Source organism: Ambystoma mexicanum, chromosome 11, assembly GCF_040938575.1.
Source record: "Ambystoma mexicanum isolate Mex_15411 chromosome 11, UKY_AmexF1_1, whole genome shotgun sequence".
Taxonomy (NCBI): Eukaryota; Metazoa; Chordata; class Amphibia; order Caudata; family Ambystomatidae; genus Ambystoma; species Ambystoma mexicanum.
In genome coordinates, this window is record NC_090934.1 from 1,047,695,769 (window position 1) to 1,047,839,947 (window position 144,179).

Consider the following 144,179-nt stretch of genomic DNA (forward strand, 5'->3'; position numbering starts at 1 on the left):
CTCACAGGCTGCCTGTGCCTATGTCTACAGAATAACAAGCCAGCAGCGACAATAAGGCAGAATGGAGCACTGCTGGGAAGTTTTATTGTGAACCTCCTGCCTCAAAGGCTGGCCTGCCCAGCACTCAACTGTGATTGGCTGACATCCCTAATATAGACCTCTTCTGGCTATAAAAGTACCTGGTGTTCCTCCCAGTCACAATCTCCCGTGGTACTCCCTGTGCCTGCAGGAGCACCACACTTTCACCACCACAGACCAGGCGGGCAGTTTCAAAGCTCCTCCCATCCTCTCTTCACCAAGGCCACTCCTGCTGTACACAGCCCAGGACTTGTTCCTGCCCTTGTCGCGCCCACCTGTGATGCTCCTCTTCACCCGGTCCATTACCGGCTTCCTTGGTGCGGGGCTTCGTGTGACAATTCTACCCTGCTCCTCCTCACCACACACGCCACTCCTGGCACATACAGCCCAAGGAATTAATCTGCTGTTCCTCCTTCTGGCCTACCTCATGGTCCTTATCAGCTAATGGAAGTTTGGAGCCTCCTAACAATTCTTTTTGCTGGTTTCCCACACTCTGGGACTGTGTAGGGTTTCAGGCTTCAATCCACTTCCAAGAGTCATTCTGAAAGGTAACTGGAACCTTCATGCAGCACTGGCCAGACTGCCAATGTTTCAACAAATGTAAGCTGGCATTTAAATCGAAACTATATATAAAGTGTGCACCTCAGGGTTTTGCATAGTGCTTTTTCAGCTGCTAGTTCAGTTAGGCTTCTGTATTTGCCATTCCGCTTCCCTGCCTTGTTGCACCCCACTACACTAATCCCTGATCACAACCGCTGGACAGTCCGAGAACCCAGGACCAGCAGGATCCAGGAGTGATAGGTAACGAGCAGGCAAAGGTGAGTTACTATGTTCTCAGCAAAAGACTGTCATTGACCTGGCTTGCCTTCGCCTGACCCTACCTCAGTGGATACTTACCATCCCCTGCTACTCTTCCCCAGATGGTGCTTCTTAAGATAAGACACCATCATGAGCACAGCAACCTGTCCTTGAGATTGAATACACTTATTGCAAATACTACATTACATGTATTACAAATATCTGACATTGAAACACCTGCAGATTCTCTCAAAAAAGCAGTCATACCCCCTAGTCTATATTCCATTCATCAACGCTTAATATAGGACATTGCAAAAAGCGACGATAAGTCATACATGGTAAATGGAGACACATAACAGAATGCTACATTTTGACAGCTGGGTGGAGATAGAAGGTCAACTTCCAAAAAAGTGAAGAGAGTAACAAGAGAGCGGCAGAATGTAGAGAGAGAGAGAGAGGCAGGGGGTTCCAGAGTTTGGGACCCCCAAGTGAAAATAAATGGCAGTAGGACTGAACACCTGGAGCTCATAAGGCAGTCAATAATAACATAGAGGACGAGAGAAGGGTCTCACTGGGAGACTAGAGGGAACCAAGAGAGCAAGGATAAACCTCTTCAAAGTCATAAACGCATTTAAAAACAATACATAAATATTGAAAGTGAAAATAGGCACGGACAGAAAGCCAACAAAGTGCACTATGAGAAGGAGAAATAGGAGAATTTTGAGGAAGCAGGCATAACACACAAAGAGAAGAATGACACATGAAAGTGAGTAGAGAAAGAGTGTCAGCAGGTAGACCCAAAAGATTGGGAACACTAATCATGGTGGAAAAAAGCAGCGCTGTGAAGAGGGTCAGAGTAGAAGCAAGGAAAATAGTAGACGTTAGGAATGTTGCAGGTGCGAGTGACCGAAGAAGTGGGATCTGTCAAGAAAAGTGAGGAATCGAAGATGATGCCCGGATTATGACAGGGGAAAAGAGGGGAAGAAAACTGGGAGGGGAATGGATGGAGAGTGGAGATGGCCATTCGGTAGGATCCTACTTCAAGAAAGAAAAGAATGTTAGTTCTCAATAAGTTCAGATGGAATAAGTGGACACACATCCAGAGCTTGACAGGACAGCGGCAGCTCCTAGTACCAATAGAATTAGTCGAATTGATGCATTGGTCACTGATTTCACAACAGATGACTTTGTCCAACTGATGAAGGGAAGTTAAATGGGGTCTTCCTTTTTGCAGGTCCAGCAAAGTCCGCAAGCCATTCTCTTCTGGAATTCTGAAGTGCAATTATTGCAGATTGATGAATCTCGTGCAACAAACGAGCAATGTTACTGCTCATCGTCTGGTGATCAGGAATGCCAGTCAAGCAGATCATATGATGTATGGAGTCACATTGAAAGGTGAGCACATCCTAGCCACAGAAGGCATTGGTGTTAATTGAACATTCTAATACAGAAATCAAACATCTAATTTCAAAATGATGTGTTCACTGCCTATTGCAGTCTTTATAACGAAAATGTAATGAAGAATGCACATAAAGCAAATCTTTTATAAAGAAAAACATATTGAAAATGTATGTGGGGGTGGGGTAAAGGGTTCAATCTTGTGGGGAAATGGTTGGGGTGGTTTTTAGGGGTGGGAAACAGGGGTTTGGTGGGGAACTCCCCAAAAAAATAAAAATAAAAAGAAATTCATTATATTTTTAGTTATAAAAGTTTCATTATAAGTTTAGTTTAGTTTGGTTTCTTTATTTATACCGTATACCGCGCACCGAACCCTGGGGAGACTTAGAGGAGGTTGAACAGACAGTAGAATAACAATAAGTGTGTTTGACCGGGTTACAGGGTGGTCGACAGTACACAGGCACATTGAGAAGAAAGTCATATGGCGGTGGAGTTCTTGTTGGCGAGCTATGATTTTGTTTGTGCATTCGTCATACAATCATTCGTCATACAATCTTTCGTTTTAAAGACATGTAACCGTTCACTGCAAGATGGCTCAGGGATTCTGACGCTGCCTTACATTGGAAGATAGCTGGAAACCTACTTATTTCAACTGAAGGAAATCCAGCAATACCTATAGGTACAAATGCAAACATTGGCTATAACGAGGCTAGTCTTCAATTTAGCTCCTTTAAAAAGCATGGGCTGCCAACAGGAAGAATCAGAACCCGAGACTCCATGATTATTTCCTTTTCTGTCCAACCAAGGAGAATATATAGTTTTCTTTATATTTCTATGCCCTAAATATGCTTATCCTCATGCTTTTTACCTGGCTCCAATTTGGTAATGTTTTAATGTCAGGAAATGCAATGCTGCTTTTTATCTTTTATTAATATTCAATGCATCCTTGCCTTCATCCACTGTGAATAGTTTTATACTACAGGCTTTGTGTCTTCGCACTCTTGAGTTAAAGGTACAACTGTGATGGAATCTGGTGAGTTTCCCTTCTTTATGTCATTTTTCTCTACGATTGTATTTTGCATTTATTTGTATTCTTTGTTGAGTTGCATTGTACAATTCAAATCAAGTTTATACAATTTGATACAAAGTCCCACTTGCTCTGATGGCTTAAAGAGACTGGGTTGAAGATGTTGCAGAATTAGGTGAAGTGGCACTGTAGTATGGTGGGGTGGGCGTTTTGAACTGGAAATGGTTGGTTGATATGTTATGAAGTAAGGCTCCTGGTTTGATGGTATTTATTTTCATGTCATTTCCATCTGTATTTATCCATATTAATTTTCCCCTTCTTTTCTGTATTTATCCACATGTATTTTTATTATATAAAAAGATAATTCACAACCAGTATTTTTCTGTATTCATTCTAATATAGAATGCATTTATTAAAGCTTGCATACAGTCATATCGGAATTAAATATTTGCCATATAAATAAACTGTTGACCCTCTGACTGCTGCTGCTATGTATATGTTGTTAGCAATTTGAAGAACTTTAATCCTATTTTATACAACTTTTACACTCTCCCTGCTGCCACTCAGCAATGCGAGTGTCCTGCGATGTATGAGTGGCATCATAGAGAACCAGACAAAAAGACCTGTTTTTTAATTTCTTTCCATTTTTATAAATATTTACAGACAGAAAACAGATTGCTTTCCATCTGTATTTATGTGTACAAATCGGTAAAAAACAGAAAACTGGTATATGAGGTCCATTTGATACCAAAGCCTTTCTATGATAGCATGTGAACTTTCCACTGATCCCCCAACCCTAGAAGAATCTATTGAGGGGACCACCAAAAGGTGCATGATACCCTTGATGTGTGTAGGACGTGTTGCAGGTCTACAGGAATTCTGAACAATTCTTGCCACATTCCCAGACTTTAAGGCTTCCTAATCCTTGCAGTTCAGCCTCCAGACCATCATTAAGAAAAATTGAATGTAGAATAAGGAACGTTCTGAATTCTAAATGTTATTGGTACCAAGGGATGTGTCAGCAGGGGGTCTGATGCCAAACATAGAATAACGGGAAAACAAGGGTTCTTGGTCCAGAAGGTAGCCACCAGTATCATCTTGGAATGCTCATGTTTATTCTTCTGGAGTACACAGGAAAGGAAATTGAGACAAAGCACAAGAAGACATTCCGACCACCGTTCTGAGTGGGCATCCACTGTCCAAAAGGTTGGTTCTAGACAAAGGTCCTGGACAGTACCATGGATGAAGTGAGTTTGACTATTACATAAATATCCAACCATGGAGGACCCTATTTGTGCACTGTGATATCAAATGTCTTTGTATCTAGTCCGAATTCCAATGACAATGTTAATCCGACATAGCCAGTCTGCTGAAATGTTCCATAATATTGCAGTGTATGCTGCCAGTTTGGAAATGGGTATTTTCCCTTCTAACTTCATTGTAGGGTTTTGTCTGTTCTATCGTCATCACATCAGGTTTTTGGTTTTGTTGAAATTCCTTTTGTCATGTCCTATTTTTTGCAAGTCTGTTTTTGTTAGACTTCATTCTGTTGCACCATTGTTTGAGAAGCTCCTGGATTATTGAATAATCTTGCTGACTCTCCAGTTCCAGGTGTGATAACCACTTACTTTGTTGCCATCCATTCAGGTCAAAAGTATACATGCAAGTCTCCTTAAGTACACCTACCTCCCAGGTAATTTACCAGACATTGTCCACCTCTCTCGGCTGGTGAAGGTTTGTCACCGATTAGTAGGGAACATAAATCTCATCTTTCATCTAAAGATCTATGATCATTTCTCAATAATGGGATGCTGGATATTGTTGTGGCCTGAAGCAATTTAGTTTGCTCGGCTTTCTTCTGTCATCTCTGCATTCAATATTATTAAATCAAATCAAATCAAATTATCTGTCCTTTCCCTTTATCATTTGGCTTAATGTCTCTTCTTTTTTCCTCAGACCAGGCTTGGATACCAGTTGCCAAGGACGCCAAACATGCCATTCGTAGGCGTGCAACACAAAACAACTGGCTAGCCCCCTCTATCTCAGGGAGCCACCGTACATGATGACCCGGGACAATTAGATGCCATCGCCCTGGACTGACTTCGCAAGAGAAGTAGCTTGTGCACTTTAGAAGAGCAGAACACTACTCATATACCCTATGTCGGGAGCTCTGTGGAAGAGAATATAAGAGCCCCTCAGCTTTGTTCATCAGAGGGAGCTCTAGAGAGAAATACAGTAAAGGGAGACCTTGGGGGTCATTACGAGATTGGTGGTAGGGGGTTAACAGGGCCAATAGAGCTGCCAGCCCCATTAACCCCCTACTGCCTCATTACGAGTTCCGCTTGCAGGTCCCGCAAGCGGTCCAGCATGCTAACAAAAGACCCTTTATTAACGGGCCCATTGTTAGCATGCTCCCCATTCTCATTGAGCCCTATGGGGGCTCGAATGGGAATGGAGATGGGTTCCTGGAATGGGGAAATACCGGACCCTCCAAGGTCGGAATGGCCCAGTATTTCCCCATTCCAGGAACCCGGTACCCAGAATGGGGGTAGCCATGCCGCAAATAGCGGCATGGCTACCTCCAAGGTCGTAATGACCTCGCTTGTCTTGGCCCTAGAAGAAGGCTATTCCACCAACCAGCCAAAACACAGTGGACGCCACAGTTTGACTGTTAGAGCAGTCCCAGTTGAGAACTTCTGATTCATGACTTGACATAGACCGATGGTTAGGTCGCCCTTCTACCTGGCATGTTTTTGACCTTATAGAGGTTTAGAGAATAGGAGTGTGACTTAGCATCTTCTACAATCAACAGAACTTTTACTTCCAATGTTTTGTTTGTAATGTTTTGTAAAATCATGGGCATGGAAAATATGCACCCATATACCAATTTGTATGTATATGTTGATGTAATATTATATGCACTGTTCATGAGTAATAAAACTATTATGACAAAAGAGATAAAGAGTGTATAAAGAAAAAAATTATTCAAAAAACATTGTTTAAAATAAGAAAAAAAACAGATTCACTAGAAAAATAATAAATGCTGTGTGAACTCAATTTAGTAAAGTGTTTCTCTAATTTTCGTGATAACAATGGTAGACACAGAGATATACCTGTCAAGAGAAAACATGACAAAATAAGAAATATTTGCATGAATGATGGTAAATACTTGAATACATGTTGCAGGACGCCCACCCTTTGTTTCAAACTCGATTCAGCCCTTAGTCCTCCCACAACTAGGGTTGTCCCTCTTGTTACCCTTGGATACCGGCAACTGCATCCTTGTTTTTCAGCGTACCTTTCTTTCCATCCCTTCCTCTGTGTTAGCCAAGGGTAGTAGGAGAGGTCTTTGGAAGCTATTCTTTAGGATTCCATCAGTGCAAACCCTGACCTCACTCTCTTCCCTGCATGCAATGCATTATTGGTAGGATAGAAGACACTTGATCTTGCCATGCACCTTCTAAATTGGATGATTCAGCTGCTTTAGTGACCAAGTACTTTCCCTGCTCTGTCTTGTCATCTAAGGCCACACCCCAACCAGACAGGCTAGCATCAGTTGTGGTGACTATTAATATGTCTACTTCCCTTAGAAGGTTCTAAAGATGGTATCACCATTCCAGTTTCTCCTGGTTGCAATCCTTCCAAGCCAGAGAGCAATGCATATTGTCATGGCGGGAATGTAGACACATTTTCAGTCTGGCATAAGATACAGTGATGTGCATGACCAAGCCCATGGTGTCCCCAAAGAAAAGAAGGCAACGAGTTAATTTACCAGACAGGGAGGTGGGTCCAATCAAACTGGTCAAGGCTTTTGATCATTTGGGGATAAGATTTGCCGATACTGTCAAGTGGGACTCCCAATTAGTGAAGTCAGGGTTGGTTCTCTCTTGGTATTCGGGAGCCATTGCAAAGTTTGCACATAAGCATGTAGATGGGGCCATAAAACCAGCATAGGAAGCGTACAAGATACAAGAAATGGGTATGAAATCTGTGGATTCTCCAAATTCCCCAATGTTGGTATTATTGAAAAGAAATTCATTAAAAAAAAAGGTTTTGCCCCGCAGCACATTTACAGTACTGTTGCATGAAGACCTTGGTCTACAGCACTTTAGCCAATTGGTGACCCTCAAAACTTTAGCCTATTGGGAGATTGTATGAGAAGGTTAATCAATCGATGATGTACTCAATCAGGAGGGAAGATTCACATTACCTTGGTTTCAACATGTCAAAAGAACCATGAATACAGTTTGGTGTGACGAATTATGGACTCGTCCACCAAACATGCATTTAAGCACGCTCAAAACCTTAAAATAAAATTATTGGATAAATGTGCAATGGCTGATAAAATGAGATGGTCAGAGATGTTGTTCCCATACTGGCTTAACACAACTACTCCAGGATATGAATGTTTCTTAGACCTAATGAAACCCAAACCGATGTGCTCTCTTGATATAAAATTAATGTTTGGAATTTTACCAGTTGCCCAGTTACTTAACGAATGGGAAACACCAACAAATCGAACAAATCTTCATATCGCAAAAATCAGGCTTGAGACATTAGACCATTGCCGTTGAATTTACAAGGTCTAAAGCTGGACCTGAAAAATAGGTTTCTGCAATATTGTATTAGCTCAGTATTGGATGCCACTACCTACTGTAAAGGGACAAATGATGCTACTACCTTATTTGCAGTTGCAAGATAGGTTTACTTAGCCTGGTTAAAGAGAAATGAAATGTTAAAATTAGTCGCATGACTAGGAAGCAATTTAATCACTACTAAAGGCTGCTATCTTACTGTATTACACTGATACATTGTTGCCAGATTTGTCTTTCCTTTTTCTTCTTCTTTGGGTCGATTTTGTTATGCCAATTTTAGTATATGCACGATTTTATAATTGAAATGTATTGATTGTAATTGCTTTTAATTGTATGCCCAATGACAAATCTGTTGACTAAAGGCTATAGTGAATGAGGGACTGATATACATGCTGCTATATCTCTATGAGTATGCAGCCACATATTGCTTAAAGCCGTTTTCTATTTGAGGATCTGGGGATCTGAGGATATGAGAACAATGAGGCTGATCTGTGCTAACTGGCTAGTGAGCATTTATTAGGTCTGCATGAAGGTTGCTCCCAATTAACTCTAAATCCTGAGACAGGGATAGGTATCATTTCTCCCAAAGTCGTATTTTTTTTTAATTGAGTATTTGTTAGGCACTTTTGTTAGGCTCTATATACAAATGAATAGTGTTTCAAATAAAAACAAGGCTAAATGGAAAGGGGGACAGGGGAAACATAACAATGGCAATAATAGTAAAAAACAGTCATGGTCCAAGTATGCCTTGTGACATTCAGCCGTGCAAGTGCAGTGAGGACAAGTGCAGGAGATCGGGTGATCAGAGGAGTGTGCAAGTGTTGGTGAAGGGCCCGGGAGAGAAGTGCTAAGGGAAGCCAGGGAAGAGAACCTCAGGGTAAGTGCAAGCAGGGCCTGCAGGACAGTGCAGTGGGGAGGGGGGAGCTGGTATAGACTGGGAAGAACGGCCTGAAATCCTGTGAGATTCATGAGGATCAGGCAACAGCGGCAGTTGCATGATTACCAGCGAAGGGAAAGAGGGAAATAGGTAGAGATGAGCAGAGTTTTGAGCAGTTTCCAGAACTTGAAGAGGTCTGGCTCAAGTCTGAGAGGTGCAGGGAGGCTGTTCCAGAGGTCGGCAGCAGCCGAGAATAGAGTCCTGCCCCACACTCTCTGCTTATGGAAGTGTTTTACAGTCAAAGGGTTGAAGTTAGAGGAGCATATGACTATAGTGTAGGAGTTTTTAGGGAGGTAAAGTTGGAGATAGCATGCTCACATGCCCCAGAAGGCCTTGTGAATGTTGCAGACGGTCTTACATTTTATCCCTGCATCCACCGGGAGCCAGTCGAGAGATTTTAGGGCTGGAGAGATACACTCCCTGGGCTTGAGGCCAAGGATAAATCTTGCAGCCCTATTCTGGATTAGCTGGAGGGGGCATAGTGAGGAAAGAGGCTGTTGCACTAGTCCGCCTGGAGAAGACCAGAGCTCTGGAGACATTGAGCTTCTTCGGGAAGGTGAGGAAAGGATGAATGCTTCTGAGGAGTTGGGGTGGAAGTGGGACTTCTTGGTAAGGTCCATGATGTGAGGGATGAAGGAGAGAGAGAGATTGAAGATGACCTTGAGGTTATTGGCCTTACAAGATGGTGGAGGTAGAGGACCCAAAGAGTGAGGCCAAATGGTAGGAGGAAAAGAGGGTGCAGGTGCCCCAATCAGAAGGTGCCCCAATCAGAAGGATCTCCGTCTTACTGGCATTACGGCAGATATCTTTAGCTGCACCCCATGTCTGAATGGCAGATGGGCAGTTAGGGATAAGAGAGGAGGAGGAGGGATGTCAGATGGAAGTTTAAAAGAAATCATCAGCATAGCACTGAAAATGAGGATAAAAGGAGGGAATCAGGGGAACCAGGGAGACAAGATAAATATTGAAAAGCCATGGCAATAGGATAGAGCCCTGGGGGATGCCACAGGTAGAGAGAGAGGGATGGTGTAGGAGAAAGGGCCCAATAGTAATTGGGAGGAGTGATTAGTGAGAAAAGAGGTCAGCTAATCCAATGTCCGGTCAGTGGTGCTGAAGGTGTTGCAGAGTCATTTTATGACAATGCAATGATTGACAGTATGGAGAATGAGAACAGTGGGAGAGTTGGTGTCAGGATTTTCAAGCATGGTTTCACGGGTGTTCAGGAGTGCAGTTTCCATGCCTCTGGATGCCCTGGATCCAGATTGATGTCATGAAGTCAACCAACAAGATCAGTGTGGAGGGTCAGTTGGGAGATGACCAGCTTCTGCAAGAGTTTACCCTGTTTACCAGGAAGGTGGTAGTAGAAATAGGGTGATAGTTTGCAGGCAGGAGGGTTCAGAAGACAGCTTTTTTAAGAGAGGGTGCACAAGGGAGTGCTTGAGGTATAGAGGGAAGGAGCCAGTGGCAAAGGAGTGGTTACAGAAGTCAGCAAGGGCTCAGGTGAGAGAAGAGATGTTTTCCTTAATTATTCTGTTGCAGCGTGGGAGCACCTGTTTTGAGGAGGACTTCATAGAGAGTAGCACTTTTAGACCTCATCCGGTGCTATGGAAAGGAGGGAGGAGAGTGAGGGGGTGGGAGGAGAGGAGCCAAGGGAGGCAAAAGTCAGACGTGGATTTGGAGATGGGGTGGAGCAGAGTGAGGACAGGATGTCCTGAGTTTTTTAAGTGAAATAGGAGGCCAAAGCGGTGCAGAGAGCGTGGTAGGGGAGGAGAGAGGTGGGGACTACAGCTGGATTGGTGAGTTCCTTGCATATTTTGAAAAGTTCAGCCGTGTTGTTAGTGGCTCTGGAGATGAGGGCTTGGATGTGGGCCCGCTTCTTAGAATGGATAGAGAAGTGATACTGCTTTTGGGGCAGGTGGTAGGTCAGTTTCTTAGAGGGTAAGCCTAAGGTCTACCACTTCCGTTCAGCAACTCTGCACTTGCATTTAAGAGATGCTAGATCAGAGTCATACCAGCGGTTGTTCTTGTAGGCAGGCTTTAGGCAGTTCCTCATGGCAGAGGCAAGGGCATCAAGGGTGTTAGAGATGGAGAGGTGCAGGTTAGCAAGGACAGAGTTGGAGGGACAGTTTGAGGTAGTGGTGGGGGGGATGAAGGTGGAGGTGAAAGCAGTGACTGACACTAGCTTCATAGTTTGGATGACAGTGAAGGAGTTGGGCATTGCTGGGGGTAGCTTGGATAGAGGGCCAAGGGATCCCAGGCGGAAACAGAGGAGAGAGTGGTCAGAACAAGAGAGGGGGGTGGTGACAGGATTAGAGATAGGGATGCCACCAGAAATGTGCCTGGACAAACTTGCTTACATAATATTTCTGGGCAATGGACTCTCTCTGAGTTGATGATTATACCTACCAGTTATGAAGGTAGGGGTATCCATGGAAGCAAATACAGACCCATTTGTAACACTCAGAAATGCAAGATCGCCAACTATACCTTGATCCTCAAACATCTCGCATGACTTTCCACAATTTAAATGTAGCGATATTTTTTGAGGTTGTTTAATCCAATACATTGCTGGAATCAGATATATATCATATGTTGTTAGGTTTTAATACTAAAAGGGGGATTGGCACTGGTTCTGTAACTTTAAATCAAGTACCAAACAGAAGTCGGCTGACAGTTTTCAGACAAAATAAAGAGTCAAGAAAAAGCTCACCCCTTTGCCCCCAGTGAGACTGGTAATATAGCCGGTTAGTTTATCAGGGATTGGATGCTGTCAGTCAATGCTGGATGCTACACCATCCAGTGTGCCAAGTGAGTAGCCATCAGCCTCTGGGCCTATCATGAAATTATATTGCATAACCTTTAGAAATTATGTCCAGCTCCCACAAAACTGCCACATCCTTCCTTGCTCTATTCACTATGTGGATTTGGCCCCCTACAGGGATCGGGACCCAGGTTCACAAGTTCTCCAGGGCCCCGGTCTGTTAAGTGACCACTTTAAGCATCTTTGTAACTTGGACTAATATCTTGAAGCAAATGCCCTTGAAGATTCCATTATCACGGCACATAAACACTCCAAAAACCCTAAATTAATTTACTCCACTTCATTCCAGCTCTCCCTTTATTTTAACCTGGACATTTACAATCATGGGTAAAACATGATGTGTTACTTGCCACGGTTTGATGCCTCATATCTAATAGAGCCTCCTCTCAACCAGCACATTCATTTGTGGAAAATCAGATGATGATAGAAAGAAAATAATTTTGACCGACTGCCTAACATTTCGGGAATTAGTCCCTCATTTTTCAATGGGTTAATCAATGACCCGGAGGCATCCAAACATCCAGAGATTGATTTGAGTCATCTGTCAGCAGGCACAGTAGGTCACAGGGTCTCTGTCTGCATCTGAATTTGATGTAGTCAGAAGGGCTGGAATCCCTGTGGATTCTTCCTGATTTTTTAAAGTATGAAAATACATGCACAGTGCATAGGGATTTATTGCAATGATGTACAGGAAGTTTGCACATGGTGTTTGTCCTTACTGATCATCACAATGTGAGCAAACATGAACATTGCCTTTTAAGTTTAGTGCACTAAATGGCATGGGAAATGGGATCCCAAATACATTTACCACTTACATTTTCCACTTACCACTTACTGTAGGAAATAATCTGATGGACAAGACAAACATGGATCACCAAAGCTCATTCAGGGACCAACCTAGCAGAGATAAATTAACTTGCACTTTTGCACTAGTGACCTCACTGAATTCTTCACTTTAAAAATGTCCAAAAATAGAGACTCTCTTCTGATCCTTGCACTCCCTCCTCTAACATTTTAAACTCACACTACTCTACCAACATCCTCTACCTCTATCTCCCACTTTAGTCACACTAATACTGATGAAGTTCTATCTCTACTGATGAACTAATCCCTCTTGTGCCCCATCAGACCCTCTTGCTCCTCAGCTAGTCAAGCTTATTGCCCCTTTAATGGCCCCTCACCTGGCTGAACTCTTCCACCTATTCTTCGACAGTGCTTGCTTTCCCTCTGTTTTCAACACACCACAGTCATCCCTCTCCTAAAAAAGCCAGGGGCTGTCCCAGACGTATCAGATAACTTTTGTCCTTTGTCTCTCCTTCAGCACTTCTGTAATGTGTTTGAAAGGGTTGTGTTATACCGTCTTACCATTTCTTAGACATCCACAACCTTTGAGACCTTCTACAAGCAGGTTTCAACTCCTGTCATTTGACAGAAACTGCTCTCATGAATGGGTCCAACTTCATTGCCTCTGCTAAGAACTCCAACCGATCCTCTATCCCAATTATTCTTTACCTGTCTGCTGTCTTTGACACTCTTGATCACTCTGATCTCCTTTATACTCTCTTTCTTCTTGGGATTTGTGATCAAGCCCTTGCCTGGATTGAATCCTACCGTGCACTTCGCTAATTCTCTGTCTCCTGGAGCAACAACACCTCTCAACTCACTCCTCAAACTATTGGTGTTCCACAATGCTCTGTTTTGGGTCCTCTCCCCTTTACACTCTACACCTCTGCTCTTGAAGCACTAATCTCTGCCTTTTCGTTCTAGTACCAACTTTTTGCAGACAACACCCAAATCTTGTATTTTCCAAAACTCACCTCTGATCCCTCAATCAAACTTTCTCTCTGCAATTAAATATTGGATGGCTTCTCACTCTCTGATGTTAAACTCTGTTAAAACTGATGTGCTTTTCTTCCCTGTGAAAAGCTCTCTCTCTCTCTCTCTCTCTCTCTCATCTCTTCCTCTGCCTATCCAATTCCCACTTGACACTCTCCCCTGCTCCTCTTCAGCTAGAAACCTCAGCATCATCTATGACCCTTTTCACAACCTCTCTACTTTCCTCTCCAAAACTGGAACAGCAGCTCGTCTTAACCTCCTAAATATTAGGAACATCTGGCACTTCCTTCCTTTCAACACTGCCGAGCATCTCATAAACACTTGTGTCTTCTCTAAACTGGACTACTGTGCCAGTACCCTCTCTGCTCTACCCTAACTATGCTTTCTGTTCTCTGGACAAGATCATTAACTTTGCTACCAGGACTCTCTATAAACTCCTCCATTTCACACCTATTTTCTCATACTGGCACCAGGCTGAATGGCTCATGATACAAAACAGGGCCAGATTGAAATGTATTCTGGTTCCCCCACCTATCCACGGTAAGGCACCACTGTATCTATCCTCCTATGTCCAACTCTACAAGTCTTCTCGTAATCTCTGATCTGCCTCCTCGACTACCCTTGTTGCTCCTCGCCCGCGCTGTGCTTTCTCTCGCTTCAGCTCTTTCTCTATTCTTGCTCCACTTGCATGGAATTCTCTTCCCAGGGACTTTCAAAAAACAGTCCACAGATATTTGTTTGAAACTGAACAAAAAGCTTAACTCCTCGCCTCTCAGTTACCTTCTTAACCTACATCGCATCTGCCTGCTAACTAGCATGTTTCCTTTGCTTCTAACTTGCCTTCCTTGCTTCACTTCCTCTGCCACCACTCTAGCACTTCACCCATCTTGGTCACATCCCAAGCACAACTGGCCGTACAGCCTACCTGCACTTAAACATGCCCAAGGTTGATTGTCCTTAATCTATGTATGTCCACTTATGGTATTGACCCTCTAAGCACTGTCTCGGACCTTTGCCACAGCACACTTTGGGAACACCAAGTCACATGTTCTCACCACTGATTCGATGGGCTGGTAGCACTGTCTCAACTCGTCTCCATGCTGACTTGACCTCTCTGATATCACCAACTTGGACAGGTTTGCCGCTAACTTGACCCATTGCAAAGCCAAACTCAATCCATATCAATGCATTATCGGACCACCTGAATGTGCTGAATGTGCTAAGAAGCAGAGTGCCCTGTTTCATTCAAATGTCTGCATATTCAGGGCCTTCCTTTATAGGTGTGGATGACTGACATTTTTATCAGTTATTTAAATATTTGGTTTGATAGAACCTTGATTGGCCTTGACCTTGATTGGCCATTTCCATTATTGTGTTATGACAGTGCTAGTGATGTTTGGATGTTTCGTTAGTAGCTCACACCCTTAATGAAGAATATAGCTTCCCTTCGACCCACCTTATCAAAAGATGCAGAGTCATACCTGCTGGGTTGTGCCTGTTTCATCTTTATGATTGGGATCACTCTGGGTTTAGTAGAAGTGTAGGGCTGAGTAGGAGTTTTACCCACAACACCTCCCTGTACTTCTGCAGAGCAGTACTCGTTTTGTCACATTATTTAAATGGCAAAAAGAAGGAACGTTTAAACAGGTATTTTCCTTGTTAAAACGTATTGTTTCTGAGAAATGCGCATACAGGGATTATATAGACCCAACTAGACTCCCAACAATGCATGGATTTCCGGGAACGGTGTCTGCAAAGCAGCACTTCAGAGAATGGAGTTGAGGTACTGGACATGACGATTGATTGCTGCAGCTTCAATATCTTTCCTAGAAGAATCTCTTGTCGATGATTGTACTTCTCTAAATAATATTTAATCACAGGAAGCTAACAACTTTGAAGGGCTTGGGTCACATTAAATAGGGTAAAAATAGCTTCACAGCCACTAATCTAATCTACTGTCTTTGAAGTTGTGAGCCGGAATATTGGTAAAACGCACAGCCCAGAGTGTGGTACAGTCAACAGAACAATGCAAATACTCAAACATTTCTAAAGCAGACACTGAATTTGCCCAGCTCACCTTTTTATATAAAAACTAATAAGGCGGTTAAAGCAGAGATCCTACGGTAAGTATAAATATCCATACTAACAGAGTGGACTCATTGATGCTCCAAACGTGGCAAGTGTTGGCAACCACACAAAAAGGCCACTGCAATAAAGGCTTACTTCAGTTGAACGGTGATTACTATGGCGTTAAGGTAGTATAGCTCAGTGCCAATTTGCTTGTCTTGGAAGCAAGACGATGCAGAGCAACACAGGTTTGAATCCCATATCCGTGCTTAAAACCTCTTCGCGATTAAGCATGTATAAATTATAATTTAGTATCCGTTCCATGGGCTAGCGTGGGCCTTTAATGAGGGCCTCAGGACGTTACCCCGGTATAGCCCGTGGAAGGGGTACTTAATGCTATTAGCACCATCTTGAAGTATTCACAGAAAGAAAATACTGTTCCAAGATGGCTACCGTGGATTGGGAAGGCGGGGTTCCATACAGAGCCCGTCTTCCATTTTCATGGCGGCCTTTGCTGTTGCTGCTGCAATGAGGTAATTGGGGAGAGGAGTTTGTTAAAAAAAAATCAGGGGGTTGTGGGGGGAAGATGGCGGGCGCGGGAACCAGCCATCAGGCAGCTTGGAACGCTGTCTAGATCGGCAGGTTTAGCCTGTATTCCTAGTCCCCTGATTGTTTAGCTCCCACGTCCGCAAGGTGCTAATATGAAGAAGATGGAGGCAATTAGACAGTAATCAAAAAGAAAAAAAGTGTGTTACCAAGAGCATTAACTCCTAATGACAATAAAACTACCCTACCCTCCAGATGATTATGAAAATCAAGAAAAAAAGAAAACCCACATAGACACAAGCACATGAGACACATCAACACATTTGCCACCAGCATTTTGATCACTGAGGAAATAGCGCAGAAAAAAGCCCAATCGTATTTTGGTGCTTTTCTCAGCAGTCTCTTTTGTAGGCATGCAGCGTTACTGCATGTCTCTGTGTATGCACAGTGTTAATGCTGCATTGCTGCATGCTCACAAGAAAGAAATCAGAACCCATGCAGTTACACCATGCTGATGCGTTGGCGGATGCGCTAGCAAAGCATGTGGAGGTGTGAATTCAAAAACGAATAAGTGGGCGGACTGTTTCATAAAAGCAGCTGAACCCCACACAATACCCAGTGAAAACCACCGACCATCTCTGCGGCGGTACCCTTGCTCTGCTGGACCCTTTTCCCTATGACCTATCACAGTCTTACCCCATTGTTCTCGCCCCACTTAGCAATGCTCATGGCGCTGACCATCTTCTACTGCTTGCAAACGGTTCTGCCTGGAACCAAATACACACCCAATGATGTATTACAGCTCCCATGACCATCCCCCCTTTTCACCACCTGTATCTTGGCCCTTGGACCTTATTGTTTAACTAACATTATCTCTGCCCGAATGGCAGATCTCCTGCACCTGTTTCTATCTCTTGTGGCTTTTAGCCATTTTATTTGTTCTTGTATTTGTCAGCGCCCTTAAGCCTTAGGGTCAGTTGTTCTGCGCTATATAAATACTAAATAAATAAATAAAGTACTGCTATACCTGCCTGTCTCCATGAATACAATTAACAGGAAACCCGTATAACATTGCTGGGAACCCGCATAAGCAACTGTATATCATATTGAGCCCCCATCAGGTAATTTGCAATGCTTTTATCAAGTTGAGAGAGAAAAACATCTGGCAGTAATGGGATCCCAAACGGAGAGGATAACCAAATATGCCACACAACTGAATGTCAGTATTCCATGTGGGAGAGAGCCGGTAAAACAAAGAAAGAAAACATTATAACAAGGTTTCTTGACCTTCTGCTCTGCTTTACGAGCACTTTGACACTTCTAACACGGTTATCTGGACTCCAAGCTTTGCTATCTGGATTTTTACTAACAAAATGATACTATTACGGGCTAGTTAATTGTGAATTCAGTTAAGAGTGTAAATTACAGTTTTCACACAGTAAACACAAGGAAACAATAATGGCAGAGGTTTATACCAAAAAGAATCTAAAGTAACCATTGACTTTTAAAATAGCTCTAATTTAGATTAACTGTATTAAGATCTATTTTGTGCATAAATCATCGATGGGTGCAATTTCAATGTTTTTTTCATGAGTACATTTTACCGAAAAAACTCATCGAAATATACAGGGGGGTTGGAAAAGTATATATAAGGGGCGGGCGGAGGGTTTGGGAATAGGTTTAAAACATGTTTAGGTGATAGTGGGGTTGGGTGGTAACCCCCACAAAAATAAAAATAAAAAAATTATTTTGATGAGTTACTTCGGTAAAACATACTCGTTAAAAAACCCATTGAAATTGCACCCGTCGATGAAATGACATAGAACCATTCTATTGTTGTTGACAGCACTTTCAGACCCATGCCAGAGGCATTTGTTAAAATATCCTAATCTTCCCCTTCGTTTTCCTATTGAGCAAGCACTTTAACGACGAGGCAATGTTGCACCCTTCAACCACTAGCATACCTAAATCACTAACACATATGTGGAAAGGGGTGAAGCTAAAACATGTATAAAATTAAATCACTTGACATAAATCTCCAGACAACTGGATATACTGGAAACTTCAACCATTCCCATCTCTGCGCTTTCGGGTCTTGCGAAATGCAGGCATTGTAGGTGGTTGGTTTGTTGTATACATCTTGGTGACAGCAGTAAAGATGTCAGCATGAATGGCAGTGTTTGACTTAAAAAGCAAAGCAGAAAACTACAATGCAACTTCCAGGCAATCAGCGTCATTATAACCTTCCGGTATCCTGGTGGTTATCCCATCAGGATACCGGCAAAGGCTATTACCGTTTCTGGCACTCAGTGCCGTCGGATTCCGAGTGCTTGAGTGACAGTGTTAATCCCCATTCATGGAGTCCCATTTATGGCAACAGCTTTTTTTGCCAGTCGGGTGCCTGCCTTTCTGTCAGCTAATAGCTGGAGGTAACTCTGGTGCCCGACCGGCAAACCTGTAGTCGGCCGGTCCGTTAAAGTGCTGGTACACATCAATACCAGCTCTTTTGGACCGGAACGGCCAACCTGGAATGAGGCGTACCTTTTCTCACTGATACATCCGATTTAGCACACCAGAGAGAAAACTAAAACATGTGAATGTGCTTTCACTTTCCCATAGATAACTCCTTATGCTTACATGACGCCTTATGCAAGCGCATGTTAAACACATTGCAGTTTCATTCAGTTTGCAAATAAAATATCTAACTTCTGAAGATCACCTTGTTATTTAAACACTACAAAAAGAAACCACGTTTAATTTGCTGAGTTTGTCTATGTACTTCACTCACTATTAAAAAAAACTCTGACACATATTTTTCTACTATCACTACATGCTAATAATCTTATAGACCTCGGAAGGGGTCATTATCACTTGGGATAATGCCTCTTCCAAATGTATGAAAAAAAGGTAGCAGGCGCCCCTCTCTTGGAAGAACACGGCATGATAACCTGTTCAGTGGTTTTTAACCATTTTGAGACTTCACAGTCATCTGATTTTTGCTCACTGTACCTTTCACAGATCAGAAATAAACATTTGTATATCGGTCTTTGTCCCGCCCACATGGGCAGTCCAGCACCGAAATGCAATGGCAATTCCCTTCTGAACAAGAGCTCCAACAGCATCCCCATACACATGTTTCAGCCTTTTTGGGCCTCATCATTGAGACAAAGACTGATATGCAAATGGAAATTTCCCATCTGTGAAAGGTACAGTGAGCAAAAAGCATGTGCTGCAAACTGTCATCTCAGAACAGGTTATCATGCCATGTTCTTTCTGGAGAGGAGCGCCTGCTACCTTTTTTGAAATATTTGCAAGGAACTTGGGGTTGGTCACCCTGCGTTACCTGGGGGCAACCAGATGTGGACTCCCTGCTCACTGTGCTCAGAGAGGCACAGCTTCACCTCACTGATGAGGCCCAACAAGGCTGAAACACGTGTAGGGGGTTGCTGTTGGTACTCTTGTTCAGAGAGGAATTGCCATGGCATTTGGTGCTGGACTGCCCATGTGGGCGGAACAAAGGCTGATATGCAAATGGTTATTTCCCATCTGTGAAAGGTACAGTGAGCAAAAAGCGTGTGCTGCAAACTCTCATCTCAAAGTGGGAAAAAACACAGAACAGGTTCTCATGCCATGTTCTTTCTGGAGAGGGGCGCTTGCTACCTTTTTTTGAAATGCTTCCAAATGTATGGCCTGTGTCTTCCTCTCAGCCATACCTTGGTAGTGGGTCATTATCCCACAATAATGACCTCTACCTCGGTCGATAAGGCTACAATAATTTATATACTGGTGTAAATTACATATTTGTAGAGCAGCCATATGAGACAAGGACGTGGGGGTTACTATGTAGCGTTTCCTCAAGCAGCCCAGAATTAATTGATCCATTTCACTTACCAGCAGATATCAAGAGGAGGCAAATATAAAATATTGCAAGACCAAATTAGGCAAACACAGGGCCTTCATCAACGGCCAACATACAATAGTTTTGAAATTAATTTTTAACACATTGAATCTGCTCCAAAAGAGCATGTGCCTCTCCTCGGAAAGCGAGAAGTGGGCAGCGTGAGCTCATCGGCTCCGCTCGAGAGCACAGGGCGCAACTGTGCGAAGCACTCGCGAAACCGCAAGAAGCCGCCATCCCTTTTTACTCGGAGCCCTTCTCCCCCGGGCGTGAGCTCATGCCCCGGCTGCGGAGGTTTAGAATTCCGCGGGGATCTCTCCGCTTTATGGATCCCTGGCGCGCTGCTTTACCAAAGTGTTTCTTTCTTTCATTTTTAGTTTTTTTTTCTTTACTTCTCCGGTTGGACAGCAATTTCGTGACCACACGAATTTGCCCCTCTCTGCCCCTTCCATCTGGTGCCTCCATTAGTGCTTTTTCTTCAATAACGGCATCTCTGACAGAAGGGGGATTGGGGCCCACTGACCTCCACACCACAGGTTTTACAGTAATGGAAAATGTGCGTGTGTGTGTGTGGGACCGCCTCCTCCCTACCATCAGGAGAGTATTGGCGGCAGTGAGAGTATAACAGAGCGTGTGCTTAACGCAGTGGTAAAGAAAATGACACGCATAGCACTCAGTCGTCTGGTAACCCCCAGGAAAAGCTAACGGGGAGCCCCCGACCCTTCTGTGGCTTCATGTGTTTATGTTGTTGTTCAGTTAAGTCGCAGCGAAGCAGGGCGACAGAGAATTCAGTTTAGTGTGCACTTTTCATTTCTTATTTTAAATCGTTTCATTTTGGGAAAGGGAGACTAGGACCTAAGCAGCATTACAAAGAACGGGAACTTGGCGAGACACTTTCCAAAGCGTTTTCGCTTGGGAATAGTCAGAACTTATTTCAATTTCCCATAAACCACAAAAAAGAAAGAGGACTTTCTTTGGTTGTGTGTGTGTGCGTGACTGTGTGTTTAACGGCGCGTTTGTGTGTGTGTGTTGTGTGTGTCCACCTCTAACTTGTTTCTTACTTTTAGCCGCAAATCCGTCCAGATTTTTCGTGCTGAGAGTTTTCAATTAAGCACCTTTTTCTCTATGGGATAGCAAGTGGTAGCAGGCCAAATACAGCATTAAAAAAAAAAACTAACAAAAAAAAAAACTTGTGATCCATTCAACAAATTTTCCCCAAAATGACCAGTTTGGATGGCCCTCCAGTCGGCATATTTTTGGGGGAAAACTTCATCCAAATAGGCCCAGCTAGTGAAAAGTATGTCAACCCTTGATTTTGGCTTGCAGTAGAATGGTGGTTAAGTACAGTATTAAAAGTCTTAGAACATAGCATAAAATAACACGTGCATAATTGGGCCAGCAATTCCAGGCTTGACAGGATGACTTTAGGAAGGGGCGTAGTTTAATGGAACAATATGCATAACAGGAACCAATTGAATCACGTTACATAAAACTAGAATATTTTGCCAACACCCTTTTAGCCCTATGATGACAATACGTCACACCCCCTCCAAACCAAAGAGAAGCAAACCAGAAATGCTGTGTATACGATGTGTGTGAAGAGCTTGCATTTCTAGAGGCAGTTAGTTAGTTGGGGTATGACAGAAGGAACAAATAGAGAATAGCTAAGTAGTCATTATTCATGAGTGTAATGTACTCATGTCATAGGTCATATGTCTACATGTAAGAGGACCTGTTACACAAACATTGGGCCTGATTTTCAAAGTGTGTTTCAATGGGATTGCCCAATTGTTTTGTAAATCAGGCCCAGGGTGTCTGCTCAACCTCCGTGCATAGAATGCAAGACAAGAAACTTAGCGAGAAAAGCGGATCTCTGTGGTAAAATAAGTGTGAAAAGGGGTAGAAACAGAGTAGGTTGGATCAGGATTAAGAGTTGAAGTGAATTGGACCAGTTTTCTGTATGTTTCCTGACTGGCAGAATCTCAATCCAGTAAAAATGCACCAAATCCACACAGTCAGAAAAAATATCTTTTCATCAACGGCAGCTAATGCTCGCTTCTTGTCCACTAGGTTGGGGACTTACTCTCCACGCTGGTGTAAGCTGTGTAGAAAGCCTGGAGCCAGCAATAGGCAGAAAGCAGGGAGCGAAGCAGGATCCGGGTCAGGATGCTGAGGTAAAACAGGTCAGCTTGTAAGGTGAGCCAGTCCCAAGAAGAAAAACAAGACAGAGCCACGTGGGGTCACAACATATTCCCGTAGCTCTCATCACAAGCAGGAAACAAGCAGCGGTGGGCCAGAGGGCACGGGGGAAGGGACCAGTCCCGCTACTGATGACATCCAGCAAAATGACGTTTCAGGCCCCCTTGGCATATTTAAGGGGAACACTTGCTATGGAGTTTGTGCTGCTCTCAGTCTCCTAAAGAATGAAAGGAAGGGCGTGTGGGGAGACTCAATTAATTATGTACACAATCATTTCTTATTTCTATTCCTATGTTCCTGCAATACAGGTTGTCGCCTTGTCATTGGTGTTGCATCCTGTGAAGCAAACACACCTGCCACTTCCACCTTTATAATATCGTATGGTGTATTTGCAGAGTGACTGTCTACACAGTTCATGGTCCATGTGCCAGCGCATGTGTTGATAACACCCCACCTGAGCTTCCTCCAGCATGTACATGGCATGGAGATCAAGCACCTCCATCCATTGACTTAACAATGAACTCTTTTCAAATGAAATGCCCAGAAGGAAAATTAGAAACATCCATCCACCCCACATTGCTCTACTTCGAGCAAGCTTCAGCTACCTTAAAACCTTGCTGACAAAGAGAATTTAATTGCTTTTCAGTCGACATTTAGCTCCCTAGTCTCAGAAAGGTGGGCAAATGAAAAAAGTGCAGAGGAGGCACTTTTTTTTAACTTTGCGCTCATTGCTGAATTGCACAGTTCACCTTATTCGCACAGGTGGCCTGCACATTTCAGGAGGGGCTGGACGGTGGTGCAAAGATGCGGCGTCCAGCCCTGTTGCATAAATAAGTGTTGGGAGCGTGCTCCTGACAACAATGATTCACAGACTTATTTATTTATTTATTCATTTATTTATTTCAATTCTTAAAACACGCCACATCGCCCGAAGGCCTCAAGGCACACTTATAGCAACCACCTGGTTGCTGGGAGTGGATTTAACAGATATGGGGCCTAATTTACAAAAGAAATTGGGTTAGAACTCTTAAATGAAGCGCCAACTCTAGTTTACAGTTTCACTGATTTTAATTCTTTTTGCACATAAATGTCTTCCACCATCTTAGGTTGCCCTTCTGATAACACGTGTTTCGGCATGGGTGCCTTTTTCTAATCTAATATTTATCTATTGTTCACTGTTGAACAAAAATAAAAATGATAATGGCAGTAGATCTGAGAAATAACGTTATGCAGTAATAAAATCGCAGCAAAAATATCACCTTTACAAAAAATTGCAGCAAAACTGCTGTGGATTGACCCGGTCAAGGTGCACCCCATTATACCATTTAAGGGGATCGGGGATAGCGGGGGCGTCCCCCACGACCCTTAAATAGTATAATGGTCTGGGGCTTGCAGGGGTGTCCCCCGCATCCTTTCATGGATTACGGCGGCAAAACCACAGCCTTTTTGCCGCAATTTTTTGTGTAAACAGCCATTTTTGCTGCAATTTTAACACATGGAACCAAAATAACATCAAAGGACTGATGATCACAAACCAATCACATGCATTTTACATAAATACAATCATAGCTCTCAACCATTTGTGTCACAAAGGTGGGTGAAAACACCCAATTTTGCTTTTGGCGGGTGAGAGCCCATTGAAACAAATGGGCGTGCAGGAGGCTTGGCGGGTGAGTCAGCTGTTTACAAGGCGGGTGACACCCGCCAAAAGCGTGTGAGTTGAGAGCTATGTACAATGCTTACACAGAATAAATCAGAAATAGAAACAATTTGAAACTTTGAAAAAAAATCACGCTACAATAAACACACTAATGTTCGAACCAATGCCACATGCCTGACAGAGGGTTGCATGCCTAATTACATGATTTCTTGAGGTGTTTTAGTTACGGTGCTATGTGCTGCCACCTTGTTTTACATTGAAGTCGATTTAAGTGTCTTTGTGTGTGTGTATGTTTGTGTTTTGAGTTTGACCTAGTATGTTGACCAGTTGTACAGCAAAGCACATCTAGAGATCTTGCTATGGTGCCATAAGATAAACAGGGCGCCCAACACAATTATTGGGAGGGCAGAGTGCCATTAATTATTTAGATTACTTTTGAAAAAAAAGTACAAAAATGCATGTAAAAGCTTTCTCAGTAGATTCCATTTAAAGTGCAGTGCTGCCATGACACCATTGTGCCTATGTCTTTCCTATTAGACAGAATTAAAATGTTAATTGTATCACTGGAGCAGAGACTGTTAAATCCCATGATAATGTTTTTCATGATGGAAGGTCTATGTGTAAAGGTAAGGATTTATGTATTTAGCCATTTTTATAGCGCTCCAAGCCCGAGGGCATCTAGGCGCTTATCTTGACAGACAGCAAGCAATGTGAGTTGCCTTAGTTGCAATGTTACATGAATGATAATGTAATCAAGGCAGACGAGTACTGTTAGGCGGAAACCTGTGCAGTTCCCTCTGGGACCACTGCAAAAGATTTAGGACTACAGGTGTTTGGCAGTAAACCCACTTGGTAGCAGTCTGTACCACACAGATTCACTTGGTAGCTGTGGCTGAGCAGTCAGACTTCTCTCAAGAAGAGTTAGGCAGTATGTGGAGTATACAACATAGGGCAATTCTACACAGTAAGACAAGCAAACACGCAACAAGGCTTCGGTGTAAAGATATAAAGGTATTTATTTATAACGACACATCTATAGAAAACACTCTGGCACTAATACGGCAAAACAACTTCAATCGCAATTACTATCAGAAAAAGATCAATCCCCCTAACAATAGTTCGACAAGTCTAGGTTCAACGGCATCACTTATTTGCAGACAGAGGTGTATGCTTTACCCTAGTATTCGTTAGGACGGGAGAGAAAAGGCGGGTTAAGAAATCAACTTGATACCAATACTTGTAAAAACAAAGATGCAAGGCAAGAAGACAAGAACCACTGTAGATTCCAAAGTTCAGAGGCCAGGCCCACTTGGAGAGAGGCAAGGCGATATGTCCCAAAAAGTATCTTAGTGGAAATGCGCTTCGAGTCTTTGTCGCAGGTTGTTTGAGGCAGATTGGACCAGTTCAGAACAAAACGTTATAGAAGCTTGGAGGCGACCCTATGGAGAGGCGAGGATTAAGACACCCCACTCTATCCGGCAACAAGGGAAGCCAGGCGGACACAGTACCTTGTTTGTGGAGAGACAGCTCCGGCGGGGGCAGTTGTTCCTGGTGGTGGATGCACGTCCGGTCTTTGCCAAGAGAAGAGATGATCTCGTCGTCGAAGGAAAGTTGAAGATCGTTGCACCACCAGGGAAGAGACCAGCCGCGGAGTGCTCCGTCACAAGGCACCACCTTTTGGTCGCGGTACAGGGGTAGTGGCTATCCGGTTGCCGAGGTGCTCTGCACGGGCAATTCGACCACTGCGTCCTGGAGCAAAGAAAAAGCAAAGGTGACTGGTTGTTCCCACCAGTCAGGGGAAGAGACTCTCCAGCAGGGAGATCTCCTCTGTCGTCGGGAAGTGGTGAGTCGGTTCAGCAGGGCTCCACCGGAGGTGTCGTCGTTGCAGGTCGGCTCAGCTTTACCCTCGTCGGATTCTTAGGTCCTGTGGCGACTTCTGAAGATCCAGTCTCAAAAGCCCTGCTTTTATGCAGAAAACCCCCATTCATTCAGCCTAGCTGTCACTCAAAACACGCTAAGTGGTGAGCGGGGAGGCTCACCACTTGGGCCAATCACACCAGAGTGCGACCGGAGTTGGCAAGGCAACTCAGTCCAGGGTGCCTAAACCCCCTCCTACACCCCCGGTGGTAACCCAGACAGAATGGCACCACTTTGGAGGGTCTCTGTACAGAAGCCCGCCAAAAGTGGAACAAAGGGCTCAACCTTTGGTTTAGGAGTCACAGAGACGAACACAGATGCCATTTTAAAAACCGAGTTCTGGCAGAAAATACCATCCGATAGACTTATTTAAGATAAGTAAACCGGTGGTATGTTAGAGATTAACGGGAAAAAGGTATTCATCTCCAACAATGGGAAGAATCCCATAGGGTTATATTCGGGGTCGAATATAACAAGTAGTTTCCACTGCCACCAGCCAAAACTCGACGAGGGGGGGCGGGACAGTGCCTCCTCGAATAATAGACCCAGGAGTAATCAAATTACCCCTACTAGTATGTCCACAATAGGATGGTTTGTACTAGTTCTGTTAGTAAATGTAGGTCTAGTAAAGCCAATGGTGACTTTACATGCCCGGGGAGACAGTAGTCAGTCCCCGGGTATGGAGTCTATGATGGAGGTCCGCTAGGACGCCCCAGTGTTACGTCACGTAGGGTGCGGTGTAACACACATAGAAAAACATATGAGACCCTATGGAGTAAAAGACCCCATAGCCCATAGAACACATTGACATTCAAAGGAATTACACACATTCATGTCCAAGAGTGGGAGGAAAAGAGTCTCACTCTTGGCAGGATGGAAAAAAACAAACTCCAGAAATCCAGCAAAGCTGCTGGGGGACTCACTAGGTTAGGAAATTCAGCCTAAACAGAGAATTCTCCCTAATACTCTGTCGGAATAGAAACAATATTATGCCTCCTATCGCAACAATTGTACGTGTATTGGCCTACGCCAAGTTGTCTAAACATCATATGCGAACAAACTCCACGGCAAGGTCTTGACCTTAGAGAAAAGTAATGTAAGTCGCCATCTTGGATTTAGCCGCCATTTTCGGTTCTCTTGTAATATGGAAGTCACCCTGAACATCAAAATGGAGGCCGAATGACATACTGAGTAAGATTCTGGCCATAGTGACCTCCGTACACACGAATAATTAATATGCCTGCAGGCCACTTGTCGGGGTCGTGAACTGAGACCTTGTCCTACTGTTGACCTATGAGTAAATGTACCACTCTATCAGCGAAACTAATCAAAATGCATATATTATAGGATTGACCCATAGGGTCGGCTCGTAGAATGGTTAACCCGCGAGAGGGTTGGCCAAGGGCTGGACAAATAGTATAAAAGACCCAAGTATTCCAATGCACGGTCTCTCTCACTAACGCATTGAACTCTCGTTGAAGTTCGGTATGTTACTCTGAGAGCCGAATAGCTATCCGTTTGTCAATTGACTTTGTTAACTGTTGTAGCTTTTAAATAAAGCACTTGTATGTTCTTTGTAACCTGTGTTTGTGTTTTTCTTTCTGGGCTTCCCGGCCTCATATTATTTTTCTGTTTCCACAGTTGGCGCCTGAATAGGGACCCTCCAGATTGAAGCCGGATCATTGAAGGTTGACGCAGACTATCGAACCGGGATCGGATGGTGTGATACTGCAGGCCCGACCGAACGAGACGCGATACCTCGGCAGCGCTGCACGATCCGATCCTTGGACGATAGTCATGTGGTCTGACACGGCATCTTGACGAGGGTCCATTTTTGAGGCGGGCAGATTTGTCGAAACCACCAAACACAAGGTAAAATTCGTTTGGTAAGTTCTTTGGTAAACCGTACATTCCTCCTTAGGTTTGGTCAGGTGCAGTCGTGACCCGGCTCTTAATTTAACCCTGACAATTTGAATTTGGCGTATTGTATCTGCAGACACAATTATTGACCAGGTAACACCAATTTTTTGTGAAATGCCTGGGAAATTGTTTAGCTGCTTTAGGGCTCTGTTCCGCAGCGATCGACAATCTTTGGAATTTAGCCGCCCGACACCACAGGAGGGGTCGCCGGCATGTACTATGTACTGTAAGTATGGCTTTGGAAGTATAGTATTTAATGATATTTGGCACAGACAAACCAGACATGCCTCCGAATTTCAGTGGTCAATCAATGGTAGTTTTGAGATCCCCCGTATTGAATACCTAGAATCGGTCTTGCTAAAAAAGAAGGCCAGACCTGCAGCATTTGATGTTTTGCAGAATTAGAAAAAAGAAGCGTTGCAGCAGCCGTCACAAAACATGCACGCCGTCATAAAACAAATGCCGAAAAGGCGTTGTTATATGATAAGGAAAAACATTCGGAGTCAGTTAAAAATATGGATAGGGTTTTCTCACTCGGTATCCAGAAAATGTATCCCTCTAAAGATTTCCATGTTTCTGAAGAATTTATTGAAACATTGTTCCATGTTTCTGAAGAATTTATTGAAACATTGTTAAACGAACGCAGGCCTGGTGCCTCTGCGCCACCTCCGTATGATCCTCTCCCGGGTGCTCTGCCCATTCCTGCTGTTATTCCTGCTGTTATTCCTGTTCCCCCTGTGCAACCTATTGTTCATATTCCTCTAGTTGTTGTTCCTCCACCTATCCCGCCACCCCTTCCTCTTGTGCCGATAGTTGCACCCTAACTGAATTTGCCCACACCTCCGCTCCCGAGTGGTTCTGTATTGACTGAAGTTGATCGGGGTGCGGGGTCAAAGATTGTCACTCGAAATACTGTTTCTGCAGACAAGAAACAGGAATTATTTGCATGGGCTAAGCACTGTATGGAGAAAGGTGATCAAGTTAACGTTTTTTCCACATTATCAAATATGGACAATTTTCCCGAGAAAAATGTTTTTATCAAAGGTTTGGGGACTCATTTATGTGTAATGTGGGGTAGATTACATAATACGGATCTCCCACAAGGAATGAGGGATCTAAATACTTTAGCACTTTCGCGGGACACAGAGGAGAAAGTACATGGTCATGTTGAAAGATTGTTTGAGTATAGGAGAGACTTTGAGAAATTACGAGATGAGGATGGTGAAGACGACAGTATGTATGTACAGAAACGGTTCCTTCCGTGTCGTAGATCGTCACCTGAGGAAGTACGAATTTGTACCAAAGATGCGATTCGATGGATCTCGGATTCATCGATACCGCCAGATGAAGTATATGACACGTATAGTCAGTATACAGTAGAAATGCAGAGGAAGGTGATTCAGGTAATGGTACAGTACCTGCAAGATGAATGTGTAAGGAAGAAGGTTAGTTGTCCTATAGAATTATTGGGTATTTGTAAGAGGGCTTTTTTGCCCAACACTTCTTCAGCTGCCTTAGCGCTCGACCTGGCTCTGTTGCTTAGTAAGCGGTCAGAGTTACCTACATCTCAGTTGCCTATGAGAGAGGTTCCTCCGACATTTGTCCCAAAGGTTGAGATTCCTGCTAATGCTGGTGCGCCCGCTGTGGACATTCCAGCACATTATGTATCGCAATTTGTTCACGTCCCGTTTTCACGACAGGAAGTGAACACTATTAGACAATCAATTCCCGATATTAGGAAAAACCCGACAGGATTCTACAAAGAGATAGAGTCTGTTTTGCAGTCCTCTGTGTTCACCTTAAGTGATATTGACTTGCTATTTCCTGTACTCCTGCCCGTAGACTTATGGAAGCAGGTTCGAACAATAGACGATGTGCCAGGGTTAGGAGATACGTGGGCTAACATGATTAGGTTTGATGGGGAAAGACCAGCTGGTGAGAAACCACCTCAGGTAATACTTACTTTGCCTGATAGAATTGTCGAAAAATTGAAAACCATAATTCCTGAGAAAAGAATTATTTGGGACAAGCTTACGGCCTGTGTTCAAGGAAAAACTGAAGGTGCCACCGAATTCATTAATAGATTCGAACAGGTATTCTCTGACTTCAGTGGACAGGACTTGGGCACAGAGTCTGGGAAAAGGTTGATTGTAGACAAATTTGTACGTGGATTGTTGCCCGACATCCAGTCACAGATTATGTCCTCTGAGAGCGCTTGGCAGGCGAAATCCCAATCTGAAGTTTTGCACATGGCTCAGTATTACGAGAACCGTGTTAATAATGAAAAAGAGAAAATAGAGAAGAGAAAAGGAGATTTGAAGACTAAATTATTGTTACAACAAATTGTTAGAAATCCCAGAGGGGGTACTTCACAGACCAGAGGTCAGTATGTCCCGAAAGGAAGTGCTCCTTTGGGTCCTGTGAATGTTAATCAATGTGCCTATTGCCGCCAGGAAGGTCATTGGCGAGCACAGTGCCCCGTCCTTCGGCAAAGGTCAAACAATGCATTTGGGAGTATGGGTAGACGACCTAGAGGTCGCCCCGGAGCGGGGGGCCCTGATAGAGGTCAGTTTTCGCAAGATCCCCAGCAACCTTTCTCACGGGAAAATCAGATTTCGAATGTGGACACGAGAAACATATTTGATCACCCTTCTGCTGCCTACCTTTCTGAAGAGCTTCCTTCTGATGACATTTTATTTCATTAGGACTGCCTGAAGCAGGGTTTGGAACCTTCACCTGTTCCCGTTAATCAGAAAGGTCGCTACGTTGAATTGTTAGTGGGGAATAGGAAACATCAGTTTTTGATAAACACTGGAGCACAGTAGTGCTCCATTGATCATTCCCGGGTTCCAAACATTCCACTGTCAGGGCAAACAAATGTTTCTGTAGGGTTTTCTGGTATACCAATTGTTTGTCCGGTTTCTTCGCCGGTGTCTGTTTCTTTGGGTCCCTTTATGGACCATTGTCCCTTCCTTCTGACTTCGAACTGTGGAGAGAATTTGCTGGGGTTAAATTTGTTGAAGAAACTGAATGCAGTAATTCATTGTTCCTCTGACGGAGTGCGACTGATGGTTTCACCACAGCAACTTCCCACTTCCCAGTTTCTGACTCGACCATTGCCTCCTGAGCTTAGCGTTGTTCCGGAAGTTTTGTGGGCGGTTGACGACAATGATGTCGGGGTGTTACAGATTGAACCCGTTAGAATAGTTTTGAAACATGAAGTTAAACTACCACGCATTCCGCAATATAAAATATCAGTTGAGGGCGAGCGTGCTTTGAAGTGCATTGTCTCCGATTTTGTGCATCGAGGAGTGATTGAAGAGATTGCAGGTAGTTTATGTAACAGCCCGATTTTGCCCGTATACAAGAAAGGCGACAATGCAATCCCATACCGTTTTATAATTGATCTTCGTGCTATTAACAAAGTTGTCACCCCAGAATTTCCAATTATGCCTGATGTAACAACGATACTAACAATGATCCCTGCTACAGCTACGCACTTTAGTGTTGTGGATCTAAAGAATGCTTTCTTGAGCATTCCTATACACAAGGAGAGTAGATATTTGTTCGCGTTCACCTTGGGAGGACGTTCATTTACATTTACTCGGGCACCTCAAGGGTATACTGAAAGTCCAAGATTTATAGTAGAGCTTTGAAAGAGCAGCTTGACACCCTTGAATTGCCACCTACTTGTACACTGCTTCAGTATGTCGATGATTTGCTTTTGGCTGCAGATTCTGAAAGTGCTTGAAAAGAAGGCACTGTATTGTTACTTATTCATCTGGCCGAAAACGGTCATAAAGCTTCGCTCAAGAAATTTCAATATTGTTGTCAGGAGGTCGCCTATTTAGGCTACCTCCTGTCAAAGGAGGGGAGAAGATTGACACCTGAAAGAATAAAACACATTTCTGGCATGTCTGTTCCAAATACACAGAAGGAAGTCAGGGCATTAATAGGTATGGCTTCTTACTGTAGGTTGTGGATCCCAAACTTTTCACTAGTGATAAAACCGATGTTGGCTTTGACGAAGAAGGGCATTTCTTTGCCGCTGCCGTGGAAATCGAAACATCAACGATCATTTGAGCTTCTCAAAACTGCGTTATGCTCTGCACCGGTTCTGGGTACTCCAAATTATGACAAGGCCTTTGTGTTGTTTGTGCATGAATGTGATGGATGTGCTTTGGCTGTGTTAACACAGGAACACGGAGGGAAGAATAGGCAGTGCGGCTACTACTCTTCCGCCCTTGACCCTAACGCATGCGCTTTGCCAAGATGTTTGCGAGCTGTTGCTGCTGCTGCCGCGTCTGTAAAACAGAGTGAGGGAATGGTCCTAGGCCATGATTTAATTTTGATGGTACCTCACTCTGTAGATGTTCTTTTGAATAAAACCCAAACGCTACACCTCACCTCTGCACGACTGACGAGGCATGAATTAATTCTGTTTGCCCCTCACATTCAAATTAAGAGGTGTTGTGTTCTTAATCCGGCTGAACGTCTACCTTTTCCGCAAGATACTGTTTGCGGCGACGAAGAATTACATGACTGGTTGTATACCACTGAACAGGAAACGAAGGCCAGGATAGACCTTATGGATACTCCTTTGGGTAATGCAGAAGGGGAGCTGTTTTGTGATGGCTCCTGCTTCAAACTCCCCGATGGTACATCTACAGCTGCTTACGCAGTTACTACGTTGAGTACGGTTGTTGAAACTAAGAGAATTCCGCATAACTCCGCGCAGGCCGCAGAGATTATAGCGTTGACCCGAGCTTGTGAACTCTCCGAAGGGCATATAGTAAACCTATATACTGATAGCCAGTACACCTTTGGGGTGGCTCACAACTTCGGGAGGCTCTGGTCGGAAAGAGGGTTCCTCACCTCACATGGGACCAAGATTCAGCATGGTCCCCTTATAGTGCAATTGCTCTCCGCACTCTCACTCCCTAGGCAGTTAGCGATCATGAAATGTGCAGCACATCGTAAGGTCATAGATTATGTGGGAAAAGGGAACGCTTTTGCTGACCAGATAGCCAGGCAAACGGCTACAGACCTTAGCACAGACATGTATGCTCTAAGGGAAACAAAAGATGCCTATGTAGTGGATGAGGGTATCGGGTCTGTGCGAGATATCCAGACTGATGCCACAATAGAAGAGTCTAAAAAGTGGGCCGAAGGAATGGGGAAACTAGATGATGATGGGTGTTGGGTGGATACCACTGAAGGGAAATGGTTGCTCCCTGATTCATATGTGCTGGCAATGGTTACGATGGCACACGGTCCTATGCATGTGTGTGCTCAGCAGATCACGAGAATGTTAGAACAAGTCTGAGTGAATGATAAAATTTCGAAGATTGCACAGCGACATGTTCAGAATTGTATGATTTGCTTACAGCACAATGTGGGGAAGGGGACAGTAACTCCAAGGGGAAGCTTTGGGCCCCCTTCTGTTCCCTTCGAGGTCATCCACTTTGATTTTATTGAGATGGAACGGTGTAACAATCTAAAATATGTTCTTGTGATTATTTGTGCTTTTAGTAAATGGGTCGAGGCTTTCCCCGTTAAGGATGCTACTGCCATGACCACTGCAAAGACTATGGTAAAAGAATTCTTTCCACGATTTGGGCTTCCAAGGGGAATTTGGTCGGACAATGGTCCCCATTTTGTTGCAGCAGTAATTTTGCAGATATGCACAGCGTTACACATTGAAAAACGATATCACTCAGCTAGGCATCCTCAAAGTGCCAGGTTGGTAGAGAGACATAACGGCATCCTAAAGAATAAGCTTGCAAAAACATGTGCCGGCACCAAACTGAAATGGCCAGATGCCTTACCTATTGTATTGTTAGCCATGCGTACCACACCTCAAACTAAGACTGAGCTCTCCCCATTTGAGGTAGTGAGACCTGCTAACATTTGGGGCCTTCCGAAGCCCAAAACCTGGAGGGAGGTCGAGAATGTATTGCGTGTAGACTACTGTAACCAGTTGACTAAAAATCTGTATCTCATTTATCATCAGGTCCAATCAGCTTTACCTGTACGGTTTACGGGCCCAGGACACGATATTCAGCCTGGAAGTTGGGTCCTAGTGAAGGCCTATGAAAGGTCATGTCTCGCTCCTCGCTGGAGGGGACCCTATCAGGTACTGTTGGTCACCCAAACAGCAGTGCGGGTGGCTGGAAAGAGGCATTGGATCCACGCAACGCATGTCAAGAAACTTCCTCACCCAACGCCACACGTTACAGAAGAAGCAGAACCCCTCGCTGATGCTACAATCTCTGATCCTGGAGTAGCAAACAGCACTGTGAGTGCGTCGGAGAATTTCTCTGAGCCCGTGGAGCTTGGGGAACAGTCCATTTCGTCTCCGCACTCTTTGAAAAAGTCACTTCCGGAAAACACTGTTTCAAGTTCTGCGACTTCCGTCGCCTCCGATACGTCGCTTCCCTCAGGAAGTGACGTTACCTTGTTTCCTGATCAAACAGTTCTGGGTACCACCAGGTACGACCTTCGATGAAGAAAATAGAACTACGGCACTGGTCTTTTCTGTGCATCTGAAAAGAAGAAGTGATTGAAAGTTTTCTCTTGTAAAAGAAAGTTCTTTTTTGAACAAAAGGAACAAAAGGGATTCTGCTGGCTAGGGTTGGGGAAGGACTAAGAAGTCACGCGACCGTAGTGTCGCCAGCAACGAACATTGGGGTCGTCAATTGAGAAACTACGATGCCTGCCACCTCCACCGCTGCTGCTCGCATTGGACTTGTAAATAAAGGGGTGACCAACTCGGACAACGAACAATGTGCCTGGGCCCCGAAAACGTATTGCTGTGTTGTGATAATAATAATTGGAATTTGTATAGTTACTGCTGTGGGACTTTGGTACTTTGAAGAAATGTACCCTCTAAAACCTCTACTGCCAATTGGGATTGTACCTACTGCTTTCACTCCCTCTGTACACCTTCACACTTTGTCACCTAGAGACTCCCAGCATAGACGAAAGTACCATAATAACACTTTAATGATAATAATGAATTCAACGCATGCCATTTTTAATAAGAGTAATTGCTGGATTTGCACCCATTTACCGCAACATGGGAACAAGGGGCTAGGATGGTATATTCACCCTTTACCTTTAACGACTGCTTGCTATGCTTCTCTTAGAGCACTATTCTTTGGCCGTTGGAATGATAGCATCTCAGGGAACTTTGATGGAAGTAATTTAAATGATTTTGAAAAACGTGAATTTACTCCCCTGGGATGCTCGCTTTTTGCAAATAGAAGTAAACCTAATGTTGCTTCTATTAGGCCATCTGATAAACTATCTCTTCCTTTTCAAGCTCTAATTTCCTTTAAAATGGCTCTGATAGGTAATAAGGAAGCCGTACCTCCTTCCTACTCTATTAATCATAGCCCCGATTCAGTCCCCTTTTGTGTACAATGAAATGGCACTCGGTCAATGGGAGATTTTGAAGGTTGTGTGAACATTGTAAATTTAACCGGGGAGAACAGGCCTGTGTATGTAGGGGGGCCTGTCTATTTCGTTTGTGGTAGTTCAGCATTTCCCTGGTTGCCTAAGGATTGGCAGGGAACCTGTTATTTAGGAATCCTGTTACCTGGGGTATTTATAGCTAGTACATTGGAAGTTTCTAAGGCTCGCCCACGGCGGGACGAGAACGGAGATACCCCTGGGCAAGTATTGGGAGATATAGCGAAATCAGTTGTGCCATTTTGGGGACAGATAGCAAACTCTGAAAACATTAGGGGGCTAGCAAGAGTACTGGAGAGAACCATCAACCGGACCACGGATATACTCTACAATATGACATTAGAACAAAAAGCAATACGATTGGTAGCGCCCCAAAATCGGATGGCATTAGATGTCATCCTAGCAGAACGTGGTGGAGTATGCAAATTAGTAGGGTCCGCTTGCTGTGTTTTCGTACCAGATTCCTCACCGACAATTTTCAAAGCAATACAGAACTTGCACATCCTTAGTTCTGAGGTGCATGTTCCTGTGGGAGATTGGAATATTAGCGCCTTGTTCTGGGATTCTCTACGATCCTGGGGTTGGAAGGTGCTTTCTGTTATCCTGGTTATTTTGGGAATGTTGCTATTCCTTTGTTGCTGTTTCCAATGTCTACCAAGTATATATGCAATGCTAGGGGGATGTTGTGCTGAAGCGGTGAGCACAGTAGGGCACAACATGTATGCCCCAGACACAGCATCTAGTTTGTGTTACAAGAGGTTCTGATGAACGACCTAATGGCTATAGACATTACAGATAATGATTCAGGATGTATGGACGACAATGCATGGAGTTATTTACAGAAGTATTAGAAATGATATTAGCACTTGGCATAGGCCAAAAGGAGGGTTTGTCGGAATTGAAACAATATTATGCTTCCTATCGCAACAATTTTATGTGTATTGGCCTACGCCAAGTTGTCTAAACATCATATGCGAACAAACTCCACGGCAAGGTCTTGACCTTAGAGAAAAGTAATGTAAGTCGCCATCTTGGATTTAGCGGCCATTTTTGGTTCTCTTCTAATATGGAAGTCACCCTGAACATCAAAATGGAGGTCGAATGACATACTGAGTAAGATTCTGGCCATAGTGACTTCCGTACACACGAATAATTCCACAACTCGCCCCCCGTTTCAACCCTTCACTCACCCAGGTAGCCCAAGGGGTACCATCATGCTTTTTGAGGGTTCTAAACCTCTTAAGATACTGGGAAGGGGTCTTCCCGAATCTAGCTATCAAAGCTAGTTTCAAACTTTCATAATCCGTCTTATCCGCCTCCCTCAACTCCATTACCACATCAGTCGCAACAGAGGGGAGCCTAGAGAACAACCAGGGAAGTAAATCATTCCCGGTGATGTCCTGGAGCCCATGATTGTACTCAAACCGCTTTAACCAATCCAACACATCCAATCTCGGTTCATACATACCCACTAATTCCTTTGGCATCCGGGGTCTTTTGGGACTGGAGCTCCTAGAGGAACCAGAGGAGAGAGAAGCATTTTCCACAGACAACTTTTTCATCTCTAACTCGTGATTAAGTTCTATTTGCCTGAGCCTTAACTCAGCTTGCTTCTGCTCAGCCTGGGCATTCATCCGTCTGAACTCGAGCTCTTGGTTTCTTTCAGATTGAGCCAAGAATCGTTTGTATTCTAATTCGAGCTTCATTTTTTCAAGTTCAAAATAAGCAGGGTTACATGTGGGACCTGGTATGGGCCCCGTAGGTACAGCTGGTAAGACAGGTAGAGGAGCAGGGGAGACAGTTTCATTAGCCTCTCCTTCCTCTTCAGCCTCTTCAACACTATCATCCGAATTATGATTTAGATCAACACCATCACTGTTATCTACATTTGCTGGAGAAGTTGGTTCCTCTGAACCCGTACCCAGACTTTGGTTCGCCAGCAATCTCTCTATTAGTTCTAACTTCTTGCCCCTTACAGAAAGATTCTCTTGCCTACAGAGAGCTCGTAAACTCTCAGTATTTTCACCTGACAAGGATTCTTGACTGTAAGCTTCCATAGTAGACATGTTTTTGAAAGTTGCTTTTTAGTGCTAAGCTTTGTGGTTAGTTATCCTAAAGTGTTGAAAAGCACTCTAAACTGTATACTCGATACAAATCCCACCGCTGTATACCAGTGTTAGGCGGAAACCTGTGCAGTTCCCTCTGGGACCACTGCAAAAGATTTAGGACTACATGTGTTTGGCAGTAAACCCACTTGGTAGCAGTCTGTACCACACAGATTCACTTGGTAGCTGTGGCTGAGCAGTCAGACTTCTCTCAAGAAGAGTTAGGCAGTATGTGGAGTATACAACATAGGGCAATTCTACACAGTAAGACAAGCAAACACGCAACAAGGCTTCGGTGTAAAGATATAAAGGTATTTATTTATAACGACACATCTATAGAAAACACTCTGGCACTAATACGGCAAAACAACTTCAATCGCAATTACTATCAGAAAAAGATCAATCCCCCTAACAATAGTTCGACAAGTCTAGGTTCAATGGCATCACTTATTTGCAGACAGAGGTGTATGCTTTACCCTAGATGGCACTCTAGTATTCGTTAGGACGGGAGAGAAAAGGCGGGTTAAGAAATCAACTCGATACCAATACTTGTAAGAACAAAGATGCAAGGCAAGAAGACAAGAACCACTGTAGATTCCAACGTTCAGAGGCCAGGCCCACTCGGAGAGAGGCAAGGCGATATGTCCCAAAAAGTATCTTAGTGGAAATGCGCTTCGAGTCTTTGTCGCAGATTGTTACAGGCAGATTGGACCAGTTCAGAACAAAACGTTATAGAAGCTTGGAGGCGACCCTATGGAGAGGCGAGGATTAAGACACCCCACTCTATCCGGCAACAAGGGAAGCCAGGTGGACACAGTACCTTGTTTGTGGAGAGACAGCTCCGGCGGGGGCAGTTGTTCCTGGTGGTGGATGCACGTCCGGTCTTTGCCAAGAGAAGAGATGATCTCGTCGTCGAAGGAAAGTTGAAGATCGTTGCACCACCAGGGAAGAGACCAGCCGCGGAGTGCTCCATCACAAGGCACCACCTTTTGGTCGCGGTACATGGGTAGTGGCTATCCGGTTGCCGAGGTGCTCTGCACGGGCAATTCGACCACTGCGTCCTGGAGCGAAGAAAAAGCAAAGGTGACTGGTTGTTCCCACCAGTCAGGGGAAGAGACTCTCCGGCAGGGAGATCTCCTCTGTCGTCGGGAAGTGGTGAGTCGGTTCAGCAGGGCTCCACCGGAGGTGTCATCGTTGCAGATCGGCTCAGCTTTACCCTCGTCGGATTCTTAGGTCCTGTGGCGACTTCTGAAGATACAGTCCCAAAAGCCCTGCTTTTATGCAGAAATCCCCCATTCATTCAGCATAGCTGTCACTCAAAACACGCTAAGTGGTGAGCGGGGAGGCTCACCACTTGGGCCAATCACACCAGAGTGCGACCGGAGTTGGCAAGGCAACTCAGTCCAGGGTGCCTAAACCCCCTCCCACACCCCCTGTGGTAACACAGACAGAAAGGCACCACTTTGGAGGGACTCTGTACAGAAGCCCGCCAAAAGTGGAACAAAGGGCTCAACCTTTGGTTTAGGAGTCACAGAGACGAACACAGATGCCATTTTAAAAACCGAGTTCTGGCAGAAAATACCATCCGATAGACTTATTTAAGATAAGTAAACCGGTGGTATGTTAGAGATTAACGGGAAAAAGGTATTCATCTCCAACAAAGGGAAGAATCCCATAGGGTTATATTCGGGTTCGAATATAACAGGTAGTTTCCACTGCCACCAGCCAAAATTCGACGAGGGGGGACGGGACAGTGCCCCCTCGAATAACAGACCCAGGAGTAATCGAATTACCCATACTGGTATGTCCACAATAGGATGGTTTGTACTAGTTCTGTTAGTAAATTTAGGTCTAGTAAAGCCAATGGTGACTTTACATGCCCGGGGAGACAGTAGTCAGTCCCCGGGTACGGAGTCTGTGATGGAGGTCCGCTAGGACGCCCCAGTGTTACAGCACGTAGGGTGCGGTGTAACACACATAGAAAAACATATGAGACCCTATGGAGTAAAAGACCCCATAGCCCATAGAACACATTGGGCCTCATTACACCGACGGCGGTAAGGGTTAACGGTCACCGTTAATGGCAACGGTGACCGTTAACCCTTACCGCCGTACTACGAGGTCCCTTAGCGGGTTGGTGCTTTAACGCCTGCTTTTTGCAGGCGTTAAAAACCAACCCGCTAAGGGACCTCGGAGCTAATTATGGCACCGCAAAATTGCGGTGCCGTAATTAGCGCCTTCCCCATTCCCATAGAGCCCTATGGGGTAGAAATGGGAATGGGGAAGGGCAATGGCGGAAGGGGGATTTACCGCCCCACCGACCTTGGAATGGGGCGGTAAATCCCCTTACCGCCAAGGCGGTGCCGGTAATTTACCGGCATGGTCCAGGGTGCTAATAGCACCCTGGATCACCGCCTTCCGTGTAATGAGGCCCATTGACATTCAAAGGAATTACTCACATTCATGTCCAAGAGTGGGAGGAAAAGAGTCTCACTCTTGGCAGGATGGAAAAAAACAAACTCCAGAAATCCAGCAAAGCTGCTGGGGGACTCACTAGGTTAGGAAATTCAGCCTAAACAGAGAATTCTCCCTAACAAGTACAATTATCGGTAATCATGAAGGGACAAGTTTGCGGTGGTAGAATACAATACTTAGTGATAAAGTTGCGTGCAGTTGCAAGTAGCGGTTATTACAGAAAAGCAGAAGAGTTCTAGTCATTGACACAGTGGCGTGCATTATGATAATGGAGGTAGCTAAGGTGGCCTATGATACGGTGTGGGTGAGAAGGGTGAGCATGGGTGATATTTAGATAGTTCCTGGGTGTAAAGCCTTTAAGGTGCTTGCGGAAGGCCCAGTAGGAGCTTTCAGATCTTAATGTAGCTGGTAAATTGTAACACGGTTTGGAATGGTCTTTAAAACACGACGGTGTTTAAAACAGAACAAGCCACTTAGGAGACTGTCTTTGCAAAGGGCGGGAATCCGCATTGAGGTCAACATCGGCATCACAATAAAGTGAAACATCTCGGGCTTCAGCTAATGGATCTTAGGCAACATAAATCACATGTTTTCCCACCAAACAGATTGTGTAGCCATCAATGTGTAGACTTTGTCCCAGTCATAACTGACCATTGTGACAAAGTCTACTTGCCTGTGCCTGGGGGTAGTGGATTGGGTGGTCAAGGGTGTAGGTGCTGCCACCCCGGGTGGGATGCTGAGTCCAGAGGGTAGTGCCTGACCACTCTGCCATGCCCCAGGACTAAGCTAGAGGACTGTTGCTGGCAAGGGTCCATTAATTCCCCTGATTCGTTAAGGGATTCACGTCCGCTTACAATGAGGTAATACATTAATGAACTTGTATGGCCACCATGGAGCCAGCCTAGTTTGATGAAAACATCAGCTTCCGGGAACTGATAAATACAGTGGCAACATGAAAAAGTCATCAGGTGCAGGGAAAGCACTGCCGCTCTCATTTCTGGGAAGAATGCAAGGGTGGTTTGCAGCAGAGGGTGCGGAAGAATGAAGTAACATCCATGAGAGAGGCAACACCCAAAACAGACTCATTTCAATCAGGTGAAGACTCATTACAAGAGAACAGCTGCTCCAATCCCATTACAGACCTGACATGCCCACACCCTTTCCAGCATAATGGGAGGGGCAACACTCCTTTAAGAGGCATGGGAAGTATGGTCTGGGTGGCTGTGTAAGAATTTAGCCAGTGAGTTGCAAAGGTTGTGGGAGTCAGAGAGAAGAGGGGCTCTAGGTGGAACAGAAGGAGGTGGTGGAAACAGCATGGAGCTGTGTTGTTGGGGGGCAAATAGAGTAGAAGAGTAACAGAGCATTAAATGCGAGGCTGAGATGAACGTCATAGAGGAAGTTGGAAGGCGGCAGAGCGAAGTGGAGTAATGAGTGTAAAGAGAGGTTGTTTTAGGGAAAAGACGAGGGCAAGGAAGAGTAAACACATATTGGAGATTTGGAGGAACATCGAAGAGAAGTAGGAAAGATGCAGAGAAAGGAGGCAGCAGAGATTACTAAAGGGAAAGACAGAGCGAAGAACAGGGGGGAGATTGTGAGAAACCCCACGTTTGGAGACTGAATTCATGATTTTGGTAGAGAAGCGATTGTAGAAGAGGTGAGAGATGAAGGCAAGATGGTCAGGACCAGGAGGAGGCAAACCCAACACCTGGCAAGGGTGAGCCTGTGAGTGGTGGATGTAGGCGCATGAGCTGAAGCATCGGAGAGGTACTGAGGGAGACATGGATTGTAGAGGAGAGAACAGGGGGTGCACAAGAGGTCCCTTTACACACAAGACCCTTGGGACCCATCAAGGTGGAAAGTGAGCACAAGGCCTTGGAGAATAAAGCGAGATACCTGAGGCAGGGGTGTGGTGAGAAGGCTGACGGAAACCTCCACGTGCCTTTAGGTTACCAGCCTCTTGGGAGAAGGCCTTGGGCTTTGCCAACCAGTGTCCTTGCCCAGGCTCTAACCGTGCTCGCCCCTGCCGCGCAAGATCTAACCTTGCTCGCCGCGCAAGCACACGTGCGACTTGCATACTCAGAAAAAGAGGTCCTGTACGGAATCAACGACGAGAAGCAGAGGGACACCCGAGAAGACAATAGCCCAGAAAGAGACTTACACGATAAGACTCAAACTATTAAACCAAAGGAAAATCTGTCTTTTGGTTGTTGAAGTTTGATTTTGATTTACCCTAGTTTGGCCCAAACATGTTGTAATAAAACTTTCTTTGACCATATATACACCACCTTTTGTGTTGCTTCTACATGGCTTCATAAAATCACGTCTCACTGTTTTTCTTGCAAATGCTTTAGGCTGAGTAGTGTGGGCTCCCTTTGCTCCCCCTCCCAGATCCCTAAGCAAGTAATGATAGCACAGACTAGTTGTATTTGTGGAAATATAGTAGGCCGTAGGCATTTTCATTTTCTTGCAGAAAACACATAATATAAGAAAATAATACATTGTTATCAGCTTTTGGGCACACTGTGTCCTGTTCCGGGTTTGCCCAAGGCTTGTTCCGAGTTCTTGTCCTCCTTGGGCCTCCATCCCTGGGCACATGCCGCCTACGACTTGTTTTGGACCGTGTACGAAGAAAGTACTCGGCGTTCCGTTTTCTGTTCCTTTCCTTCTTTTCCGTTATTTTTTGCAGGGTGGGGTCGGTGGCAAACAAGCTTTCCTCTGTCCAGGTCACAAGGAGCTTACCCGCAGAGGTAGGCTCCTTCCCTGGTTTGTGATTTGGTTATCTTTCTTACCCCTCTTATACCCCTCCCCTCTTTTGTCTTTTCCCCTGGGGGCCGGGCTTTCCCTGGCCCCCCGCCACTACCTTTCGCACCTTTTCCAGGTGCCGCTTCCTCCCTTCCTGTTTCCTTTTGTTTTGGTGGCACCATCACGCCGCCCCTCCCCATGGCTTTCGCGCCATCTTCACCCCCACCCCGCGCCTAAACTCCCAGGTCCTCCAACAGCCCGCATTTCATGCGTCCCGGAGCTTGGGTCATAGGCTGAGTAGTGTGGGCTCCCTTTGCTCCCCCTCCCAGATCCCTAAGCAAGTAATGATAGCACAGACTAGTTGTATTTGTGGAAATATAGTAGTCCGTAGGCATTTTTATTTTCTTGCAGAAAATACATAATATAAAAAAATAATACACTGTTATCAGCTTTTGGGAACACTGTGTCCAGTTCCGGGTTTGCCCAAGGCTTGTTCCGAGTTCTTGTCCTCCTTGGGCCTCCGTCCCTGTGCACATGCCGCCACACCTGTGGGGGTGTTTCCAACACCCACTCAGGTCCCCCCAAAAGCCTTCTACCTACAGCCCCGTTCCCTGAGGGCCCTAAAAATGTTCTCCGTAAATACCCCCATTCCTTTTGCTGACAGGTGAACCCCATCCTGATGAAACATGTCAGGATTGTTCTGGTATAACCTGTGCCTCACGAAATGGAGCCCTGTGCTCTTGCAGTATTTTTCTACAGATTTGTTCAGTTTTTTTCTGGCTATTTCAATAGCGTGTCTTCTCTGTGCGCCATGCCAGACTCTCTGTGTTATTACTTTTGACATAAAGATTTCAGTTTTCCACCAACAGTGGGCTATGCTGTTCAGGGACCCGCAGATTTCCTCTGCAATTCTCCCCTATTTGTGCTCACCAAGTCATTTCCCCCGAGGTGTATAATCAGGTACTCGGGGGGGTCCCTGAACCCTATCAGGTCCGACAGCCTGTCGTGGATGTCTTCCCAATGCATCCCCGGGGTGCCCCACCATGCTGTGATTGTGTTTTTGAAATGCAGTCCTTGCTCCACTTCCTCCAACCACCTGCCTGCCCGGGTCACGAAAGGGTGCCCCACTATCCAAGCCGATTTGTATGGCCCGCCTCTGTGGAAATGGGGAGAGAAATGCTCATATCAGTTCCTCCCTTATGTATCTTTTAAAGCATTGTGATTTCCACCCCCCAATCTTCTTCACCCCCTCCGCTCCCAGGCCCCCTGCCCATGCTGACGTGGCTGCCCCTATCCTAAATGAGTTTGTACCGAAATCGGCTGGGTCCCAACCTGCCTTGGCCACTGCCTCTTTTAATACTGCCTGGAATTGGTACCTGCTGAGGGCCCTGCCGTCTTTGTGTATTAGGAGCTGCCTTTCTACCTTTGGTCTGATGGTTAGGAATTCTTGGGTTATGCATCTGGAACAGTGGTCTTTTTCTTTGATGCAGTTGAGGTCTATTCCTCTCCCCTTACCCGCCTGGTCCGTCTTTGATTTTCTTAACATTATTGACATGCCTTTGCTTCCAACGCTAATATCCCTTAACACCAGCCCATTCCCTGCCACCGTGTTACTGGCCACCAGTTCCCCCGCCCTAAAAGCCCCATAATATGCAAGCACAAATTCTGCCCTGAACAAAGCTGTTTCATATGCGTTATTGCACATTTTTTCTAATACTCTCAGCAATATTACTAACTTCCCAAAGTTTACTGGCCTTCTGCTGTCTGGTTTTTTCCCCTCCAATTTTGCCCAACGTTTCAAAGCATATTTTATTCTAGGGCTGTTTCTTGGGTCCCCCATGCCTGCTGCTTTCGTAGTGTATGCCACTGCGGCCAGATGTGCCGCCGCCCAACTTTTCCTTTTACCCTTGTCAAATGCCTTCTCCAAAAATTCACACATTTTTTCAGTTGAGATATCCCCCACATTTCTTGCTCCTGTTTCCATTAATACCTCTTTCACATGCTTTTCATATTGATTACCCGTCTTGTATGTCAGGGCGTTCCTGGTCAATTTGTCGATGACCCGTTCCATTCCCTGTGGTGCTTTGTTTTTCCCTGAGTCGACCTTTTGGCCAACCGTGTGTTCCTTTCTAGTTTCTTTTGAGTCGACCTTTTGGCCAACCGTGCTTTCTTTTCCATTTCTTTCAGCGGGACCCATGCCTTGGTTGGCGTGGGCGTTTTCTCCTTGTTGGCGTCGGGTCTCAGCTCCCTGAATTTTTTCCACTGAAAACGAGACGAGGCATCAGCCACCATATTTACCTCTCCAGCTATGTGTCTCGCCCTTATGTTTGTATTCCTATGCAGAAATTCCGCTGTGATGGCCCGCATTAATTGCAATACTATTGGGCAAGCTGCGCTTCCTTTATTCAATACGTGCACCACTGCCATGTTGTCAGACCAGGCTGTTACTTCTTTGTCCCTGAGCTCTTCTCCCCATGCACATAATGCTACCCATATTGGAAAGAGCTCTAACAGCGTTATGTTTTTTGTCCATCCTGCCTCATGCCATGCTTCTGGCCATTCCTCTGCACACCATCCCTTCCCCAATATTGCGCCAAAACCCAGTCCTCCTGCTGCATCTGTGAATAATACCCTTCTTTCTTCATTGTTTATCGGTGTGCGCCAGATGACTGAACCGTTAAACTTACTAAGGAAATCCGCCCAGACATCTAGGTCCTTTTTGATGCCTGCCCCTATTCTCACCCTGCGGTGTCCCTCCGTGGCCCCCCTTGTTCTAAGCTCAATGCTTCTCTGGAAGACCCTCCCTTGTGGCATGACTTTCCCAGCAAAGTTTAACTTTCCTGCGAGTGCTTGCAATTCTCTCACAGTTGCCTTGTTCCTCCCTTTTAGCTCCATTAGTGTTTTCAGCAGTTCTGTGACCTTGTCCTCTGGTATCCTGCATACCCCTTCGCTTGAGTCAATCTCTGTCCCCAGGAATTGAATCACCTGCGTGGGGCCTGTCGTTTTTTCTTCTGCTAGTGGGAAACCCCAGTCGCTAGTTATTTCTACAAATTTGTCCAGGGTTGCTTTGCATTGTTCTGAACCCTTTGTCCCAACAAACAAGAAGTCATCCAGGTAGTGTACTATCCCGGCTTTCCCCATCTCTTTTGTGACTGCCCATTGCAGAAATGAGCTTACCCTTTCAAAGTATGCGCAGGAAATGGCGCACCCCATTGGGAGGCATCTGTCTATAAAATACTCACCCTCCCATTCCATTCCCAACCACCTCTGTGATTCGCTGTTAACTGGCAATAGTCTGAATGCTGATTTGATGTCTGCCTTTACCATCTATGCCCTCTTTCCTGCCTTTCTCACTAGTTCTACCGCTTCCTGAAAATCCAAGTAGGTCACTGTTGCCTCACTTTGAGAAATACCCTCGTTCACCGATGCCCCTGGGGGGTATGATAAGTGGTGTATTAACCTGTATTCCCCCTCTTCCTTTTTAGGTACCTGGCCCAGTGGTGAACATATGAACTCTCTAAATGGCATTATGGAGAAAGGTCCCCCTATCCTACCCAACTCCACCTCTTTTTGGATTTTCTTGGTCACCATTTCTTTGTTCTCCGTGGCTGATTTTAGATTTTTTGGAATGACCTGTGTTCCCTGGCCCCTAAAAGGTATGTGAAAGCCTTCTAAGAAGCCCTGTCTGATGATATTTGCTGCCTCCTGATCTGGGTACTGCTGGAGCCACCTCCCCATCCTGTCAATTCTTACTGGGGTGGCTCCCTTCTCGTTCCAAACGCTAATTCCTTTTCTCATTGTTCCTGCTGCCTGTTGTTGCCAGTGTTGTGCATTTGGAGCTGCTGTGGTCCCCTTTACACCTCTCGCACTTGTGGCTGGACTTGCACTTCCATCCTCAGCTGCATGGTACTCCCTTCTCAAAATTCCTGTATTGGCCCTGTTCTGTTCGTGTCCCTGTGGTTCCATTGCCCCCCCCCCTTGTGTGGTTGGGGGCAGACTGCTCTGCCATCCCCTCTGCGACCCGTAATTTCTGCTCCGAAAATTCTGATCCCTTGATCTGTCATAGCTGTAATCATACTTTCTACTGTTGTATCTGTAGTCTGATCTATAATCGCTCTGCCAATACTGCCTCCTCTGCTGCCCTCCTGTGCTTCTTTCCTTGTTTCCCCATTTCTCTTTTAGTACATTAAATATGTATAGGTTGTAGTTCTCCTCGTCCCAGCCCATATCTGGGAAGCAGTCCATCTCCTTCCTAAATTCGTAATCATATTCCTGCCAAGCATGCCCCCCGAATGCTGTGTGCACTTTTAAGACTCTTTGTTGGTATGAAACCAGTGACGCCCCATCTTCCGGGATTTTCTGCAGTATGTTTGAGGACATTACACTAAATGCCTCCATCCAATTGTCAAAGTTTCTTGTAACTGGCCCCTTCTTTGCCAAACCTTTCTCATCCTCTTTTATGTCTTCTGGGGGTAGATCTAGCCCTCTTTTCTGACGATCCAGCAATGTGTATATATCGATCAATTCTTTCCTCCATATTTTTTCTTTCACTTTATCTCTAATATACCACGCCATTGCCTTCATTGCCCTGCCCTGTGCATCTTTGCCCATTGATGGCCTGCCATATTTTGTCATGGTTGGGCCCTCTCCTGTTGTCCCTACCACCTGTGGTGGTACCCCCACTTGGGGAAGGTTCCATGCCACTGGCGCTGTTGTGGTCCCCAGCGATGTTATTTGCTGTGGAGGGGTTGTTGTCACCTGGTTTGGTACTACTATTGCTAGTTCCCCTTGTGGTGCCGGGACCAGAGTCTCCATTGGTTCCGTCCCTGTTCCCCCAGCCACCTTACGCTTCCCCTTGCTTACTACCCCCCTCCATTTTACCCATGCCTTTAAATGATCCTTTTCCTCATCATCACTGCTTATTTCCTCTGATTCACTCTCCCCTTGGTCCCCTTTTTGCCCCTTATTTCCTTTGCATCTTCTGTCACTGGTTATGTGCGACTTACCCTTACCCATGACACAAGTTTTCAACATTTCGACAATTTTCTCCCCCACATTTTTGTTTACAGTACCTTTGTTTTTCTCCTTCTTCTTCTTCTTCCTGGATGCTTCTGGTTGTGTCTGGGGTCTCCTCGGTTCTTCTCTCTTTCTTTTCTGCCCTTGAGGCACCGCCACCTCTCCTTCACTGCTGCTGGGCTCTATGAACAGCAAAGGCGACAATGCCCTAGCCCTCTCTTCCTTTCCCATCACATCCAGCTCCAGCACCCACTGTGCTCCATACTCCTGTTCTGCTTTCCTTGCCCAGTCACTGAATTCCTGGGCCCTCTCTGCCCTTTCTTCTGCCATCCTCCTTGTTGCCTGCCTTGTGTCTGTCAGGTTTTCTTCCTTTCCCCCCCTCGCTGCTAGTTGTGATAAATTTCGCAATTATTTTGTTCTATTTTTCAGCTGTTGTTGGTGGAGGCTTCCTACTGTGTGCTTGGTGTCTTTTCTTTATGATGTTGTTCGTGCTTTCCGCAAATTCTGATCCTTTTCCTCATCATCACTGCTTATTTCCTCTGATTCACTCTCCCCTTGGACCCCTTTTTGCCCCTTATTTCCTTTGCATCTTCTGTCACTGGTTATGTGCGACTTACCCTTACCCGTGACACAAGTTTTCAACATTTCGACAATTTTCTCCCCCACATTTTTGTTTACAGTACCTTTGTTTTTCTCCTTCTTCTTCTTCTTCTTCCTGGATGCTTCTGGTTGTGTCTGGGGTCTCCTCGGTTCTTCTCTCTTTCTTTTCTGCCCTTGAGGCACCGCCACCTCTCCTTCACTGCTGCTGGGCTATATGAACAGCAAAGGCGACAATGCCCTAGCCCTCTCTTCCTTTCCCATCACATCCAGCTCCAGCACCCACTGTGCTCCATACTCCTGTTCTGCTTTCCTTGCCCAGTCACTGAATTCCTGGGCCCTCTGTGCCCTTTCTTCTGCCATCCTCCTTGTTGCCTGCCTTGTGTCTGCCAGGTTATCTTCCTTTCCCCCCCTTGCTGCTGGTTGTGATAAATTTCGCAATTATTTTGTTCTATTTTTCAGCTGTTGTTGGTGGAGGCTTCCTACTGTGTGCTTGGTGTCTTTTCTTTATGATGTTGTTCGTGCTTTCCGCAAATTCTGCCTGTCCTTTTAAGGGTTTTTGCCCCCCGTGTTCTTTTTCAGGCTCCGCCCCCTGCCGCACACAGGCTTGTCTCCCGGGCATGTGTCGTGCTTCCCGTCGTGTTTCCAGTAATTACCGCCTGTCCCTTTAAGGGCTTTCATGTTTTTGCTTGCGGCTCCGCCTGCCTCTTTAAGGGCTTTCGTGTTTTGCTTCAGGCTCCGCTCCTTCGCTTCCTCGTACGTTCGTTCGGGCGCACCCCCCTGCTGTTGCTGCTCCTCTGCTTACCGCGGCCGGGCAGGCCTCCTTCCTCTGCGGCGATGCCTCCGCTCGGCGTGTCACTGGGTTTCCAATGCACGTCCTTCTTCCCGACACGTCTTGCTGCGCCACGCTCGAGTCGGATCCTCACTGCAGCTCCGTTCCTCCGTCATGCTGGCTACCTTCTCCTCCGCCGACCTCCGGATGCCGTCCTGCTTCCCCGTGCTGGTTCACGCTTGCCGCCATAGAACAGGTAAGAAAGCAGCCTGAAATGTATGCAAAAGACTTGCAATGTAGTAAGCCCGTAGGAGCTAACGTTCGAAAGGAAAGATCAATTGAGCACGCAAGAGCAAAAAAGCTTTCCTCTGTCCAGGTCCCAAGGAGCTTACCCGCAGAGGTAAGCTCCTTCCCAGGTTTGTGATTTGGTTATCTTTCTTACCCCTCTTATACCCCTCCTCTCTTTTGTCTTTTCCCCTGGGGGCCGGGCTTTCCCTGGCCCCCCGCCGCTACCTTTCGCACCTTTTCCAGGTGCCGCTTCCTCCCTTCCTGTTTCCTTTTGTTTTGGTGGCACCATCACGCCGCCCCTCCCCATGGCTTTCGCGCCATCTTCACCCCCACCGCGCGCCTAAACTCACAGGCCCTCCAATGGCCTGCATTTCATGCGTCCCGGGGCCTGGGTCATATTTTCTGTCTTTTTGATATTCATTTCAGGATACCGATCTGCATTCAGTGCAATGTTCCTATCTTCTAAATGTTTCTCCATCAGACGTATAGTCTCTTGATTCTGGTTGTACTGGATTGCTACACTGACTTGGTCTCTGCATCTCCTGGATGTTATAGGTGGAGCATGACGTACAACCACACCCAGAAACACTGCACACCATTCTATAAGAGTTAGATCAAGCCTAAAGGATGTTCTATTATGTTCAGATCATGGGAAGATGGTGTCATATTTAACACAATTGCAACATATGCAAATATGTTTCAAATCATTGTTGCTAGCAAACGGGAATTCACACGTATGTTGTTGAGAAGCGTTCTTGATTCGTGTAAAATCGTGCCCCAGATCAAAGGTGAGGGGGCCGTGTCCATGCCCTTTCCCGAGCACCCACCGTCACGCATTTCACGCTTTTATATGGGAGAAAACCTTGAAGATGGAAACGCAATGTGCCACTATTATCAGATGAACTTTGACGGTGGATAATATGCAAATGCACAACTGCACTGATGTGTTATATGTGTTTCTGAATTGGTAAGTGGCCGCTTGCATGCTACTCCAGCCGGGTGCATTTCTGCCATGCATTGCATCTCCTGTTCCTGAAGAGACCTGAAACTTAAGCAGAATGTGGTGCCATACATGAAGGGCTTGTCTGACTGCCCCAACGTTTGCATGAAAAACAGCGACGTAGGCAGGAACGTTTCGGTATAGTGGTATTCATTACCTCCACTTCCACTCTTCAGCGTCCCAGCACTTACACCATGAGGTAAGTACTGTGAAGAGGAAGAGTAGGACTATGAGTGATGCAGATTGCCGGTAAGTAATCAGAGCATGACTGCTTACCCTAGGAAAAACTGGGGAAAGAGAGACATGCCTTGGCCGATGATTTTGGCAAAGTTTTTTTTTTTATTATGTGACAACATGCTTCTCCGTTTTCATGCGTGTGCGTGGACAACCCTTAGTGCTAAAATTAACTTCGGCCCGGTTGTCCCAGGATGCAAAGCTTTCTGAAATGTATGGTGTTCCTAAATTTCCTATTGGTGTACAGTGCCCCCTGCTGGTGAGCTGCATGTTTTTTTAATTACCATTACATAGATGCCTGTTACAAGTGTTTTTCCATTGCATAGCTCTCAACCATTTGTGTTGTAAAGGCGGGTGAAATCACCCGATTTTGTTTTTGGCCGGTGAGACGCCCATTGGAATGAATGGGCGTGCAGGAGGCTTGGCGGGTGAGTCAGCCCTTTACAAGGCAGGTGACACCCGCCAAAAGCGTGTGAGTTGAGAGCTATGCCATTGGGTTTTGCCATTGAAAGAGTTTTTGAAATCAGGCCCTGATTGTCATCCCACACATGGATCGTGTGCAGCTCTGATCCGACCTTGCGATTGGGCTACCTGGCGAATGCGCCACGTTCGCTTTAACACGCTCGCCAAAGTTTTCTTCCAGCATGTGGCGTATCGGCAGCCACGCCCGCCCTGTTGATGTGCCCTGGTTTGTGTGGCATTCCATGTGCGTGTGCTTCAGTGTCTTTTCAGCAATGAACAATGGCGAATGTGAGTTGTTCTTCGCTACACTCCAGCTCTCCCGGTTACAAAGAGCCCCGAGACCGCAAAGACATGGCACACGCTTGTAGGACACATATCTTCTTGCACATTTCAAATTAAATCACACAAATTACATGATGAATATTCACAATAATACTATTGACGGGAAACATTGAAATGTCCCCGCAGTCAGTCGTCAAAAGCGACAATGTACACGTTTTGCAACATTCAGCATACAACGTGGCAGGTATTTGTGTTTAAGCAGTGGGATTTATGTATTTATTTATTTATCTGCATTTGTTAAGCACGCAGCAGCCCGGAGGCAGTGACGCTTAGGGATGTCATTTAAATAAGAAATTACATACATTCTACACCTCAAAGACGACGGAGGCATTCCCCAAAATGACATAGCTCAGAGTGGAAGCATTCTCCAAAAGGACATACACAACACACCTCAAAGAGAGCGGAGGTATTCCCCAACATGACATACATACTATAACTCAAAGAGAGTGGATGCATTTCCCAAAACGACATGATATGATATGATATGGCATTTGTAACGCGCCTATACACAGGTGTTTCATACATACTACTACATACGTAGCATGCCTCAAAAACAGCAGATGCATTCCCCAAAATGGCATACATACTACACCTCAAAGAGAAGGGAGAGATTGCCCAAAATGACATACACAACACACCTCAAAGAGAGCAGAGGCATTGCTCGAAATGGGCCCATAACAGTGGTGCAGGTAATTATAATTGTAATTGTTTATTTGTAAAGCACTTATGCACAAGCGCAGTGCTTCAAATCGATTCAAGGTGGGAAGGGAACAAGGGAATACAGTCGACATTCTTAGGCCTTAAAGATTCTGAATGATCAAAACAATAACTAGCATACTAGGCCAGAGGCATATCTACAAGTGTGTGACAAAGATTGAGGGGAGAAGGGGCATGAGGGGGACAAACATACAGAACAATAAACGACAGTACTAGACCTGTCAACATTTCAGATTACTTGGTTGTTGGTCATCCAATGCGCCATCGTATGAGTTTTTCAGGCACGACCAAGCAAGGGAGGGGAGACAGAGGAAGAACGAGATAGGCAGACTTGCTAGGCCTAATATATTCAAGGTCGTGCAAGTGTGCAGAACAGGAAGAACGAGGAAAAAGGAGGGGGACAAAGTGCGTCAAGTCCAGCAGGGGTCTGAGTTAAGTGCAGAGTGGTTGCCTCTCTCATGGAGCATATTGCAGTAGTGCCTGGCAGAGGACCGAAGGCAAGTGCATGACTGGCAGGGGAGCCTGGGACCCGTGTGGGTCTGGAGGTGCACCAGGCGACCAGTCAGTGAACTGAGCAGTTTGGGGAAGAGAACGAGGGAGGGAAAGAGATGAAGAGAAAGGAGGTTAGCAGGGGAGAGGGAGAGAGAAAGAGGTAGAGAAGATCATGGCTTTATGTGGGCCAAAATCTCATTTTGAGGCGGGGCCCTGCCAGGGCCCACTAATCTTCCCATAACCCACTTTTGTGAAAAATAGGCTTGTGAGACAAAGAGCGTCATAAAGGTACACACACATATGGTGAGGTCACTTCCCTGGAACCAATCAGCCTGGCAGGGAGGAGGGACACCCATAGCCCTGCCTATCCCATGCAAGGGGTAAGTCTAGAGTTCTTCCGCCCAGAATTGTAAAATTCTATGATGTCACTCTGCCTATATAAGGGGTAGACAGGGAGACACATATACTCAACATTCAAAATTCACCCTGCAAGATTCCAAGACTCCAGAAACAGGTCCAGAGGCAGATGATCCCATCCAGATAGAACCACCTATCCAGAACCACATTCATCCCAATATTCCAGGGAGAAAGGAGGAAAGGCAGCTGATCCCTTTATAAGAATCCAGTAACCAGACTCTTTGCCCAGCTGACCCATCCCACTGTCCACAGTGACCAGACTTTGGCCAGCTGTTCCCAACCAGGAGAACCCAGCTGAACCAGTACCAGATCTCTTGACCCCGCTGCCCGTGACCAGATCGTAGGCTCCGCTGTCCAGAGACCTGCTGGCTTTCCCAATTGCCCAACTCTAATGCCTTGTAAGTATCCCATCACCCAGTACCCAAAAACTGCAAATCCTGCTCTTTTACCTTGCATCCTGTTCAGACCCTATTAAAATCCCCTAAAACCATAGTCATTTTCTAAATTGCCAGTATCCTCTGTTCACCTTTTCCCTAGAAGAATTTGTTTAGTCTATATCTGATAGCATATTTCTCTTCTATTTCCTTTAGTTAGCTATGTAAGTCCCTTCATTTGGAATAAATCAATTAATTTCCCATTGAAAATTCACGTTCACTATTGTTGCACTTCGAAAGTAACAATGTTTTTGAGTGTTTTACTAATTATAGCCTTAAAATATAGTTTCAGTAGAACTACTCATTGTGCTAACAAAACTGATTTTACCTGTGTATTTTGCTTTTCTTTAAAAATCTGACTTGCATTCCTGATAATAAAACCCATACTATCATCCTATAAAGAGTCATCCCTTCTCCTCAGTATCTTATCGGTTCTTTGTCTTTGTTTCCCATCCCAAAAAACGATTTCCGATTTTGATTGCTAAGCCCATTTTCTTAGCTGTTTGCCAGTATAAAGTGTGTGTGAAATAAGAAATTGCAATTCTGCTGCGTGTGATTTTTGTTGCATTGTTTTCCTCCCAAAATCGATCTTCTCACCTGTGTTCAAGTTGCTTTATTGTCTTGCTCAGTAATCTCTAAGTCTCTTTAGTCCTGGGAGGACAGCTCAGCGGCAACGTGCTTGCCTTGGAAACAAGACGACATGAAGCAACACAGGTTCGATCCCCGGGTCTGCGCTTAGAAACGCATTACAAATAGGCAACTAAGACATATTCCTGTAACAGTGCCTCAATGCCCCCGGGCTGTGTGAGCGCTTTAAAAATGCAAATCAAATAAATAAATAGTGCAGCCACACACATCTCTGTCCTATCTATCCTACCACAAGTGTAAACTGATCAACTAGTGCAATCAGAGTATGCTATTCTTCTCATTTTGAAGGTTTTCATTTTTCGTTTTTGGCCTCCCATTCTGGGGTGGTGGGTCAAATTTAAAAAACGATTTTCCCTCTTCTTGCTGACTCCTTGCCACCGCTTTCCAACCACACAGTTTTTTAGTTAGAAGGTGTTTGGGGGGGGGGGTGTTGCAGGGGTGGTGCATAACCTATGTGTCATCTATGCTTGTGAAGAAAAGTGATTTTATTTCCATTTCTATCTAAGGTTTATGTAGACAATGTCAGAAAGTTGAATTAATTGTATTATAAGATTTTGCATTATATTTTCACCACACAGGTGATTGCTGCCCTAAATTTAGTTTTGCTCTGTTTTTCATTTGAGTTTTAAAAATAAAAAAAAATATTTCTTTGTTACACACTGGCCTGGTTCATGGTCCATTGCAACACGGGGTGTTTGTTATGGTGGGTGTGAGACGAGTTGGGTGCCTCTTCAAGAAAGAATCCAGGGTTCAAATAAAAATAAAAAAGCATGTTTTATTGTGTGCCAACTTCAGTGTCAGCGGAAGAAGTCTCTGGCTGGAGTGTACCCTATCTTAAAATCCGTTACACACTACACAAAGCTAGAGGGTGGGACGTATGCCACGAAGGAGCACTACATTAGAATGAACATGAGGGACTGGGCCAGGCAAGAAGACTGCAAAGTTGACCCAATATGTCCCATTGATGAAGGTAAACTAGGTCGTCTAGGTGAAAATACATTTTTTCATAAAAAGCAAATAAAAAAAACGATTTACAAAGACCATTCTGTGACCGCAGAGAGCGGTCTTTCTAAAATGAACTGTCAGCCCCTGCGACGCACACGAGTACCACCAGGGGCTGACAGGCATGCCAGGACCAGAAGCGGCCAAGAGGGAGATCGGGTAAGTTCATGTGTTGGTGTGTGTTTGTGTGTGTGTGTTACGTATACAACTTTGTGTGTGTTTTGTGTGTGCAATGGGGTGGCCTTGGGAAGGGAGGGAGGTGGCAGGGGTTTTGGGAGCAGGGATTGGGGTGAAACACCTGAATTTCTTCAAATGGGGCAAAAGAGGGTGGGGTGGAGAGTGTGGGTTAAAATTGGCTGAAAAAAATCAGCCTTTTGGTTAGGCCACCTACAGAAATAAAAGAAAATGACCTAGAACCACCTAGGGACCCTGTTTGAGGTGTTAGATAACATATGCACAGATCAATACGAAGTTAAGCCATTCAAGGTAGTCTTTGGGTTGGCATTCTACGGGGCTCTAAGAATAAGCGAGCTGGTACAGAACAACAAAAAATGGGAGCGGGCAGTGGGGTCTTATTAAAGAGACACAGCGTTAGAGGGAGGTAGAGCATGAATTCTCCTGCCCAAGTCCAAGATGGATCAGAATGGGAAGGGAAGCACAATGACAGTCTCATGCTTTCAAAGCAGCTCGCTATGCTTAGCTTCCTGCCTGAAGGAATCTTTAGACATGTGACCAGGGAATAATGGGGAGGCCCCCCTACTAATGCACTAAGACAGAACTGCACTCAGTAATTTTCAGTTTCAAGGGGTGATGCGATTAGCAGTAAGAAAGGTGGGACTGGAGGCCAGGGAGTTTGGAACGCACTCCTTTAGGATAGGAGCTGCCACGTCAGCCACTTGGGCTGGCTTAGATTCAGAAGGGATAAGAGAGTACTGGGTTGGAAATCAGGTTGCTACAAGGAGTGTGTCAGAATGAATAAAATGTGACATAATCTCCCTAAACCCCCACCTACAGGGCGAGCAAAGGTTATGTTATGTTATTGTCATTTATAGAGCGCACAAAGGCCCGAAGGCACCCTGGTGCTGAAATGTGAACAGAGCCGCCTAACAACCAGAATTAAAACGCAAATGTTTTGAGCAGACGCCGAAGGGCTAGACGGTCAACTGTCATCCACAGTGCCAGAGGAAGGGCATTCCAATCCTTGGCGGCAGCAACAGAGAAAGCGCGGCTGCCAGTATGGGTCAGTCTGAAACTGGGATCCTTAACAAGAAATGCAGAGTGTGAGTGGAGGCACCGCTTAGGTACATAGTGGGGGAATTTGTCTTGAATATATTCCGGCCCCAGGCCATTAAAGGCCCGGTGCACCATACACAAGAATTGAAACAGTATCCTCTTTTCCACCAGAAGCCAATAAAGCTGCCTTAGAAGTCGGCAATGTGGGCACTAGTCGGGGGTCAAAGAATAGCTCTGGCAGCAGTGTTCTGCAATAGCTGAAGCCGATGAATCAAACAGCGAGGCTGGGCAAGATACAGTGAATTGCAGTAGTCTAAACCACTCAGGACGAGTGCTGCAACAACCGGATCCCGACATTTTTCCGGCACAAATGGGAGGACTTTCCAAAGTATGCACAGTTTAAAGTGTCCGCTGTTACATACTGCAGCTACCTGAACATCCATGGCTAGGGAGGAGGAAATAACAACCCCCAAGTTCTTCACGGATGCCACAGGGACCGGGAGAGGACCAAGGGACGCCGGCCTGCAGACGTTGGTCCAAAAAAGAAGAGGCAAGGTAGTACCAACCACCAGCACCTTCGTCCTACTGCAATTTAGTTTCTGCCAGTTTGATGACATCCATTCCCCTACCTCCTGTAGACACATCCTAAACTGACTGGCCGTTTTGGCATGATTTAGGTCAAGGCGGACCAGAATCTGGATGTCGTCGGCATAGGAAAAGTAGCGGAAACCATGGGAGTGGTTGAGAGCCAGAAGATGCCTAATATACAGATTATACAAAATGGGGGAGAAGGTGCCTTGCAGAATGGTTTGGGTCATTGGGCTCTCATTTGTTACACAGGCCAAGAGGAGATGGTGCAGCGAGAGAGAGGAGATAACAGCGAGTAGCCTCACAGTGAAATGTTGAGGAAGGCCGGGAATGAGATGGGGAAAATTAGAGGGCTACATGGGCACGCTGCTACAGAAGTGGGAAAAGCCTGGGATTTTGGTGGTGCACCTAGGGGGAAACGACCATACGAGTTTCAGAAGGTGGAAGCTGCTAAGTGAGATGAGGGTGTCACTGCAGAGGTTGAAAGCTAAACTGGGAAGGACAGAAATTGTGTGGTCCGAGATAATCCCCAGATTCAAGCAGAGAGGGGCGCAATCACGCCAGGCGATTGAGATGTCCCAAAAAAACGAAACAAAGCCATGGCTAAGTTTTGCAAAGTAATGGGGTTCAACCAGATACACCAATGCCTGATAAACCTTGAGGCTTCAGACTTTTATTTACAGGATGGCTTTCACCTGTCAGAGAAGGGCATGGACTTTTTCTATGGAACTTGTCCCCTAAGCTAATGGAGATGTGTAACCTAGAATCCCGGGCATTGGTGATGGGTATCAAAGAAGGGCGTGTAGCCCCCTTTGGTGTGGCGGTATGCATGCAACCAGTGTGGCTAGAAAAGCATAGAGAACAAGCTATGAGAAAAGCTGGTTGAGGTTTACACCACTGTCAAGGTAACACCCCCCTGCCACCCTGTGAGGTGAATCGGGGAGGGGTTCTCGGAAAATGAGAGAGCTTGGCTTCCCCCAATGAACGGTGCTCCTGACTGCCCAGGATAGCCCAGAAGGGCAGGACAGTCCTATGAGAACAGTTGGCTGGGGAAGTTTGGCCATTTATGGACTGGAATGGGATGCATGGGGGAAGGGGATTAATGAGCCTCCCTTACGATTTGGTTTTCAAATTATCTATGGAAGTTATGATGGACAGAAATGTGTTATTACAATTTGAAATTAATTGTATTTGCAGTGAATATAATCATGTGCTGTAGAAATGGCTATGTGATAATCATGTCTGATAGACATGTACACGTAATGTTTGCAGTGTTAGAGGTATAGAACTGCGGCCGATCAAGCCACAGAGAAAGATGTCCGATGGCGTGTTCTCTGTAAAGAAGTAATGAGGGGTGGAGGGGAATTTGCTGTGATTTCAGGTTGAATGCCGGGGAGTGGCTTAGTGCTAAAGATAGGTGTCTTGTTCTTCACTACACTCCAGCTCCACTACACTCCTGCTCCACTACAGTGCAGCTCCACTACACTCCAGCTCCACTACACTCCAGCTCTTCCGGTTCACAGGAGCCATAAGAATGCAAAGATGGCACACATTTCAAATTACATCACATCAATCAAATGATGCATATTCGCAATAATAATACTGTTGACGGTAAACACTGATAGATCCTCACAGTCGTAAAAGGCGAAACTATACACATTTTGCAACATGCAGCATATACTGTGGAAGGTATTTGAATTTAAGCAGCTGGATGTCTTCTAAATAAGAAATTACATGCATACTACACCTCAAAGAGAGCAGAGGTATTCCCTGAAATGACATACATACTACACCCAAAAGGAGTGGAAGCATTCCCCGAAATGATATACACAATGCACCGCAAAGTGAGCAGAGGTATTCCCCAAAATGAAATGCATACTACAGCTCAGAGTGGAAGCATTCCCAACATGACATACACAATGCCCCTCAAGGAGAGCAGATGTATTTCTCAAAATGACATACATACTACATCTCAAACAGAATGGAAGCATCCCCCATAATAACATACATACTACACCTCAAAGAGAGAAGAGGCATTCCCCAAAATGACATACATGTTACACCCTAAAAAGAGAAGAAGTATTTCCCAAAACGACCTACATACTAGTGCACCTATAAGGGAGCGGAGGAATCCCCAAAAATGACATACACACTGCACCTCAAAGAGAACTGAGGCATTCCCCAAAATGACATACATGTTACACCTTAAAAAGAGAACAGGCATTCCCCAAAATGACATACGTGTTACACCTCAAAAAGAGCACCAGCATTCGCCAAAATAACATACTAGGGCACCTCAAAAAGAGTGGAGGCTTATCCTTTAGGATAAGCTTTGTAGTAAGGAATGAGTAAAACGGGGAGTTGGTGTGGGAGTGTGGGAACATATAGTATGGGTTATGGACAGGCGTTCAAGATATAAATAATATGACATTGAAGAGTCGTGGACCCATAATAAATTAGTAGCAATGTACAAATGGGTGGTTCTGAGAGACAGAGGCAAGAAAAATGTGTTAGGTGTTCCATGCGTAGTGATGTTGGGGGTCTTGCAGGGAAAGTTTGAGCATTGTTTTGAAGAGTTCCACCTTTGGACTGGCTTTGAAGTCCAGGGAAGTGCATTCCAGTGGAGAGGGACTAGTAAAGAAAAGGAGCAAAGTAGCACAATGTACAAGAGATCAGATATATTGCAGAGGGAAAATTGGTTTTGATTTACGGAGGTGGGGTATAGAGAGATGCAGTCGACAAGGTAAGGAGGGGGACCGTTGATGGATTTAAAGACACAGCAGGAATTTAAAGAGAGCGTGGATTTGCATGGAGACTCGTCCGGTGTGGTGTCTGGTGGTAGAGTGAGGGGTCAGGAATGAGAGGTGGACACAACTTTGTGATATTGTCATCATCAGACATCTTTATTAACATAAAAAGGGTTGGATGAAGGTCTCTGCGTCCCTCTCCTAATGAGAGTATTCCTACTTAGGAAACTAAAGCTAAAGATCAGTCTGTGTCAAGTCATCAAACTTATAAATGGCCCTTGTTTCAAAAACATACTAATCTGCCCCTCACACTTGAAATGAACAACTAAGGCTGAAAGGAAAATGTCTCTGAATTAGGTTTGGCAAAAAGGTGTTCAAAATTAAAGCAAATAAATACATGCAACAGAAACAGTCTTTTCCGAGGAGAAATCCTTGGATCCAGAGGGTGGTTCCCTTCCCCTGGATATTTAGGTGGGACGGCAAAAACGTCTATCTTTTGAACTGCACATTCTTGAGGCTGGCAAACGTCTATTTCAAACATTTATTCCTTGAGAATGGCAAAAGTATTTATTTCAACCAACAGTTCCTCAGGTTATTTATACTCAGTTCAGAAAGTTTTTATGTAAACAATATGTTTCAGAACGTTTAACTGTTTCTGGGTACCTTTGTACCAAGTTCACAAAAAAAGATCTTATTCAGAAGAGGACATCTGCACTAGATTTCCTTGTTACAGCTTTAATGGATCTTCTGATATACTTTCCTGCCAAGAACCCCCTTATATACTCCTCAGATCACCAGGTGTACTCCCCTGTCAGGTATACTGCCAAAATCTCTTATACCCCCATATGCTTTTAGTGGATTGCCTGGTATACTCCCCTGCCTGGTATCCCTTGCTGGGGTCTTGAAGAATCCCTGGTATACTTTTCTGCCAGAAACCCCATTCAATTTTTATTAAAGTTTATTGCCTGATATACTCGTTTTGCAAGAACGTCTCTGTATAGCACAGTTGTGTTAATTCACTGTGCTTCTACTTCATTTGCTTGAGGTACTACTTGTTCCAACTTCGACACATTTACATCTCATACATGGGGACTTAATCAAGTTCTGCCGCTACATTTATTTCTTTAGTATTAATTTGCGTAGGGTGACACTTGCTCAAACTTTCCACACATTGACATCTCAAACATGAGGAATTGTTGAAGTACTTTATTTGGTTGTTATTAAAATATTCTTATTTCATTTATTTGCTTTCATGCCTGTAGGTACACCGGGGTCCCCAATGGCTCTGGGCTGACTCACTGGTATCTGACAGTATCGCAGACCCATGGCACGTCTCTGCGATGAAGCTTCCTCTCTGGGATAGCCTCCTTCGCATTGCACACCTTCCTCCAGTGCTCCCAACAACTCCATGCTCACCTCCCAGCTTCTCTCCTTGACCGGGATCGAAGACTGCTGTTTCCAAGAATGGCAGTGTCTCTGGTAGCTCTGCTGCTGCTCCCAATGCTCCATTCATCCTCAAAAGGTGCCCTCTGCATCTCTCCTGGCCTCGTTCCATGCTCGTATGTAACTCTTGAAGTTATGAGCTGCTGTCTAGAAGTGCCAGCTCTCTCGATCTCCACCAGCACGGTTCTTTCCCGTACAGTGGTCAAAGTGGGCGGGAGCGGTCAGGAGCAGTGCTCCTCTACTTTGTTTAATTAGGTTTTACTGTTCCTATACTTTTATTTTAAAAAGAAACTGTTCTGGAATGGTTTCATTTTAAAACAAAAGTTTTCAAAAAGAGGTTTAAACTTTCACTTTCAGTGCACTGCACTGAGTGTTCCCCTAAACAGCAGGAGCATGTTTTTTGGGTGTTGAATTGTGCGTGGGAGGGTGCGTGGTGATGGTGTTTGTGGGGAGCGGTGCAGGCCAGTAGGGAACATAGTTCCACTACTTCTTTTTGTACACTTCGACCACTGTTCACGTACTGCTTAATTCTATGGCTCTGCCTGCACCTCAAGTGTGGATACCATTTTTAAATATCCCACGCACTTGTGATTCACCGAAACAACTAGTCTACATATTCAACTTTGTGTTTCTTTCAATCTGCATCAACTCTTTCTTCCTCTTCCTTGTCTCAGTACTTGAGACTTTATGGGAATTGAAGTCCATAGAATTTCTAGGATTTATACAGTGACATTGACCTTTACTTAGAAAAATAATAGAAATAGGAGATGTTAGGTGTATGTCATGTATGTGTGAGGTATAAATGGACTTTTGACTGTAATGACAGCATGCCATCAGAAATGTAGGTGTCATCAAGGTTTCTTCATAAGAAAGGGGGGAATACTGTGTCTCTTCCAATGGAATCATCACCTCCTCCCAGCAGTCGTCCTCTCCCACCTGATCCTCCCTCATATTACCACCTCCAGGATCAGGATCAGGTAGCAGCTGCTGTTCCCTGGCCATGTGGAATGAGATCATCACAGAGGAGTCAGTAATGACTCCATCAGAGTAGAGGTAGGGGAGAGTGAGTGTAGGTTGAAAAGTGTTCATGATGCACACTTGAGAACTTTCAGGGATACATTCATACATGGATTTGAGGTCCTTTGGGATAGCATGAGTTAGATTGGGGAGAGAGAATGTAGTGTGAATATTAGAGTTTTCAGTTCTGTTTTCAAGGTTTGGAAGTAAAAGTTATTCTCAGTGAGGATTTTTTATATTTGTTGTTGTAGCAATTGTTTTGCCAAAAAAGGTTTTAAATTCACACAAAATCCAAATTTGATGCTTTTTATTACAATAACAGAAAATATAGGCTGGGATGGTACAATGTATTAGCTTTAAAAGTTCCATAGACACTTCTCTCAGATGGTGTTCACAGAACAAAACGAGCAGGTAAGAACACAATGTTGGATATTCCTTTTGCATAAAAATAATAGGAGAAAATCTTCACCGTACAATCCATTGTTTGCAGACAGAGTATGTATGCAATTCAGTCCTCAGAGCAATGCTTACGGTATCAGAACAAACACATAACAGTGCACATTGCACAGAAATGTGCAATTCTAGCAGAGGTAGAAAATTGAATTTTAACCAGGCACAATTATCTCACATTTGACAGTTGCACATAATGTGCTTGACAATTAAGTGCAACTCAGCATAATGCTCGATGCATGAAAATTCCAGATAAAACAGTTAAGGTACTGTCGGGTAAAACCTGACTTGAAAGGAAGATGTTTTGTGTGCATTTATAATGCACACAGTTTAAGGATGCTTACATGTGGGTTGAACATTATGTTGCTGCAACCAACTTTCAATTCGTGCAAAGTCAATAGTTTTCCACATCTTCCTGGCAGCCACATGCTTGTAATTACCTGCAGTGATTGCAGAGCCCAATTAGGCTTAAGCATATTCAATGTTTTTGTTACATCCATGCTGCCTCTTCATTTGATGTCATCTGGGTGAAAGTAAATGTAGGATCACTTCTTGCGATATAACCAGAGTCAAAGGGCTTGTGATGTCCCTTCTTGTGATGTGATCTGGTGAGTGATGGCGCTTCCACTACCATTATGTGAAGTTATATATATATATGACTATAGTACATGTGTACTTCTTTTGTGACGCCATGTGAAGCAGGCATCACAACCTAAAACCCAGTACCTATCATTTGTATTATGGCAACAATTCATGTTATTGACTTGTACAGATGGAAATCTGTACAGTCAAATATTACACTGCACATTATATACTCTGATATTAAATATAATGTAGGATTCTTTGGCTTTTGTTCAGCATATTCTTATCACATTAACAAATGTCCATTATAAAATCCCATATGTATTATTAAGCCCTTTGCTGGAACTATAAAGTTAGTGTAGCTAGTTGCTAGCACTAGGTAAGGGCTAGGAAATAATAATGTTGCTTACATGGCTAGTAAGGTCATAAAATGCATTATCTGCTATAATAATATTTGGTGGTAACAGAAGCAAATGTTTACTTTTATATTCAATATGAATATGACGGCTCTAGTAGATACTTAATCATATAGCACATTACCTTGGAGAAAAACATGGTTATAAACCTTTGGAATCATGAGCACACCGAACACGCGGTGACAACTAACATTACTGGATTTGACAAGGAGCAGACAGCGAATATTGGAGCCTGTATTTAATGGTAGGTAAGAGTTACAGAAACCTCACAGTTCGGGACAGGATCGCAATAACCAAACCTGAACATGATGCATGATATGAATTGTGATATATCGTCAGTGCAATTTTAGTTGTGGGGAATAAATTATGCAAAATCATACTTTTAATAAATATGATGTTTGCCACTGCTGTAGAGGAACAGGTAGACACATATACCCTAACTCCCGCCCCATCACTGCCATCACTGCCATCATACTGGAACAGCAGGAGAAGAGCTGAGTGTGGGACCCCCTGGGTTGTCCCTATACCGCACTGAGTGTATGAGAGATGCTATGCACTCAGACAACCATACCAAATGTACCCTCACATTGAGAGAGTGGATGGATGTCCGCACCATTAGACATCATGGAGTGCTGAGTGACATCTTACGAGGGCAGATTGATGTCATGAAGAAGATATACTAGGACATACGATATGAAAATACTTAAGAATGACGATGTAACTGAAGCAACAATAGAAACATGTACAAAATAATAAAGTAATCATGTATGCAAAAAGAAGATAGAGTAACTTGTGGATCAATAAGTGTAAATATGCAGCAAGGCAAGGCAGATGAGATATATAGAAGGTTGCTATAGAGGAACATATATAAGGTGGATAGGACGGCCATAATTGAAATTGGATGCCAGCTTGTGCAAAGATTAATTCTAACTACCTCAGAAACAGACCAGGGTGACAAAGTCAGGAGATGCTGGAAAACAGCTCGGTTTGCGAACAAAGAGGAGTCTATGTTGGCCTGTGATCAAGAATGCTATTCCAAGAAATAGCTGCAAAGCACACAGGAGGCAGACTGATATAGCCATGAGTGTGAGACATATTTCTCTTAGATTAACGTAGGTGAAAACATGTTCAAGAGCCAAGTATTGGACAATTAACAGTGAATAAGGCTGATATCCAGCTAAATTGAATCAAATTGCAGAAAAAGGGTCAAAACTGCCAAATATGCAGTCTCCTCACACATGATGCAGATTCTGAAAAGAAGGGCTATTCATTAAGCTGTGGTTGAAGATTAAATGCTGTGCTCATACTCCCTCAAATGTCCTAGACCAGAGAGCAATGGCAAGGTAACCTACAGATGGGAAACTGTGTCTTATGGTCAAACTGATGAGAGCTGATGGACGAATTGGGAAAGTGGGGAGTAATCTGACGTGACTCAAGCACCTGGGTTTCGATTTCCTTACATGCTGCTAGCTGAGCTGAATGTCCAAGGTTGGGTGGGGGGCCAACCAATCATTGGGTCTGTGGGGCAAACTGCTATACAATGTTGCATAGACCAATCCACTGCCATTTTGTCCGCTATAATCAGTATTATACATATTTAGAGGTAGTTTGAGGTATGTCTTAAAGATAAGAGACTGCCAATGAAGTATTAAACCATATACTTTCTATACGTAGACATGTCCCCTTAACCAATCCCTCCCGCCAGTAGGTTTTACAGTTTGCCACATAGGATGATGTCACAAGTGATGCATATTGGGATATAGGATCTCTGTGTAATTAATTTAGTGAGTGTGTGTGTGCAAGCATCAGTCCAATGTTTGGCAGAGTACTCTGCTTTATTACATTGAGAATAGAGTAGTACTTTGCCATATTCTTTGATTCTGTCTGGTTATTTCGTCTGAGTTCTTTATTGGTAATTCCACCTAGCACAAGTGACGCTTCAAGGTGCTAGAGCACACTACGTTTAGCTTTATTATAATATACAATATCAACCAGATTCAGTTTCAGCTATGAAATATGGCAACCAATTTGTTACAGAGTCTGGAATCATTATCGCGCTACACATGCTACGAATCTTACAAGCAATAGGTTGAGCCATAAAAGTCAACACTTCACAGGCCGACTCCAGATGTCTGACACCATCTTTATGTACATGTGGCTTTCAATATGGCGGCCACAAAACGTGCAAGCCAGCAGCGGTTCCCCCAAGGTGCATAGATAATGCATCCTGCCTCATCTTCCTGGCTGGTAAGACAAGTGCTTGAGAAACAAACGTTTAGATTTCTTTGAAATGCAAAGTGCACAATAATTATTTTATATATATTAACATTATCATTGCAGAGAGGTTTCCGATTCATTAACCATTGTGGTTGTATGTATGCATTATTTAAGAATCGAAGGAAGACTGATAAGCTTTATTATGGTATATCTAACACACAGGGTAACTGCCCATTTCATGGACACTACATTTAAAATATATTTATCTACAGGAAGAAAAGCATGATGCTCAATTCAGGTCATATTTAAAGCCGTGGAGACCCAAACTACCGTCAACAGGTGAGCGTAATATTTGACAAGCCAGAAAGTGTTATGGCATTAACTATCAGGACACATTTGTCATGATTTAATAAGCGGAAGATTATGAATAGGAATACAAATAAGATTATTTTACCAATCTTGCAGAGTAAAACAGCCAGGAAATACTGGCAATAAGGAATATCTCAACTGTTAGTAAAAAGGAAATGCTCTAATTAGCTTGAGGCTAGCCAGGATCCACCATCACAAGCAGCAGATGCATACAAATATCCCTATATCTGAGCACAGGTTCCCGACTGTAGCCTCACAACCTTACGTAATCAATAGAATATGTACATCTGTACATTTAGCATTTTCCTAACACCCAGGATTCACCAAGTTTCTATTTCTATGTATTATCCTTTTATTTACTACTGTATATACATATTATACTATCTTACAAACATCTAAAGTACATTTGTCACAATCAGTTAGATTCTAAGGAATGTATTATTCGAATTGCTGTGTATTAAATGAAATTAAAGATATTTTGCTAAAATATTAAACATTTATATTTTAAAAATGTCTTGCTTAAATACTACAAATGATTGCTCCACAAGTAATCACACATGTGCCCCCATCTATTGTTCTGTGTCATGTTCTTATAGTTATTAAGTATACTGAAATAACATATTTACTGAGGGAGTGGGTTTTTTAACATGCATAATGAGTGACCTCATGTCTGATTAGAACATAAGTGATGTAATCAGTGATGTCATATATGATATAATAAGTGATGTAACAAGTGAAGTCATCAGTGATGTCATCAGATGTAATCTCTGATGTCATCAGTGTTGTCATGCGATGCACAAAAGGGGGTGAGTAGTTAAGTTGGCTTTGCCTGAATTGTCTTCTGAATTTCAAGGGTTTTGCTATGTTAAATGTTCACCTTAATGTCTTTTTTTCAGTGAATTTGAAAGGTTTTGTTGCAATGTTTTCTTAATCTTATCTGTGTTCAAACAAAATGCTTTTTCAGTGAATATAATAGATGCATACATTATAGAGATGGCAAAGAGCGTATTACTTTGTCACCATTTGTCAAATCCACACAAAACCTTGTGAGAACAATGTTTTGTGTGGATTTGTGTGAACAACCTGACCTTGAATATTTTTTGCTGCATTTGGTGTGGTTTCGTCAAGGGGGAGGGGGCAAAGTTGTCAGGGGTCAGCACGGGCGTTGCCAGGGGGGGGCTAAGGGGGCTATAGCCCCTGATCTTTTGGTTGTAGCCCCAGATAGAATCTCAGGAGCTACAGCCAAAAGACTAGCTAGACCCCAGTCCCAACAGTTCTGACATCAGCTTAGCCCCGGGTCTTTTCCAAACCTAGCAACTCCCCTGGGGGTCAGCATAGGTGAAGAACAGTTTTGGGGGGGTTATAACTTTGGCGTTTTTTTGACGAATCTGCACGAATCTTGGCAAAAACAACATAGACCGAATTTAGAATAATTTTACAAAGCTTGGTGTGATTTCGTCACAGGGCAAAGTTGCAGGGGAGTTAGTGTTGGCGAAGAGCAGGGTTTGGGTGGCTTAATAGTTTGGCACCATTCGACACAAATCTTTGCAAAAACAATATAGACCTAATTTTGAATGTTCTCGCAAAGTTTGGTGCAGCATTGACAAAGGTGGGAAAAGCTGTAAGGGGGTGCAAAGATTTTCAAAATCTCTATAGACTTGATTGGGGATAACATTTTGCTTGCAGACACAACCCAAACCACAGGATGATTTATGCCAAACTTACGTGAGGATTTTTGGTCATGTTCCAAACCGTGCTTTTCATCATTTGGTGTTAATCGATTCATTGTTTATTTTTTTCAAAATTACCAAATTGTAGGTACAAAATATACTAGTATAAATCTGAGGCCTGAGACTGCCCCTTAGTATATATGTTTTACACTTTAGTGGACAAGTGTAAAGTCATAATTGGAGTCCTAAAATGCCTTCTGTGCATATGGACTGTTTTAATAACAGATTGATAAAGGTGCTAGAGTATCTCACCATAGCCACTGCTCAATAAGTACAGAGTACCCCTGATGCATGGGAATACCATGGTTGTAAATGGCCTGTATATTTAAATGCAAACGCCAACCAAGCTTTGCACCTGAATCCAACTTTGTATCCAGAAACACACATTTTAAATGTTGCATCCCGCTTTCTTGCACGTATCATCTGCTGTACCAGTCATGTCACTCATGATGCCATAAGTGATGGCATATGTGATATCATCAGTGATTTAGTTTCTGATGTCATCAGTTTGCTTAGGGGCTACCCAATGGGTGCATCATACTTAAGGTGGCAAGATTCCAACAACTGTCGAATTTCACAGGTATTGTGGCAGTAAATCAGCACCTTAATGTCACATCTGCTAAGCTTTTTCTTTGAATAATTGCTTAAGAATGCATGAAATTCAAACCACTCATATAACATTACACATTTGTATTTGAAATGGTATACATTGATAACTACTGCAAATGAATGTTCTACACATAATCATAGGATTCTTCTCTATCAGTGTATTGTTTCGTGTCATGTTGCTATTATTGTTACATATTACGAAATAAAATATGAATCAAAAGAGGTGTACAAAAATATTCTAACTCAAATAATCAATAACAACATAAAACATACAATTATTGATCTCATCAATGATGTCATGTATGATGTCATTAGTGATGTCATGAGTGTTGTCAACTGTGATGTCATCATTGTAGTAATTCACTGATTTGATTGAAGTGCGAGAGCTGAACCCATGTTCCCCTATCCAGTAGATGTAGGCACTGCAGATGTAACTCATTATTCCAGTGATAATTTCAAAGTAATCATTTCCAATAACAGAAATTCCTATGGTATAGTGGTGAGTTGCTGATTCCAGTGATAATGGGAAAAATCAAGCAGAATTAACTATCCTCATAGGCACTCAATATGTGTCCTCCTTCTTTGTTCCAGGCACCCTCACTCCACTCAATTGTTTTAAATCCCTAACCATCTCCCATTACTTCATCACTCATTTTTTTCTAAGCGCATCTTGCTGTGTTGCCGCTGTAATCTCGTGAGATTCATGTGGTCATCCCCTGATTAACCAAAAATATTCTACCCATAACTGGTTCCCCAATTCACCATCAAATCTACAACTTCACATGGTGTCTTCTTTCCCACTACCGAACTACCGAACTCTAGCCTGATGTGATTACTATTGCTATTGGTATAGGTTATAGTGCAGATGGCAAGTCCTTAACCCCTTATGTGCCAAGGATGAGATATCTCATCCTTGACATTACCTCCGTACTGTCAAGGACACGATAGCTCATCCTTTTCGGCACCTTGTTTTGAGCGCTCCCTGCAATGCAAAACTGTAATCCAACCTCTGGGCTATGTGAGGGGGAGGTCATCCCTCACTGCCAGGGGGCTGGATTACCTTCAGTTTCACATTGGCGTCCGTAATGCACGCCAGTGTGAAAGTTAAAGTAATTTCACAGCGGCAGCCATTTCGGGCTGCTGCGGTGAAGAGAGAAGGTGAGTGCCCTTCTCCCTCTGTCTCGATCTCATACTGTATTTCAAGCCGGAGATCGAGGCAGGTGTTGTTGGAAAGGGGAGATTCTCCCCTTTCCAACAACACCATTTGTGTAAGCATTGCTGCTCATGGATCGGGTGCAGAGCGCTCAATCCTCGGGCAGCAATTGCACTAGACACCAGGGATGTCTTTTCAGTACGGGGGGAGGGGTGGGCTGCTTACTAGATAAGTGACCCCTTCCCCCCGAGGCCCCAAAGCATGAGGCCACATGTATGGAGACTCCTGGGGGCAGATGGGTGAAAAAATAATAAAAAAGCGAATAAAAAAAAATGGGAAGGGGGGATGGGGTTGGGGACCCTAGGCACCACATATATTTTTTTTTTGATGGTGTCGTTGGAAAGGGGAGATTCTCCCCTTTCCAACGACACCATTTGTGTAAGCATTGCTGCTCCCGGATCGGGTGCATAGCGCTCGATCCGTGGGCAGTAATGCCACTAGACACCAGGGATGTCTTTTCAGTACGGGGGACGGGGGCCTGCTTACTAGGTAAGCGACCCCCTCCCCCCGATGCCCCAAAGCATGGGGCCACATGTATGGAGATCCCTGGGGGCTGATGGGTGACCGTCTGCCCCCAGAGGTGTGGGGCAAAAAAAAAGAGAATAACAAAAGCAATGGGAAGGGGGAGGGGGTTGGGGACCCTAGGCACCAGGGATTTTTTTTGTTTGATGGTGTTGTTGGAAAGGGGAGATTCTCCCCTTTCCAATGAGACCATTTGTGTAAGCATTGCTGCTCACAGATTGGGCGCAGAGCGCTCAATCCATGGGCAGCAATGCCACTAGACACCAGGGATGTCTTTTCAGTACGGGGGAGTGGGAGCTGCATGAGAACCCCCCCTCTTACCTGCCCCCAGGGAGGGCTGAATGAGATGCCCCCCGGCATTTGGTGTGGGGGGGATAGGGTCACCTACGTTACATTACAAAATTACCTGGTGGTTTAGGGTGCCCCTCAGCCCCCCTAAAGGGAAGCCTGCCATTTTCTATGTTTTTGTTTGTTTACCAAACTTGCCTTGGTGCAGAGGGGCACAATGGTGTGCCAATCTGGCCCCAGGGTGCCAAAACCTTACTGCCCCACCCACTGGGGTGCCTGTCCCACAATTTCTGATGGCCCTCTCCCCCCACCCCAAATGGAGAGGGATGTACCTCACGCAGCCGTTTGGGGGAGGCTTGCATGAAGTGCCCCTGCCACCCATTTGGGGCAAGGGGGAGAGGGCCACCAAAAATTGTGGGACAGTCCCCCCAGTGGGTAGGGCAGTAAGGTTTGGGCACCCTGGGGCCACCCTGGGGCCAGACTGGCACACCAATGTGCCGCTCTGCGCCAAGGGGAGTTGGGTTACCAAAGGAAAAAAATTAAAATGGTGGACCGCATTTTAGGCTGAGTGAAATGTGCGGAAATTGGGGTTTTTTTTCGCCACATGTTGGACTTTGCCGGATTTTCTGGGTAATACATTCTGGGCCGATTTGCGCAAGTCAGACCTCTGTGGATTCCCACGGATGTTCTCTTTTTAGAAATGCATGGGGGTCCCTTTTTTCCTTGATGGCTTGGCTACCCCAGGCCCATATCTGTATGGTGTGCCCATCTGGAAAAATTGTGAAATTCAGCTGTTGGAAAAGACTTGGGGTTAGTGGTGTTTGTAGGTTGTCTCCCCAAACCCTTTGGGGGTTACAAGGGGTGTAGCCTTTTCCCCTTTGCGCCGCGGTGGGTGCACCCACACATCTGAGGTACCATTTTACTCAGGACACCTGTGGGAACGCCGGAAGGTATGACATCTGTTGTTGGCGGTGTGTTTCCGTGGGTGAGCAGAGTTAAATGTCTGAAAATTGTGTTTTTTACGCTCAAATTTGGACTTTGCGAGGGGTCTGGGTGGTAGATTCTGGGCCGATTTGTGCAATTCACACCTCTGTGGATTCCCACAGGTGTCCTCTTTTCAGAAATGCATGGGGTTCCCTGTTTTCCTTGCTTGCTTCGACACCCTAGGCCCAAATCTGTAGGTTGCCCACGTGAACAAAATGTGCTGTGCCAAATAGCTTGGGGTTACCAGTGGGTTACCCTTTTTCTTTTGTGCCCAGGTAGGTGCACCCACACATGTGCGGTACCCTTTTCATCGGGACACCTGTGGGGACACGGGAAGATAGGCAATGTGTTGTTGGCGGTGTGTTTGGGTGGGTGCTGGGAGGGCTGAATGACATGCCCACCACTCCATTGTGGGTGGGGGCGAGGGGGTCACCACCTCTTCCCATTAGAAAATTCCCCATCTGTTTGGTGTGCACATGAGTAAAATCCTGCAATCCTGCTGTGCGAAAAGAGTTGGGGTTACATGTTTATTCAGCTTCGGCTTTGCGCCTGGTAGGAGCGCCAACACATGTGAGGTACTGTTTTCATTGGGACATCTGTGGGAATACAGGGCGGCTGGCCATGTGTTATTGGTGGCGTGTTTCGGTGGGTAAGCTGAGTGAAATGTGCGGAAATTGTTTTTTTTTCGCCACATCTGACTTTGCCGGATTTTCTGGGTAATACATTCTGGACCGATTTGCGCAAGTCAGACCTCTGCGGATTCCCACCCATGTCCTCTTTTCGGAAATGCATGGGGTTCCCTGTTTTCCTTGGTGGCTTCGGCACGCTAGGCCCATATCTGTATGGTGTGCCCATCTAGAAAAATCATGACATTTAGCTGTCGGAAAAGACTTGGGATCAGGGGTTTTTTAGGCTTTCGGCCTGGCGTCCAGGTAGGTGCACCCACACATGTGAGGTACCGTTTTAATCGGGAAACCTGTGGAAACGCAGGAAGGTAGGCCATGTTTTGTTGGCCGCTTGTTTCAGAGGGTGAGCCGAGTGAAATGTGCGGAATTGTTTTTTTTTGCCACATTTCAGACTTTGCTGGGGTTTCTAGGCAATAAATTTGGGGCTGATTTACGCAAGTTAGACCTCTGCGGATTTCCACGGATGTCCTCTTTTTGGAACTGCATGGGGTTCCCTGTTTTGCTTGTTGGCTTGGACACCCGAGGCCCATATCTGTATGGTGTGCCCGTCTGCAAAAATCGTGAAATTCAGCTGTCGGAAAAGACTTCGGGTTAGGGGTGTTTTAGGCTTTCCCCTTGGCGCCCAGGTAGGTGCACCCACACATGTGAGGTACAGTTTTCATCGAGACACCTGTGAGAATGCAGGACGGTAGGCCATGTGCTTTTGGCGGCGTATTTCGGTGGGTGAGCCGAGTGAAATGTGTGGAAATTGGTTTCTTTTCGCCACATTTTGGACTTTGCCAGGGTTTCTAGGTAATAAATTCTGGGCCGATTTGCGCAAGTCAGACCTCTGCAGATTTCCACGGATGACCTCTTTTTTGAAATGCATGGGGTTCCCTGTTTGCCTTGCTGGCTTCGACACCCTAGGCCCATATATGTATGGTGTGCCCATCTGGAAAACTCGTGAAATTCAGCTGTCGGAAAAGACTTGGGGTTAGGGGTATTTTAGGCTTTCCCCTTGGCGTCCAGGTACGTACACTCAAACATGTGAGTCACCGTTTTAATCAGACACCTGTGGGAACGCAGTACGGTAGGCCATGTGTTGTTGGCGGCTTGTTTTTTCGGTGGGAGAGTCGAGTGAAGTGTGCGGAAATGGGGTTTTTTTGCCACGTTTCGGACTTCTGGGTAATAAATTCTGGCCCGATTTGCGCAAGTCAGACCTCTGCTGATTTGCACGGATGTCCTCTTTTTGGAAATGCATGGGTTTCCCTGTTTTCCTTGGTGGCTTCGACACCCTAGGCCCATATCTGTATGGTGTACCCGTCTGGAAAAATCGTGAAATTCAGCTGTCAGAAAAGACTTGGGGTTAGAAGTATTTTAGGCTTTCCCCTTGGCGCCCAGGAACATACACCCACACATGTGAGGCACCGTTTTCATCGGGACACCTCTGGGAACGCAGTACTGTAGGCCATGTGTTGTTGGCGGCTTGTTTTTTCGGTGGGAGAGTCGAGTGAAATGTGCGGAAATTGTTTTTTTTTGCCACGTTTCAGACTTCTGGGTAATAAATTCTGGGCCGATTTGCGCAAGTCAGACCTCTGCTGATTCCCACGGATGTCCTCTTTTCGGAAATGCATGGGGTTCCCTATTTTCCTTGGTGGCTTGGCACTGGAGGCCCATATCTCTATGGTGTGCCTGTCTGTAAAAATTGTGAAATTCAGCTGTCGGAAAAGACTTCGGGTTAGGGGTGTTTTAGACTTTCCCATTGGTGCCCAGGTAGGTCCAGCCACACATGTGAGGTACCGTTTTCATCGGAACATCGGCGTGAACGCACGACAGTAGGCCATGTGTTTTTGGCGGCGTGTTTCGGTGGGTGAGCCGAGTCAAATGTGCAGGAATTGTGTTTTTTTGCCACATTTCCGACTTTGTCTGGGTTTCTGGGTAATACATTCTGGGCCAATTTGCACAAGTCAGACCTTTGCGGATTCCCATGGTTGTCTTCTTTTTGGAAATGCATGGGGTTCCCTGTTTTCCTTGGTGGCTACGACACCCTAGGCCCATATCTGTATGGTGTGCCCGTCTGGAAAAGTCATGAAATTCAGCTGTCGGAAAAGACTTGGGATCAGGGGTATTATAGGCTTTCCCCCTGGTGCCAGGTAGGTGCACCCACACATGTGAGGTACCGTTTTCATCGGGACACCTGTGGGAATGCAGGACAGTAGGCCATGTGCTTTTGGCGGCGTGTTTCGGTGGGTGAGCCGAGTGAAATGTGTGGAAATTGGTTTCTTTTCGCCACATTTTGGACTTTGCCGGGGTTTCTAGGTAATACATTCTGGGCCGATTTGCGCAAGTCAGACCTCTGCAGATTTCCACGGATGACCTCTTTTTGGAAATGCATGGGGTTCCCTGTTTGCCTTCCTGGCTTCGACACCCTAGTCCCATATCTGTATGGTGTGCCCATCTGGAAAACTCGTGAAATTCAGCTGTCGGAAAAGACTTGGGGTTAGGGGTATTTTAGGCTTTCCCCTTGGCGTCCAGGTACGTACACTCAAACATGTGAGGCACCGTTTTCATCAGACACCTGTGGGAACGCAGTACGGTAGGCCATGTGTTGTTGGCGGCTTGTTTTTTCGGTGGGAGAGTTGAGTGAAGTGTGCGGAAATGGGGTTTTTTTGCCACGTTTCGGACTTCTGGGTAATAAATTCTGGGCCGATTTGCGCAAGTCAGACCTCTGCTGATTTGCACGGATGTCCTCTTTTTGGAAATGCATGGGTTTCCCTGTTTTCCTTGGTGGCTTCGACACCCTAGGCCCATATCTGTATGGTGTACCCATCTGGAAAAATCATGAAATTCAGCTGTCAGAAAAGACTTGGGGTTAGAAGTATTTTAGGCTTTCCCCTTGGCGCCCAGGTACATACACCCACACATGTGAGGCACCGTTTTCATCGGGACACCTGTGGGAACGCAGTACGGTAGGCCATGTGTTGTTGGCGGCTTGTTTTTTCGGTGGGAGAGTCGAGTGAAATGTGCGGAAATTGTTTTTTTTTGCCACGTTTCGGACTTCTGGGTAATAAATTCTGGGCCGATTTGCGCAAGTCAGACCTCTGCTGATTCCCACGGATGTCCTCTTTTCGGAAATGCATGGGGTTCCCTATTTTCCTTGGTGGCTTGGCACTGGATGCCCATATCTCTATGGTGTGCCTGTCTGTAAAAATCGTGAAATTCAGCTGTCGGAAAAGACTTCGGGTTAGGGGTGTTTTAGACTTTCCCATTGGTGCCCAGGTAGGTGCACCCACACATGTGAGGTACCGTTTTCATCGGAACATCGGCATGAACGCAGGACAGTGGGCCATGTGTTGTTGGCGGCGTGTTTCGGTGGGTGAGCCGAGTCAAATGTGCAGAAATTGTGTTTTTTTGCCACATTTCTGACTTTGTCTGGGTTTCTGGGTAATACATTCTGGGCCAATTTGCACAAGTCAGACCTCTGCGGATTCCCATGGTTGTCTTCTTTTTGGAAATGCATGGGGTTCCCTGTTTTCCTTGGTGGCTACGACACCCTAGGCCCATATCTGTATGGTGTGCCCATCTGGAAAAATCATGAAATTCAGCTGTCGGAAAAGACTTGGGATCAGGGGTATTATAGGCTTTCCCCCTGGTGCCAGGTAGGTCCACCCGCACATGTGAGGTACCGTTTTCATCGGGACACCTGTGGGAATGCAGGACACTAGGCCATGTGTTGTTGGCCGCTTGTTTTGGTGGATGAGCCGAGTGAAATGTGCGGAAATTGGAGTTTTTTCCACACATTTCAGACTGTGCTGGGGTTTCTAGGTAATACATTCTGGGCCGATTTACGCAAGTCAGACCTCTGCGGATTTCCACGGATGTCCTCTTTTTGGAAATGGATGGGGTTCCCTGTTTTGCTTGGTGGCTTGGACATCCGAGGCCCATATCTGTATGGTGTGCCCGTCTGCAAAAATCTTGAAATTCAGCTGTCGGAAAAGACTTGGGGTTAGGGGTGTTTTAGGCTTTCCCCTTGGTGCCCAGGTAGGTGCACCCACACATGTGAGGTATTGTTTTCATCGAGACACATGTGGGAATGCAGGACGGTAGGCCATGTGCTTTTTGCGACGTGTTTCACTGGGTCAGCCGAGTGAAATATGCAGAAATTGTTTCTTTTCGCCACATTTTGGACTTTGGCGGGGTTTCTTGGTAATAAATTCTGGGCCGATTTGCGCAAGTCAGACCTCTGCAGATTTTCACGGATGACCTCTTTTTGGAAATGCATGGGGTTCCCTGTTTTCCTTGCTGGCTTTGACACCCTAGGACCATATCTGTATGGTGTACCCATCTGGAAAAATTGTGAAATTCAGCTGCCAGAAAAGACTTGGGGTTAGGGGTGTTTTAGGCTTTCCCCTTGGTGCCCAGGTAGGTGCACCCACACATGTGAGGTACCTTTTTCATCGAGACACCTGTGGGAATGCAGGACGGTAGGCCATGTGCTTTTGGCAGCGTGTTTCAGTGGGTCAGCCGAGTGAAATATGCAGAAATTGGTTTCTTTTCGCCACATTTTGGACTTTGCCGGTGTTTCTTGGTAATAAATTCTGGGCCGATTTGCGCAAGTCAGACCTCTGCAGATTTTCACGGATGACCTCTTTTTGGAAATGCATGGGTTTCCCTGTTTTCCTTGCTGGCTTCGACACCCTAGGCCCATATCTGTATGGTGTACCCATCTGGAAAAATTGTGAAATTCAGCTGTCAGAAAAGACTTGGATTTAGGGGTATTTTAGGCTTTCCCCTTGGCGCCCAGGTACGTACACCCACACATGTGAGGCACCGTTTTCATCGGGACACCTGTGGGAACACAGTACTGTAGGCCTTGTGTTGTTGGCGGCTTGTTTTTTTGGTGGTAGAGTCGAGTGAAATGTGCGGAAATTGTTTTTTTTTGCCACGTTTCGGACTTCTGGGTAATAAATTCTGGGCCAATTTGCGCAAGTCAGACCTCTGCTGATTCCCACGGATGTCCTCTTTTCAAAAATTCATGGGGTTCCCTATTTTCCTTGATGGATTGGACAATGGAGGCCCATATCTCTATGGTGTGCCTGTCTGTAAAAATCGTGAAATTCAGCTGTCGGAAAAGACTTCGGGTTAGGGGTGTTTTAGACTTTCCCCTTTGTGCCCAGGTAGGTGCACCCGCACATGTGAGGTACTGTTTTCATCGGGAGAAACACCATGCACTGGTAAGTCTAACACACAGGACATCAAAGATGACATCACAAATGTCATTGATGACATCACTGATGACATCACATGTGAAATACATTTTGATGAAAAGTCCCTGCAAGGAGTGTTTATATTGTTGGTAACAAGATGTCAGGGGTGATCGGGAGACCTATTGTGAACTACCTAATCTATTAAAGAATGTACACATCTAAAATCATTTGGAGTGTTGTTGTTAATACTGAAACCTAATCATATATAAAAGTCGGCAACAACTGCAGCATGCACCATAGAAGTGCACTATTTATAATCTTGTCATTTTGGATAGTACAATAATGAATGCTACCTTATCAGAGTTTTGAGTAATGTTAAACATGTAATAACTAGCTAACAATTCAAGACTTACAACACTTGTGCTGGTACAAACAATACATATGAATAACCACAATGCATACAAATCAGAGGCACACATAGGGAAACGAAAGTTAGTAAGAAAGAAACAGCATCATCAGAAAATGTTAATGACATTAAAGTTTATCTTCATGTATACAAATGAATTGTGTGTTTGAGGACTGCTCATTTCCCCATGTTTGTGCACCATGAGCTGAGACCAAACCCTAAGAAAAGTACTTAAAAAACATGTGACAAGGTTAACACCCAGATATATAGCACCTTTTTTCAATTTTAATATTCTGACTGTCAGTGAACAAAACCACCTGGCCTATATATGTCAGTGAACAATAACAAGTGGCCCAGATATGTGATGTCATCAGTGATGTCATCTTTGATGTCCTGGGTGTTAGTCCTTAGCAGTGCACGGTGGTGGCGCGAGTTATGGTTGCTTAGTTTACCATAACTGGCGAATTTCAGGGGGTTTTCGGTTTTACTTGTAAACATAACATCCCTTTAACAAAGTTTTTTCATTGAATATATATATATATTCAGTGAAAAAACGTTGTTAAAGGGACATTATGGTTAGGTTGTGCTACTAAAAACCTATGAAATTCAGTGGAAAAAACTTTGTAAAAGGGACGTTATGGTTAAGTTGTGCTACTAAAAACCTATGAAATTTAGTGAAAAAACTTTGGTAAAGGGACGTTATGGTTCCAAGTAAAACTGAATAAACCCTTGAAAATCACCCGTTATGGTAAGATAAGCAACTATAACTCGCGCCACCACCATGCACTGCTAAGACTAACACCCAGGACATCAAAGATGACATCACAAATGTCATTGATGACATCACTGATGACATCACATGTCTGGCTCCCCCTTTTTCCCTTTACTGACATATCTAGGCCACATGGTTTTCTTCAGTAACAGTCAGGAATTAAAATCGGAAAAGGTAGTATATTTGTAGACTTATCCTTCAAGTATGTTCTTACAATAATTCCCTTAGGGTCCAGTCATATCATATGAAACATATACATAGGGGAAGACACAAGCTTAAAAGACAGCAATCCTTTTTGTGCATTAAAATAATCAGTAGAGTTGTCAGCACTTTCTGATAGTTCTGTTGTTTTTTATTACTGTACTTTCCCTGTATATGTTCCTATTTTTATATCTTTTATTCACACTACTTTCCTTGGAGTCCAGGCACATCATGTGATATATTTCTATACATAGGGTAAGTAGCATGTTTGAAACAGAGCAGTCATTTCTTTGCATAAAGGTAATCTGTTACGTTATTAACACTTTTTGCTACAACTGCTGTTTTTTTTTTCTTACTTCAATTTCCTTGTATATACTCATATTTGTATGTGGTGTTGTCTCTTTGTGTTTTGTCTATAATAATGCAATTATGTAGTAAGTGGGTTTTATTATCTACTTATCACATGTTTCACAGTATGCAAAAGTCTAATAAGAAAACAGTTATCATTTCACTATTCAACATGGCAAGTTTATGAATATTGCACCTCCATCATGTATGCTGCACACAATGCCTATGTTTCTACATGAGCACCTTAGTATACTGGATGGACGAATTAGCACTTGATATTTATTCCAATGATCCTTGACACTTTTTTTTAATTAAAATTACAATAAGAAACCCTTATACAGACTTTTCATGAAAGATAAATGCACATGTGATGTCATCAGTGATGTCATCAATGACATTTGTGATGTCATCTTTGATGTCCTGGGTGTTAGTCTTAGCAGTGTACGGTGGTGGCGCGAGTTATGGTTGCTTAGCTTACCATAACTGGTGAATTTCAAGGGTTTTTTGGTTTTACTTGGAACCATAACGTCCCTTTAACAAAGTTTTTTCACAGAATTTCATAGGTTTTTAGCAGCAAAACCTAACCATAACGTCCCTTTAACAAAGTTTTTTCACTGAATTTCATAGGTTTTTAGTAGCACAACTTAACCATAACGTCCCTTAACAAAGTTTTTTCACTGAATTTCATAGGTTTTTAGTAGCGCAACTTAACCATAACGTCCCTTTAACAAAGTTTTTTTCACTGAATTTCATAGGTTTTTAGTAGCACAACTTAACCATAAGGTCCCTTTAACAAAGTTTTTTTCACTGAATTTCATAGATTTTTAGTAGCACAACTTAACCATAATGTCCCTTTAACAAAGTTTTTTTAACTGAATTTCAAAGATTTTTAGTAGCAAAGCTTAACAATAGTAACTTTGACTTTATGTACATGTAATATGGAACATACTGAACCACTTCTACTGAATGTAATGTCCGCAAACATTTTTGATGTCCGCGGACATATTCGGACAACAGTACCACTACCTAAAAAGTCTGGGGGGGGAGCATGTTTCATTGTTATATTACAAAATGATAACCTTTAAAAAATTCACAAAGTAGTACACATACTTATTATAAGTAGTAATATATAAGAAATGTAACCCATATATATACCACACTAACCATTCATTTAAATACAATATATTTTAAAATGGAATATACCAAGAGAAGATAAATAGGCTTCCAACATAATTACCTCACAGACACTCCACAACTAAGAGCAAGACCAGACCTACTGACTATTCAGCACATATCTCACCTGAAATAGTAAGTGTACATCATTTTACTCATATCTTTATAAACTTTCTGTATTAGACGAAAAAAAAATTATTATAATTTTTTTTTTCTCACAGAAATGTCTAGTACTCTAGAATGGCTAGAGGAGCACTTCCCACATGACGAAAGGTCAGAAAATAGTGAAGCTAATGGTACACACTTTACAATATAAACCATTTAAGTGTTATTATTTTATATATATTTAACATATATATTTCTTTTTGTACAGAGCATACCAAAATAGAAAATATGTCTGAAGAAACTGTTATGGAAAACACGCTTGACAGCTTAAAAGAAAAAAATGATTTATTATTGAGCAATTTTAATAATTTGAAAACTTTTGTTGAGGATCATTTTAAATCAAAAACCTCATACCATTGTCCCACATGTACTTGTCCCCCCTCGACATATCCCATTCAATTATCCCCAAACCCTCTCCATAATCCAAAACGTTTTGATGAGACTTCCATCCCTTCTTCACCTGATATCAATCAGGTTGAAACCCCCAATTCTCCTGTTTTTGTTTCTGTTTCTGCCTCACCTTCTCTGTCATAAATTATTACTATATGTGAAATAAAATTAGATTTTTATATTGTGTTGTAATTACTTCCCATTTTTTATTTTTTTTAAAACAATGTAGATGTCCGCGGACAGCGCAGGTGTTCTGAAATGATCGTAAATAAATGAAAATGGAGGTGTCCTGAAGAACACTATACCTGTCCGTATTGTTCGCTAGCAAGTTGAAACTGTTCTAAGAACCCAATTGGTGTCCTGAAATGTTCATAATTAAATGAAAATGGAGGTGTCCTAATAAAGAACACTATACCTGTCCGTACTGTTCGCTACCAAGTTGAAACTGTTCTAAGAACACAAGCGGTGTCCTGAAATGTTCGTAAATAAACGAAAATGGAGGTGTCCTGAAGAACACTATACCTGTCCGTATTGTTTGCTAGAAAGTTGAAACTGTTCTAAGAACCCAATTGGTGTCCTGAAATGTTCGTAATTAAATGAAAATGGTGGTGTCCTAATAAAGAACACTATACCTGTCCGTACTGTTCGCTACCAAGTTGAAACTGTTCAAAGAACACAAGCGGTGTCCTGAAATGTTCGTAATTAAACAAAAATGGAGGTGTCCTAAAGAACACTATACCTGTCCGTAATGTTCGCTAGCAAGTTGAAACTGTTCTAAGAACACAAGCGGTGTCCTGGAATGTTCGTAATTAAACAAAAATGGAGGTGTCCTAAAGAACACTATACCTGTCCGTACTGTTCGCTACCAAGTTCAAACTGTTCTAAGAACCCAGTTGGTGTCCTGAAATGTTGGTAATTAAACAAAAATGGAGGTGTCCTAAAGAACACTATACCTGTCCGTAATGTTCGCTAGCGAGTTAAATGTTCTAAGAACACAATTGATGTCCTAAAAAGTTAATGTCCGTGCATTTGGTGTCCTGGAGACAGGAGCTTCCTTCGTGGACCTGTTCGCGAAGGGATCATGTGACCGCGCCCATGCTGATTGCGTGTTCTGAATGCGGGCACTGTTCGTGTCCCCGAACAATTTAAAAGTACATTTTCGAGTAATCCACAATATTTTTCCATAAAAACTCATCATGGCATAAGTCCTACATAGTAATCATGAGTTTCTACATATATTTTGTAACTTTTTGAACCCTTTTTTGTGTTCGATCTGTCCGCGGACAGCGCACATGTCCGTGAACCGCGTACAAGCACCCCTATAAAAGACCACACCCTAGAGCTTATTCTCATTGTGTTTCTGGCTATTCTTCAGAGCACAGCTATTTCTCCAGCAACTTGCTGATTCCACCATCGAGATGGCATCAATGGCTGCAGAACTGCCACTTGGTGCTGCACCTGCTTCAGCACCACCCCCACCCCCACCCCCTCCACCACCACCACCTTCCCAAGGGCCTGAAGAGGGGAACAGGAGTGAGGATGCAGAGGAGGAAGAAGAGGATAATGAGAATGAGGTAGAGGAAATCCCTACTACCCGCACTAGACGTGAGTCTTGGGTGTGGCGGTTATTTTCCAATTATGGGAATGGTCCTAAGGCTCGTGCGAACCGTGTTGTCTGCAATGAGTGCAAAATGATACTCAGTCGCGGGAAGCACGGTTCGTACAGCTTTGGGACCACGACCATGAAGCGACACCTGAGGTCATTTCACTCTGGGGCTATTAGCAAGGTTGTACCTTGCGAAGAACGTAGTAGGTTGATTTCCTCTACTTCATCCTGTGTTTCTGATCCTGTCACTATAAGGACCACCTCTGTGGGACAGAGTCTTCCTCAAGCTGCCTCACAGGCCATACAGAATTCTGATGACCCTTACCTTTCGAGGGTCACAGTTGTATGTATGTACTGTGACACAGTACTCTGCAGGGGGGAGTGACTTTGGAGTGCTTTTGAGACTATCGTCTCAGAGCACGAGAAGACCTGCTCACTACCCAAATAAAACCCACTCTACATCGTCCTCTCTCAGCTCGCCCTTTCTTATCCCTGTGGTTGGTGTCCCCCCCTTTACCCTCCTTTCCCCTCCTCTCTTAGTGTGTCGTGTCTAAAAAAACCCAAAAAAATATAAAATTACAAAAATCACAAAAAAATAAGGCTCTTTTCAGAGCCGCCTTTCACAGTTAAAAAACAGAAGTGAAGATAAATAAAGCAGGGCCCTTTGTATTTCTTAAAAGTCTGCGGACAGTTCGCGAACATTAAAAAAATTGGGGTGCTACCCTATTGTTACCATTGCATTTTTCTCTGAGAGGAAGTGGTGGCTCTGAAAAGAGCCTCTGGGAGGTGTTTGTATGTCAAAAATTATAAATACTTAACACCTACTTCAAAATGGATGCTGTATTTCTAAAAAAGGTTGCAGTGCATTTTGTACATTTCTCAGAAAAATCTGATTGCCAGCATAAGTAAGATGGACTCCATCTCTGCGAAAAATGTATGTACTACGAAAAATAATATTTTCATTGTGAAAACAGGACATGCCAAAATCTCTTAGAAATGCACAAACAGCCTTATTAACATTGCGCCATGTTTTTCCATTTGTGGACCAAATGAAGAAGAACGAAGCCACATTTGTCTCTCCGCAATCCGTGAAAATATTATTTGAGAATTAGGAAACATGTCTATGACTTTGCCAAGTCCTTCTTTCATAGCAAATTGCAAAGAAATTCCAGACACATGTCCTAAACTGCTCCCACCACAATGAATTACAATTATGTCTGGATGTTGCTTTGTTTCCAAAGTAGCCAGAGAGATAGCAAGTCCAACCACTTCATTCCACGTACTCCATGCCAGTGTAATTCCACATGTGAAAATCCAAGATCTACAGCTACTCCACAGCTTTGTGCATGCACCTTCAACCAATGTATCCACGAATCTCCCAAAATCCAAACAATCTGTTTTCTGAAACACACAGCCATAGCCATCTGTTGTTCTCTCAGCAAAAAGAGTATCTGAGAAACTCTCTCCTGGCACAACACACCCACTAAACTTTCCTGACCAATCCCTTTCACTGCTCATTCTCATTTGCATGACTTCTGAACCCAAAAATCCCCGGATGTAACTCCCGATGTTCGCGAACTACCGCCATGTCCACGAACATATCATAAAATGAACATCCCTTGTACCATTTCCACTTCACTCTCTGTGCCATTCCCTCATTGGATGTAGCTAAGAAATCACATGACCATGCACCAATCACATTCAAGACCTCTACATCTAACTGCATCATCATAGATCAGCACTGCAAATGTACTGTGAATCTCTCTGAGTACAAGTGTCATATCATTGGCAAGCACTATCTACAAGAAATACTGTACAAGTCTCCAAGATTTCTTCTTGCAGCTCCATGCATATCCATATGCATGAACACAAACTACAGGTATGCATATTTTCTTTAGAGTACATGAACACATTTTCAAACTGACTTTTAGCTTTTGTAATCTCTAAAATGAATGTACTGTCTTTTTTCCAATTTCCTAAAATCAACTATCACTTATAAAGCTTTATACTATTCACTTTCTTAATACACACACTATCAAATCATGTTAAACTAACATGCTTTAAATGACATTTATAGACTACATATATTGAAACAAAATTGCATGCAAGCACACTCTATGTTGCAATCTCAAAAAATAACACTTATACAATTACATTTATTTATTTATTTATTTATTTATTTATTTGATTACTTTAATTTAAGCATGACATTAAGGCACTATTACCTAGAACAGCTTAGTTACAGAAATGGTGGTATTCAGTGGTATATTATGAATTTCTCAAGACATACTAAAGATATGCTGTTTGTTACATTTACTCATTGCAATACAATTTGTTCATTAAGAACATATCATATGTATTGAACTGGTGCGACGTATCATATGTGATTAAGATAGTTTTAATGGTTTTAAGGAAGGCGCTGAGGATTTCAATTAAAAAAATCAATATCTAAATTAAAAACAATGCTATATACGAACAAAATTACTAATTTGTTTCTTTTACTATTGCATTGAAGACCATTCTCCTGAAAAGAAGCAACCAAATTTCAAGAACAAAGAAGAACTAAGAATTAAACTGCTCATTTTAGAAAAAAAGTAAGTAGAATATCACCATAATATTTGTATTATTAATGAAACATACTGTCAAGTTAATTCATGCTATTTCGGTGCCTAAAAATAGAGATTGTGCACCATTCTGTCCAAAAATCCCCATGTCCTAAACAGCGATTTACAGCCAGAAACGCGCACAAATTACCCAACTCAACCGCTAGAATGTTCATATTATAGAACAAACAACTGTTTTTATTGTATACATTAGATTTACTATTTGTACTTCTCCACACCACTAGCTTATTTTTTTTCTGTCATCTGAACCTGAGTTTAGTAACATATTAATTCAAGAATACACATCCCTACTAATTGTAGTTCCCAATGCACAATCAGACACCATTACATGCATCATCTTACTCAAACACTCATGCACACAGCACACATACATTGCAGAACACCCCAACCCATACCTTCTTTATTTTTTTTCTACAGACCCTAAAGAATGCCTACCAAAAGTCAAGTACGTAGGAAGCAACGCAGAAGTAGAGCAAATGAAAATAAAAGTGTCCAACATAAGCATCCATCTCTAGCAGAATTTGTAAAAAAAGTTCAAACAAAACAGCCAATACAGTCATTTAGTGAAACACAAGAAGTTTCAAGTATAAAAACTTTGCCTTCTCTATCAAAATGTAAAACAAACCAAAAAACAATTAACAAAAAATCAGCTATCACTACAGATAAAACTACTTCTTTAAATTTTAATATGGTGCAAAGTAAGTATACCAAGAAAAGTATTTTAGCCAAAATGTTCTGTCACAAAGTCCTTCCAAATCTTATAAAAACAGGAGAGAAATCAGTTTCAATGCTTAAAAACAATTGTAGGAAATTAATTTTAGAAGCGTTGATAGATAGTGCAATTCTTTTCAAACGAATGTTATTTATTTTAGTGTTAAACAAAATGAAACCACTAACAAAACTCATAACTAAATTACAAAAAAGACTTCTCAATAAACGAAATGTCAACAGAAAGAACTTCTTAAGTATCTGCGTAGGTGAATCGAGTAACACTACGAGCACAGAACCATACTTTAATGAAGAAGCGTACAAACAAAAACAAACAAATACAATTGCCATACATAGCAGTGGTCGAGGTTATGAAAAAGTTAATAATACCATAATGGAACAAGAAGTACTCATTACAAAAATATGCCCTGAAAACTTAGAATAACCCCTCCATTCAACTGAATCAGAACTTCTAGTGTACAAATGGCCATGCACGTCAATATGTAACATTCCTAAACAATTTTTCAAGTCTTTACGCCAATTCCTCAATCAATATGTAAAAAGCAAAGACAAAATCAACATTAAACTACTGCAAAATATGGATACCTGTCCAGTGAGCAAATACACACGACTACAAGGACATTCATTGGCCTGCATTACAGGACCTACTTGTAAAACCACCTTCCATGATATCAAAAGAATATCAACAAATCATTCAACTATAAGAAATCTAGTCTATAAACTGTAGCATGCTAAAAGTCCTGCTTTAGCACTAGCAAATTTAAATAACATTCTTCTACATTGTACAGCAAAAGACCTACTTCAAGAAATTGACTATATCCAGAAAAAATATTTTGGAAGTGAAAGCCATTTACAGAATGAAATAGCTTTAAACCAAATTAGCAACAATTCTACACATGGCAACCGTTTGCTAAACACATACAAAAAAGAAATACTAAAATTTAAAAGTACATCAGCTGAAGTACCAAACCATGTATGTGTATGTTGCCGCAGAACATTTTATAAACGTAACACGAAAACTGTAGACCTATCATATAAAATAGAAGACAATGAAGATTCTAAATGGTTTGAATTAGCACTCTACCTTGTAGCAGAAAACAAATATACGAAATAAGTGACCCCTTAATACTTTGCAGTTACTGCACTACAAAACTTGACAACAACCAAACTCCTTCACGTGCTATCACAAATAATTTCGAATTATACCCACTACCAAAACCCCTACAACAACTTAATTTATATGAGATCATCATAATTCAAGCAGTACACCCATTTCAAGCAATAATACGCCTTCAACCAAAAACAATAAAATTACCTCCCTCTGAAATTCTAAAAGGCATTTCTGGAAAAGTAGTTTATTTACCATTAGATCTAAAAGAAAATGTGCATCCTCTAGGAGTGCAACGTCCAATGCAGCAATCTTTAATTGTCTTAGTAAATGGAGTACCTACAAAACACAAAAAAATATGGCAACAGCTGGTAGATTTACATAAAGTTACACAAGCCTTAAAATATCTTAAAGAGAATAATGAATATTACAAAGAAATTAATATTGAAGAAAACTTGAAAGATACAACTGAAATAATTCAAGAAACACAAGAAGCTGGTCAATTTGAGCTACTAGATACTGCTACAATATCAAATACTTTAGACCATTGTACAATTCATCCTTTGCACTCTAATGACACCATAGAAGATGCACTGGAAACATACCAAATGCGTCAAACAAAAGGATCACCAATCAGCACATGTGAAAAAAGTATAGAAGCACGAGCTTTTCCTCAGCTTCAGAATACCGCTCATTATGGATGTATTCTGAAGATCCCAGATTTAGACAAAATGTGGAATACATATTCCACCTACTCTTTGAAAGTGAACTAGCAACTTTATGTTATGGAGTTGCACACATATTAAAATCAGGATCCCACTTTCAAAATATGAAAGCTACACAATTATTACAAAAAGTGGTTTGTTACATTAAGTTGTGCAGAATATGCATGGGAAGATTTACATGATTTCCTACACATATCAAATAAAAACAAAACAAACATAGATATACTAACACCAGGAGAACTTTGTTCTTTGGATCCTGTTAATGTTTCAAGATATTTTCACCATCGCTTCATTGCTATGCTACATTTTATTTGTAATAAAACTGTTCCTCCCCTTGGAGAAGTGCAACACTTCTTTTGGAGAAAAGAATACCAAGCCAGAGGAGCACCACATATCCACATGCTTTTATGGATTAAAGATGCTCCTAAATTTGGTCAAGACAGTGATGCCACTGTTTTACAATTTATTGAAAAATATGTCACTTGTGAAATTTCATCAGAATCCACAAATAATGATCTTCATGCACAAAATTTACAATTTCAAAGACATAAATGTGGCAAATATTGTCGTCGCAAATACAAAAACAAAGGGAAATACTACACCAAATGCTGATTTGGTTTTCCTAAACCAGTTACAAATACAGGTCAAGTGAACAACCTCATGTCTTCAGTTAGACATAGTGTTAAAGGTAAGCCACCTAAAAATACATGTTACATAAAAAGAAAAGAAGAAGAAAAATATATCAATGATTATAATGCAATCATTGCCCACTTATGGAATGCAAACATAGATGTGCAGTACATTGCAGACAATTCTACTGCAGTTGCACGATATGTCATAGCATACTTAACAAAAGGAGAAAAGACAGAGCTCCAAGACCTCTGGAATGACCTGTCATCAGATAAAACAGTGTCTCTGAAATTATACAGCTTGGGCATAGAAATGCTCTCCCATAGAGAATGTGGATCATATGAAGCAGCTGATCGTTTAACTGGTACGGCATTGTATGATAAATCTGAAAATATAGTATGGCTAAGTCTTGGTCCAGCTAAATCTAGAAAAAGAGTTCTAAAAATATACAAAGATATAGAAGCAATAGCCAAGCATGATCCCAACAGCCAAGACATTTTAAAAAACAATTTATTGGACACATACTACCCAAACAGAAGTAATACTTTGTAAACCATGTGTCTATACCACATAGCCCAAAACTACACATACAAAAATAATATAAAACCTGATGAAAAAAAAGGTAAATACAGAGTGACAAACTGTGAAGGCAGCTTAGTTAAACTCACTAAACCAAATTTAATCATATCAAATTGTCATTGAAGACTCCTCAACATAAAGAAATATATTACATGTCCCTGCTTCAACTCTTTAAAACATGGATAAAAGAAGAAGAAATACTAGAAAACTATGACTCATATGAAGATGCTTTCAAAGCAAATGAAAGCACTATAACTGATGTCAACTTTACACAATACAAAACAATGTTGCACAATGAATGAAGAATGAAGAACTCCAGGCCCAACTAGATAAAGACACTCCTGACAGTAGCCAACCTTCTGTAACAGGAAGCCAAGAACCACTGGGAGAACCACTAATAATAAATGAGGCAGAATTAGCTATGATAGAAGTAGAAAACCCCATATGTCAGTATGAAGATAAAAAATACTGGACTATTCTACAATCAAAACTAAACAACGAACAACGTAGCATTTTTGAAGAAGTAACAAAACAAATTGCACATGGTGTACAACATGAAAATAAAGAATGTCCCTGCCATAATTATAAACCTATACTACTGTATGTCAGTGGTGAAGCTGGTTCTGGCAAAACATTCCTAATGAAAATCATCAGTAAATTCCTTCAACAATTGACAAACAACAAACTGTCAGCTGTTGTCAATGCCCCCACAGGTTTAGCTGCCTACAACATAGATGGTGTCACTTTACACCGATTACTACTATTGCCAGTAGAACACCAGAACAAATTAGACAATTACAAACTTTCTGCAGAAGCTGCAATGGAACTACGCAGAGTATTAAAACAAATGAAAATGCTACTAATAGATGAAGTGAGCATGGTCTCCAACCTAATGTTGGCCTTGATTCACCTCAGATTACAAGAAGTACTGAAAACAAACTATGAAGAGCTCTTTGCAGGAAAACACATTATTGTTTTCGGAGATCTTCTTCAATTGACACCAGTAAAAGGTGAGCCTATTTTTAAAACATTAGGACACAAACTCTGCCGTAAAACTATTGGCAGCATTGGAAATGTCAACCTTTGGCAACATTTCCAATACAGAGAATTAACAGAAAACATGCGGAAATCTGCAGATCTCACTTATGCCAACATCTTAAAAAGTATCAGAGTTGGTATACTCTCTAAAGAAGCAGAAACAATATTGAAAACCCATCAAATTAATGCACTTTATGGCGATAATGCATGTTGTTCAGATGTTATGGAACAATTAGCCCACAAAAATGTCAATTGTATGGCCTTAATGCCAACTCTTGCAAGCTGTTTCAAATTCAATGAAATAAAGTTAAGTAAAGAAATGCAACCAATAATGGAAATTAGTGCCACAGACAAACTAGATGTACATAGTATGGCACTACCTATGTGTGACCAAGCCACAACAAGACTAAATAGTTTAGAAAAATCAATCTCAAACACAGCAAGCTTAGAAAAGATATTAAAATTATACTTAAATTGCAGAGTAATGCTTAAACGTAACCTTGACGTGGACCAAGGACTAGTTAATGGAGCACTGGGTACAGTTGTTGGCTTTCACGTGACAACAAAATTCAGTTTGTCAACATACTCTTTGACAAATTTTCAGAAGTTAAAAGGATAGGACGCTCAACAGCTCGATTCCTTCTCTTCAAAGACATGTATGTACGCAGAGAACAATTTTCTCTAATTCTTGCATACGCAGTCAGGATTCATAAATCACAAGGTTTTACCCTAGACAAAGCAATGATAGATATTGGTAACACAGTCTTTAAAGAAGGCATGAGCTACGTAGCACTATCACGCTTACGTACACTTGACGGTCTATTTCTTATCAACTTTGATGCAAGTAAAATAAACGCTGATATTCCTTGCATTTTAGAATACAATAGACTTCACCTACTATACACTCACCATCTAAACACATATTCTGTTCCACAAAAAGTAAAACATTATAAAAGAAAAATAAATCGAACAGAAAAGCAACAGGATTTCACTGCAAATCCTCCAAAGAGAGTAAAAGAAAGTAATACTTCATCAAGTACCACAATCAAAAAAGAATCAATTAGGGAAAGTAACCCAGGTACTTCTTCAAAGAAGGAAGACAAACTCCAAAAAAAGCAGCCAGATACAGAACTACCTGGTCCATTTAAACTCTCAAATATAGTTGGTGTAAGTGGCTACGCAAATGTAGCAATGAATATTCTATTTCAATTACCACCAATTGTTGAGAACATTTACTTACACAGTACAGACCCATTGTGTTTGCAAATGTTAGTACTTCACAGAAATGCAGCAAACAATCCTGACAACAAGTATAGTGTTTATGGAATAAGACAACAATTGGACTACTGTGCTGGAATGGGGAAATTCACTATAAACTCACAGGAAGCTCCACAAGAATTTCTAATGTACTTACTACAAGTACTGGAAAACAAAAACATACCTATAAATGAAATCTTCCAGATTTCATACATGTGGAAACATACATGCACTCTCTGCAACAATGTGACACAAGAAGAAATCCCCAATGAACACTTCATATATATATATCAATACCTAATTGTGAATCCATACCATTTCAGCAACTTGTACAAAATGCAAACCATGGTAAATTATGTTCTACCTGCAATTCAGATAATCGCTCCACGTTAGTAATACAAACACATAGTAAATACGTAACACTAATGCTTCTACATTACAATGCAGATGGTACCAAAAGCAACTGCAAGCTGACTGGATTCGCACATGGTCAAATATCACATGGTAAGAAAACCTTCAAAACAATAGGTATAATCTACCATGCAGGAGCCACAACCAATTCAGGACGCTACACTACATATATAAAAAAGAAATGTGGATGGTTTCAATGTAATGATAGTACCATTACTCTAAAGCAGAGATTACCAGCAAATCTTACAAATGCTTATTTAATGTTCTTAAAACCAAGATTTGATAACTAAACTGTACTTAAACCTCAAGTAAACTTGTAGTAAAAAATATAAACTGTTAGAATATTCCAAAAGCTATCTAACTGCCCAAAGATTCTACAACCATTAATCACATAAATGAATACCACTAAATTAGAGCAAAAAATAGACAATTAGAATACGCCAATTGGTATCTAACTGTCCCAAAATTTAACAACATCCAAACAGATAAATCAATACCACTAAAATATATAAAAAAAATAGACAGTTAGAATACGCCAATTGTTATCTAACTGTCCCAAAATGTAACAATATCCAAAAAGATAAATCAATACCACTAAAATATTAAAAAAAAATAGACAGTTAGAATACGCCTACTGATATCTAACAGCTCCAAAATTTCATAACATCCAAACAAATAAATAATATGTTACTGCTCCAAATAAAATGCAACAACCCAATGTATAAAGCATTAGCCAGAAACAACAAATGAACACTGAAAACAAACAAACAAATAAACTGTAGCATAACAGAAAAAGGTTTTTTTTTTTAATCCAACATGGATTTATTTTTCTCCCACAGACCCAATGATTTCAGCAACGAACACAGAAACTTAGCAAATTGCACAGTACTCTGGTTTGTAATCTACTAAATATGAGGGTCCCAAAAAAAAATGTTCATTATACAATGTGAAAAGTCATTACAAAATACGAATACTAACATGCTATTTTCTTTTATCACAGAAATTAAGAATAAATACATGTACTCCAGTTACTAAACCAAACAGTAAGTATATTATAATAAGTACAACCATCATAGCAAATCACACCCATAGTATCTTATAACTTTGTTCCTTATAAATTAGTTTTTGACCCAAAGTTATAAGCAACTATAAATGTGATATGCTGCGGTGGTTGTGGCCAGGGCATAGAGTGTGGCCATGCACTCAACACTCTATGCCCTGGCCACAACCACCGCAGCATATCACACCCATAGAGTAAAACATTTCAACTATGGCCTATGGAAACTTTTAATGTCCGCGGACATTACCAGTGTTCTTAGAACACTTTCAATTTGCCAGCGAACAATAAGGACAGTGTCTTCAGAACACCCCCTACGAACATTTCAGGACAACGCGAAAGTTCTTACAACACTTTCAACTCGACAATGAACAATACGGACAGCGTCCTCAGGACACCCCCTACGAACATTTCAGGACAACGCGTGTGTTCTTAGAACACATTGAACTTGCCACAGAACAATTCGGACAGCGTCCCCAGGACAGCCCCATTTTGTTTATTTGCGAACATTTTGGGACACTCCGAGTGTTCTTAGAACACATTCAACTTGCCACAGAACAATACGGACAGCGTCCCCAGAACACCCCCATTTTGTTTATTTGCGCACATTTCAGGACACCCCGAGTGTTCTTAGAACACATTCAACTTGCCACAGAACAATACGGACAGCGTCCCCAGAACACCCCCATTTTGTTTATTTGCGAACATTTCAGAACACCGCAAGTGTTCTTAGAACAGTTTCAGCTTACTTGTGAACAAAACGGACACATATTGAGTACTCAGAACACCCCCCATTCAGTTTATTTAGAACATTTCAGAACACCCGTGATGTCCGCAGACAAATCAAACACAAAAAGAATGTCTACCACATAAAAAAAACACAACACTTCACCTATCTCATACCCTTCCATCCTCCCCAAACACTCCTACACACCAACACACTCTACTAAATACACTTTTAGAACAAACTTTCACCGCGCTGTCTGCGGATATCTGCGAATCCAAGATGGCGGGCGCTACCGAAAATCTGACGCGCTTCACGCTTAACACCGTCCAATCAGCGAACACGTCGCATGTCCACAGACATCACACAAGCCGATTGACCAATCAGGACACTGTCCACGGAGCGAACAGGGAAGTGTGTCCGCGAAGCGAACACAGATATCACTAATTTTTTGGACCTACTTTTTGGTCATTTAAAAATAAACTACTGGACGGATTTTCACCAAATTTGCAAAAGCACGCTTTCGGGACCAAGCCGCTGCTCCTGGTCCAAATTTGGTGAAAATCTGTCCAGCGGTTTGGGCTGTAGGCGCAAGCAAACTTTTTTTCCCATTCAGTCTATGGGAAAATAAAAACGTTTTGGGACCCCCCCTATAACTTTTCCCCCCCTGGACGAATCCTCACCAAACTTTGCAATGTACGTGTATATATATATATATATATTACACAGCCACGGTAGTGGCTGTGTTGTTATGGTTATGTTGCTGTTTCCATAAGAAGAGCCCTTTTTGGGTGGGTTATAACTTTGCTCTCCCTGGACGAATCCTCACCAAACTTTGTAAGAAAAGTATATGGGTCACCCTGTATGTTTTACCAAAGTTTTGTGAGGTTTGGTTCAGGGGGGGCAAAGTTATAAGGGGGGGTACCAAAACTTCTTTTTTCCCATACACTGAATGAGGAAAAAATGTGCTCACGTCTATAGCCCAAACCGCTGTATGGATTTTCACCAAATTTGGACCAGGAGCAGCGGCTTGGTCCCGAAAGCGTGCTTTTGCAAATTTGGTGAAAATCCGTCCAGTAGTTTTTTATGAAATGAGCAAAAAATAGGTAAAAATAAATTAGTGATATCTATGTTCGGTCTGTGGACACACATCCCTGCTCGCTCCGCGGACGGTGTCCTGATTGGCCAATCGCCTTGCGTCATGTCCGCAGATATGCAACGTGTTTGTTGATTGGACGTTGAAGAGCATGAATCGCGTCCGATTTTCGGGAACGGCCGCCATCTTGGATTTGCGGACGTCCGCGGACAGCGCGGTGAAACTTTGTTGAAAAATACTATTTACTACAGTGTGTTGTGTGAAAGTGTAATGCTGTTATTACACATTTGGTACGTTTCTAGTGCATCTTCTACAGTGTCATTAGAATGCAATGGGTGAATTGTATAATGGTCTAAATTAATGTATACTGTAGCAGGATCTAGGAGCTCAAATTGACCAGCTTCTTGTGTCTCTTGAATTATTTCAGTGGTATCCTTCAAGTTTTCTTCAATATTAATTTCTGTGTAGTATTCATTATTGTCTTTTAGATATTGCAAAGCTTCTCTAACTTTATGTAAATCTACCAGTTGTTGCCAATTTATTTTGTCTTTTGTAGGTACACCATTTACTAAGATAATTAAAGATTGCTCAATTGGACGTTGCACTCCTAGAGTGTGCACATTTTCTTTTAGATCTAATGGTAAATACACTACTTTTCCACGAATACCTTTCAATAATTCAGAGGGAGGTAATTTTGCTGTTTTTGGTTGAAGGCGTATTATTGCTTGAAAGGGGTGCACTGTTTGAATTATGATGCGCTCATATAAATTGAGTTGTTGTAGTGGTTTTGGTAGTGGATATAATTCCAAATTATTTGTGATAGCACGTGAAGGAGTTTGGTTGTTGTCAAGTTTTGTAGTGCAGTAACTGCAAAGTATTAAGGGGTCAGTTATTTCATATTTGTTTTCTGCTATAAGGTAGAGAGCTAATTCAAACCATTTAGAATCTTCATTGTTTTCTATTTTATATGTTAGGTCTACCGTTTTTGTGTTACTTTTATAGAACGTTTTACGGCAACATACACACACATGGTTTGGTATTTCAGCAGATGTACTTTTAAATGTCAGTATTTCTTTTTTGTATGTGTGTAGTAGAAGGTTGCCATGCATAGAATTGTTTCTAATTTGTTTTAAAGCTATTTCATTCTGTAAGCAGCTTTCACGTGCAAAATATTTTAACTGGATATAGTCGATTTCTTCAAGTAGGTCTTTTGCTGTACCATGTAGAATAATGTTATTAAATTGGCTAGTGCTAAAGCAGGATTTTTAGCATAGTACAGTTCATAGACTAGATTTCTTATAGTTGAATGATGTGTTGATATCATTTTGATATAATGGAAGGTGGTTTTAGAAGTAGGTCCTGAAATTCAGGCCAATGAATGTCCTTGCAGTCCTGCCTACTTGCGCATTGGACAGGTATCCATATTTTGCAGTAGTTTATTTTTCATTTTGTCTTTGCCTTTCACATATTGATTGAGGAATTGGAGTAAAGACTTGAAAGATTCTTTGGGAATGTTACACATTGACGTGCATGGCCATTTGTATCCTAGCCATTCTGATTCAGTTGAATGGAGAGGTCATTCTAAAATTTCTGGGGATATTTTTGTAAGTAGTATTTCTTGTTCCATTATGGTATTATTAACTTTTTCATAACCTCGTCCACTGCTATGTATGGCAATTGTATTTGTTTGCTTTTGTTTGTATGCTTCTTCATTAAAGTATGGTTCTGTGCTCGTAGTGTGACTCCATTCACCTCCACAGATACTTAAGAAGTTATTTCTGTTGACATTTCGTTTATTGAGAAGTCTTTTTTGTAATTCAGTCATTAATTTTGTTAGTGGTTTCATTTTGTTTAACACTAAAATAAATACATTTCTTATGAGAAGGATTGCACTGTCTATCAACGCTTCTAAGATTGATTTCCTACGATAGGTTTTAAGGGTTGAGTTTTATTTCTCTCCTGTTTTTATAAGATTTTGCACGACTCTGTGATGGAACATTTTTCCTAAAATACTTTTTTTGGTATTCTTAGTTTGCACTATATCAAGATGTATAGGAGTAGTTTCATCTGTAGTGGTAGCTGATGTTTTGTTAGTTGTTCTGTGGTTTGTTTTACATTTTGATAGAGGAGGCAAAGTTTCTGTACTTGAAGCTTGTTTTGTTTTGCTAAATGACTGTATTAGCTGTTTTGTTTTAACTTTTTTTTACAAATTCTGCTAGAGATGGATGCTTGTTTTGGACACTTCTATTTTAATTTGCTCTGTTTCAGCATTGCTTTCTACGGACTTGATTTTTGGTAGGCATTCTTTAGGGTCTGTTGAAAAAAATAAAGAAGGTATGGGTTGGGGTGTTCTTAATGTATGTGTGCTGTTTGCATGAGTGTGTGAGTAAGATAATAAAGATGTATGTAATGGTGTGTGATTGTGCATTGGGCAACTACAACTAGTTGGGATGGCTATTCTTGAATTCATGTGTAACTAAACTGGGGTTCAGATGATAGTAGAAAGTAAGCTTGTGGTGTGGAGAAGTAGAAATAGTAAATCTAATGGTATACAATTAAAACAGTTGTTTTTTCTATAATATGAACATTCTAGGGGTTGAGATGGGTTATTTGTGTGTCGAAAACTAAGAAATTGTTTGTCATTCTGCCTGTAAATCTCTGTTTAAGAAATGGGGATTTGTAGACAGAATGGTGCACAATCTCTATTTTTAGACACAGAAATAGCATGAATTAACATTACAGTGTGTTTGAATAATAGTACAAATAATATGGTGGTATTCAACTTACTTTTTTTTAAATGAGCAGGTTTCTTCTTAGTTGTTCTTTGTACTTCAAATTCGGCTGCTTCTTTTCAGGAGAATGGTCTTCACTGCAATTGTAAAGGAAACAAATAAGGAATTTTGTTTGTATCTAGCATTGTTTTTAATTTAGACATTGATTTTTTTAATTGACATTGACCCTCAGCGCCTTCCTCAAAATCATGAAAACTATCTTATTCACATAAGTAGCGTCGCACCAGTTGAATACATATAATATGTTCTTAATGCATAAACTGTATTGTAATGACTAACTGTACCAACCAAATATCATTTGTATGCCTTGTGGAATTCATAATGTACCACTGAATACCACTATTTCTGTAACTAAGCTCTTGTAAGTAACAGCGCCTCAATGCCATGGGCTGCTTGCGCAGTATATAAATATAGGTCAATAAATGTTTACATTTTTGTAGAAGTATTGTTGTTTGATTTTTGAACATACAGTGTGCATGCAATTTTGTTTGAGTATGTTAACTCTTCATATTGTACTTTAAATATGTTAGCTCAACATGCTTTGAAAATGTGTGTGTAAAAAGAAATTAAATAGCAGATAGGTTTGGAAGTGACAGTTGATTTTAGGAGATGGAAAAAAGACAGTAAATTCATTTTATAGATTATACAAGCTAAAAGTCAGTTAATCTGTTTATATGCATCTATAAAAATTGTACATGTACTATATTGAAAATATGCATACCTGTAGTTTGTGTTCATGCATATGGGATATGCATGCAGCTGCAAGTAGAAATCTTGGAGACTTGTACAGTATTTCTTGTAGAAGGTGCTTTCCAATGATATGACACTTGTACTCAGAGAGATTAACAGCACATTTAAAGTGGTGATCTATGATGATGCAGTTAGATGTAGAGGTCTTGGATGTGATTGGTGGATGTTCATGTGACTTCTTAGCTATATCCAATGAGGGATTGGCACAGAAAGTGAAAAGGAAATGGTAGAAGCACAGTTCATGTTATGATATGTCTGTGGACATGGCAGTAGTCCGCAGACATCGGGTGTTACATCCTGGGATTTTTGGGTTGGGGAGCCATGCAAATGAGAATGAGCAGAGAAAGGGATTGGTCAGGAAAGTTTAGTGGGTGTGTTGTGCCACTAGAGAGTTTCTCAGATACTCTTTTTGCTGAGAGAAGAACAGATAGCCATGGCTGTGTGTTTCAAAAAACAGATTGTTTGGATTTTGGGAGACTCGTGGATACATTGGTTGAAGGTGCCTGCAGAAAGCTGTGGAGTAGCTGTAGATCTTGGATTCCCACATATGGAAGTACACTGGCATGGAGTACGTGGAATGAAGTGGTTGGACTTGCTACCTCTCTGTGCTACTTTGGAGCAACATCCACACATAATTGTAATTCATTGTGGAGGGAACAGTTTAGGACATGTGTCTGGAATTTCTTTGCAATTTGCAATGGAAGAAGGACTTGGAAAGGTCATGGACATGTTTCCAAATTCTTAAGTAATTTTTTAACGGATTGTGCAGAGACAAATGTGGCTTCGTTCTTCTTCATTTGGTCCACAAATGGAGAAAGCAAGGCACAATGTCAATAAGGCTGTGTGTGCCTTTCTAAGAGATATTGGCATGTCCTCTTTTCACAATGAAAATATTATGTTTCGTAGTACATACATTTTCCGCAGAGATGGAGTCCATCTTACTTATGCTGGCAATGAGATTTTTTTGTGAAATGTACAAATGCATTGCAACCTTTTTTGGAATTACAGCATCCATTTTATAGTAGGTGTTGAGCATTTCAAGTTTTTCAAACACAAATAAACACCACCAAAAGGCTCTTTTCAGAACCACCACTTCCTCCCAGATAAAACTGCAATGGTTATGATAGGGTAGCACCCAAATATTTTAGATGTCCGCGGACTGTCCGTGGACTGTCCGCGGACTTCTAAAAAATACACAGAGTCCTGCTTCATTTATTTTCACTTCTATTTTTTAACTGTAAAAGGCGGCTCTGAAAAGAGCCTTTTTTTTATTTTTGTTGTTTTAATTTTTTTTGTTTTTTATACAAGACACACTAGGAGAGGAGGGGAAAGGAGGGTGAGGGGGGACACCAACCATGGGGATAAAAAAGGGCGAGCTGAGAGAGGAAGATGTAGAGTGGGTTTCACTTGGGTAGTGAGCAGACTTTTTCATGCTCTGAAATTATAGCCTCAAAAGCACTACAAAGTCTCTCCCCCCTGCACAGTACTGCGTCACAGTACATACACACAACTGTAACCCTCGAAAGGTATGGGTCATCAGCATTGCGTATGGCCTGTGAGGCAGCTTGAGGAATACGCTGTACCACAGGAGTGTTCCTTGTGGTGACAGGATCGGAAACAGAGGATGAAGTAGAGGAAGTCAACCTGCTACGCTCCTCGCAAGGTACAACTTTACGAACGGCCCCCGAGTGGAATGACTTTAGGTGTCGCTTCATGGTAGTTGTCCCAAAGCTGTATGAACCATGCCTCCCGCGAATGAGTACCATTTTGCACTCATTCCAGGTGACTTGGTTCGCACGCGCCTTATGACCATTACCATGAATGGTAAATAACTGCCACACCCAAGACTCACGCCGAGTGCTGTTAGTAGGGACTTCCACTACCTCATTCTCATCATCCTCTTCTTCCTCCTGTGCATCCTCACTCCTGTTCCCCTCTTCAGGCCCTTGGGGAGGTGGAGGGGGTGGGGGTGGTGCTGAGGCCGAGGCAACACCAGGTGGCAGCAGTGAAGCCATGGATGCCATCAGGTTCATGATGGAAATCTGTAAATTGGAGCCACGGAAGCCATCAGCTTGGCGTTGAAAATCTGCAAATTGGCAGCAAAATTTGCTGTGCTCTGCAGGATAGCCAGAAACACAATGAGAATGAGCTCTAGGGCATGGTCTTTTATAGGGGTGCTTGTGCGTGGTTTGTGGACATGCTTGCTGTCCATGGACAGATTGAACAGAAAAAAGGTTTCAAAAAGTCACAAAAAATATGTAGAAACTCAGATTACTATGTGGGACTTGTTCTAGGGTGAGCTTTTGTTGGAAAATATTATAGATTACTTGAAAATGTAGTTTTAAATTGTTCGGGGACACGAACAGTGTTCGCAATCAGAACATACGCTGATCGTGGGCGCGTTCACATAATAGCTTCGCGAACATGTCCGCGAAGGGAACGGGTGTCCGCAGGACACCAAATGCATTGAAACTATTTTGCGCATGCGCGTTGGTGTTCTACGGACACTGTTCGGGTCCTGGAGTGATTAAAAGTGTGTCACAAGTGAAACGAACAGTTACGGACAGGTGTTTGTTCTTAGAACAGTTTCAAATTGTCTGCGAACAATACGGACAGGCATAGCGTCCTCAGGACACCCCCATTTTTTTATTTACGAACATTCCTAGACACTTGATGTGTTCTGAGAACAGTTTCAATCTGCCTACGGACAGTACGGACAGGCATAGCGTCCTCAGGACACCCACATTTCGTCCATTGACGAACATTTCAGGACACCGCGTGTGTTCTTAGAACAGTTTCAACTTGCCTGCGAACAACACGGACAGGCAGAGCGTCCTCAGGATACTTCCATTTTGTTTCTTTACGAACATTTTAGGACAGAGACTGTGTTCTTAGAACAGTTTCAACTTGCCTTCGAATAATACGGACAGGCATAGCATCCTCAGGACACTTCCATTTTGTTTCTTTACGAACATTTTAGGACACAGCCGGTGTTCTTAGAACAGTTTCAACTTGTCTGCGAACAATACGGACAGGCATAGCGTCCTCAGGGCACCCCCATTTTTTTATTTACGAACATTCCTAGACACTTGATGTGTTCTGATAACAGTTTCAATCTGCCTACGAACAGTACGGACAGGCATAGCGTCCTCAGGACACCCCATTTTGTTTATTTACGAACACCCCAGGACACATAATGTGTTCTAAGAACACTTTCATATTGCCAGCGAACAATACAGACAGCGTCCTCATGACACCCACATTTCGTCCATTGACGAACATTTCAGGACACCGCGTATGTTCTTAGAACAGTTTCAACTTGCCTGCGAACAATACGAACAGGCAGAGCGTCCTCAGGATACTTCCATTTTGTTTCTTTACGAACATTTTAGGACAGAGACTGTGTTCTTAGAACAGTTTCAACTTGCCTTCGAATAATACGGACAGGCATAGCGTCCTCAGGACACTTCCATTTTGTTTCTTTACGAACATTTTAGGACACAGCCGGTGTTCTTAGAACAGTTTCAACTTGTCTGCGAACAATACGGACAGACATTGCGTCCTCTGGACACTCCCAGTTTGTTTCTTTACGAACATTTTAGGACACAGCCTGTGTTCTTAGAACAGTTTCAACTTACCTGCGAACAATACGGACAGGCATAGCGTCCTGAGGATACACCCATTTTGGTTCATGGAGAGGGTTTGGGGATAATTGACTGTGATATGGTGTGGGGGGGACAGGTACATGTGGGACAATGGTATGTAGTTGTTTGTTTGAAGTGATCCTCCACAAAGTTTTTCAAATTATTAAAATTTGCCAAGAGTAGGTCCATTTTTTCTTCTATGTGCTGAAGTGTCTTATACAGCTTTTTCATTAGTATTTTCAAATTTTGTATGGTCTGTACAAAAAAAATATATATATGTTAAATGTATATAAAATGATATTAATTAATTGGTTTATATAGTAAAGTGTCTACAATTAGATTCACTATCTTCTGACATTTCCTCACGTGGGAAATGCTCCTCTAGCCACTCCAGAGTACTAGGCATTTCTGTGAGAAAAAAACCATAATATCATTCTTTTTTGTATCTAATACAGAAAGTTTATAAATATATGAGTAAAATGCAGTACACTTACTATTTCAGGTAATGTGTGTTCTGAGTGGTCTGTAGATCTGTTGTTATTCTTAATTGTGGAGTTTCTGTGAGGTAATCATGTTGGAAGCCTATCTTTCTTCTTTTGGTATATTCCATTTTAGAAAATATTGTATTTAAATGAATGGTTAGTGTGTTATATATATATGGGTTACACTTCTTATTTATTACTAAATATAATGTGTATGTGTGCTGGTTTGTGAATTTGTAAAATGTTCATATGTTATGACATAACAATTAAACATACCCCCCCAGACTTTTTGGGTAATGGTGCTGTTGTCCGAATATGTCCGCGGACATTAAAAGAGTTCGCAGACATCAAATTCAGTAGAGGGGGTTCAGTATGTTCCATATTACATGTACATAAAGTCAGAGTTATTATTGTTAAGTTGCGCTACTAAAAACCTATGAAATCCAGTGAAAAAACTTTGTTAAAGGGACGTAATGGTTCCAAGTAAAACCGAAAACCCACTGAAATTCGCCAGTTATGGTAAGTTAAGCAACCATAACTCGCGCCACAAATGTGCACTGCTAAGACTAACACCCACGACATAAAAGATGCCATCACAAATGTCATTGATGACATCACTGATGACATCACACGTCTGTCGCCCTCGTTTATCCTTTACTGGCATATGTAGGCCACATGGTTTTCTTCAGTAACAGTCATGAAGTAAAAATTGTAAACGTACTATATTTGTAGACTTATCCTTCAAGTATGTTCTTACAGTAATTCCCTAAGGGTCCAGTCATATCATATGAAACATATATATATATGAGAAGACACAAGCTTGAAAAACAGCAATTCTTTCTGTGCATGAAGATAATCAGTAGAGTTATCAGCACTTTCTGATAGTTCTGTTGTTTTTTTATTTTTTATTACTGTATTTTCCCTGTATATGCTCATATTTGTATACATTGTACTCACACTACTTTCCTTAGTGTCCAGTCACATCATGTAATACATGTACATAGGATACATAGCAGCTTTGAAACAGAGCAATCATTTATTTACATAAAGATTATCAGTTAGGTTATGAATAATTTCTACTACTACTTCTGCTTTTTTGCTTACTTCACTTTCCCTGTATATACCCATATTTGGATCTGTTATTGTCTTTTTGTGTTTTGTTTGTAATTATGCAAATATGTAATACGTGGGTTTTATTAGCCTCTTTCACAGTACGCAAAACTCTAATAAAAAAACAGTTATCATTTCATTATTCAACATATCAACATTATGAATATTGTACCTTCATCATATATGCTGCACACAATGCCTATGTTTCTGCATGAGTAGCTTAGTATACTGGATAGAACTTCATAATAGAACGCTATTTATATCAATGCATTGCTTAATGCACTAACAAGCTCATGATATTTTTTCCAATCATCCTTGACAGTTTTTTCTCAACATTATAATAAGAATCCCTTGTACACACATTTCATGAAAAGTAAATACACATGTGATGTCATCAGTGATGTCATAAATTACATTTGTATTGTCATCGTTGATGTTGTGGGTGTTAGTCTTAGCAGTGCACAGTGGTGGCACGAGTTATGGTTGCTTAGCTTACCATAACTGGTGAATTTCAGGGGGTTTTCGGTTTTACTTGGAACCATAACGTCCCTTTAACAAAGTTTTTTTCACTGAATATATATATATAAAACAAAGTTTTTTTCACTGAATATATATATATATATACAAAGTTTTTTTCACTGAATATATATATATATTCAGTGAAAAAAACTTTGTTAAAGGGACGTTATGGTTAAGTTGCGCTACTAAAAACCTATGAAATTTAGTAAAAAAAAGGTTGTTGAAGAGACGTTATGGTTCCAAGTAAAACCAAAAAACCCTTGAAATTCGCCGGTTTTGGTAAACTAAGCAACCATAACTCGCACCACCACCCTGCACTGTGAAGAGTAACAGCCAGGACATCAAAGATGACATCACAAATGTCATTCATGACATCACTGATGACATAACATGTCTGGCTCCCTCTTTTTCCCTTTACTGACATATCTAGGCCAGTAACAGTCAGGAACTAAACATTATTTTACTCATAATTCATATTAAAGTACTATATTTGCAGAGTTATACTTCAAATATGTTCTTACAGTAATTCACGTGGGGTTCACTCACAGCATATGAAACATATACATAGGTGAAAACACAGATTTGGGAAACAGCAATGCTTTCTATGTATGAAGATAACCAGTAAGGTTATCAGTACTTTCTTATAGTTCTGCTTTTTTTAATTACTTTACTTTCCTGGATACGCTCACATTTGTATACATTGTATGCACACCCCAGCACAGTATATGATAGTTATACATAGCGAAGTAGTAGCTTTGAAGCAGAGCAATCATTTCTGTGTATAAAGTTAATCAGTTAGGGTATGAAGATTAGCTGGTAATACTGTTGTTTACTTCATTTTCCCTGTATATGCTCATATTTGTATGTGTTGTTGTTTACTTGTGTTTTGTTTCGAATAATGCAATTATGTAGTAAGTGTGTTTTATTAGTTAGTTATTACATGTTGCACAGTAGGCAAAACTGTAATAAAAAGCATTTATAATTTTACTATTCAACATGGTAAGATTAATAATATTGCACATCCATCATGTATGTTGCACACAATGCCTATGTTTCAACATAAGTTGCTTAATATACTGGAAAGAACCTGATAATATAATGGTATTCGTATCAATGCATTACTTAATCTACTAAATACCTCATGATATTTATTCCAATAATCCTTCACACTTTTTTTTATCAACAACATCTTCCTCTCTCCACCTGCCCTTTCTTATCCCAGTGGTTAGTGTCCCTTCCTTATCCTCCTTTCCCCTCCTTTCCTTGTGTGTCGTGTTTAAAAACACAAAAAAAATATTTTAAAAAAGCTCTTTTCAGAGCCGCCTTTCACAGTTTAAAAATAGAAGTGACAAATAGTGCAGGGTCCTGTGCATTTTTTAGAAGTCTGCGGACATTTATTTTTTTGGGGTGCTGCCCTATCAGAACCATTGCACTTCTCTGTGGGAGGAAGTGGTGACTCTGAAAAGAGCCTTTTTGTGGTCTTTTTTTGTGTTTCAAAAACTTCAAATGGTCAACACCTACTGAAAAATGGATTGCTGTAATTCCAAAAAAGGTCACAATGCATTTTGTATATTTCGCAGAAAATCTGTTTGCCAGCATAAGTAAGATGTACTCCATCTCTGCGAAAAATGTGTGTACTACAAAACATAATGTTTTCATTCTGAAAAGAGGACATACCAACAACTCTCAAAAAGGCACAAACAGCCTTCTTAACATTATGCCTTGCTTTCTACATTTGTGGACCAAATGAAAAAGAATGCAGCCACATTTGTCTCTGCGCAATATGGGGAAAAATTACTCTGGATTTTGGATACATGTCCATGACTTTCCCAAGTCCTTCTTTCATTGCAAATTGCAAAGAGATTCCAGACACATGTCCTAAACTGTTCCCTCCACAATGAATAATAATAAGGTCTGGATGATGGTGTGCCACCAAAGTAGCGCAGAGAGGTACCAAATCCAGCCACTTCATTCCACGCACTCCATCCCAGTGGACTTCTACATGAGAGAATCCAAGATGTGCAGCCACGCCACAACGATCTGCATGCACCTCCAACCAATTTATCCACAAATTTCCCAAAATCCAAACAGTCTGCTTTCTGAAACACACAGCCATAGCTATCTGCTCTTCTCTCAGGAAAAAGCCTTTCGGACAACTCTCTCCTTACACAACACACCCAGTAAACCTTATTGACCAATCCCTTGCTCTGCTCAGTCTCATTTGCATGCCTCTCAACCCCTAAATCCCTGTATGTAACACGCGCTGTTCGTGTTGTCCTACAAAAATCTTCTCATTAGCTTCTCGAAAGCATCCCTTATGTTCCAAAACAGCATGGCATTTCCCACAAAAGATAAAGACATGCCATCTTCTTTAAAATAAACAACATTACCAGAATCAATGTTCTCATTATTACAAAAGAACATTCCAGCTCTAAGCATGAAAGCAAACATGCCTCGGTTGATTGCACACCTAACAATATTTTGCTGAGGACAAAAAACAGAACTATTGTCCCATATTGCCCTAGGTACTAAACCAGAAAAAATAACCTTGGCATTTGGAAGTATTTTCATTACTGCCTGAATTAAGTGTTCCAAATCTGCCAATAAAGTAGGGGCACTGACATAGCCCAAATGCAAAGCAACAGTGCAAAACAACTACATGTGGACTGTTCACCCTGGCCATATCTCCACAAACTTGTACAATTTCCTCCACATTGGAACCAGGCACAGTGCTCCACACCACCTCCACTCCTTTAACATCAAAATTCTTTGCAACATCCTCCATTTAGCACACTACTCCAAACCATGCAAAAACATATCTCCAACTACCAACACCCTGACTTTCTCCACCTCTGCCATCTTCACTACACACAGCCTCTTTCAACACAAACCACAACCTCAACATCTGATTGGCTGATCCCTACAACCCCCTTTCCATGGTGGATTTGCTGAGAAACCCCGGATAGGGCACGCCCTGTCCGCGGACAGCCGTGGTGTCCGCGGAGCACGTAACACTTGAGCAGCCCTTCTACCCTTCTACCCTTTCCACTTCACTCTCTGCACCATTTCCCCATTGGCTACTGTTAAGTAGTCACACAATCATCCACCAATCACACCCAAAACCTCAACATCTAACTCCATCATCACAGATCAGCACTTTAGATGTACTATTGATCACTCTCAGTACAATTGGGCTGTGACTGCAAAGGACCTACAGCAACAACTACTATAAAACTCACCAAGATTTCTACTTGCAGATTCATGCACATCTAGATGCATGAACACAGACTACAGGTATGAATATTTTCTACACAGTACATGTACAGCTTTTCTAGGAATACATCTAAACAGAGTAACTGCCACTTACCCTGTATAAACTGTAAAATGAACTTACTGTAATTTCTCCCATCTGCTATGATGAAGTGTCACTTGCAAACCTGTCTGCGCTCCAAATTTCTGTTTACACACAGAGCTAGCTATTTTTTTTAATTTCATATTAAAAGATGGGAGAAATAACAGTATATAATTACATGCAGCCAGGGTAAGTACATGCATTTTCATTCATGAACACAAACAGACAATATCATTAGAAAGGCCCTCAACTGAAACAACACCACTGCCTCTATATCAAAGCCTTCTGCTTTATTTCCAACACCTTCACAAATGCATACATTACATGCTTTTCTGTACAATCTCTGCCATTTACCATGTAAAAATAGCAGAAAATGCATATGATTATTTCTTCTATCTCTTAACATCCAATAACATAGCCTTAAAAAACAAGTGTGCTCTATACGTTTACTATTATACTCATTTGTAAAACATTCAACTAACAGATTCTAAGTAAAATATACAGGATGCACATAGGCAAAGCAAAGTGCATGTGCATACTATGCTCAGTTATAAGAAAACACTACTACTACTACAACAAAAAATCAATGTCTACATTAACAAAAGTGCTATAAACACATATATTCACTAACTTCTTCTTTTTACAATTGCAGTGAAGACCACTCTCCTGAAAAGCAGCAGCGATTGAAGTACAAACAAGAACTTAGAAGAAACCTACTCTTTCCATACAAAAAAGTAAGTACAATACTAACATAATATTCTAACTGTTACCCAAACACACTAACATTTTAGTATTGTAGAACAAACAAGTGTATTAACCCTCTACCATTAGATGTAGTATTAGTGCTTCCCTTACCAGCTGCATACTTTATATTGTCATCTGAAGCCCAGTATAGTAACACACAAATACAAGAATAGCCTTCCCAACTTGATGTAGCTGTCCATTGCACAATCACACACCTCCACAAACATCCTTACAATCATACTCAGACACTCATGCACAAAGCACGCATACACTGCACAACAGCCCAACCCACACTTTCTTTTTTTTCCAACAGACCCCAAAGAATGCCTACCAAAACCCAACTCCATAGAAAGAAGCGCAGAAGTAGAGCAAATCAAAATAAAAGTGTCCAAAATAAGCATCCATCTCTAGCAGATTTTGTACAAAAAGTTCAAACAAAACAGATAATACCGTCATTAAGGGAAACAAAACAAGCTTCCAGTACAGAAACTTTGCCTCCTCTATCAAAATGTAAAACGAAACAGAAAGTGATTATCAAGACTTCAGCTACCACTACTGCTAATGCTGCACCGATAAATCTTGATGTAGAGGCAAGTAACCATACCAAAAAAATATGTTACAAAACATGTTCTGACAGAGTCCTTTGGAACCTTATAAAAACAGAAGAGAAATCATGCATAACCCTTAAAAACTACCATAGAAAATTAATCCTAGAAGCTCTCATAGACAGTGCAATCCTCAAAAGGAAGTTATTTATTTTAGTTTTAAACAGAATGAAAATACTAACAAAACTAAATACTAAACTACAAAAAAGACTTCTCAATAAACGGACTATCAACAAAAATAGCTTCTTAAACATCTGTGGAGGTGAATGGAGTCACACTACGAGCACAGAACCATATTCATGTAAACAAAAGCAAACAAACCCAATTGCCATACATAGCAATGGACGAGGGTATGAAAAACTTAATAACACCATTATGGAACAAGAAACTCTGCTCATAAAAATATCCCCAGAAAACTCAATATCACTCTCCATTCTACTGAACCAAAACGTCCAGTCTACAAATGGCCATGCACATCAATGTGTAACATTGCCGAAAAATCTTTCAAATCTTTACGCCAGTTCCATAATCAGTATGTAAAAAGCAAAGACAAATTAGAAATGAAACTACTTCAAAATATGGATGCCTGTCCAGTGTGCAAATAGACAGGACTACAAGGACATTCATTAGCCTGCATTTCAGGACCTATTTGCAAAAGCACCTACCATCATGTCAAAATGATATCAACACATCATTCAAATATAAGAAATCTGGTCCATAAACTCTACTATGCTAAAAGTCCCACTTTAGCACTAGCCAATTTTAACAACAATCTTCTACATGGTAAAGCGTAACAAGTACTCAAATAAATAGAGCATATCCAGAGAAAATATTTTAGAAGTGAACGCCACTTACAATATGCAATAGCTTTACAACAAACTAGCAACTACTGTACAAATTGCAACCTTCTATTAAACACATACAGAAAAGAAATACTAAAGTTTAAAAGTACCTCTGCTGAATAACCAAACCATGTGTGTGTGTGTTGCCTCAGGACATTTTATAAAAGTAGCACAAAAACTGTAGACATAACGTACAAAATAGAAGAAAATGAAGATTCCAAATGGTTCCAATTAGCTCTCTACCTTATAGCAGAAAACAAATACAAAATTACTGACCCCTTAATACTTTGCAATTACTGCACTGCAAAACTTGACAACAACCAAACACCTTCACGTTCTATCACACATAACTTGATATTATTCCCTGTACCAAAACCCCTGCAACAACTAAATTTATAGGAGAGCATCATAATTCAAACAGTGCACCAATTTCAAGCAATAATACACCTTCAACCAAAAACAGCAAAATTACCTCTCTGTGAATTAGTGGCAGGCATTCGTGGCAAAGTAGTTTATTTACCATTAGATCCCAAAGAAAATGTACACACTCTAGGAGTGCAACTGCCAATAGATCAATCTTTAATTGTCTTAGTAAATGGCGTACCTACAAAAGACAAAAAAATGTGGCAGCAACCCGTGGACTTACATAAAGTTAGACAAGCCTTGCAATATCTAAAAAACAACAATGAATAATACAATGAAATTAATATTGAAGAAAACCTGAGAGAAACCATTGAAATAATTCAAGAGTGACCAGAAACTGGTCAATTTCAACTTCTAAATCCTGCTACAGAATCCAATATTTTAGACCATTATACAATTCATCCTTTACACTCTAAAGACACTGTAGATGATGCACTGGAAACTAACGAAATGCGACAAGCCAAAGGATCTTCAATCAGCATATGGGAAAAAAGTATAGAAGCACGGGCCTTTCCTTTACTCTTTCCTACTGGAGAAGGAGGAAGGTACGATGATAGACCCACACAGATAACATCATCAGAATATCACTCTTTATTAATGTATTCTAACAACCCCAGATTCAGACAAAACATGGAATACATTTTCCACCTTCTCTTTGAAAGTGAACTAGCAACTCTATGCTACGGAGCTGCACACACATTAAAATCAGGTACCCATTTTCAAAATATGTCAGCTATGCAATTATTACAAAAAGTGCAAGAAAAAGATGAGGTTTTACAGTCAAGTTTACACATCTTTTAGCAAACATGCGTGGTACAAAAGACTACTGGTTGCGACGTCACTGAGATGTACGCTGTATGATAAGAAACCTTGGCCCACCCATTTGTTTTATTACATTAAGTTGTGCAGAATGTGCATGGGAAGATTTCAAACAAAAAACAAAAACAAAACAAACATAGATATAAAAACACCAGGAGAACTCTGCTCTCTACATCCTGTAAATGTATCAATATATTTCCATCATTGCTTTATTGCTATGCTACACTTTATTTGTAATAAGACTGTTCCTCCCCTCGGAGAAGTTCACGCTTCTTTTGGAGAAAATAATACCAAGCCAGAGGAGCACCACACATCCACATGCTACTATGGATTAAAGATGCTCCTAAATTTGATCAGGACAGTGATCCCACAGTTTTGCAGTTCATTCAAAAATGACTTGTGAAATCCCTTCACAAACAACACATAGTGACCTTCATGCAAAAATTTTACAATTTCAAAGACACAAATGTGGGAAATATTGTTGTTGCAAATATTAAAAAAAGGGAAATACTAAACCAAATGCCGCTTTAGTTTCCCTAGACCAGTTTCAGCAACAGGTCAAGTAAACAACTTAATTTCTTCAGTCAGACATAGGGAGTCATTATGACCTTGGCGGTAAAGGGTTAACGGCACAGGTAATGGTGCCGGAGCAGTCAACCCCTTATCGCCACATTACACGTCTGCTCGCGGGACCTGCAACGGGTGTCTGGTAAAACCAGGGGCCCTTAGCAGGACCCACTAGCAGAGCAGGGAGGTAACAATGGGCCCGTTACTAACGGGCCTGTTATTAGCTCCCTCCCCATTCCCATTGAGCCCTATGGGGGCTCGAATGGGAATGGGGATGTACCAGGTCTGGGTTCCTTGAATGAGGAATTACCGGGTCCTCCAAGGTTGGAATTGCCCGGTAATTCATCATTCGAGGAACCCGGACCTTGTACCTGGTAAGGGGGTAACCATGCCACAAATTGTGGCATGGTTACCTCCAAGGTCGTAATGACCCCCATAGTGTCCAAGGTAAATCACCTAAGAACACATATTACATAAAAAGAACAGAAGAATCAAAATACATCAATGATTACAATGCAATCATTGCCCTCCTATGGAATGCAAACATAGAAGTGCAGTACATTGCAGACAATTCCACTGCAGTTGCATGATATTTCACAGCCTACTTAACCAAAGCAGAGAAAACAAAGCTTCAGGTCCTCTGGAATGACATATCATCTGACAAAACACTATCACAAAAATTGTACAGCTTAGGCATAAAAATGTTCTCTCATGGAGAATGTGGCTGCTATGAAGCTCCAGACCGTTTAACGGGTACTGCCTTGTATGGAAAATCAGACAATATAGCATGGCTAAGTCTTGGTCCTGCTAAATCTAGAAAAAGAGTTGTCAAATTATATGAGGACATAGAAACAATAGCCAAAAATGATCCCAAAAGCTGAGACATTTTGAAAAACAATAGACACATACCACCTAAACAGGAGTACCACTTTGGAAACCAGGTGTCTCTACCACGTAGCCCAAAACTTCACATACAAAAATAATATTAAACCAGATGAAAAGAAAGGTAGATAGAGTTGTAAATTGTGAAGGCAGCTTAGTGAAACTTACCAAAAGCAGCTTAATTAATCATATCACATTGTCATTAAAAACAACTCAATATAAAGAACTGTATTATATGTCCCTGCTACAACTTTTTAAACCATGGACAAAAGAAGAAGAGTTACTGGATACATATGACTCCTATGAAGACGCTTTCAAAGCAAATGAAAGCACTATAACAGACATACACTTTACACAGTACCAAACAATGTTGCACAATGAACAGCAACACGAAGAAGAACTCCAGGCCCAACTAGAAGTGGACACTCCCAACAGTAGCCAACCTTCTGTAACAGGAAGCCAAGAACCACTTGGACAGCCACTAACAGCAAATGAGGCAGTATTAGCCATGACAGAAGTAGGAAACACCATGTGTCAGTATGAACAAGCTGCAGAAGACTTTGCTGTACTGAAATCACAACTGAACAATGAACAGTGTAGCATTTTCCAAGAAGTAACAAAACAAATTAAACATGGTGTGCAACATGAAAATACAAACTGTACCTGCCAAGACTACAAACCTATACTGCTATACGTGAGTGGTCAAGCTGGTTCAGGAAAAACATTCTTAATCAAAATCATCAGCATGTTTCTCCAACAATTGGCAAACAACAAACTGTCAGCTGTTGTAACTGCCCCCACAGTTTTAGCTGCCTACGACATAGGCAGTGTCACTTTACACCAATTACTACTCCTTCCAGTAGAACACCAAAACAAATTAGACTATTGCTAACTTTCTACAGAAGCTGCAATGGAACTACCCAGAGTTTTGAAACAAAGGAAAATGTTACTTATAGATGAGGTGAGCATGGTCTCCAACCTAATGTTGGCTTTGATTCACCTCAGATTACAAGAGGTACTCAAAACAATATTGTTTTCAGAGATATTCTTCAATTGACACCAGTGAAAGGTGAACCTATTTTTAAAACCTTAGGGCACAAACTGTGCCGTAAAGCTCTTAGCAGCATAGGAAATGTCAACCTTTGGCAACATTTCCAATACAGAGAATTAACAGAAAACATGTGCCAGTCTGCAGACCTCACATACGCCAACATTTTAAAAAAAATCAGAGTTGGTGTACTATCTCAAGAAGCACAATCAATTTTAAAAACCAGCCAGATCCATGCACTCTATGGCCATAACTCATGTGCTACTAATGTCATGGAACAATTAGCACACCAAAATGTCAATTCTATGTCCTTGAGGCCAACTCTTGCAAGCTTTCCAAAATTCAATGAAACAATGTTGACAATAAATGCAACCAATAATTGAAATTTGCACCACAGATAAACTGGCTGTACATGGTATGACACTACCCATGTGTCAACAAGCCACAACAAGACTAAATACCTTAGAAAACTATATCTCCACACAGCTGGTTTGGAAGAAATATTTAAATTATCTTTAAACTGTAGAGTAATGCTTAAACGTAACCTTGACGTGGAGCAAGGACTAGTTAATGGAGCACTTGGTACAGTTGTTGGCTTTCAAACATACCCACGTGACAACAACATTCAGTTTGTCAATATTCTCTTTGACAAACTATCAGAAGTTAAAAGGATAGGATGCTCAACTGCCCGCTTCCGTCTTTTCAAAGACATGTATGTACGCAGAGAACAAATTTCACTAACTCTAGCATACACAGTCAATATTCACATATCACAACGTCTTACCCTAGATAAAGCATTGATAGATATTGGTAGCACAGTCTTTAAAGAGGGCTTGAGCTATGTAGCACTATCACATTTACGTACACTTGACAGACTATTTCTAATCAACTTTGATGCAAGTATAGTAAATGCTGACATTCCTTGCATTCTAGAATACAATAGACTGCATTCATTCTACACCCCCATCTAAAAACATATCCTGTTCTGTAAAAAGCAAAACGTTGTAAACGAAAACTACTTCAAACTGAAACGAAACAGGATCTCACTGTAATTCCTCCAAAGAAAGTAAAAGAAGCTAATACTTCATCAAGTACCACAACCAAAGAAAAATCTACTGCTCAAAGTAACTCAACTGCTTCTTCAAAGAAGCAACACACAGTCGGAACAAATGACTTCAACACAGAACTGGCAGGTCCATTCAAATTTTCAAATACAACTGGTGTAAATTGCTACGCAAATGTAATAAATATTCTATTCCAATTGCCACCAATTATTGACAACATTTACTTACACATCATAGACCAATTGTGTTTGCAAATGTTAGTCCTTCATAGAAATGCAACCAACAATCCTGACAGCACCTACAGTGTTCATGGAATAAGACAAGAATTGGACTACGGTGCTGGAATGGTCAAATTCACTATAAACTCACAAGAAGATCCACAAGAATTTCTAATGTACTTACTACAAGTACTGAAAAACAAAAACATACCTATAAATGAAATCTTCCAGATTTCATACATGTGGAAACATACCTGCACTCTCTGCAGCCATTTGGCACAGGAACAAGTCCCTAATGAACGCTATGTGTATGTATCCATACCTAACTGTGAATCCATTTCATTTCAGCAATGTGTACAAAATGGAAACCATGGCAGATTATGTACTACCTGCAATTCAGGTAATTGCTCCACCTTACAAATACAGACACATAGTAAATAAAGAATAGTAATGCTTTTACGTTACAATGCAGATGGTATCAAACACAACTGTAAGCTGACTGGATTCACACATGGTCAAGTATCACTTCTTAAGAAAACCTTCACAACAATAGGTATAATCTACCACGCAGGAGCCACAACGAATGGAGGTCACTGCACTGCATATATAAAAAAGAATTGTGGATGGTTCAAATGTAATGATGGAACCATTACTCTAAAGCAGAGATTACCAGCAAATCTTGTAAACGCTTACTTAATATTCTTAAACCCAAAATTTAATATGTAATCTGTGTATAAACATAAGCAAAACTTCAACTTCAAATCTAGGCACAGATAGAATACACCAACATGTATCTAACTGCCCCAAGATTCTGCAACAACCAAACAGATAAATAAATACCACTAAAATCAAACAAGAAATATACAGTTAGAATACACCAACAGGTATCTAACTTCCCCAAAAATCTGCAAAAGCAAACAAAAGATTAGCAAGAAACAAGAAATAAACCGTAAAACAATGAAAGAAATATATTGTACCACAGCATAGAAGTTTTTTTTTTTAAATTCAGCATGGATTCTTTTTCCCACGGACCCAATGATTTAGAAAATATACACAGAAAGTGAGCAAATTACGTAGTACACTGGTTTGAACTGTAGTACTTGTAAAGTACTAAATAAGAGGATAAGAAAAATACAGAATTGTCTATTATGCAATGCAATAACTCATTATGAACTACCTACACTAACATATGATCTTTTCTTTTATCACAGAGATCGAAAAAGAATGCCTGGTCCAATTACCCATGTCATGAAAAAACTGCATACAACCACAAAAAACTCAACCAGTAAGTATACAATAAATGGACTCGCAAACACTGCTACATAACACACCCATTCAAGCAAACATCTAACCATACACCACAATCCAAAATGTTTACTTCCATGGGTATCTTATGATGCCGTCCTTGTTACAAACTCTACAATCTTAACTGCATAGCCTAGCCAAAACTTCACATACAAACTCTACAAATGAAAAAGTACACAAACTTTTGGGTTGTGGATATTTGATGGGTGTTTGATTCTATGGGCGTGTTATGCTGCAATGGTTATGGCCAGGGCCTAGAGTCTTGGGTGCATGGCCGACGGTCCTTCAGCCATGCACCCAAGACTCTAGGCCCTGGCCATAACCTTACCAATACAGAATTTGCGCGTTGGATTTAGCTTCAATATGTACTCTTCAGTCAATGTCTCCTGGTACCTTCTATGGGACACCAGTGGAAGGGTGCTAACGCAGAAGATCTTATCTGCATGCAATATCTTTCCATACAGCCTTTGGCGGTATTAACAAGCGCACTGTCTCGCAACGACCTCTAGATTTTTTCTCATAGTTTCACCTATTGTATGTTTTTCACTATGGTGTTTGGTTTTAAAATGCACTTCCTCATGGGGAGGAGTAACTGTGAACAAGACACTAGGTTGTGGCGAAACGCATCAGGCTGCCGTCTGGCAAAAATTTGACTGGGATACTTTGACTTCTTTTTTTTAAATGGCTAACTATGAAAAAAAGGTTGTTTACCTCATACAACCCCACAGTTTCTTTGTTGATTCTAATCCGCGACAAGGTGTTTGGAACCTCGTTTTTGGAACTGTTATGTGAGGAATGCTGTTCGATGGAACGGCATTTCAGTATGCTGTTTACAACTGAAATATATATGTGTTTGTATATATATATATATATATATATATGTTAAGGACACTGCCTAGGCGTCCTGTATTGCTTGCTGTGTGGTTTTGCCATTTATTTTGTATTTTTTACCATTCATTAAACTCGACTTTTCCACTTATCTGGATTCGAGTTTTTTTTCATTTGTTGGGATTCACTGACCTCCTGCATGGAGTGCAGGTTTTTTCTATCCTCCATGTGTTTACATATATATATATATATATATATCACTGATAAAACGTTGTTAATGGGATGTTATGGTTAAGTTGTGCTACTAACAACCTATCAAATTCAGTGAAAAAACTTTGCTGAAGGGACGTTATGTCTACAAGTAATACCGAAAACCCCCTGAAATTCACCAGTTATGGTAAGCTAAGCAACCATAAATCGCGCCACCACCGTGCACTGCTAAGAATAACACCCATGACATCAAAGATGACATCACAAATATCATTGATGACATCACTGGTGACATCACATGTGCATTTACTTTTCATAGGAAGTCCCTACAAGGGGTTGTGACTGTAATGTTGGCAAAAGAATTATCAAGGGTGATCGGGAGATGTGCGATGAACTACATACTTCATTATGCAATGTACTGCTCCAAGTACTTTCTAGTACAGGAACCTACTTATACAGAAATGTAGGCATTGGCTGCAGCATACACCATAGAGATGTAATATTTGTCATTTTCCAATGTTGCATAGCAAAACGGTGAGGTGAATGCTTCTATATCAGACTTTTCCGTACTGTGAAACATATACTAAGTAAGTAATAATGCATCACTTACTACATACTTGTACAACTACACACAAAACATTAATAGACCACAATGCATACACATATGGGGCTCATACAGGGAGAGTAAAGTAAGCAAACAAGAGGCAGTATCATTAGCTACTGTGTACAGAGTCTGTGCCCCCGGACACCAAAAAAGCACTTTATTGAGCAATTCAAGATGTTTTTCAATGAGAATTCACCCTTGTAGAGGTCCCAGGCTATGACCCTACTGATCTGGATCATTTTTGGAACTTTTTGAGCCCTTTTTGGTGTTTGAATGTTCACAGACAGCGCAGCTGTTTGCAGAGCACTCACTAGCACCCCTATAAAAGGCCACACCCCAGAGCTGCTCCTCATTCTGCTTTTGGATTTCCAAGACAGAGCCAGGGGCGGATTGGCCCGTCGGCCGATCGGCCCGTGGCCGAAATACTTTGGCCTGGGAATGGCTAGGCCGGTTTCATATGCCCCTTCTGGGGCCGGTTTTATTTTATAAATGATGTTGCCTGCCATGCCGTCGCTGCGCAGTGGCACGCAGATGGATGTATTCATGCGTGTACACTGCACATTCATCAAAGAAAGTAAACACTTAGTTTCTAAGTGTTTACTTTGCTTTTATGAATGAATGCAACACAATAGAGGCCGTGCTGGAAGTGTCACCTCCGTGGCGCCAGCCAGGAGGCAGGCAGCCCCGGCCTACCCCTGCTCCGGCTCCCTTAAGAACAACAAATGGTGGGGTGGGGGTGGGTCAGTCGTGTGAGCTGAGGCTGAGCTTGTGAGCCTCGAGTCCAGTCCATGTTTGCTTTTGCAGGCGTGCAAGCTACCTGGGGTGGGGGGAGGGGCTGGCCCGTGGCTGCAGCCTGCCTGACTCCTGACTTGAGCTCCGTCGTCTCGGGGCAGGTCCAGGGGGGCTGTGTGGCTGTGTTGCTGTAGCAACAGGCTGAGGCAGCCAATCACGTGCGCAATGTGGATGTCCCACGAGCATAATGGGCTGGGTCACGGTGCGGCCACCATACCCCAGCACATGCTGACTGAGAGCAGATTTGGACTCCAAGGAATGAAGTGGTGACTACGATGGAGGGACTGCTGGAAGACTGAGCAGGCCTCAGCTCAGCGCTAGGCAATATCAGTAAGGTTGGGTTCTAAAAATATAATATGAGGTACACCAAGCCTGTCTTTTCTTGGTGCAGCTGCTGGCTAGCTAAACTCCATTAAATCGCGCCTTGAAACACTTGTGTATAAGCGCATTGTAAATTCCATATCATAAATGCTGCCCTTTTTTCTTGTGCGGCCGTGGTTAGCTAATGGTCATTTACCAGAACAGACACGTTGTAAATGGCAGGGTTTTTGTTAACGTACGGATTCAGGATGGTTCATTGAGTGTGAGATTATGCTTTAGTGCATCGCCATGGTAGGGTTTGCTGAGGGACCAGGTGGGCAGTGCTGGAAAAGATAGCTCAGCGGGTTGAGTGCTTGCGGTTTCAAAATGTAACTCACTCCTACTTTTCTTTTATGTGCATCCCAAAGGTACCGAAGCCCAACTTCTGGTAATGCCTGCACTCATGTGTAGAGCCAAGAGACCGCTGCTATACTAGACATTTACATTAGCTGCCGCTGCAACAGTGCATTGGATGACACAATTGCCCGGGCATTTCGTCTTGTTCCAACATGAATTGCAAGGGCCAAACCTTATGGCAGCCGCCCCTAAGTGAGATGAATATCCCTTACGCCTGGGTGGCTGCAGCAACGGACTGCCAGTCTGTGCTTGCAAATACACAAACCGGACAGGAATGTTTTTGTGAAAGTAATGGGGCCTTCAACGTTCGTTTTGCACAGTAAATTACCGTTTTGCTGCTGGTTAAGCGCGGACCGGTTGGAGCACCATGTGCTCTTTCCATAGAGTGTGCGTGATGTTCTGGATTTGCCTGTTGGTACGGCGGATGGAGTGGCTACAGTTCCTCTTGCTGACCGGTACACACACTGCAGTGTGTGTATTGGGGCTTTCGTGCCCTTGTTGGCTGGATAAAGCAGGTAGAGGTTGCGAGGAATGTATCCTTTGTTCTATTTGCACAAGGACATCTCATCCAAAGATGACCGAATAAGACAATGTTATTGCAAATGTGTGTTCTCTTTTGAGGGACCTCAACGCAATCTGAAAATATGTTTCTGAGAGGAAAACGTTTTTCTTGATTATGTATCAAGGAAAGGGAAAGTAAATATACGGGTTACATGGTAAAAGCATGCACTCTTGTCCTTAATAGCAAGAGCCCCATGCTAGGGACAATCCTAGTTCGGTTCCTACTGTTATTATGTTACTGGCTATGAGGGGCGTTTATATTTGACAATGTTACACGCCTATAAACGTTTGTCAGCAGAGAGGGGGCTCTATCCGTGGGCGGCCCTAATTTTGTTGGGTTTGTGGTGCTGACTACTCTTCTATGCACACTTCTGCGCCGCTGTCTTTTTCCATTGTCACAGCCTTGTTTGTGCTTGCTCTGTCAGATTCCAGTAGTGCTTTTCTTTACTGCTTGCTTGTGTCGTGGTCTGTTGATGGTGTAGTGCTCCCACGCACGTTGTATGTATAGTTGCACTCGAGAGAGCGTGAAGGGTAAATTATCTGGACATACAGATTTTCCAGGGTACTGGGTGCTTAGGCATAGCTGGGTATTATAACACGCATTGCACTGTCTGTCAGGGCATGTTTGCGCTATATGTGCTCAAATTGGTTTGGTAACGAACGGGTATAGTAACAGATCACAATTTTAATTTGTGGCGCTTTGGTGCAAGGAAAATGGTGGCGAGTGACATAACCTCTATGGCTGGGGGAGCTTTTACAGCTGACAAAGAAGCAGGTCCGGCAGTTGTTTATAAAGATAGCGAGTGTGGATTAATTTTGCATTAGGAGAAGCGTAGTTTACTTTTGGCAGGGCCTTAAGTGCCAGGCTATTATGCAAGTCTATGCAAAAAGGACGAGCATACTGGTCCTTGGCACTTTGATAGGAGCAAGAATTACTGAAGTGCCAATTGAAGACCATGCTGTTGGGTGCAATTCAGAAGGGGCATGAGAGTTATGAAAGGGCATTATTTTATGAATTGCTGGGGGAGTATAATTTTGAATACGGCGCGCAAAGGATTGGATTAGCTGTTGGTGTGGACACGAACAGTTTGCAGTATATCTTCCGCCAGGGGGACCTTTAAACCGGCAGCATTTCCTTTTTATGTTTTAGAAATATTTTGCCCAGTCTCGGTATTGAGAGAAGCAATAAATGCTGGGAAGCGCACAGATTTCACGGTTGTGGGTTATAACGAAAGAGTGCAGCCGGACAGAAACGCATTTATGGTACAGTGGGTTTGGTTAGTTAGTCACCAAAGGTTCATTGCAAAGTTGGCAAAGGGGCCAGGGATCTGCAGGTTCGAATCCCAGCAAGGCCATCTCAGCCTTTCATCCTTCTTGGGTCGATAAATGAGTACCAACACAGGCTGGGTGATATTGTAGGCATATTTGTTCTATTAAAAAGAGCATAAGCGTAAGTGCTATACAATAACATATCATTTGGCCTTGGTCGTCTGCTTGCATTTACAGTAATTTGACAATATGGATCTATAAATACAGATATTAATGATACATATGGTGATCCATTCTTGTTTGAAATGTAGATCACATTAGTGAAATCATAACCATATTTTTCGTGGTGTACTTAGGAACAATGCTATTTGATGCCAATTCCTGTTTTGTCAAGAGGTGAAAGGTCATGTTTCATCGTTTCCCAGGATGTTACTTTCGGGTGGGGTCAAATGACATCACTTCCGGTAATGTCATCAGAGGTCAAGGGTCGTGAGGCGAGTGGTGGGCCACTTTTTTGAGGCGAGGGGTGGGCCACTTTTTTTTGGGTGTCCGGGCCTATTTCTTGTCCCAGTCCGACCCTGGACAGAGCACTGCTTCTTTTTGGGAATTGGCTGTCATTGCTGTCATTTCAGCTGCATTACTTCACAGCTATTGCTAATAGCTCATCAGGACAATTGTTGCAGGTTGCTGTTGTGTTCCTGCTGTTCCTGGTTCCTGGTTCTTGATAACCTTCCTGATGGCCTTCCAGGCTGCTTCTGCTGCTAGTGCCTCTACCTCAGCAGCGCCCCAACACCCTCCACCACCTCGACCATCCCAAGGCTCTGGAGAGGGGAACAGGCGTGGAGATGTAGAGAGTGATGAAGAGGATGACGAGAATGAGGTAATGGAAGTCCCTAATATTGCCAACCACTGTGAGTTCTGGGTGTGGAGGCTCTTTGGCCCTGCTGTAGGGGTACCCTAAGCACGTGCACACAAGGTGTGCTGCACTGAGTGCAACACTGTGCTCAGTCATGGCAAACCTGGTTTGTACAGTTACGGGACCACTTCCATGCGGCGTCACCTAAGGTCATTCCACAGGGCGGCAATTCGGAGGGTTATCCCCTTCGATCAAAGTATTAGGTTGACTTCCTCTGCAACATCCTCCGTTTCTGCTCCTGCCTCCACAAGAGACACACCTGTGGTGCAAGACATCCATGAAACAGCTTCGCAGGCCATACGAGATGCAGTAGTCCCCTATATTTCGAGGGTCATGGTATTGTGTATGTACTGCGACCCTGTACTCTGCAGGGGGGAGACACTTCGAAGTGCTTTCGAGGCTACCGTCCGGGAGCATGTGAACATCTGCCACCTACCTGTATAAGGCTCACCCAACATCTTCCTCTCTCCACCTGCCCTTTCTTATCCCCATGGTTGGTGCCCCTTCCTTACCCTCCCTTCCCTTCCTTTACTTGTGTGTCTTGTTAAAAAACACCAAAAAAATACAAAACAACAAAAACAAAAGAGTTTAAAAATAGAAGTGCCAATGAAATGCTGCAGGGCCCTGTGCATTTTTAGAAGACCATGGACAGTCCGCGGACATTAACATTTTTGTGGTACTGCGCTATCAAAACCATTGCACTCTTCTCGGGAGGAAGTGGTGCCTCTGAAAAGAGCCTTTTTATGGTTTTTTTTGTGTTTCAAAAAGTTCAAGTGTTCAACAGCTACTGGAAAAAGGATTGCTATACTTCCAAAAAAGGTCACAATGCATTTTGTATATTTTGCAGAAAAATCTGATTCCCAGCATGAGTAAAATGGTCTTCATCTCTGCCAAAAATCTGTGTGCTACGAAACATAATATTTTCATTGTGAAAAGAGAACATACCAACATCTCTCAAAAAAGCACAAACAGCCTTGTTTACATTGCACCTCACTTTCTCCATTTGTGGATCAAATGAAGAAGAATGCAGACACGTTTGTCTCTGCGCAATACGAGAAAAAATTACTCGGGAGTTTGGAAACATGTCCATGACTTTCCAAAGTCCTTATTTCATTACAAATTCCAGAGACACGTCCTAAACTGTTCCCTCCAAAATGAATAATAATAATGTCTGGATGACAGTGTGTCATCAAAGTGGCACAAAGAGGAACCAAATTTAACCACTTCATTCCGTGCACTCCATGCCAGTGCACAATCAAATGAGGGAATCCAAGATGTGCAGCCACTCCACAGCGATCTATCTGCATGCACCTCCAACCAATTTATCCACGAGTCACCCAAAATCCAGACAATCTGCCTTCTAAAAGACACAGCCATAGCTATCTGCTCTCCTCTCAGGAAACAGACTTTCTGCCAAAGTCTCTCCTTACACATCACACCCAGTAGACCGTATTGACCAATCCCTTAACCTGCACAGTCTAATTTGCATTTTTCTCAGCCTCAAAATCCCTGTATGTTCCACGTGGAATACCGTGGACAGCCGCGGTGTCCGCAGACAAATCGTGAAAACTGAGAGTGGGGAATTAACATTTAAATAGTGTACTCCACTTCCCCTTTGATGGTGGCTCTGAAAAGAACCTTCTTTAAAGTGCTTCTAAAAAAACTCCTTTCATTTTGTTATTTTGTTTTCCACTTATTTTCTTCCTGATGTCTTCACATTATCCTCTGTAAAGCATTGCTTATATTTTGAAATGACATTGCATTTCCGAATAGGTATGAAGAAATGCCATCTGCTTTGAAATAGTCACCATTAACAAAATCAATATTGTCATTATTACAAGACAACTTCCCAGCTCTAAACAAGAAAACAGACATCCCTTTGTTAACCAAACTCCTTGCACCATTTTGCTGGGGACGAACAACATTACAATTGTTCCATACTACCGTAGGCAACATTTCAGAAAAAATCACATTGGCATTTAGAAGAACCACCATCACTGCCTGATCCAAGTTTTAAAGAGCACTCAACAAACTAGGAGCACTGATGTATCCCAATGGACAGCAACCCAATGCAGTATCACTACATCTGGACTGTTCCACACAGAGAAACTCTTACAAACTCCAACCACTGCCTGCATATTGGAACCAGGTACAGTTGACCACAAAACCTCCACTCCTTCAAAACCAAAAATGGCAGCCATATGTTTAGACATAGCATACCTCTGTAAAACATTTACAAACAGATCTCCAATTACCAACACCCTCACTTTCTTCACCTCTACCATCTTCACTACACACACAGCCTCTCTTCCTGCAAAGATCAACTTCAACACTAGATTAGCTAATCCCACAGTCCCGTTTCCATGCTAGATATGCTGAGAAACCCCGGATGTGGCATGCCCGTCGGCAAACAGCTGCAGTGTCCGCGGACCGCGCAACACAGGGCAGCCCACATCCGGGACTTTCCACATCACTGTCTGCACCACTCTCTCATTGGATACACATAAGCAGTCACACAAACATCCACCAATCACATCCAAGAACTCGACATCTAACTCCGTCATCACAATTCAGCACTTTAGTACAAGTGTCCTGTGATTGCAAAGCACCTACAGCTAAAACTACTGTAAAACTCTTCAGGATTTCTCCTTCCAGATTCAGCTACATCTACATACATCAACACAATTTACAGGTATGAATATTTTGTTTACAGTAAATGTGAAACTCTTTTATAAATGCATATGAACAGGGCACCTGCCATTGACCCTGCATAATCTGCAAGAAAAGCATACTCTAATTTCTCCCATATCCTTACAAATCTATCTGCTTTCAACATTTTAATTTACCCATATTACTCATTACAATGTTCAACCTATAATTCTCTTATTTCCTTCTGTCATTTTCACAACCACTTACCCCTTAACACACTATCATAAATTCCTAGACTGTACACAAAACAGGAGACCAGCTTGATCTAACAAAAGTATTGGAAGTACATAAAATGTATTTATTTAAACAGAATGCCTGCCACTTTCCATACTTGCTCAACCAAACAAATACAAGTGTACATTCAGAACAGTGCTAATAGGAATGTGGACAACAAAGTCAAAGAACTGAAAGGTATCCAGCACTCCTGTAGGAAACATATATGCACACAAAATTAATGGAATTACACACACAAAAACATTCTCCTTTTCAATCTGTACATTGTCTCACCCTACTACAACTTCCACTAATCTATTACCACATTAAACAGTGCAACAGCAACACATACTTTCAAATGTGCACCTCATAGGACACACCTATAAATACTCCACTAACCCGATAGCAATGAAGCTGATGCTCCAAAATCCCCACTCATTAATCTATAATCTATACTTCAAGTGAAATTACTGTGACATTAACACACATATGTACTAATGTACTTCTTTCACAAATGCAGTGAAGACAACACTCCTGAAAACCTAAAGTACAAGACAGAACCCAGAAGAAACCTACTCTTTGCATCCAATAAAGTAAGTGCAATACTGTCATAATGTTTTAACTGTTACTCAAACACTGTAGTATTCTAGTATTGTTGTCATGACCCTTAGCCCTGATCACCACTGGCAAGCACATTGGCCAGGTGAATCAGGACTCGGATCACTTATAAGGCCTGGCATCCACTTATCAGGCCCTCTTGGGGCCAGTCCTGGCACTTTGGCGCCAGGCTCATAAGCAAAGATAGACATCTGCTTGTGGAACTACTTTTTAGGGCTTTCAGTCAACATGGAGGCATCCACATAGCATGATTCCTAGAACCAAGCTATGTGGTATAGTGTTTTGGGTGTGGTGGCCTAGGGACTACTTTACCTGGACTACTTTGCAGTGGCTATTTAAACCACACCCAAGCAAGACAACACGATTCGTGTTACTTTGCTACTATCATCGTGAGGTTTACCGTGTCCAGCTTTCTCATGAGCCTGACGAATTCCGGACCTGCAGAAAAAAAACAAAGAACATCGTTAGCAGCAGAATCTTACCTGTAATCTCCATCCTTCACTGCTCGCAGCTCCTGGGCAGATACGTTTGAAGAGTTTGCCGCCCGGATCAAAGGATCTGGTCGGAAAAAGTTCTCACCTCCGGAAACTAATTACGCTCTCATGGACAAAGAACTCCTAGCCATCAAGTCCGCTTTCAAGGCATGGCAACACTATCTTCTGGGAGCTAAACACACCATTACAGTTATCATAGACCACCGGAACCTACAATATCTTAAAACAGCCAAAGCCCAGTCTTTACGCCAGTTATGGTGGGCCCTCTTCTTTGCCGAATATGAATATGTGATCACCTTTCGACCTGGGGTCAAGAATGGGAAAGCTGATGCCTTATCTCGAATGGGCATCGATGAAACAGTGTACACAACTCCAGACCCGGTACCCATCATACCAGAAGACAACATTTTGGGTATCACAACAACCCTATCACAAGCCGAATTATGAAATGAAATTCGACAGTCAATGAGCCCGGATGCTTTCCTCACATGGCAAACCCAAGGAGAACAATATTGCATCAAGGATCAGTTGCCTTTTCTTAGGGACCGGCTATATGTACCCAAGAAGGAGTTACAACAGCATATCATTTCAGGCTATCATGACTCTCTGATCGAAGGACACCCTGGAATTGCTAAAACCTTAGCCAAGGTGAAAAATAACTTTTGGTGGCCTACCTGGCGTAAGGACATTGTCCAGTATGTTCAGTCCTGTGGCTTCTGTGCACAAAATAAATCACAGAAACAGAAACCATCGGGTCTCCTTCAACCACTGGACATCCCTCCCGCTCCATGGTACACTCTTTCCCTTGACTTTATCACTGATCTGCGACAAGTCAAGGCTTTAACACCATTCTTGTAGTCGTGAATTTGTTCTCTAACATGGCACATTTTATTCCTCTCAAGGGCCTCCCGGACGCATCTACCCTGGCAGAAGTATTTCTGGAAAACATTGTCAAGCTACATGGTTTTCCATCAGTTCTGGTCTCCGATCGAGGCAGCCAGTTTGTATCCAATTTTTGGAGGAAATGTTGCGCAATGGCACAGATTGGCGTCCGGCTATCTACCAGTCACCACCCCCAAACGGACGGCCAAACCGAAAGGACCAACCAGACTCTCGAGCAATATTTACGGTGCATGCTGCACCATGAATTGAGAGATTGAAAGGACTTACTTTGGGTAGCTGAGTATGCGTATAACAATTCCGTACATTCTAGCACGGGACAAACACCTTTTTACACCCTGTATGGCAGACATCCACGTTCCTCAGAACTCGACCTTTCTGCCAACTTGGAAATGCCTGCAGTAAAGACTCTTCACACAACCATCACTCAGGCATTCAGAAAGGTGAAGGAACATCTTATTCATGCTAAAGAAAAACAAAAGCACTTTGCCAACCAGCATCGGAAAAAGGCCCCAGACTATCAAGTGGGAGAACAGGTTTGGTTAGCCGCCAAATATGGACCCATCAAAGGGACCCGGAACTTCCATCCTCAATATTTGGGACCCTATACCATCAAGGCAATTATCAACCCGGCAGCCGTCAAATTGGACTTACCACCTAAACTACAAATCCATCCGGTAATCCATGTATCCCTCTTAAAACCAATGCAACCCGGTACATAAATCAAGACACCACCTCAACCCATACTTATTGAAGGAGCACCAGAATTCGAAGTCAAAAGCATCCTGGACTCAAAATACTCTAGAGCCAAGTTATATTATCTCGTCGACTGGAAGGGATTTGGGCCTCAAAATAGGTCCTGGGAACCCAGTGAGAAGATCCATGCACCACGTCTGATCAAGAAGTTTCACCAGAACTTCCCAACTAAACCTGGGCCAGACAGGAGACACACCATGGGAGGGGCCTTGGTGGGGAGTGCTGTCACGACCCTCAGCACTGATCCCCACTGGCAAGCCCATTTGCCAGGTGGAATCAGGGCTCGAATCGCTAATAAGGCCTGGCATCCACTTCTCGGGCCCTCTTGGGTCCAGTCCTGGCACCAGGCTCATAAGCAAAGATATACGTCTGCTTGTGGAACTACTTTTTAGGGCTTTCAGTCAACATGGAGGCATCCACATAGCTTGATTCCTAGAACCAAGCTATGTGGTATAGTGTTTTGGTTAAGGTGGCCTAGGCACTACTTTACCTGGACTACTTTGCAGTGGCTATTTAAACCACACCCGAACAAGACAACACGCTTTGCGTTACTTTGCTACTAGCAACGTGACGCTCACTGTGTCCAGCTTTCTCACGAGCCTGACGAATTCCGGACCTGCAGAAAAAGAGTTTGCCACCTGGATCAAAGGATCTGAAAAAGAGAGAAAGACATTACAACCACAAAGGGCTTAGAGACTTACCAGGCTACCTGATTTTCGACCGGCAAAGCTCCAGAACTCCATCCGTGCTGGGAGCACACCGCGACCTACGAAAAAGAGAAAAGCACAAGTCAGTGAAGACAAGACATCGCTGTGCTGCGCAAAGCGCTTCCTTACCGCATCATAGCGCTTTGGTGCGCCATCGTTTACCGGCAAGAACCAGCCTACCCAGTTCTCCAAGCGGACACTCCGCGCACCTAAGGGAGATAAAAAGAGACATTTTAGAACAGTGAAAAGGCATGCAAGAATAACAACTTCATAAACTCGCAATAAGACCTACCTGAAAGACATTACTAGGGCCGCAATCAGTGAAGTAACTGGACAGCACGCGCCCACCATAGACAATGCGCCCCTGCCCAGAGAGCAGGACGGAAAGCCCACCAATTCCGACAATCAGGTGAGAAGAGAACCGGGAGGGGCTGCAATCACAAAGGAGGTGGGAAAAAACTTACCTTGGTCGTCCAGTCCTAACGTAGTCTTCATTTCCATGCGGAATCCCATCGACACCAGAACCACACCAGGGAACCATTGAGAAGGGCTTTGGCGACCAACTGGCTTGGTGGCATCCCTGTGGATACCAGGTGAGCGTAACAATTTTAGAACAAACAATTGTATCAACCCTACACCTATAGATTCAGTATTACTGATTGCACCTCAGCAGGTGCACACTTTGTATTGTCATCTGAACACCAGTATACTAACACACAAATATGAAAAAAGCCTTCCCAACATTAAGTAACAGCCCATTCCACAATCGCACACCTCTACATACGTGCCTACCATCATACTCAGATAATTATGCACAATGCACACATACATTGCACAACGTCCCAAACCACACTTTCTTTTTTCTCCAACAGACACCAAAGAATGCCTACCAAAAAGCAACTCCGTAGAGAGCAATGCAGAAATAGAGAAAATCAAAATAAAAGTGTACAAAATAGGCATCCGCCTCAAGCAGAATTTATACAAAAAATTTAAACAAAACAGCTAATACAGTCACTAAGCGAAACTAAAGCAGTTTGCAGAAAAGAAACGTTGACTCCTCTTTCAAAATGTAACACTAAACAGAAAGTTATTAAAAAGACTACAGCTACCACTAGTGCTAACACAGCACCTATAAATCTTGGTGTAGCCACAAGTAAGCAAAAAATGTTCCGCCACAGAGTCCTTGAGAACCTTATAAAAACAGGAGAGAAAACATGCTCAACCCTTAAAACCTACCACAGAAAACTAAGCCTGGAAGCTCTCGTGGACAGTGCAATCATTCTCAAAAGGAAATTATTTATATTGGTTTTAAACAGAATGAAACCACTAACAAAACTAAGTGCTAAACTACAGCAAGGACTTCTCAACAAACGGAATATCAACAAAGATAGCTTTGTAAATATCTGTGGAGGTGAGTGGAGTCACACCACCACACAGAACCATATTTCAATGAAGTAGCATACATACAAATGTAAACAAACCCAATTGCCATACATAGCACTGGACGAGGGTATGAAAAGGTTAACAATGCTATCATGGAACAAGAAAGGCTGCTCACACACATATCTCCAGCAAACTTAGCATCAACTCTCCATTCCACTGAACCAATATGACCAGTCTACAAATGACCGTGCACATCAATGGGTAACAAAGGCAAAACATCTTTTACATCTTTTCGCCAGTTCCTCAATCAGTATGTGAAAGGCAAAGACAAATTGAAAATAATACTATTACAAACTATGGACTCATGTCCAGTGCGAAAATACACTGGACTACAAGGACATTCATTAGACTGCATTTCTGGACCTCTTTGCAAAAGCACCTTCCACCATATCAAAATGATAGGAATACACCATTCAACTGTAAGAAATCTCGTTCATAAACTGTACTGTTCCAAAAGTGCTGATTTCGCACTGGCCAATTCAAATAACATCCTTCTACATGGTACAGCCAAAGAACTACTCGAAGAAATAGAGCACATCCAGAGACGATATTTTGGAAGTGACATCTTATAAAATTCAATTTCTTAGAACAGAGTAGCAAAACTTTACAGATGGAAACCTTCTACTACAAACATACAAATAATAAATACTAAAGTTTAAAAGCACATCTGCTGAAGTGTGTGTGTGTGTGTTGATGCAGGACTTTTCATAAACATAACACAAAAACTGTATATATAATGTACAAAACAGAAGACAGTGAAGAGTCCAAGTGGTTCCAATTAGCTCTCTATCTTATAGCAGAAAACAAATACAAAATTACTAACCCCTCAATACTTTGCAGATACTGCACTGCAAAACTTGACAACAACCAAATACCTTCACATGCTATCACTAATAACTTGGAAATATTCCCACTACCAAAACCACAGCAACAACTTAACCTGTATGAGAGCATTTATAATTCAAACAGTGCACCGATTTCAAGCAATAATATGCCTTCAGCCAAAAACAGCAAAACCACCTCACTCTGAATTACTGAAAGGCATTCATGGCAAAGTAGTTTATTTGCCATTCGATCTAGAAAATGTACACACTCTAGGAGTGCAACATCCAATAGATCAATATTTGATTATCCTTGTAAATGTCGTACCTACAAAAGACAAAACAAATTGCCAGCAACTAGTGAACTTACATAAAGTTTGAGAATCCCTGCAATATCAAAAAGACAACAATGAATACAACAAAGAAATAGACATTGAAGAAAACCTGAGGGAAACCACTAAAATAATTCAAGACTCATCAGGAACTGGCCAATTTCAACTTCTAGATCCTACGACAGAATCCAATATTTTAGACCATTATACAATTCACCCATTGCACTCTAAAGACACCATAGATGATGCACTGGAAAATTACCAAATGCTGCAAGTCAAAGCATCTCCAATCAGCATATGGGAAACAAGTGAAGAAGCACAATCCTTTCCTCTACTCTTTCCTACTGGAAAAGGAGGAAGGTACGATGAAAGACCCACACAGATAACATCTGACCAAACACTGTCACAGAAATTGTACAGTTTAGGCACAAAAAATGCTCTTGCATAGAGAATGTGGCTGCTACGAAGATGCAGACTGTTCAACCGGTACTGCCTTGTATGGAAAATCTGAAAACATAGTATGGCTAAGCCATGGTCCTGCTAAATCCAGAAAAAGAGTTCTCAAATCATATGAAGACATAGAAACAATAGCCAGAAATGATCCCAACAGCCAAGACATTTTGGAAAACAACTTACTAGACACATACTACCCAAACAGGAGTACCGCTTTGGAAACCATGTGTCTATACCACATAGCCCTAAACTTCACATACAAAAATAATATTAAACCAGATGAAAAGAAAGGTAGATAGAGTTGTAAATTGTGAAGGCAGCTTAGTGAAACTTACCAAAAGCAGCTTAATTAATCATATCACATTGTCATTGTCATTAAAAACAACTCAATATAAAGAACTGTATTATATGTCCCTGCTAAAACTTTTTAAACCATGGAGAAAAGAAGAAGAGTTACTGGATACATATGACTCCTATGAAGACGCTTTCAAAGCAAATGAAAGCACTATAACAGACACACACTTTACACAGTACCAAACAATGTTGCACAATGAACAGCAACACAAAGAAGAACTCCACGCCCAACTAGAAGTGGACACTCCCAACAGTAGTCAACCTTCTGTAACAGGAAGCCAAGAACCACTTGGACAGCCACTAATAGCAAATGAGGCAGAATTAGCCATGACAGAAGTAGAAAACACCATGTGTCAGTATGAACAAGCTACAGAAGACTTTGCTGTACTGAAATCACAACTGAACAATGAACAGCGTAGCATTTTCCAAGAAGTAACAAAAAATGTAAACACGGTGTGCAACATGAAAATACAAACTGTACCTGCCAAGACTACAAACCTATACTGCTATACGTGAGTGGTCAAGCTGGTTCAGGAAAAACATTCTTAATCAAAATCATCTGCATGTTCCTCCAACAATTGGCAAACAACAAACTGTCAGCTGTTGTCACTGCCCCCACAGGTTTAGCTGCCTACAACATAGGCAGTGTCACTTTACACCGATTACTACTCCTGCCAGTAGAAAACCAAAACAAATTAGACTATTACAAACTTTCTACAGAAGCTGCAATGGAACTACGCAGAGTTTTGAAACAAATGAAAATGCTACTAATAGATGAGGTGAGCATGGTCTCCAACCTAATGTTGGCTTTGATTCACCTCAGATTATAAGAGCTCCTCAAAACAGACCACGAAGAACTCTTTAAAGGAAAACACATTATTGTAGATCTTCTTAAATTAACCCTAGTTAAATTTGAACCCATTTTTAAAACCTTAGGGCACAAACTATTCAGTAAAACTCTTGGCAGCATAGGAAATGTCAATCTTTGCAACATTTCCAATACAAAGAATTAACTGAAAACATGCGTCAGTCAGCAGACCTCACCTACGCCAACATTTTAAAACGTATTAGAGTTGGTGTACTATCTAAAGAAGCACAATCTATATTAAATACCAGGCACATCCATGTACTCTACGGGCAGCACTCATGTGCTACTGATGTCATGGAATAATTAGCACACAAATTGTAAACTGTATGTCCTTGATGCCAACTCTTGCAAGCTGTGCACAATTCAATGAAACAATGTTGAAAAAAGTAATGCAACCAATTGTTCAAATTTAATTCACAGACAAACTGGACATGCACGGTATGACACTGCCCATGTGTGAACAAGCCACAGGATGACTAAATACCTTAGAAATCTCTATCTCTAACACAGCTGGTTTAGAGAAAATATTAAAATTATCTTTAAACTGTAGAGTAATGCTCAAACGTAACCTTGACTTGGAGCAAGGACTAGTTAATGGAGCACTTGGTACAGTTGTTGGCTTTCAAATATACCCACATGACAACAACTTTCAGTTTGTCAATATTCACTTTGACAAACTGTCAGAAGTTAAAAGGATAGGACGCTCAACAGCCCTATTCCTTCTTTTCAAAGGCATGTATGTACTCAGAGAACGATGTTCTCTATCTCTAGCATACGCTGTCACCATTCATAAATCACAAGGTCTTACCCTATATCAAGCATTGATAGGTATTGACAGCACAGTGTTTAAAGAAGGCATGAGCTATGTAGCACTATCATGCCTATGTACACTTGAAGGACTTTTTCTAGTCAACTTTGATGCAAGTGAAGTAAACTCTGATATTCTTGCATTGTAGAATACAATAAACTACACACACTCTATGCACCCCATCTCGAAATCTAGCCTGTTCTTCAAAAGGCAAAGGTTTGTAAAAGAAAACTATTTCAGATTCAAATTATACAGGATGTCACAGCAATACCTCCAAAGAAATTAAAAGAAGCTAATACTTCATCAATGACCACACCCAAAGAAGGATCTACTGCACAAACAAAACCAACTACCTCTTCAAAGAAACAAAGCACACTTCCAACAAATAACTTAGACACAGAACTGTCTGGTCCATTCATATTTTCCAATACAACATGTGTAAATTGCTATGCAAATGTTGCAATCAATATTCTATTCCAATTGCCACCAATTGTTGAAAGCATTTACTTAAACGAGACAGACCAATTATGTTTGCAAATGTTAGTCCTTCACAGAAATGCAACCAACAATCCTGACACTTACAGTGTTTAAGGAATAAGGCAGGAATTGGACTACTGTGCTGGAATGATCAGATTCAATATAAACACACAAGTAGATCCACAAGAATGTCTAATGTACTTACTTCAAGTACTGGAAAACAAAAACATACTTCTTCCAGATTTCTTTTTAAATCTGCCCCCTTCTACTGTCCGCCCTCTGGAACGCATCCAGAAAAGGAGTGCACAATTGGGATTGTATCTCTCCTGCACTGAAATGTCACCAATAGCTCCCAGTGGTTGTGAGGAATGAACTGAGAAGACTCTGCATTATGCAGAAGGCTTTCTGGCCCCTGGGACCTCAATACCTTCAACTGTAACTCCTTATATAATTGCATGCGCAAGCTCTTCCCTCATCCGTCTCCAACTCACTCAGGGTCAAGCACTTCTTGGTAGTTGTGCTTTTTCGCCTGTGGCCTCCTGCTGCAACAGCCTCCCTGGCTCTCTGACACTTGAGGGAAACCATCGCCGGTTCCGGAAGCACCTCAAAGCCTTTCTCTTAGCATCTGCTGTTTCTGCTCCTCTCCCCGGCTAACTGCCTAACGTAAACTGTTTCTGCACTGCTTACCTGTCGACTCTGTGATGTCGGGCCCATATCACTTCTCCCTGCCAGGCAAACCCCTGCACCGGCTTTCTAGCAAACCCTGCACTTGAGGACTGTTTTCTGTATTCCTAACAGTGCATCCACCACCTGGTGTGTGCAGATATCCGTACACTTGGCACAATATGCCCTTATTTTTACTTATTGTCATTTGTACTTCTTCCCATTTACTGTACCTTCCCCTCCCTCCACCCATGCACTTGGGTGATGTAAGCCATACCTGGTCTAGTAGGTTCATTTTCTCTGTCTCCCCTCTGTTTCCCCTCCCTTCCCTCATTGTGTTTTGGTAGACTTGTGTGTAGGTGCATTATGAATGCCATAGCACTGCAAAGTTGTTTTTTTTGTTTTCTGCTGTACCCCACTTACTGCACACTTTTCAAAAATATTGTGTACACACAGCACAGCTTGCATGTTACTAACTAAAAATAAATACATACAGTTCATGCATACACCCAGGATGCCTGCCCCTTACCTTGCACACTTCCACCATATACTTCTGTACTTATTTGTGCAAAGAGACCTCCTGGCACAGTGTTTGCGTACACACCAGACCCACCGATCTTATAGAGCAGTGTCTTTCGCTCCACAATTTCCTTTCCATGGCTCCCATCCAGAAAATGGCTGGATGTGGCAAGCGGAAGCCTGACAATACAGCGTAACCGCTGAGTTTTTATGTTCGGGAGGGAGGGTGAGGTTGTGGGGGGGTAAAAGTAAAACAGGGTAGAGGTTTGGATCTGTAGTACTGTCTCAGAAAATAAAAGGTTTGTTTTGTATTTTTTTGTCCTGTTTCTGTTATGTACATGCTTGCATACATTTCTTTTTTTTAATATCTTTTGATGACTTTCTGTTTGCTTTTCCTCCTCACATTTGTACGGACTGAACGTCTGCGCTTCTCTTATAGTTCTACAGGATTGTCTGCAATGCTGCGTGCAGAGTGGCAAACAAAACAGCATTGCCAATGGGGGTAAACAAAATGACATTTCCTTGGAACCACTGCAAATCTTGCTTGTTAATGCTGTTATAGTCGGTGCAGAACATCACAGCACATAAAGTCACACATGTTTCTGTGTATGAAACACCTCCCAACCACTGGCTGTTGGCAAATTACACCGGCATGGTCCCATGCACCTCTTGGTGGTATCACCTTGGTAGTGGGAAAAATCTGTATCACTGCTGTCATCAACTTCTTGAGGTGATGCAGCAAACTTGAGCACGACATGTACCCCAAATGTAATGCTCCATAATGTACGACAACACATCCACACTGCCTACAGAGGCCACACATGTACAAAGGAGAACCATGGCACCAAAACCCCACTCATACACTGTGCCCCAAAAAAACCTCCACTCCTTCCAACTGAAAGTTAGTATTAACGCCTCTTTCCATGGCATACCTGTGCAGTTCTTGCACAAAGGTATCACACACAATGAGCACTCTGCATCTGTCCATCTCTGCCACCGACCTGCATCGAGGTTTGGGAAAATATATCACTGTCCCTTCCTGTGACCCACCCCCTCGACAACTGACTGGATAATCCCCACAGTTCCGTTTGCAAAGGCACCATGCTCAAAAGGGCAGATTGCAGCACTTGCGCCTTCCCAGCTACAGTGAGGGCCACACCCCAGTAAAGCACAGGAACTCCTTATTCCGTTTCCACTGTTGTATATGCAACACTCCTGCATTAGGTAGTATTCAATAGTCACACACGCATGTAACATTCACATCCAAGACCTCTGCATCGAATCCTATCATTTCTGCACTGCACTCCAGACGTACCTTTACACATTCACAGTACAGGTCTTGTGTCATGTGAAAGCACCTCCAGGTAACAGCTCTGCAGGCTGATGCACGCTTTCAGCATCCACATTCACCCAAAGCAGCACCTAGCACCACAAACTGCAGGTAGCCACAGTTCTTTTCCTCCCAGAATTCTACCAACTCCAATGTTAAAATACTTCAAAGTGCAGTACAATAGTTAGTAATCTGCGCAATGCACACTACTCAAGTACATACACCATGTAGTTGAACCATATGCACTGGTACACACACACTTTCTCACCACAGCACTCAGTGGACACACTGCAGAACTGTTCACTCCATAAGCTACTGCCATGCACTGGCAAATGTACCATCTGCGAACAATGAGCACACTCATACAATCAACAATACATGCACAACTCACAAACCAAACATGAAACACAGCAATCTGAGGAGTATTTGCAAGCAACCCACATAGCTGTTCGTGTAAGGCTTCCAGCCATGCATCCAAGAAGCTAGGCCCTCACCACACACAGCGCTTCCTAGTGCACCCCACGTTGTACTCCTCATGTCATGTGTAATGCATTCCCCATCTGCATTAGCACGTGCCACCTTTCAGCCCGGCCACATCTTTGCATGCATGGCTCCATGACATTAGGTTGTCTGTGCTGAATGGTATGTACATGCCTCTGTACATTGTCCATAATGCAACTTTATGATGCTGCTGACTTCCTTTCATGGGCAATGTGGTCAAACACTTTCTCAAGCAAGCGTCTTATAAGGGCCTAACCATTGCAAACACAAATAGTGGCATGTGGCCCTCTATTGTGCAACAGGGGCAATGGTGAACACCATATGCTAATGTACGCATAGCAGCTCACTTCTGCTGTTCTACCAAATGTACAATGTCCTCCACAACCATTGTGTGCTACTCACCAACTTCAAATGCATGCAGAGTGGCAACTGCATCGCTGCATTATGTTGTGTTGGCTGTGATGAAGGCCTAGGCTGTTGGGTGCATCAGTCTAGGGTCTATGGCCTTTGGCCATGCACCCAACAGTCTAGGGCTTGGGCACACTCACCACAACATAACAGAGCCATGCAGGTGACCATGTAGGCATGTGCCAGAAATCACAAAGACAACATAAGCACCAGCACTTCCACCCAACCGGCGCACCATAAAGCAGGGAGGCAAGGACACGTGTTCCACTTACCGTAATGCAGAAACATATTGCTGTGTTTGGCACTGCTACCCACTTCCAATTACAAAGCATTATTAACATGCCAACCAAACAAGACAATTTTCACAACATTGAGCCTGCTCCCAACACTCTAGTACGTGCATAGAACCAATTATGCGTACTGCACTACAACACTTCCTAATCTGCACAATGCACATTACGCAAGCACATATAAGAACCAGTTGCACCATGACCTCTTCCATATGTACGCTTTTCCGTTAGTGCACCCAGTGGACACACTGCACGACTGTTAACGGCAGCATCTCCACCCATACACTGACAACTGTAGGTTGTTCTACCAATCACCACACACATGCAACCAACATTGTGTGCACTGCAGCCAAACCACACACAAAAAGCAACAATATGGCACCTACTTTCAACCGGTGGACATACCTTTTCAACCAGTGGCCATACTTTTCTGTGCTAGGCTGCAGCCATGCACCACTGGGGCTACAGACTTACCTCACACAGCCCACCAGAGTACACCCTATTTTTAAATGTTCATGTCTCGTGGAATGCACTCCCCTTCTGGAAATGTGCCTGCCACCACTCATCAAAGAAAGACATTGCTGCTGCAGTGGCCATGCCAAAACGAAGGGTACCTGCAATTACCACACAAGATTGTTGCCTGTTGAGGTATCCGCACATTGGCGGAGCATGCAGGGATAGCGCTGGCACACCACTGTCTTCTTCTAATGAGATATATCACATGAAGCACTTCTCTCTTCCGCACCCTTTCCATCCCTTCTTCCCACCTCCAGATGCTGTACACTATGGTTTTCAGCCACTATCGCCGCCGCATTGTCCTCTAATACAACATGTCGCCGTTCTGGAACACATTATACATATATACCGTCGCGGCACACTGCATTTCAATCAACATTTTGATCATGCGGCGAACAGGGAAATGGGATGCCGGAGCGGAGGCAGATATGACTAATTTTACTGCGCCAACTGCTACGTACAAGAGGCCCAACAATGCACACAATGGCTTAGAGCCTTGCCACACACACCACAACACTATCCTCCGATACACCATGGAGGTGTTTCCCAAAATATTTGACGCACAGCACGCTTCCCTCCAGCCAACCACCGGCCACGTCCAATGTTCGCCGACAGCACGGCGTACTGCAGGCCAATGAGACTTTGGTCTGCGGTGCAAACAGGGAAATGGGTCCGCTGAGCTGACCCAGATATCACTATTTTTTTGGGACATACATTTCTGTTCTTTGCAACAAAAGTACTGGTTGGATTTACACCAAACACATAAAAGCATGCTTTCTGACCCAAGCCTCCTGCAAACTTGGTGAAAATCCGTCGAGCCGTTCAACCTGTAGCAGTGCGCAAAGTTTTTGCTCATTCAGTCTGTGGAAAAAACATTTTTTTGGGAGCCCCCCTATAACTTTGCCCCACCTGCACAAACCCTCACCCAACTTGGGGAAAATATTCAGAGCCGGCCATATACATTTTTTTGCAAAGTTTGGTGACGATTCCTCCAGGGAGAGTGAAGTTATTAGCTGCTGAAAAAGTGCTCTTCCTATGGGTTTACCAACTTAACCATAACTACACGGCCACTACCGGGGGCCGTGTGATATATATATATATATATATATATATATATATATATATATATAGATATATATAGATATATAGATATATATTCAGAGAAACAAACTTTGTTAAAGAGACGTTATGGTTAAGTTGCGCTACTAAAAACCTATGAAATTCAGAGAAAAAAACTTTTGTTAAAGGGACGTTATGGTTCCAAGTAAAACCGAAAACCCCCTGAAATTCGCCAGTTATGGTAAGCTAAGCAACCATAACTCGCGCCACCAGCGTGCACTGCTAAGACTAACACCCCGACATCAAAGATGACATCACAAATGTCATTAATGACATCACTGATGACATCACACGTGTATTTACTTTTCATGAAATGTGTGTACAAGGGATCCTTATTATAATGTTGATAAAAATGTGTCAAGGATCATTGCACTAAATATCATAAGCTAATTAGTGCATTAAACAATGCATTGATATAAATAGCATTCTATTATGAGGTTCCATCTAGTATACTAAGCTACTCATGCAGAAACATAGCATTGTGTGCAGCATAGATGATGAAGGTATGATATTCATAATGTTGATATGTTGAATAATGAAATGATAATTGTTTTCTTATAAGAGTTTTGTGTACTGTAGAATATGTAATAAGTAGCTAATAAAACCCATGTATTACATAATTGCATTACTACAGACAAAACACAAAGAGACAAGAACACACAAAAATATGGGCATATACAGGGAAAGTGAAGTAAGCAAAAAAGCAGAAGTAGTAGCAGAAACAATTCATAACCTAACTGATTATTGTCATGCAAATAAATGATTGCTCTGTTTCAAAGCTGCTATTCACCCTATGTATATGTATCACATGATGTGAATGGACCCTAAGGAAAGTAGTGTGAGTACAATGTATACAAATATGTGCATGTACAGGGAAAGTACAGCAATAAAAAAAACAACAGAACTATCAGAAAGTGCTGATAACTCTATTAATTATCTTCATGCACAGAAAGGATTGCTGTCTTTCAAGCTTGTGTCTTCTCCTATGTATATGTTTCATATGATGTGGCTGGACTCTAAGGGAATTACTGTAAGAACCTACTTGAAGGATAAGTCTACAAATATAGTATGTTTATAATTTTTAGTTCCTGACTGTTACTGAAGAAAATCATGTGGCCTAGATATGTCAGTAAAGGAAAAATGAGGGAGCCAGACATGTGATGTCATCTTTGATATCGTGGGTGTTAGTCTTAGCAGTGCCTGGTGGTGGCGCGAGTTATGGTTGCTTAGCTTACCATAACTGGCGAATTTCAGGGTTTTTTCGGTTTTACTTGGAACCATAACGTCCCTTTAACAAATTTTTCTGAATTTCATAGGTTTTCAGTAGCGCAACTTAACCATAACGTCCCTTTAACAAAGTTTTTTTCTCTGAATTTCATAGGTTTTTAGTAGCGCAACTTAACCATAACGTCCCTTTAACAAAGTTTTTTCACTGAATTTCATAGGTTTTAAGTAGCGCAATTTAACAATAATAATTCTGAATTTATGTCCATGTAATATGGAACATACTGAACCCCCTCTACTGAATTTGATATCCGCGAACTCTTTTAATGTCCGCGGACATGTTCGGACAACAGCACCACTACCCAAAACCTCTGGGGGGGTATGTTTAATTGTTATGTCATAACATATGAACATTTCAGAAATTCACAAACCAGCACACATACACATTATATGTAGTAATACATAAGAAGTGTAACCCATATATGTAACACACATTCATTTAAATACAATATTTTCTAAAATGGAATATACCAAAAGAAGAAAGATAGGCTTCCAACATAATTACCTCACAGAAACTCCACAACCAAGAACAACAGAAGATCTACAGACCACTCAGAACACACCGTACCTGAAATAGTAAGTTTACTACATTTTACTCATTTATTTGTAAACTTTCTGTATTAGATACAAAACACATTGATATTATGTTTTTTTTTTCTCACAGAAATGTCTAGTACTCTGGAGTGGCTAGAGCAGCATTTCCCACATAAGGAAATGTCAGATGATAGTGAATCTAATGGTAGACACTTTAAAATATAAACCAATTCATTATTATTATTTAATATACATTTAACATATATATATTTTTTTGTACAGAGCATACCAAAATTCAAAGTACTACAGAAAAAGCTGTAGTGGATAAGACTCTAAACAACATAGAAGAAAAAATGGACCTAATATTGGCAAACGTTAATAATTAAAAAAACTTTGTGGAGGATAATTTTAAACAAAAAACTACATACCATTGTCCCACGTGTACCTGTCCCCCTTCACCATATCCCAGTCAAATATCCCCAAACCCTCTCCATGAACCAAAACTTTTGATGAGACTTCCATCCCTTCTTCACCTCTTATAAATCCTGTTGAAACCCCTAATTCTCCTGTTTTTGTTTCAGTTTCTGCCTCACCTTCTCTTTATAAATGTATTACACATGTAAAATAAAGTAAAATTTGTATATTGTGTTCTTATTCATTTCTTGTTTTTTTAAAAAGCAATTTAGGTGTCCGCGGAAAGCGCGGGTGTCTGGAATGTCCGTGAAGAAACGAAAATGTAGGTGTCCGAAGAACACCATACCTGTCCATACTGTTCGCTAGCAGGTTGAAACTGTTCTAAGAACACACGCGTTGTCCTGAAATGTTCGTCAATGGACGAAATGTGGGTGTCCTGACGATGCTGTCCGTATTGTTCGCTGGCAAGATGAAAGTGTTCTTAGAACACATTATGTGTCCTGGGATGTTCGTAAATAAACAAAATGGGAGTGTCCTGAAGACTCTATACCTGTCCGTATTGTTCGCTAGCAAGTTGAAACTGTTCTAAGAACACACGCGGTGTCCTGAAATGTTCGTAAATAAACAAAATGGGGGATGTCCTGAGGACGCTATGCCTGTCCGTATTGTTCAGGGGCAAGTTGAAACTGTTCTAAGAACACAAGCTGTCTCCTGAAATGTTCGTCAATGGACGAAATGTGGGTGTCCTGTCGACGCTGTCCGTATTGTTCATTGGCAAGATGAATGTGTTCTTAGAACATATTATGTGTCCTGGGATGTTCGTAAATAAACAAAATGTGAGTGTCCTGAGGACACTATACCTGTCCGTATTGTTCGTTAGTAAGTTGAAACTGTTCTAAGAACGCAGGCGGTGTCCTGAAATGTTCGTAAAGAAACAAAATGGAAGTGTCCAGAGGACGCTCTGCCTGTCCGTAATGTTCGCAGGCAAGTTGAAACTGTTCTAAGAACATATTATATGTCCTATAATGTTCGTAAATAAACGAAATAGGGCTGTCCTTAGAACACTATACCTCTCCGTAATGTTTGCATGCAAGTTGAAACTGTTCTAAGAACGCACGCGGTGACCTGAAATGTTCGTAAATAAACAAAATGGGGGATGTCCTGAGGACGCTATGCCTGTCCGTATTGTTCAGGGGCAAGTTGAAACTGTTCTAAGAACACAAGCTGTCTCCTGAAATGTTCGTCAATGGACGAAATGTGGGTGTCCTGTCGACGCTGTCCGTATTGTTCATTGGCAAGATGAATGTGTTCTTAGAACATATTATGTGTCCTGGGATGTTCGTAAATAAACAAAATGTGAGTGTCCTGAGGACACTATACCTGTCCGTATTGTTCGTTAGTAAGTTGAAACTGTTCTAAGAACGCAGGCGGTGTCCTGAAATGTTCGTAAAGAAACAAAATGGAAGTGTCCAGAGGACGCTCTGCCTGTCCGTAATGTTCGCAGGCAAGTTGAAACTGTTCTAAGAACATATTATATGTCCTATAATGTTCGTAAATAAACGAAATAGGGCTGTCCTTAGAACACTATACCTCTCCGTAATGTTTGCATGCAAGTTGAAACTGTTCTAAGAACGCACGCGGTGACCTGAAATGTTCGTAAATAAACAAAATGGGGGTGTCCTGAGGACGCTATGCCTGTCCGTATTGTTCGCAACCAAGTTGAAACTGTTTTAAGAACACGATGGTGTCCTGAAATGTTCGTAAATAAACAAAATAGGGGTGTCCTGAGGATGCTATGTCTGTCCGTATTGTTCGCAAGCAAGTTGAAACTGTTCTAAGAACACAGGCGGTGTCCTGAAATGTTCGTCAATGGACGAAATGTGGGTGTCCTGACGATGCTGTCCGTATTGTTCGCTGGCAAGTTGAAACTGTTCTAAGAACACAGGCGGTGTCCTGAAATGTTCATTAATAAACAAAATGTGGGTGTCCTTAGAACAGTATACCTCTCCGTACTGTTCATAGGCAGGTTAAAACTGTTATAAGAACACATCAAGTGTCCTGGGATGTTCATAAATAAACAAAATGGGGGTGTCCTGAGGACGATATACCTGTCTGTATTGTTTGCATGCAAGTTCAAACTGTTCTAAGAACAAATGCCTGTCTGTAACTGTTCGTTTGATGTGTGACGCACTTTAATTACTTCAGGACCCGAACAGTGTCTGTAGAACACCAACGCGCATGCGCAAAACACTGTTGGTGCATTTAGTGTCCTGCGGACAGCCGCTCCCTTCGTGGACATGTTCGCGAAGCAATCATGTGACCGCACCCACACTGATCGTGTGTTCTGATTGCAGACACTGTTCCCCGAACAATTTAAAAGTCCATATTCAAGTAATCCACAATATATTTCAATAAAAACTCACCATAGCACAAGTCCCACATACTAATCCTGAGTTCCTACATCCTTTTCAAAGTTTTTGAACCTTTTTGTTGTGTTCGATCAGTCCACAGACAGCGCGCATGTCCGCGAACCGTGTACAAGCACCCCTATAAAAGACCACGCCCTAGAGCTTATTATCATTGTGTGTCTGGCTATCCTACAGAGCACAGCGAATTTTACTGCCAACTGCAGATTTCCATCATGAACCTGATGGCCTCCATGGCTGCACTGCTGCCACCTGGTGCTGCATCTGCCTTAGCACCACCCCCACCCTCTCCACCACCACCACCTCCCCAAGGGCCTGAAGAGGGGAACAGGAGTGAGGATGCAGAGGAGGAAGAAGAGGATGATGAGGATGAGGTAGTTGATTTCCCTACTACCCGCACTCTGCGTGAGTCTTGGGTGTGGCGGTTATTTACCATTCGTGGGAATAGTCCTAAGGCTCGTGTGAACCAAGTCACCTGCAATGAGTGCAAAATGGTACTCAGTCGCAGGAGGCTTCCTTCGTACAGCTTTGGGACCACTACCATGAAGCGACACCTAAAGTCATTCCACACTGGGGCTGTTCGCAAGGTTGTACCTTGCGAGGAGCGTAGCAGGTTGACTTCCTCTACTTCATCCTCCATTTCTGATCCTGTCACCACAAGGAACACTCCTGTGGGACAGCGTATTCCCCAAGCTGCCGCACAGGCCATACACAATGCTGATGATCCTGAACTTTCAAGGGTCACAGTTGTGTGTATGTACTGCGACGCAGTACTCTGCAGGGGGGAGCGACTTTGAAGTGCTTTTGAGACAATCGTCTCAGAGCACGACAAGTTCTGCTCACTACCCAAATAAAACCCACTCTACATCTTCCTCTCTCAGTTCGCCCTTTCTTATCCCCGTGGTTGGTGTCCCCCCTTACCCTCCT